Source organism: Bombyx mandarina, chromosome 08 (genome assembly GCF_030267445.1).
Source record: "Bombyx mandarina strain Sakado chromosome 08, ASM3026744v2".
Taxonomy (NCBI): Eukaryota; Metazoa; Arthropoda; class Insecta; order Lepidoptera; family Bombycidae; genus Bombyx; species Bombyx mandarina.
Window position 1 is genome coordinate 558,811 of NC_143215.1, and position 144,179 is coordinate 702,989.

The 144,179-nt window shown below is 40.8% G+C and overlaps 6 protein-coding genes and 1 long non-coding RNA gene across 13 annotated transcripts in view; 6 read left to right on the top strand and 1 right to left on the bottom strand.

Moving 5' to 3' along the window:
• Positions 1-3,635: 3,635 nt before the first annotated feature.
• LOC114244981 (nose resistant to fluoxetine protein 6) lies at positions 3,636-17,340 on the top strand. The gene is made up of 13 exons (XM_028176979.2): positions 3,636-3,852; positions 5,497-5,794; positions 6,978-7,166; positions 7,760-7,839; positions 8,598-8,797; positions 9,187-9,301; positions 10,062-10,270; positions 11,378-11,568; positions 12,085-12,220; positions 14,372-14,558; positions 15,759-15,901; positions 16,551-16,653; positions 17,207-17,340. The coding sequence occupies exons 1-13, from the start codon at positions 3,636-3,638 to the stop codon at positions 17,290-17,292; spliced, it is 2,154 nt and encodes a 717-aa protein (XP_028032780.2). The 3' UTR covers positions 17,293-17,340.
• Positions 17,341-19,630: 2,290 nt separating this feature from the next.
• Positions 19,631-23,244, bottom strand: LOC149502397 (uncharacterized). 4 transcript variants are annotated; one of them, XM_089728958.1, is made up of 3 exons: positions 22,487-23,244; positions 22,041-22,174; positions 19,631-21,954 (listed from the first exon to the last, which is right to left on the bottom strand). In XM_089728958.1, exon 3 carries the CDS (start codon positions 21,072-21,074, stop codon positions 19,749-19,751), a length of 1,326 nt encoding a protein of 441 aa, XP_089585084.1. In that variant the 5' UTR covers positions 21,075-21,954; positions 22,041-22,174; positions 22,487-23,244; the 3' UTR covers positions 19,631-19,748. The 4 variants fall into 3 exon arrangements, with proteins under 4 accessions (XP_089585083.1, XP_089585084.1, XP_089585085.1 ...); XM_089728957.1 differs by having other exon boundaries at positions 19,631-22,174; positions 22,487-22,603; positions 22,969-23,244; XM_089728955.1 differs by having other exon boundaries at positions 19,631-22,174.
• Positions 23,245-35,634: 12,390 nt separating this feature from the next.
• Positions 35,635-49,594, top strand: LOC114244967 (putative inorganic phosphate cotransporter). Its single transcript, XM_089728967.1, has 11 exons — positions 35,635-35,783; positions 41,022-41,161; positions 43,453-43,632; positions 44,633-44,771; positions 45,149-45,372; positions 46,101-46,253; positions 46,866-46,998; positions 47,514-47,638; positions 48,433-48,555; positions 49,038-49,182; positions 49,431-49,594. Exons 1-11 carry the CDS (start codon positions 35,714-35,716, stop codon positions 49,499-49,501), a joined length of 1,503 nt encoding a protein of 500 aa, XP_089585093.1. The 5' UTR covers positions 35,635-35,713; the 3' UTR covers positions 49,502-49,594.
• Positions 49,595-52,806: 3,212 nt separating this feature from the next.
• Positions 52,807-73,636, top strand: LOC114244978 (putative inorganic phosphate cotransporter). Of its 3 annotated transcripts, none has more exons than XM_089728969.1 (11): positions 52,808-52,972; positions 53,809-53,948; positions 54,914-55,093; positions 55,804-55,942; positions 57,060-57,274; positions 58,426-58,575; positions 59,384-59,528; positions 61,739-61,863; positions 66,764-66,886; positions 72,152-72,308; positions 73,508-73,636. In XM_089728969.1, exons 1-11 carry the CDS (start codon positions 52,909-52,911, stop codon positions 73,579-73,581), a joined length of 1,512 nt encoding a protein of 503 aa, XP_089585095.1. In that variant the 5' UTR covers positions 52,808-52,908; the 3' UTR covers positions 73,582-73,636. The 3 variants fall into 3 exon arrangements, with proteins under 3 accessions (XP_089585094.1, XP_089585095.1, XP_089585096.1); XM_089728970.1 differs by lacking the exon at positions 52,808-52,972 and adding an exon at positions 53,497-53,709; XM_089728968.1 differs by lacking the exon at positions 73,508-73,636 and having other exon boundaries at positions 52,807-52,972; positions 72,152-72,400.
• A 13,655-nt stretch (positions 73,637-87,291) lies between these two features.
• On the top strand, positions 87,292-127,647 carry Pi-t1 (inorganic phosphate transporter 1). The gene is made up of 10 exons (XM_028176973.2): positions 87,292-87,440; positions 103,658-103,887; positions 110,459-110,638; positions 111,523-111,661; positions 114,477-114,700; positions 115,680-115,829; positions 117,069-117,320; positions 123,464-123,586; positions 125,670-125,799; positions 127,510-127,647. Exons 1-10 carry the CDS (start codon positions 87,386-87,388, stop codon positions 127,587-127,589), a joined length of 1,563 nt encoding a protein of 520 aa, XP_028032774.2. The 5' UTR covers positions 87,292-87,385; the 3' UTR covers positions 127,590-127,647.
• On the top strand, positions 90,568-96,873 carry LOC149502398 (uncharacterized). The gene is made up of 2 exons (XR_016323368.1): positions 90,568-91,555; positions 91,671-96,873. It is a non-coding gene; the product is annotated as an uncharacterized LOC149502398 (long non-coding RNA).
• Positions 127,648-132,736: 5,089 nt separating the features above from the next.
• Positions 132,737-144,179, top strand: part of LOC149502399 (putative inorganic phosphate cotransporter) — a 16,521-nt gene continuing 5,078 nt past the window's right edge. The window contains exons 1-7 of one of the 2 annotated variants that reach the window (XM_089728971.1): positions 132,737-132,832; positions 138,509-138,792; positions 139,045-139,230; positions 139,827-139,965; positions 140,218-140,435; positions 141,112-141,264; positions 142,798-142,930. In XM_089728971.1, coding sequence (XP_089585097.1) covers positions 132,772-132,832; positions 138,509-138,792; positions 139,045-139,230; positions 139,827-139,965; positions 140,218-140,435; positions 141,112-141,264; positions 142,798-142,930 — 1,174 coding nt within the window. In that variant the 5' untranslated portion in view covers positions 132,737-132,771. The remainder of the gene's footprint in view (positions 132,833-138,508; positions 138,793-139,044; positions 139,231-139,826; positions 139,966-140,217; positions 140,436-141,111; positions 141,265-142,797; positions 142,931-144,179) is intronic. The other variant, XM_089728972.1, reaches the window with a different exon arrangement.

The window sequence follows — 144,179 nt, forward strand, 5'->3', positions numbered from 1 at the left end:
GTCCTCTAAGGCAGCGGTAAACAGTTTCAGAGATATAACGTCTCCCTCTCTTACTCCTCTCTTTAAAGTGATTTCCTTCGTGCAATGCTCCTGTAATTGGACTGACATGGTGGCGTTATTAAACAAGTACTTTAACACCTCGACATACCGATAGTCAATACGGCACCGCTGGAGAGATCCGAGGACCGCCCAAGTTTCGATGGAATCAAAGGCCTTTTCATAGTCCACAAACGCCAAGCATAGTGGCCGATTATACTCTTCGGTATTTTGTATAATCTGCTGCAGCGTATGTATGTGGTCTATGGTGCTAGAGCCTTTTCGGAAACCGGCTTGTTCGATAGGCTGAAAGTCATCAATCCTGCAAAAAACATATAATGTTAGTAATTATAATTTGATAGTGATCTTATTAATTTTATTAAGGACCGAGTACGACAGTTGGGATACTTTGATTAATTTACAGTGAGCTATTTTAACTAAGCTGAGATATTTATTCATGTTATGTACTCTATTAGCTAAGGTAGACTCACGAGATTATTTTATTTTCTTTGGAAGAGTAAATACTATATACTTAAGAATCGGAAAATACGGCTGTTTGATGAAAAAAGCCAAGATTGAAATAACGGTATTTCACTTTAGGTTCTAACCATGCGCCCAAAGGGTTCTGTATAAATTCAATAGAAAAACAAAATCCAACCTTAAAGTCATTCCCAATTGAACTTATATTTGCAATAAAATTATATAATGTGTTAAGAGCAATAGAAAAACAAGTGAACATATTTGTTCAAGATAATAATGCAGCTACTTTTATTTGCAATGAAGATAATTCACTCACCGAGAAATGTGATTCTATATCCATGATCAAACTTGGGCATTACATCAGTAAAAATCAGATGAGGTAAAAAAACGTGCGTAGGCATGTATAAAACAAACAGTATAACTATATATTATTATGTAACAGCTTATACCTAGTCAGGTCATAAGTATTGTCACACAGTAAAAACTTTTCTTTTAGAATGCTGGCCACAAAAAAGTTTATTGAATTCGAATTTCGAATTGTTCATGAAAATAAAAATGTATACTTTTAGAGTTTTTACTCATTTTTAAATATGGAGTGGACGCTTAAAGAAGACCGTGTTGCAGTTATTGCGTTGCATTGTTGTGGTTACGCGCCAATTCTAATTTTTAACATACTGAAAAATTTGAATATAACCAAAAGATTCGTTTATCGTACCATCAAACGATACAATGAAAACTCTAGTGTAGATGACAGGTCAAGAAGTGGTCGCCCTCGGTCTGTTAGGACTCCAGCAGTGATAAAAGCTGTGAATTCAAAGAAATCCCAAACGTAAGCAGAAACTGTTGGCCCTTCAGATGGGGTTAAGCAGAACCACGGTGAAAAGGGTGTTAAATGAAGACTTAGGGCTTCGGGCATATCGAAGAAAACAGGACATCGTTTGAATGCTCGTCTAATGGACCTGAGACTGAAGAGATGCCGCGCTTTGTTGAAGCGGTACGCGGGAAAAAAATATCGGGAAATTCTTTTTTCGGATGAAAAAATTTTTACCGTAGAAGAGAGCTACAACAAACAAAATGATATGGTGTACGCACACAGTAGTGAAGAAGCGAGCAACCGTATTCCGCGTGTCCAACGAGGTCATTTTCCATCCTCGCTCATGGTATGGTTGGGAGTTTCTTATTGGGACTTAACAGAGGTACATTTTTGTGAGAAAGGTGTAAAAACGAATGCAGTTGTGTATCAAAATACAGTCCTGACGAACCTTGTGGAATCTGTTTCTCATACCATGTTCAATAACAGGCACTGGGTATTCCAATAAGATTCAGCGCCAGCTCATAGAGCGAAGAGCACACAAGACTGGCTGGCGGCGCGTGAAATCGACTTCATCCGGCACGAAGACTGGCCCTCCTCCAGTCCAGATTTGAATCCGTTAGATTACAAGATATGGCAACACTTGGAGGAAAAGGCGTGCTCAAAGCCTCATCCCAATTTGGAGTCACTCAAGACATCCTTGATTAAGGCAGCCGCCGATATTGACATGGACCTCGTTCGTGCTGCGATAGACGACTGGCCGCGCAGATTGAAGGCCTGTATTCAAAATCACGGAGGTCATTTTGGATAAACTTTAGTGTCATAAGAATCTATGTTTTGTTAAGTTCATTTTGGTATATGAATGGTTACATGATGAATAAACTTGTTTCAATTATTTTACATTAAACATGTGACAGAATTTATGACCTGACTAGGTATTATAAGGAAACTAAGCCTGTACTATATCTATACTAATATTATAAAGAGGAAAGATTTGTTTATTTGTTTGTATTGAATAGGCTCCGGAACTACTGAACCGATTTGAAAAATTCGTTCACTGTTTGGAAGCTACGCTATCCGCGAACGACATAGGATATAATCTTTTTTGAAAAAAATTAGGGATGCTTACTAAAACTTCAATAAGGTAATAACTCAAGGTGTAAACAAAATACCTAAAATTTTAATATTCTTTACATCGCGTGCCATGCGAAAACGATTGATGATAGAATAAAATAATGTACTACAACTTTGTGGAACACATTATTATTTAAAAAAAGTGTCGCGACAGCATATATCTAACTATCAAAGTTATGCCGCAAGAAAAGTTCTTATATTTAAAAAAATTAAACAACGTCAAATATCGTTGAAATTTTTGTTAAAGACCCGAGCGGAGCCGGAGCGGGCCGCTAGTGTGTAATAAAATCGTTATTGGCAATAGTTTCTGCCAACGACCTTGTTGAATATGTATCCCTCGAGTAGCCACGTGTCTGGTTTCTTATATCCCCTGTGTTCTATCCGGAACGGGCTGGGTGCGCGGACGAAGAGTATAGAGGAGTCGTTTAGTGGACCGCTTTAACCCGTCCATGTTTATCAGTAACAGTTCCAGAGGTTTCCAACTCTTAACGCTATGTTCACTTCGGATACTGCAGCTCGAAAAAGAAAGTGTAAGATTATCGAAACGATAAAGAGAAAAAAAACTAATATGAAGTACATTAATTTAAACTGTAAATCAAAAGACACATTTTTCAACTACATGCAGAGTCTGAATATTAATATGAGACGTAGAACATAAGCTGCCGTAGTATTTTTACATTTTATAAAAATTTTATGAACAACAATTGACGTAAAATTTGGTCACCTGGTTCAATGTACTATATTATTATTCGATTATCGATTGGACTCCGTTTATTTCTTAAATATATTTGATATTCTTTTTTTTATTTTTTTTATTGCTTCGATTGGTGCACGAGCTCACAGCCCACCTGGTGTTAAGTGGTTACTGGAGCCCATAGACATTCACAACATAAATGCGCCACCATCATGAGATATAAGTTCTAAGGTCTCAAGTATAGTTACAACGGCTACCTCACCCTTCAAACCGAAACGCATTACTGCTACACGGTAGAAATAGGCAGGGTGGTGGTACCCACCCGCGCGGACTCACAAGAGGTCCTACCACCAGTAAATTGATATTCAGGACTTAGATGTAGTTGTTTTTGTCTCAAACATAAAATATTATTTAATTTATACAATTATAGCCACATGTTACAGATACTCAACAAAATCAATATTTAAGTTACTTATATCCATGAACCAAATTTTTAAATTCATCGATCGCTTGTCGAGTGCAGACATGGTGTTGAGAAAACTAATTTGTTTTTTAATTTTATTTATAAGTGTTGGATGTAATTCGGTTCCGGACTATGCAAGAGCCTTTGACCCGGAATTGTACGAAAGAGTCCTGGATAGCAAAGAATGTCAAAGACAACTGAATTATCTGAGCAATCGTTCTCTTGGTCTCTCTTGTAAGTACATTTTTGTGTTGAAAACTAAAGTGGCTTCTACGGCTTCTTAGATTTTGAATCCGAATACCTGATAAATCTTAATGATTTGTGAAATGTCTTTTGTTCAATATACTTTGGCTGTTAATTGACCTCATCTTATTTATTGAGATAATTTTTCTCACAAAACTAGACATAATAACAAAAGATCTTCAAAGATGTTTTAGGAATCTATTATAAATTAACACAATCAAATTCCTTCAAGACATTTAAAAAGTTCGCTCATGTTTTATTGATCTGAAAAAAGGATTATTTTCTTCTTCTTTTTTAAATGTCTTAAGTTAAGTTGCTAATAAGTTGGTTAACTCATTACGAGGCATGAAAATTTATGACATTACAAACGCTGTTCTTCTTTTACAAATATTTTACTAACAATATAGTCTACAATAGATTATTTCAATATTGGAGTCAGTTATCTTGCAAATACATTAATTTATTATAATTGCATTCTTTTAATTCTCATAATATTTATATATCTTGTAGCTATTTGGCGAACATGAATGTGAAATTATTGTTTCTGTGGTTATGTAACTTGGTTGGTACAAAGTCTGTCATTGTATCCTCAACGTGCTATAAATAGTGGATCATACAAATTATATATAGCCACCACAGCACTACGTGATTGAGTTTGAAACAAAATGAAACATATTAATACGTTCGTGTTTTAATTATTGATTTAATTAACACATTTTGGACACGATACGTTCATTTGCATAATTTAGAATGTGCTGTTCGCACTATGGCCTTCCATATTTTGTTTAGTTTTCCAGTTTACACATTTATGTTTCACACTTGGCCTACATTTAAATTAATTTTATAAAATGCTCATCTTAAGTCACTTTTAAACGGTACATTTACGGTATGTTAGGCCCCCCAATTTTTAAAGATTTCCATTACTTTGCTGTCTATCGTTGAAAGAAATAAAATAATATCTATAGGTCTTTTATTGTTCATAATCGTTGTTCAATTTGCATTTCATCAAGGACAAACCAAAAATCGTTGTGGCTTAGAGATAATTTCCAATATGCCATATACTTACATATACTTCCATATACTTATAAGCACAATTCATCTAACCAGAAGTACTATCGATCGTATCAATACAATCAAAGTATAATCGATGTTACACCAGCACATAAGCATATTTTTTAGTAATGTGACTGAAACCTTGAAAAGGAATTGTTAAAATTTTTAATTATTGAAATTTGTACTATCACTACTCTTGTTACGGCTTAGTTTTCAATAAACTTTCAAAGTTTCGAACATTTTTAATACTTTGCAGTTCTCAAGGGATAAATGAAGTGAAAATTTGTTTATCAATAATCTACTGGTGGTAGGACGTCTTAGAGTCCGCACGGGTAGGTACCACCACCCTGCCTATTTCTGCTGTGAAGCAGTAATGCGTTTCGGCTTGAAGGTGGGGCAGCCGTTGTAAAAACTGAGACCTTACAACCTATATCTCAAGGTGGGTGGCGGCATTTACCTCGTAGATTTGTATTGTCTCCGGTTACCACTTAACTGGGCCGTGAGCTCGTCCACCATTTAAGTTATATAAAAAAAGCAAAACCCTAACAGTTTAAATCCCCTTTTTTTTGGTTACTATTACAGTTATAGATGCAAGTGCCAAAATACCTTCCGGTATCTTGACTGGGAACGTGAATGACTTCGGGGATTATGACGAATGTTTGGGAATACACGATTACGTAGAAGGCATGGAATTACAGGGAAAGTATTGCACGGTCCTCGTGCCCTGGGACCAGATGCCTACAAACCTACCAGAAACATTAGAAGATAACTGGTTACAGCTATTCCTGACCTATCAATTCCGGGGTATTTCTGGAATGCTGGAGCAAAATAAGGGATATGCTTATGAAGTGTCCAGTATAAGAGGACGCATTGACCCAAAGTAAGCAGAAGCGGTTTTCATTTTCTATGTAACCAAAATATTCCACTAACATGAACTTTTGAAGTTGGCGATCGCAGACACTCAATGATAAGCAAGCTCTTAGGCTATAAAAAAACAGTGGGTTTTACTTCTCGCAGCCAACCACATGCTATAGAGGGTCTGTGCCTTTCGTATCAAATTATTTGGATGCTCGGTCAGACCATTTTATCTGTCTTCTATGTCCCATAAACCACTTTAGAACAAATGCTTAACAAGCAGGTAGCACTTGTGCACAAAGTTCACTTTATTTCGAAAATGTCACGATTTTGAAAATCTTCATTAATTATTTTGAGCTTTGCGATTTTGGCTTTGGGTTAAAAAAAATGATATAAATAATTTAGATGGATTGAAGCGTTGGGATTTTTTCAATAGATATGCATTAGTTATTCAATAGAATGAGCTATGAAGCTAAACAGATGACTGTCAATTTTGAAAAGATTCAAGTACAAATCTACAACCATTTGTGTAATTAGTTTTGTATCAGACAGTTATTATTTTCCATCGATGATCTTCTTATACTTCTTATACGTAAGTCAAGAGTTATGCTTGGATGGGTCTCTGTATCTATATACTAAACGCTATACTATGTATGCATTTGGTTTGAAAGCTGGTGATCTTAGAATTCATGTGTCAAGATGAGTAGCGGCATTAAGATTGTTGATGTGTATGGTCACCGATAACCACTTCACACCAGGTGAACCGTGATATGGTTTAATTCAAATATTGTTAGTTTGTTAGTGAATATCTTCAGTGTAAGGTTAACCTCGGGCAGTAAAGGTGTCCTACGATGTTTTCCATATAACTATATTTTGTGTTGCTCTCAGTTAAAAATTTCCATCACCTTTATGAAGCCATTACACCATCTCTATAGTGACCAGCCTCGTTTACGATTTTTGTGTCTTCTTCTTATCAGCCCACAGATGTCCACTGCTGGACATAGCCTCCCCCCAAGCCTCGCCACAAAGACGGGTCCTGCGCTGCCTGCATCCAGCAGATCCGCGCGAACCTCAGTAGGTCGTAGGTCCGTCTTGTGGGAGGCCTACCCATGCTACGTCTTCCAGTCTATGGGTAACCAATCGGTTACTGTTTGAGGCCATCTATATCTGACTAGCGATATTATAAATCGATAAAATATTTTCCACAGCGAGCATACAGTATTTGCGCTGAGTTCAAATGAAACTCTTCTAGGCCTTTGTATACCGAAAGTGTGTACGACATCGGAAGCGCTCAACCATGTTTTGAACTACATCAGCTTTGTCAATTTAACCTACAGGGATTATTACTGTCGGTTGCCGAATGACAAGCCTTTTAGACCCGCTGATTATGTATCTATGTAAGTATTTTGGAATATCAGATATATCAAAGAATCTAAATGACTTTGATCACAGGTAATATATTATAACAGATATATTAGGCTACATCATGCTAAATAACGCCTGCGCACGTTTAAAAATCATTATTTTCCTTTTTTTACAATTTTAATTCAAATAAATTCACTGATACGATCTTTATTATCAATATTTATAATAATAATATTTGTCGTAGATTAGCCTGTGAGCGACTACTTTCCTGATTTAAAAATCTGAGTTCGTAAATACTTCAACAGGAATATCGGTACACATATACATTTAATAACTATTCTAGTTGTAGTATAGATAGTCTAGTAGCTTGACTACTTTGAGTCAGAACGCTTATTGACATCTTTCTTACCCCAAAGAAATCATCTTCAACAGAGCGTTTATTCCAGTGAGAAGATTTTTTTGTATAGATCGATACTGCAAATGCTGTTGCTGGGTACTGCTATAAACCTTTTTGTAAATGTTTCATTTTTTTTTTAAGTTTTTCTGGTAAACTAAAAACTTGTAATTAGTAATTTCAAATTTTAACAATAATTAGTAATTTTTTTGTCTTTTTTTTTCTTCTCAGGGCTATATTTTCAATTATAGCGATTTTAACGGTGGCAAGTTCTTCATATGAGATTTACAATGTCCACGTACTAAAAAAAGGTAACAATTTAATTAGAACTTAATTATAGATAATTTATCTTTGAAAATTTAAAGCGTCTACGATTTAAAACGATAGCTGATGTGCTCGAAGTCAACTGGGTACGCCATACCCTACCTGTCGCTGGACAGATACAAAAATTTCTTAATCTTAATAATTTGTTCACGAATGAAAAATAATTGCATAATATGTAAGTTATGGAGTATAGAAAGATTACAAAGATTTACAAAGATTACAAGATTACTTATAAAGGGGAATCTGAAACCGGACGCTATATCATCTCAGAAGATAAAGAGCGTATGTCGTATGTCGAACTCGGAAAAGCTACTTGTAACAAAATTCTTCGATTGGTTTTTTCTGTGTTGTGGTATTTCTAATTATACTCGGTTTTTCCAAGACGAAGAAATGCAATCGTATAAAATCGATTCTTTAGATCAATATTTGTATAATCACTGATCATGTCTTCTATTAAAAGCTCTGGATTTTATTGACGTGAATATTTCAAATGCGTCCCTTAAGATAGACGGTGTTGCTTCGACAATATCTAATTGAAAGTGTTCACTGCTAATCATTAAGACCTGTAATGAGGTAAAACCGCGCCACTTCACAAGACAACTCGATCGATAAAAGATATACTTTGTATTGTTTTTATTCTAACTTCAAACAACTTTTGAAATGGTGCTGCTATTGCACAAATCAAATCACTTCAATGTGACTCCACTGACCCATTACAATCAAATAATGACTTTAAAATTTTCAGATTCATCACAGTTGCACCCTATTTATCGAAATTTCTCAGTCTTTCACAATACCCGCCGTTTCCTGACCTTCAAACGTAATTCTGGACAATTGGACTGTTTGGACGGTATAAGAGTGATGGCCATGTCATGGATTACTTTAGGCCACACTTTTAGCATGATCATCGTTGCTTTTACTCATAATAGTATATACAGAGTAATGGTAAGTAGTAGCTTCATATTAATAATAGATTTATTTAATTGAGGAAGTACCTAGTGCTTACTTGGTAGACAAGCAAAAACTTGGTAGCGGATTTAACGTTTATAACTTACCGTCTGCCATCGACAATACACAACACAACTTACCTCATAAGCTCGAATTTCAATTAGATTGAATAATTTAACATTGTACACTTTAGATCGGGAATCATAATTTATTTGTAAAAATAGACGAGCTTATGATTAGGTCTTTAAGATAAATAAGGTGTTACCACTATTTTCCGACAATCGAGCCAAAAAAAAACTAAAATTAGCCGTCTTTTACTGATTTCAAAATGAAGTTTTATATTGTTTGATTTTGTTTTTCAAATCAAATTTATATGCCTTTTCCAGAAGTTCAGGCAACTAGAAACAAATTTTATCTTCGGTGCGATCCTGTCCGTTGATACATTCTTATCAATTAGCGGACTTCTACTTGTTTATACGGTTGTTGGTAAAATACCTAGAGGTAAGTCTTCTATGCTTCACAATCTTCTGCAATAGGAAAACTGACTTTATCATCTCGTAACAGCTTGGATTCCGTAAAAAACATACGTGCATTCAACAAGTGCACCGCATCACAGAACACATCTTAGTAGGGCTCAACAGACCAATGGAAGCACTCTTTTTCGCTATTGCGAAGGCGTTCGACCAACTCTGGCACCACGGCTTAATTCAGAAATTCACGAACTCAAAAAATCACGGCAATGCCGGGCAGTCTCGTGCTCATTATCATACGAGCCTTCTTGTCGAACTATTCGTTTCGGTATCGAGTCAAAGGAGCTCTCTGCCCCGTCAAAAATCGGCTGAAGTCCCATAAAGTTCCGCTCTTTTCCCACTACGGTTTATTCTTTACGTGAACTATATACCCTGGTCGCTCCTTCCTAATTAGGCGTGATAGTCCAAAGTATGGGCTGGCCAAAGATTTTTATGACGGAAATGGTGCCATAAAAATCTTTGACTAGCCCATACTTTGGACCACGAAGGCTAAGTACATATGTACATGGGCCCTGTGTCACTCTCGGTGCTTTTCAAAGCACCAGTCACCGTTGTTGTTGAATTCATCAATTGCTACAAAGAGTCCAAATTGCAACCTGACCCATATACACAACCCACTGAGATTCCAATCCCAGAATCAAATCCAAATTTATTCCCAGAGTGTTCCTATCAGTGTCCATTAGTTTGTCGCAAATTAGACCATCTGTAAGACCATTTTTATTGTATTTCAGATCGTTTTCTTAAAGGGATTCCATTGTTTTATTTATACCGATTATTAAGAATATGGCCGCTTCTAGCAGCTACACTGCTACTTGAAGTTTCCTTAATGCACCACATCGCAGATGGTCCATTCTGGCAGGTGGTCGCTGGAGACGTTGAGAATTGTAGAAGTAATTGGTGGCGTATACTCCTCCATGTACAGAATTACTACAGAAGTAATGTAAGATCAGCTTAAGCAATTTTCAAGACTTATTTACAAGTAGTCGAATTCTCATTGCGTGACTAATATTTTATTGACTTCCCCATCGATGCTCATGGATCACCCTGCATGAACCAATTGTCGGGCTTAATAGACTATATTATCATGATTCAGAATATGTGGAAATTATATCTAATGTAATAGCTTCGACCACCTAAAGACAAAGTCAGGGATCTTAGAAGATCTTGGATCTTTGAAGTCGTGGCTTAAAGGATAAGAAGTTCGCTGCAATCGTATCTAGAGATGTACCGGTGTTCGAATCCCCTAGGCGGATACCAAATTTTCTAATGAAATATGTACTAGACAAATGTTCATGATTGACTTCCACGGTGAAGGAATAACATCGTGTAATAAAAATCAAACGCGCAAAATTATAATTTGCGTAATTATTGGTGGTGTGACTCTTGTGAGTCTGCACGGGTATGTACCACCACCCTGCCTATTTCTACCGTGAAGCAGTAATGCGTTTCGGTTTGAAGGGTGGGGCAGCCGTTGGAACTACACTGAGACCTTAGAACTTATATCTCAAGGTGGGTGGCGCATTTACGTTGTGGATGTCTATGGGCTCTAGTAACCACTTAACACCAGGTAGGCTGTGAGCTTGTCCACCCAACTAAGCAATAAAAAAATACGACTATCTTTTTATTTATTTACTAGCGACCCGCCCTCGCTTCGCTTCGGAAACATTAAAACACACATGAAACCAAAAAAATAAATAAAAAAAATAATAAAAAAAGTAGCCTATGTTCATCAGGCAACAATGTCGGCTTCTAATGGAAAAATAATTTTTCAAATCGGTCCAGTAGTTTCGGAGCCTATTCGAAACAAACAAACAAACAAATCTTTCCTCTTTATAATAATAGTATAGATATAGATTTTTTATCGCTTAAAAATACGACTACCTTTTTTTATTTTGTCCATGACAACATTGACATGAACATTCATGAGCATATTTCGCTATCATAGTCTGTCCCAGTTGAACTTCGTATAAAATTTATAGATAGATTAAAATATAATATGTATGCAAAAATATAAAAAAATTACCTAACCCTGTTAACTCTTTTCTAGTGCATGATTCACAGTTGGTATTTAGCAGTGGATTTTCAGCTCTATATTTTGTCTCCTATTGTGATTGTCTGGTTGTTCGGGAGGAAAGCGATAGCCTGGCTCATTCTGATCCTTTCAGTGTTGTTGTCGTGGGCTGTGACTATAACTTACAGTTATACATTCAAGATGTCCGCAATATTACATAATTTTGAGTAAGTCGTTTGATTTTTATTTTCCACTATATGCAATGCACCAACACAGCACTCTCTACGTCACCTTTGATTGACTAGTAGATAATTCCTTAGGCACTAAGTTCGCCATTGTAATATTGTGCATAAAGTAAAAAATCCTTTAATTTAATAGTGTCTTGCTTTGATTGGTACCATGGTGTTGCCTATTTGTACTTCAAATTTAATACCAATTTTGGATCAGTAATGCACATTATTTGGCTCAATATGAGGCTGCGGCCTAATATTTGTGGCGAGTTGCCGGATTTGAGCTGGGATTTGTGGGTTACAGTGCCGAACTAAATAAAGTTCATTTCCCCGATTGTAATAATAGTTATCTCTATTCCACGGAATATTTTTATATTATTGGAATCTCCTGATTCCAAATTGCAAGAACTGCAAGAACAAACAAGACTACCACTTCAGTTTTGACAACGACTCCCTTGTTTAAACTCTAATATGCTTTAGCGTAAAAGTTTCTTCACTAAAATCTCTTTACAGGCGTTCTGCTGATATCGTTACTTATCTGGATAAGTTTTACGATAATACATTACCCAGGGCCGTACCATTCGTCGTTGGCATGATGTTTGGGTATATCCTACACTTGCACAGAGATAAAAAGTTGACCATATCTAGGGTGAGTAAGAGATTGGTGGATTTTTTTAAATTTTTATTGCCGTATTGGCAGACGAGCATACGGTCCACCTGCTTGCTAGGCTCAATGTTAGCAATACTCCGGTTTGAGTCCCGTAAGCTCACCTACACACGTTAGGGTGAAGCTGAAATAGCCAGTATATAGTATCTTGAAGATCGTCAGCTGATCAGTGACCGACAGTACGGTTTCCGTCACGGTCGCTCAGCTGGCGATCTTCTTGTATACCTTACTCACAGGTGGGCTGAAGCCTTGGAGAGCAAGGGCGAGGCTCTTGCTGTGAGCCTTGATATCGCGAAGGCCTTCGACAAGGTCTGGCATAGGGCACTTCTATCGAAGTTACCATCTTACGGAATCCCCGAGGGTCTCTGCAAGTGGATCGCTAGCTTTTTGGATGGGCGGAGCATCACGGTCGTTGTAGACGGTGACTGTTCTGATACCATGACCATTAACGCTGGCGTTCCACAAGGTTCGGTGCTCTCCCCCACGCTTTTCATCCTGTATATCAATGACATGCTGTCTATTGATGGCATGCGTTGCTATGCAGATGATAGCAAGGGGGATGCGCGATATATCGGCCATCAGAGTCTCTCTCGGAGCGTGGTGCAAGAGAGACGATCAAAACTTGTGTCTGAAGTGGAGAACTCTCTGGGGCGAGTCTCCGAATGGGGTGAATTCAACTTGGTTCAATTCAACCCGATAAAGATACAAGTTTGCGCGTTCACTGCGAAGAAGGACCCCTTTGTCATGGCGCCGCAATTCCAAGGAGTATCCCTGCAACTTTCCGAGAGTATCGGGATACTTGGGGTCGACATTTCGAGCGATGTCCAGTTTCGGAGTCATTTGGAAGGCAAAGCCAAGTTGGCGTCCAAAATGCTGGGAGTCCTCAACAGAGCGAAGCGGTACTTCACGCCTGGACAAAGACTTTTGCTTTATAAAGCACAAGTCCGGCCTCGCATGGAGTACTGCTCTCATCTCTGGGCCGGGGCTCCCAAATACCAGCTTCTTCCATTTGACTCCATACAGAGGAGGGCCGTTCGGATTGTCGATAATCCCATTCTCTCGGATCGTTTGGAGCCTCTGGGTTTGCGGAGGGACTTCGGTTCCCTCTGTATTTTATACCGTATGTTCCATGGGGAGTGCTCTGAGGAATTGTTCGAGATGATACCAGCATCTCGTTTTTACCATCGCACCGCCCGCCACCGGAGTAGAGTTCATCCATACTACCTGGAGCCACTGCGGTCATCCACAGTGCGTTTCCAGAGATCTTTTTTGCCACGTACCATCCGGCTATGGAATGAGCTCCCCTCCGCGGTGTTTCCCGAGCGCTATGACATGTCCTTCTTCAAACGAGGCTTGTGGAGAGTATTAAGCGGTAGGCAGCGGCTTGGCTCTGCCCCTGGCATTGCTGAAGTCCATGGGCGACGGTAACCACTCACCATCAGGTGGGCCGTATGCCCGTCTGCCTACAAAGGCAATAAAAAAAAAAAAAAAAAGCCTCTCAAGGCTATTAGCATAGGTAGGAAAAAAATGTGTTCGTTCAATGAGCTTACCGCCTTTTTTATTGCCACTGTACGTAGACGAGCGTACGGCCCACCTGATGGTAAGTGGTTACCGTCGCTCATGGACGTCAGCAATGCCAGGAGCAGAGCCAAGCCACTGCCTACCGTTGAGAATGACATTGGAAATGACAACGCTTCGACAAGCGTTTCGGTATGAAGGGTGGGGCAACCGTTGTGTCTATACTGAGACCTTAGAACTGATATCTAAAGGTGATGGTGAGGAGGCCGGCGAGATTAAATTGTAAAAGTAGTTATATTTACGTCTTTCGAAGCTGATGAATATATTTCTGTGGTTAAAAATCATTCTACATAATATATTTAAATACATTATTTACGAAACACGCATTTCGATATCCCATAGACAAGCGTGTATTTTTTCATGTCAATTGATCAAGCTAATACTGCCATACTGTTTATTTTTACCATGATTAAATAACGCGTTATAGTTTTAAGGGTGAGTGGCCGTTATCCTATTGCAATTGAGATTTCAACAAAGCCAATCAATACTAAATTCAATTGTGTCGTACAGGTCATCTATACCGATTCAAATATAATATAATAATTTCTCTTTCAGCTATATGTGTCCTTGTTCTGGATATATGCGTGCATCGTCATGTTTTTTGCGGTTTATTCTTTATACCCTATGGCCCAATCTGGCTACGATAACCAAGCGTTTGATAGTTTTTATAATGCTTTTGCTAGAATATTATGGGCTTTTATGATCGGCTGGCTTGTCTTGGCATGCGATCATGGTTATGCTGGTAAGATGTTTTATATTTATAAGACTATTTAACAAGAAACATAGATTATTTATCACTGGTGGTAGAACCTCTTGGGAGTCCGCACAGGTAGGTACCACCACCCCGCCTATTTCCACCGTGAAGCAGTAATGCGTTTCGGTTCAAAGGGTGGGGTAGCCGTTGTAACTATACTGAGACCTTAGAACTTATATCTCAAGGTGGGTGGCGCATTTACGTTGTAGATGTCTATGGGCTCCAGTAACCACTTAACACCAGGTGGGCTGTGAGCTCGTCCATCCATCTAAGCAATAAAAAAATAAAAATAAATCTATGTTGCGATGACTTCAGGCTTTCTTATTTGTCATAACTTTTTGTTAGTTTACGAGTACAAAACTTGTACAATTGGCAAAAAGCAAAACGATCCTTTAAATACCAAACTATGGAATAAAATCTACCATCATTGAACACAAATGATTATCTATTATTTCTATTAATTCTTATTAGATAGAAGATATTAAATTAGATTTCTATTATACTAAGTATCCAGTTATGGCATGTTTGCTCGAGCCAAAAATATGATCCATCTGTAGTATCAGTAGTCTGATATTTCCTAACTATCTCTCTTTTAATTTAAATCTTGAGTAGTGGTGTCTTACTTACTATGTATGAAATACAGTAGAGACTATAACCTTTTGCCTTCGCTTCCTAGTTAGTACTAGATATTAACACCAACGATCTCTTAACACCTATGTAATCTCATCTGTTTAAATAACTACTTAAGTTTATTTGAAAGTTTTAATACAGTCAATTTTTTTAAGTGAAACTTCTAATGCAACTTCCCACAAGGTTGCGTTAAAAGTTTAACACTACCACACCAGAAAGAGACAGAGCGAGAGTGAGTGCCTGGCACTCGAACGCAAGCGCGTAGTATAGCTGTTACAGGCCAGCGCGAGCTTTAGCAACGAGTAGCGTCCAATATTTTAATAAAGTATTTAAAAAATATATATATATTTATTTTTCTATCTATAATTGAAAACATATTATATAAAGACGAATTGAAAATGTGGAATCTCTTATGACAGCATTCCCTATTACAAGAGCAATCTGATTTAAGGATGAAAAATGAAGAAAACCACAATACTACACATCGAAAAAGAAGTTTCACTTCATTCACGTGCACTAAGTTGCATGCCTACCTTTTTTATGTATTATTCTTCACAGGTCCAATTAATTGGTTCCTGTCATTGAAAATTTGGAAAATCCCTGCTAGATTATCATTTGCCGTTTATCTGATACATTTACCTTTGCTTATGATCTTCCATGGTTCTTGGAAAGAAACGCATTATTTTGGAGGTACAGAAACGGTAAGTTACTTCTTAAACGAAATGATATTACTAAGGAACAATTCTGCCTTTGCCGATTTAAAAAAATTAAGTACCCAATTGTACGTACCTCGCTGCGTTTTGATTCCTAGAAACCAGTTGCGGTGTGGCTATTTTTTTATTTTAGATGTGGTGTTAAGCGGTTACTGGAGCCGATAGACATCTACAACATAAATGCCGCCACCCACCTTGGGATATAAATTCTAAGGTCTCAGTATAGTTGCAGCGGCTGCCTCACCGTTCAAACCGAAACGCATTACTAAAGTGATGTAAAAGTACTAAAGTAATCTAAAAAAAATAAAATAAAAAATAGTAATCTATGCTCAGAATCTTTTCTAATGAAACAAGATTCGACATTACGTTAAATTGGTATTTAAAATAGGTGTTTGGTAATTATATCAGCAAATTATCACAATTGTTTTTATTTAATTGAAGCCATGAAAATTTTAATAATGAATGACAAATAATAATGGCCGATATGAATAAAAAATTATAATTTACCAAACACAATATATTTGCCTATTCCAAATACGGAATGTTATTAGGTAATGAAACAAACTTTTAATCTGGACAGGTAAAATAGAGGTGTGGTGATAATATGGTTGATCGTAGATGCTTTTTTCTGTTACAGTTTTTTAGATACCTCAATAATTTGTGCGTGACCATTCTAGTTGCCTTTGCTATGTGCATCGTGATTGATGCCCCATGCTCCACGCTACAGAAAATGCTTCTCGGTAAATTTTTTTTTTTTTTAATATCTCATACTCTCCTCTACCTGCTAAACTGTAATGTAATATCGGTAGACAGCGGCTTGATTGTGCCCCTAGCATTGCTGAAGTCCCTAAGCTATATTGACTACTAACCATTTGGCGTGTCGTATACTTAATTACTTGTCTACGAAGACAATATGTATAATAAAAAAGCTATCTACATACTACATGATTAGTTAGGGTCTGTTTTTTATTTTTATTGCTTAGTTGGATGGCTCACAGCTAACACTTTTTTGTTTTGTTTTTTCTTGTTTTTTTTTATCACAGCTCACCTGGTGTAAGTTGTTTCTGGAGCCTATAGACATCTACAACGTAAATGCGCCACCCAGCTTGAGATATAAGTTCTAAGATCTCAGTATAGTTGCAACGGCTGCTCCACCCTTCAGACCGAAACGCATTACTGCTTCACGGTAGAAATAGGCAGGGCGGTGATACCTACCCGCGCGGACTCACAAGAGGTTCTACCACCAGTAAAAAGTAGTTTTGCCTTGTTACGGACTTGCTTTGTTTGTTACAGGCATCAAGAGTAATACTCAGAATAGCTCAAATGAAGAACCGCAAGAGACGGTGGAAGACGGAAAATCCTTCAAAACAACTTTGTAGAATTGATTTAGTTTGTAGTCGCGATGTAGTTTTGGTGTATAAAAAAATAGTAACTCTGATTGAGGTCTTTTTCTTAAACAACTTAAAAAATTTAACGTTTGATTATGACATATTCGCTTTACAATTATTATTATTATTATTGGTGATATTGGGGTTATTGATAGTACCTGTATACCTGGTACCTGATTGTGAGTCAGCGTCAATTTTGGAAATCAGCAAACCAGCACAGCTAAACCGATGTTAGACTAAAAGACTCTCCTATTTCTACACCTCGGAAACACCTCGGAAGGGAGTTTAGTCCAGAACAGGACGGTACGTGGCAAAAATTATCTTCTATATGGTGATACTGCGAAGCAGGAATGAGATCTGCTCGGCCAACGAGTAGTGCGTTGATAAAATTAAGAAGGCAGAATCATTTCTAACACTTCCTCCAAGCGCTTCCCATAAAACGTATGACATAAAACGCATAGAGAATCACTCTCTCTGGAAATAGAAGTTTTAAAGGTTCGAATGCATTTACATAATAATACTATTATCTATACTATATTATATATTATCTATACTATAGTATATCACTACATAGTATAAAACAAAGTCGCTTTCTCTGTCCCTCTGTATGCTTAAATCTTTAAAACTACGCAACGGATTTTGTTGCGGTTTTTTTTAATAGATAGTGATTGAAGAGGAAGGTTTATATGTATAATAACATCCATTAAATAGAGGAGAAATTAATAATAAATTACAGTTTCCGAAGCGAAGTGAGGGCGGGTCGCTAGTGATATTATAAAGCTGAAGAGTTTGTTTGTTTGAACGCGCTAATCTCAGGAACTACTGGTCCGATTTGAAAAATTCTTTCAGTTTTAGATAACGCATTTATTGAAGAAGGCTATAGGCTATATAACATTACAGTAAGGCCAATACAAGTGGAGCACTAATAAAGAATGTTTCAAAATAGTGGTTAAAATGGCTCCTTAACATTCTATAATTCAAAAATATTTTCGCTTTCTACGTAAATGAAGTGGGGGTAAAATTTTGCGTTATGCCAAAGTAGCTATTCCATGCGGACGGAGTCACGGACAAAACCTAGTATTTTCATAAGCGCGTACCGCTCCTGTCGAACATGATTATAAAAATGAGTTATTAGAAGTTTATCACTGATAGCTCAGTTTTACTGAAATTTAGGGGTTTTAGTAATACTGATTTAACGCCATCTGCTGATGTTGTTTAAGTCTTTTTTCCAAATTTTGCACACACTGCAGCAACGCATAGTGCTAATACTAGCACTATGCATTACTGCAGCGCTATATAGCACTTAGTAGGTCAAACGAGTATCGGGCAAGAAGGCGGGAGATTTAAAAATTTAAACCTCAAAATCGAACATTCCCCTCCACCGAAATCTACCCGGATTTTCCATTGGGAAACCAATAACAATTATAATTGATTGTTGATTCATGTTTACAGCGGACTGTATTTAACTATATCGCATGCTTAAAAATAAAAAGATGTAACTCAAAAACCATAACTTTTGGTAATAAGCTTTAGTTTTTTTGCGCGTTTTTCGAATGTCTTTAATTGAAAATTAAAGATTAACTTAAGTGTTTTTCTTTACTTTTGCTGTCGATATTGGGAGTTGAAAGTACAGAGTTTTATATAATAACAAGAAGAATTCGTTTTATAACATAATTATAGTTGAAAAATAAAGTTGAAAAAAATGTTTTGACTTACTTCTCTTTATCCTAAAAACCTCACAGTATTATAAAAAAAATCGTGCAGTAATTGAAAAAAAATCTCTTTAGTTTTAAAAAGAAATGAATTGTTTTCAATGTATCCCACAATAATGCACTTTATAATTATTCAAATCGTGGCTATGGTATAAGAAGTGCTATTAAATCTTTATTAAATATAAGATATAAAAAATATTAATATTTTTTTGAAATAAAACAAGCTATTATCTATTATATTTTATTTTATAAATCAGAATAGAAATTGTTTTGTAATAAAAACAAACATATAAAAAACCTTTAACTCAGCCTTCAGGACCTCGTGAGATCTGTTACATTATTAGGAACACAAATACAACAATAATATTAAAATCAGTCATAATATTACTCACTAGTATCTTTCACAATACAATATAATATATTATATTATGTATGTACATACATATTATATATGTAATAACAATCACAATCAAATAACACCACTTTTAATTCCTGACACAACCTAAGTGCTGCATAGGGACTAAATTTTAACGTAACTTAAGACTTCTCTTATTATAAATTTTAGGTAAACGCTAATAACAATATCGACAAACTACAGTCAAAATATTTTTATTATTAAATTATATAAAAAACGTTTGTGTAAACATAGCAGCAAAATAAAATATCTAATCATTTTGAAAAGGGCGTAATACAAAAATAGCGTTCATATGCATTTAAACACTACAATTAACTTACTTAAAATAACGAATTATAAAAATTTGCATAAAAGGAAGGTATTAACTTCTTTTCTATTAGCTCTTTTAAGTCTTTTTTTTTATTAGCAGCTATTTCTTGCCTTTGGCTATAAGCTTTATTTAATGAAATGTCTGATATTTGGCTCATTTTCTTTCGTTTGTTCCTGACATCAACTTGTTTAAAACTAGTATTGCTGTATGAATTTTTGTAATTAAAGCTCAATGGTTCCGATTTTAGCATTTGTAACACCTTGATATCGTTCCAATTAACATTTTTACCATCTTTATCAGTATTAAAATTATACCCCCACTCCTCTTGAAGAGCTCTTAAGTCCATAAAAGATTCGTATGACAGCTCATGAACATTTATTGCAGGTTTTGATTTTTTTGCGTTCTTGATGAGTGTAACATATTGATCAGGGCTATAAATTGGACCTGACTTCAGATTTTTCTTTATCTCCCTTTCTATCAGACTGTGAACGCTATCGGCTTCGTTCTGTGTATGTCCTCTTATTAGAAATTTGTGTGTTATACTGGTTATATTCAAGTTAGTTACAGCATATAAATACAGTGTTGCAATATATTTATTTTTATTTTGGCCGCAGCAATTATCCGAATAAAATATAATCTCTTTTGGTTCCTCATCTTCTGCACAAACATTTTTTAAATATTCCCATATACATGACCCTATTTCATTTGCACCGCGTTTAGCATCTGCTTCAGTCCAAAAATAACAATGTACATTCTCATACGCTTTTTTATCTCCACTTATCAATTCTGTTACAGTCAGATTGTAGCTATTTAGCTTAGACTTGTAATAAAACGCTGAGGTGTCACCCCTTGGACACTGTAATACAGCTTCTAAATCATAAACAACTACTTTCCTATCTTTGGTTACATTTTGACGGTCAGTCAGTTTTTCAGAACGACTTAAAGTCTTTTCCTCCAAATGTTTCAAATACTTCTCTTCCAAATCCTGTTTCTGCTCATTATTTGAATTATTGTACGACACACACAGATCGCACTGATCTTTTTTTGGTTGGTAAAATCCTAGGTTAAATTCAATGGTAAAAACTTTATAATATGTTATATAACTACCGAAATCCCTGTTAGCGTCAGTTTGTTGAGCAACAAAGTCATTGTATAAATCTTTTATTGTTTTATCACCACCAATATACTGTTTTGAAGTCGAAGCCCTCACATAATGTGATTCTATTTTCGGAATCATGTTAATATGTTTTCTGATATCCTCTAGTAACTCTGAATTAAGTTTTTTATGGTTTTTGTGCTTTCCTCGTAAGTCATCCAACATAAAACCATCATTCATTCGAGTTTGTAAACCATACGTTCAGAAACCGACAGTGTATTTTTAAAAAATGTCTTGCATACTCTTACTTTTTTATCATTAACCATAAAATAAAAGGCCTTGTTTGGGCGTCTGGGATGTGCGGAATTAGTGTATTTATATTTAGGGGCTACATCTTCCATGCATGCTCTAATATAACCTCTTTGTGCTATTAAGCTACCTTGACCCCAAAAGTCATTAAATAGCTTATATCTACTCTCGGAATCAATATTTGCTGCACATTTCAACTTACATCTTTCGGTACATGTATCTTTTATAAAGCGAGCTGGAATCATTTTACGACTTTTTGACATCGAGACATATGATTCGCCTTGGTTTCTAAGCCTTTTCGATTTATTTTGCTGCCATTTTTTAACATTTCGCGAACGTTTACGACCTCTACAAATATTTGGTCCGTTATTGAAATCAGAGTCAGATGAATTTGTATTGGATTCTTCTATCAAAAAGTTTTTTTTATTGGCAGGCTTATCAAAAAACGAGTTGAAATCTATTGTGGGATCATCGTCACTAAGATCAACATCACTTTGATCGGTGTATATTGGAGAGATATTATAGTTACTCATACTATTACTATTGTCATTTCGGCGCCCTCTTAGCTGAATTTGCTGTCTCTGACTGTTATCTAGGGAATGGGAGCAAGATGCCGTTCCTTCCTCATATTCCACCCTAACGTTTTGCAAAGTAGTGACTGGGGCAGCCGTTGAACTACCTGAAGAGCTCGATGAAGTATGGCTGGATGAACTTGAAGATGATGAGCTAGAAGAATCGCTGGATGATGTTGAGCTGCAGGATGATGAACGTTTAGGTTTTATTGCTGGGATCGAATTATGAAACTCATGACCTGCAAGCTGTTTGTAGTTTTTAATTGAATCTTCATTTTCACTGAAGTTTGAATCACTGCTATAATCGGGTACAAGGCTTACGCACTTGGTTACAATTGACGTCGAACCTCGAGCTGATGTTGTAGGCGATGATTGAGTCTTATGCTCTTCCGTGATTGCTTTTGGTCTTGGAGATACATTTTCCTGGTCTTGGTCATCAATTTGCACAACTTTTCCAATCTGAAATAACAATAAACTATATACGTACTCACAAGAAATCAAAATACCTGATATAAAAGTGATTATCCACAATTTAATTTAAAAAAAATCGCTTATTTTACAGAAGATGCAAAAAAATATAAATTATAATCTATTACATTAACAGTTATGTATAATATTTATATATTTACAAAAAAAGAAGTATATAATATGTATGTTTATCAGTTTCTAGTACCCATAATACTATTTATTACAAGCTATGCTTAGTTTGGGACTAGATAACTTTTTGTAATAATAATAATATGTCCCACAATATTTATTTTATTTAGTTACCTCATCATAACCTTTCAGTTTGATGCATTGTGCATTTTCATTTTCACATACAGCTTTTGCTTGTGGAATTAAACTCAGGATTCTCCTCGATCTCGAAAATGACGCCATTTTCAAAAACTATAAAAGCGTTAATACTTATTTTTAACATGCAATTTACTGGAAAAAAGAATCAATATTTAATATTTCACAAATTTTCTATCTGTGCTTAATAATAAAAAGAAGTAAAGCGTAGGAACATTTGGTAGTTTGCTATATTTTTAATTATAAAGCGATACTTAGTGAATTACTCCGGTAAGTACGGCGTAAGTTTTAAAACAAAACTGAAGTATTAGGCGTTAACTCGATAAGATTTTAAACTTTTTAAAACAACACAGAATGAAATTCAAATGTTTCAAATTATCATTAAGTATGTTTTCCAAAAAAACGATCTATTACAAAAGTAAAGCTATTTATTATTAAATAATATATTGTTTCATAGTTACCTTTTAATAAAAAACCAAATTATTTTAGTTTACACCAAACACAGCACTACATTATTTAATCACTGCCGAAGCATCACTAAATCATGTCACTTTATTAGATCTAACTTATTAAAATTCGTTGATTGAAAAGAGAAGAGCGATCGTGCATCTCGCTCACTTTTGTTGTAACGGTCTCGCTGTCGAATTCTCCCTAATGTTTACGCTATTAATACGCGTTTTATTAGAAAATCTCATAACTCATTAATTTTGAGTTCAATCTTTTTTTTATTAAACGTGCGATATATTAAAATTGATTCTAATAAATTATTCAAAATAAAATGATCTATAACTAAAAGGGAGATCATCACCAAAAAAAAAGATCATGCAGAAAAGTACCTTTATGTAATCTTATTATGAGCTTGTGTCCAACGCTATTAGGAGCGGACAAACCTAAGGACAGGACGCGTCATATCCTTATTTTTATTTACCAACTTTAACAGCTCGCACGACACATCCGCAGCAGGCTTCAATTTAGCGTTTTGAGTTAGATCCCACTGTAACGGCGGTCCATTGGATTTAATTAGAACTTAATCTCCGATTACTTAATTTCAATCTGTTGAACCACGTTTGTCGCTGCTGAAGTGAAGGTAATCTTGGCACAACATTTCCAAAAAAGTTGTGAAAATTGTTGTATACTGCCTGCCGGTAAAGCCAACAACACTCGCCTGATCAAAAAATGTGCCGGTCCCAGCACTTTAAGCCCCACTGGATCATTAAGCACTGGACATAGCAGTTTAGAACTGAAAAGGGCCTGAATGCGCGCATTTCCGACCGTTTTATTTATTAATAATAATTTATACACATTTATACAAATTTATTTAAAGGTTTTATTTATTTATAATAATTGATTAATAACAATAACTATATTAAGAAATTATTGTTTATTACGTTTGTCACCTGAATTGTTACGCACAGTGCCAATATCTAAGTGCGTACTTATCAATATGCAACCCAAGGTAAACTTAACGAATCTAAACAGCTATGCAATACGTAATTATCCTCTTCCTCCTCGTTTGGTCGAGACTTGCTGATAACCAACCGCTCAACTCCGCTGCTACCAAGGTTAGCTGCCGGAAGGTTGTAATAAAAAACCTGGAATGTTTTATTAATTTGCTTTAAATAAAAGTATCAAATACCGCGGTTTGTACCTGCAAATCCGCAACACTTTGGATACCACAGTCTACGATGCCATACACACCGCCGAGAACAGAGGAAGATGGCGAAACATCCTCCAAAGAAAAATAATGAGAGATGGTCGTGACCCTCAGACATGAGGGTAGTAGTAATGCGTTTCGGTTCGAAGGATGGGGCAGCCGTTGTAACTATACTTGAGACCTTAAAACTTATATCTCAAGGTGGGGGGCGCATTTACGCTGTGGATGTTTATGGGCTCCAGTAACCACTTAACACCAGTTGGGCTGTGAGCTCATCCACCCAAATAAGTAATAAAAAAAAAGAGGCATGCGAAGGAGAAGGAGGTCAGACAACATCGAAGACGAGAATGATTTTTTTTTTTTTTTTTATAGCTTAGATGGTTGGACGAGCTCACAGCCCACCTGATGTTAAGTGGTTACTGGAGCCCATAGACATCCACAACGTAAATGCGCCACCCACCTTGAGATACAAGTTCTAAGGTCTCAAGTATAGTAACGACGGCTGCCCCACCCTTCAAACCGAAACGCATTACTGCTTCACGGCAGAAATAGGCAGGGTGGTGGTACCCACCCGCGCGGACTCACAAGAGGTCCTACCACCAGTAATTACGCAAATTATAATTTTGCGGGTTTCATTTTTATTACACGATGTTATTCCTTCACCGTGGAAGTCAATCGTGAACATTTGTTGAGTACGTATTTCATTTGAAAAATTGGTACCCGCCTGCGGGATTCGAACACCGGTGCATCGCTCAACACGAATGCACCGGACGTCTTATCCGTTAGGCCACGACGACTACAGATTTGACACAAAATGAAAGTTACAAGCTTACGTCTGATCAAATATTTGGCGAATAGCACACACACGCGCGCTTCATTATGCAGACATAATATTATTATGTATACACATGCATGCATGTTGGAATAAAAAAATGGAATCTTCCGTTGGCAGTTGATTTACTAGTGATTACCTAACCGTTGACTATCGCCTTTCACTAATTAACTAAGCTGTAAGTTCTAGACATACATAGATTCTAATTAGCACATGTCGCATCTTGATGAAGGTCCAAGGATTAAGTTTGTTAACGAATTCAAGGACCAAGATCCTTATTGGATATCCGATTTGTCATTGAAACAGCATTATTACAGTGACGTACAGTAACAGTATTATTTGACTAAATTGTAATTTTAAAAACAATGTTTTAGTTATTTCTTTCAGGATTTTGCACTTATGTTTAAAACAAAGTAATCTCTATAACATTGACGAGTTTTTTATTACGTCAGTTTATTCTATGTTGGACTAACTTTAACTGGGGACTTTTATTAGACAGTTGAAATTGTGCAGATGAGTTATGAAAAAAAATTATAACACTTAAGACTATACAATATGGTAACAGATATGTGAATGGAATTCCAGCATGCGTAATCGTGGATATCTTCAGATAATTTTATACTAAGCCCGTTTACTCTTATTGCAAAGTTCGTTAATGGTGATTTCATTAGTAAATTCTCAAATATCTTCTAACATTTTACTGTGTAGCGATTGTCGTTGTCTTGCGACTTCAGCCACTGTAAACACTGTCCTTGGTGAATTGAGTTAATTCACGAAGTCGATCGAAGAGCAGCCTTGTAGATCACGGTAACTGTACTCGTCGAACTCGGCAAAGAGTTCCGGCGAGAAACTCGGTAGGTCGTATCTACGGATTAGTTTGATCGTCATGCGAGCAATAACGCTGCTGCAATGAATAATGTTGATCGGCTCACATAAATAAGTGCTCATTAACCGACCTCGCCTCAACCATGTTATTCTAAAAACCAGGAGAAATTTAACTACCACAATTACACAGCAATATTTACATTAAGATTTATGAATTTGATTGTGAATTTAAAATTGAATATACGTACATTGGCAGCCGGTTCAGTGTGTATCAGCTCTGCTAGTAATTTCAGTAGAATCAAAACTTCCGCATGAGCGTGTAATCAAACGTTATCTCATAGTTTTGTTCACGTGATGTACAAAAATAGCATTTTAGTACTAGTAACGTATTTATTGCTCCTTATAACGCAAAATGTTGCTATACTTTGTAATGATATCTATAGTCTCTACATACGCTATATTATTATTATATCGTGAAATCATATGCAAATATTTATTTTAGTTAATATTTATTTACTACGAAATTAGCTGTAATGTTAATGAAAAATGGGTTGGTACTAAAAATTGTTTGTATTTATAGACAACAAAATGACGCTTAGTGAAATAAATCTACAACTAGTTTTAAATAATTAAATAAATCTATTGTATTTAAAAGTCTAAGTAAATTAACAAAATTAACAAATTCAAATGCTAATAACGATGAACCATGTTTATGTTCATGCATAATGCTACCACTTCAATAAAGGACTGCAGCTATGAGAGTAGATTCTAATATCTTTTTTCCCCTTACCTAATGGTTGGTAGCCAAAGGGGCTATTCCAAATTCAAGCGGATCGATAGGTGAGCTCACGGGCTTAACCTCAGAGAATTTCTAATACTAGCCCTGGTAAGAGTAGTGCTTTGCTGAATCTACTACCGAATCAGAATCGTGACCCAAAGAGAAGATCCCGCTAGAAACTCAGTGGTTTGTGTCTATGGGCTACTTCGCACGAGTTCAATGAGGACGGTGACCGGTGCTTGAAGAGCCCAAAAGGTCGGTCGGTGCCTTTGGGTTCTTAGTAGTAGATCCGGGGGATCTGACAAGAAATGTTTTCGGCGACGGCTGCTTTAATTTCCACCCCGCCCGGATCGGATATGAACATTATAACCTCCCACCTAGTAAGGCTTCCGATATAATTTATTTCAAAGTAAATATAACTAGTCAGGTCATAAGTATTGTCACACAGTAAAAACTTTTCTTTTAGAATGCTGGCCACAAAAAAGTTTATTGAATTCGAATTTCGAATTGTTCATGAAAATAAAAATGTATACTTTTAGAATTTTACTCATTTTTAAATACGGAGTGGACGCTTAAAGAAGACCGTGTTGCAGTTATTGCGTTGCATCGTTGCGGTTACGCGCCAATTCAAATTTTTAACATACTGAAAAATTTGTATATAACCAAAAGATTCGTTTATCGTACCATCAAACGATACAATGAAGACTACCTAGTGTAGATGACAGGTCAAGAAGTGGTCGCCCTCGGTCTGTTAGGACTCCAGCAGTGATAAAAGCTGTGAAGGCGCGAATTCAAAGAAATCCCAAACGTAAGCAGAAACTGTTGGCCATTCAGATGGGGTTAAGCAGAACCACGGTAAAATTGTGTTAAATGAAGACTTAGGGCTTCGGGCATATCGAAGAAAAACAGGACATCGTTTGAATGCTCGTCTAATGGACCTGAGACTGAAGAGATGCCGCGCTTTGTTGAAGCGGTACGCGGGAAAAAAATATCGGGAAATTCTTTTTTCGGATGAAAAAATTTTTACCGTAGAAGAGAGCTACAACAAACAAAATGATAAGGTGTACGCACACAGTAGTGACGAAGCGAGCAACCGTATTCCGCGTGTCCAACGAGGTCATTTTCCATCCTTGCTCATGGTATGGTTGGGAGTTTCTTATTGGGGCTTAACAGAGGTACATTTTTGTGAGAAAGGTGTAAAAACGAATGCAGTTGTGTACCAAAATACAGTCCTGACGAACCTTGTGGAACCTGTTTCTCATTCCATGTTCAATAACAGGCACTGGGTATTCCAACAAGATTCGGCGCCAGCTCATAGAGCGAAGAGCACACAAGACTGGCTGGCGGCGCGTGAAATCGACTTCATCCGGCACGAAGACTGGCCCTCTTCCAGTCCAGATTTGAATCCGTTAGATTACAAGATATGGCAACACTTGGAGGAAAAGGCGTGCTCAAAGCCTCATCCCAATTTGGAGTCACTCAAGACATCCTTGAGAGAAGAGAGAAGAAGGGTCGTCGTACCCCCTTACGGGGGCACGGAACGGGCCTCGGGGCGAACCCCACTGCCCGGGCAGAAGCTCCCTACCACATAGGGCAGGGGTGAGTTGATGCAGGGGGGAATGGGAAGAGGGTTCGTATGCGCGTTCGGCGCACTCCACATCGACAAAAATATATACATATACATAATACGATGAGCTTGATGTGAGCGACGGATTGATGCCCGCGGAGGTGGCACCCCGGCGCCGGCTGCTGTTTTTTTTTTTTTTTTTTTTTTTTTTCTTACAATCTAACTAATTCTAACTAAACTAACTACAACTAACTATACTACTATATACATACTATATACAAGAGCCAGGGCAACAGACAGCTGACGAGGGGCCCGCCACCGGCCCCATGCCGCGGCCCCGCCTCTACAAATCAGAGGGGGGGCCGCGGCACTAGTTTGGCGCTCACCCGCTAAGAACTCCCCAGGCCGTCGCGGGGAGGGACCGACGTATAGTCACTCCCCATAAGGGGGAGTGGTCCACCCAACGGGGGTGGGAAATGGGTCCCCATAAGGGGGCACCCCAACGATGTGGGGGGGAAATGACGAGTGTGGACAGCTCAGTCCCATGGGGGCACTCATTATGAGCACTCCCATATCACTCCGATTAAGCCGACTATCTTACCATAGCCGGGGGTTCCAGTAGCTCCCTTGGTAGCGCCAGACCATCAGGTGGTCTAGCGTGCAAGGGAGCTAAATTGTGGAGATGCTCGTGGGGTCCACCGTCAGCCCGCTCGTAAAGATTACGAGCTAGCCTCCGGATGAACTCCTCGAGCGACTCCACATCCAGATCCCGGGCGATTACGGCATTACTGACGTAACGCCCTGCTCCGACTATCGTGCGAAGAGCCAGATTCTGCTGGGCCTGTAACTTCACCCGCATGACCTGCGGGATGAGGTGATACCAGGCCGCAGCTGCGTACGTGATACGGGAACGGACATACGTCTTATAAATGCCGAGCTTAGTCCTGACCGGCAACCCGGAGGCTAACACCGGCCGGAGGAGGAATCTCGCGTAGCGAGCGGCCGCCAACGCCGATTTGGCGTGGGCGGTCATCCTCAAACTCCGGTCGATATCGACCCCCAAGTACCGGACGCTGGATCTAAACTCGACATTAGCGCCACGGAGACTGAGCTGTCCCGGGACGACTCTTGTGCGGACCGGACCGAAGAGGATAGCCGCAGTCTTCCCCACGTTGACCGCGACCCTCCATCGGTCCAGCCACTGGGGCAGTAAGTCCAATAGCCTCTGCATCCTCGAAATGGCCGCAGAGGGGAAGTTGGATGACGCGAAGTAGGCGCTGTCGTCGGCAAACAGCGCCAACTTCACGTCGGCTTCCCACGCTTGGAGGTTGCCCTCAAGCGTGGGAATGTCGTTGGTATAGAGAGCGTAGAGGAGTGGTGCCAGGACACTCCCCTGAGGAACTCCGGCCGTAACTGGGCGCACCGACGACTTGGCGCCCTCGACCGCGACAAGGAAGGATCTTCCCTCCAGGTACGACCCCAGCAGTCGCACGTAGGCGTGCTGGAGGTCCGTGTTCCGCAACAACTTGTGAACCAGTCCCGCATGCCAGACACGGTCGAAGGCCTTCTCGATATCGAGAAAGACTGCGGCCGTGTACTGGCGCGCGTTGGACCGATCCGCCAAGTGATGCACAACGCGGACCAATTGCAGCGTTGTCGAGTGACCGCTGCGAAACCCGAATTGCTCGGGTCTGAGAAGGATGTGCGGCGACACCCTTCTCAGCAGCAGCCGCTCGAACAACTTGCCCACATGCGACAGCAAGGTGATCGGACGGTAACTGGAGGGATTTCTCCTGTCCTTGCCGGGCTTGGGCAAGGCAATGACCTTGCCCAATTTCCAAATTCCCGGGAAGTGTCCTGTGGACAGAATGGAATTGAACAGCCGTGTCATGTATGACACGACCGTTTCAGGGAAGTGGAAGAATGCGAGGGAGGGAATACCGTCCTCACCCGGCGCCTTGCGCCTCTTCATCCGCTTGATGGAGAGGCGCAATTCGCTGGGAGTGATGAAATCATCATCTCCCAACGGTGGCACCCTGGAGGAGAGTAGGTTCGCTACGCTCTCTTCCACCGATTGGTGGAATGCGGCCTCTGAGGATACAGAGTCATTTGGAGCGAACTGCCGCTCCAGCATTGCGGCCAGGACATCGGCGCGGGCCTGAGCCGAGAAGCATCGGTTGCCCCTCTCGTCCACAAGTGGACAAGTGGGGGCAGGCCGATTTGAGAGCTGGCGGCAAAGTCGGTGGAGGGATACGGAAGAGGGGTCCTCACGGGCCTCCTCAATCCGTTCCTCCCACGCATAGCCCCGGAAGGAGCTAATCTTCGCCGCCAACTCCGCTTCCAACTCATTAAGCTCGCGCTTGATCCTGGGACAACGAGTTGTCGCCCAGAGCCTCCTCAGGCCCCTCTTCCGGCGAATAATCGCTTTCAGATGGGCCGGGAGTATGCCTCTGGGCCCGCCGCTGGGCACAAGAGTCGTCGCCTGGTCGATCGCTCCCCTGATGGTGTCGACAAGGCGGACCGCCGCGTCGTCGACCCCATCAGGGGTGTTGGGCTCCTGAATTACGGGAAGGTCGACCAGTCGTCTCTTAAAGAGCTCCCAGTCGACCTTCGGTCGTAGGGGCGAGGTCGCAACCCGGGTGAGCCCCATACCCAGTGTCACCAGGATAGGGAGATGGGGGGTACCCAGGTCGTACAGTGCCTCGATCGTTACGGGGCACCGTAGCCCCTTATGAACACACACGTCCAGTACGTCGGGCTGATATCGCGCGGCGGACGGGACGTGCGTGGGTTCGTCAGGGCCGACCACGGAGTAGTCGCCCCTATCGGCATCTTCTAACAGCCGCCTGCCCACTGCTGTGTTAAGTCGGGAGCCCCACGCGACGTGCTTCGCGTTGAGGTCCCCGACCAGCAGAGCTGGGCGGCTGTCGTAATTCAGGGCCCGTCTTATATCCTCAGGGTGGAAATCAGGCCCCGGGGGTCTATACGCGGCATAAATCCGCATATCTCCCCCCGAGGTGTGTACCCTCACACCGACTGACCTTGTCGATGTGAAGGACAGCAAATCCAACTGATCATGCACCACGTCCCGCCTGACGAGGGCCGCAGTGCCCCTGAACGGCCGCCCGGCAGGGGTAAGCTCGTCACGTCGGTACATGAAGTAGTTTGGAATCCTGAACACATCCTGAGGACGTAGCTTGGTCTCGCCCAGGAGCACAACCTCAGGGTTGTACTCTCGGGCGAGAATCAAGAGGTCGTTCTTACGGGGTTTAATCCCGTCGGGGTTCCAGTAGATGATGCGCAACTCCTGGCTAGCCATTGAGCTGCGCAATCATCTGGTAGAACCCCGACAGGAGCGCCCCGAAAGGGCTAGCTCCCGAGGCGATCTCACGGATCACTCCGGAGATCACCTCGGACAATTTCTCCCACAGCGCGAGGAGCCATGCAGCAAAGCCAGCAGGTTGTGAGGCCTGCCGACCGCTGCGCCGCTCACGCTGCGGGCGGGGAGGAAGGGTTTGCAAATTTGGGCCCGAGGTCGTTGGAAGACATCCTTGATTAAGGCAGCCGCCGATATTGACATGGACCTCGTTCGTGCTGCGATAGACGACTGGCCGCGCAGATTGAAGGCCTGTATTCAAAATCACGGAGGTCATTTTCAATAAACTTTAGTGTCATAAGAATCTATGTTTTGTTAAGTTCATTTTGGTATATGAATGGTTACATAATGAATAAACTTGTTTCAATTATTTTACATTAAACATGTGACAGAATTTATGACCTGACTAGGTATATTGGCGCTAACCCATTAGGGTCGGCATCAGATCATTGAAAACTTGAAAGAAATATTTTTTCAGATTGTTATAATAACATGTTTCAATCTGTCATGTCAATGTCACAATGACTGCGTCCAACAAGGTTTGACTTCTAAAAAACGTGGTCAGCAAGCACTATTTGTCTCTTGAATAAGCCCACCTCCGCGTTGTTTAGTAAACACTATGACATGTTTTATTTCAAACGAAAAAGCTCGTAAATGGTAGGTTGTCTACAGTCTAGGTACAGGAATTGCCGAATACCATGAATATTGCTGCCTACTAGAACTCAAAGGAGCTGTATGCTTATTTGTCTTTACTTGTTTTAAGCTATAAGCACAGGAAGAAAATAAATAAATACATTTATAGTATTTTAATTCATACACAAAACAAAAAATCATTGACATGACAGCTATTTGTGAAAGAATCATCGGAATTTGTTGTAAATGATGAAAAAAGTATGATTCAAGGGTAAATCGTGTAGGACCGAAAGTAAAAGAGTGGACATTATGTCGGGTTCATTATCCCATTGGTACAGCGAAGCAGAGAGGTGATTAGCCATGATGTCCATCCTTTGTTATTTAATTATTAGCCCTCATTATATTTAAAAAAAATTGTAACTTAGCCATATCTGAAATTATTTGTACATTCTTGCTAATTTAGATATTTAACAATTTAGTTATATACATATATTACTAACTTATTATATGTATATACATTGATGAATTTACGCCTAGGCCCATGAGGCATGATTTGAGGGGCGGCAAAATTTTTGTAATGCCAATATTCAGGGACGAAAAAAAGTAAAGAAAGTCTGAGCAATTGTTCCAGTTTTACGAATGCTGTTCATGTCTACAAGACACGAATTATTTTATTTCGTTTCTTAAAATAAAAAAAGGAATTGTTATTTATTTATTATTTGATAAAATAAATAAATATTTTTTATAATTTTGTGATAGTGCTGATTTTATTTTTAATTGAATATGAGTGGCTATCGAAAAAAAGCTTAGTGGTGCAGAATATCGTAAAATGGAGAGGAATCTACAAAAAGAGAGAGTTTACTAAAAAACGACACCAAAAATATCTAATTTTATGACAAGCTCAAAAAAATCTTCTAATGACCAACAACCGACCTATTCATATTATGTTGTAGGTAATTGTCATAATTATAAATAACTTTTTTTCGATATAACGTTTTAATTTTATTAATAAATTAATTGATATAAGTTGTTTAAAATTATATTTTTATTGGTGGAATTAGAAGATACTTCGGCCCAAGATAGCGAAGAAGCACAGACTCTTTTCCGTTACAAGATACAAAAAGGATCAAATTTCTCTTCATCACAACAGAAGAAATCCAGTCAACAACTGATATTTTACGATTTAAAAATGATCCATAATTAAAGAATTTGAATAAAGAAACACGGTATTATATAACTGTGAACGGTATACCACGAAATGATAACGCGAATTTAAAAAATTCAAAAAACTTTTATAATGGTATAAAAAGACATAGTTCCAAAGTTAATTTCAAGGTACATTGAAAAATGGAGAGATTCAACGCCGTGAGTGGTGATTCAGAAACTAAAGGTTCCGTATTTTGTATTCCATGCTTATTATTTGGTAAAAGCGCTGAAACAAACGCTTTTACTGGTGAAGGATTTCGTGACTGGAAAAACTCAAAAGCACGCATCGAAGGTCGTGTAAATTATTAATATGACAAAACGCTAGTTAGTTATTTCAAAGCTCGAACAGTAATTCACGGGCGTGTTGATCAACGTCTAATAAAAAAGCTCGATGAGGAAATTACGTACTGGGTTTTTTTTTATACCAAGTCATTGCAATAAATCACTAGCAATAAAACGATTGCTATTTCGTGGAAATTCAGAACGAATCGGAGATCTTCATAATGGATGTTTTTTACAGCTTCTTGCTGAATTTGATCCACTTTTATTTGAACCTTTAAAATTACGCGCACTTTGGTAGTGGAAATAATCGTATTTATCTAAAAAAGTCTACAACGAAATAATTTAATTGATGCAGAATGAAGTACATATAGCAACAAATCTCTAGTAAGGTGCAATATGCTAAGTATTTTGGTATAATGATAGATTCTACACCTGATATTGCACTTTTTTTCCTTATAAGCAGACGAGTATACAGCCCACTTGATGGTGAGTGGTTACTGGAGCCCATAGAAATCTACAACGTAAATGCGCCACCCACCTTGAGATATAAGTTCTAAAGTCTCAGTATAGTTACAACGGCTGTCCCACCCTTCAAACTGAAACGCATTACTGCTTCACGGCAAAAATAGGCAGGGCGGTGGTACCTACCCGTGCGGACTCACAAGAGGTCCTACTACCAGTAATTACGCAAATCATAATGTTGCGGTTTTGATTTTTATTACACGATGTTAATCCGTCACCGTGGAAGTCAATCGTGAACATTTGTGAAGTACGTATTTCATTAGAAAAATAGGTACCCGCCTGCGAGATTCGAACACCGGTGCATCGCTGGTTACGAATGCACCGGACGTCTTATCCTTTAGGCCACGACGACTTCCAGAAGTATCCATCTTTCTTGTCTAAGCTGAATAAAAAAACAACTGAAAGTCGATAATCGAATGTTGCACATTTTTTAAAAGAAGAACCTCATAAGTACCATTTGAAAAAAAGTTTCACTCAAAAATCTCAAACCACGAAGGTTCTATGTCAATTAAAATTACCTATTACAATAAAACGGCAATTTCATACTTTTTAACCCCTATTATATGCAAAGTATTAACTATTACATTCACAGAGTCTTTGTAATGTTTACCCGACTGTGGATATTGTTTTACGTATATTTTTAAGTATTTCGGTTACAAATTGTTGAGGAGAAAGACATTTTTCTACTTTGAAAAGAGTAAAAACCTATTTACATGCGTATGAGTCAAGATAGACTTAATACAATTTCATTAGTGTCTATTGCAGTTCAACTAGTCCATGAAATTGGTTATGATTGATTGATTGATATTTTTGCGCGAACTAAATCCAGGAAAAAGAAATTTTTAAATTGATTAATATTAAAAAATATATCTATTTATTTGTGTAAGGTTTACAACTTATTTATCCGTAATATTTATTACTTATAATTAAAAATTATATTATTTTAAGGTAATAAAGTTATTTTAAATAATATTGGATCAAAATTAATAAAACTTAATCTAACATTAAGGGCGACGCGACAAACAGCGCCTAAGGCAGCCTCAAGTCCATCACTGTATATTGGGATAAGGTTGAAGTTTTAATAGCATTAGAATAATCGCTATCTGAGCTTCCACTAGTACTAAACATAAGAATAGGAATTAAAATGAGAAAGAAAGATAGAAAACGAATGGCTATTACCACTACAGAAGGATGGTATTTCAAATAATCATATAATTATAGATATAGGCAATGCCGCAGTCCAAACTACTATCAAATAAATAATGTTTAACATATTATTACGCGTCACAACTAATTATTTACTCAAAGATATACATGCTTGCTCAAATCAAAGCTCGTGACAATGGCAAACAATGCTCTAGAAAATGTTGTCTTAAACGCAAGCCGTAAGGTTTAAAATTATCTTGGGACCGTTTGTATAGGTTCTCAGAGGTATATAGGAGCACTGATTTTCTACAAAATTTCATTGCCCGTTTGGCAGTGATGGCGAAAAGTGAAATTCCATTTGATTATCTTTGGCTCACTCAAAAAAATGGTCGACGAGAAGAAATTTGCTAAGATGTTGCGGAGAGAACCGGGAAGACTTAGTGTTTCCGCTAAGAGTAAGTTCTTTAACATATTCGGTAATTTTTCACACTAAGGCTGCGTTTATAAATAACAAGCGCAAGGCAAATTGAAATAAAGGCAAAAGACACAGCTATGTGCATCAGAATGAATGTACAAACATTTACAAATTTCGACCTCGAATCCCTTTGAAATAGCGTCACTTACGATGTAAGTCTATGAGCACTAGTAACCACATTAAGATGAGACGGGCGTTGACTTGGCCTTTTTTTCCCCCACCTATGCTGACAGATAGCCTTGATAGGCTATATCAGCGTTACCCTAGCGTGTAAGTAGGCTCTTGGGGCTCAAACCAGGAAGTGTTTCTAACACTGTCCCTAGCAAGAGCACTGAGAAGATCCGGCAAGAAAAATCAGTGGGCTGTGCCTATGGGTTAGTTTACTCGCCGAACCCTTCGTCGCAAATGACGGGTTCGACGAGAAAGTTTCGCCTCAGTATAATGTTAGCCCTGTACTCACTTACAAGTTTTTTAGCCAAACTGCAGAGTTTTCGGCTGGCACTGGCCACGCTCATGGATGTCAGCAATGCAGCAGAGTAGAGCCAACAGATGTAGTAACACACCTACTTCACGGCAGAAACAGGCGGGGTAGTGGTTCCTACCCATGCGGACTCATAAGAAGTCCTACCACCAGTAATTACGCAAATTGTAATTTTGCGGGTTTGATTTTTATTACACGATGTTATTCCTTGACCGTGGAAGTCAATCGTGAACATTTGTTGAGTACGTATTTCATTAGAAAAATTGGTACCCACCTGCGGGATTCGAACACCGTTGCATCACTCGGTACAAATGCACCGGACGTCTTATCCTTTAGGCCACGACGACTTCAAATTATTATTTATTTATTAGGCACACAATACACATCACAAGCTAATAAGATACATGAAAACACAAGTAAAAAGAAACAAAATCTGGCCTGCAACATAAGCCATGTGCCCACGGCTGCGTAACCAGATGGACGGTGAGCTCGTCCATTCATCTAAGCAATAAAGAAAAATACATTAAATAGTTTTCGTATGTATTTATCAGTAATATGGCGTAACTATTCAATTACTGACAACGACAGTATTGAAATCTTGAAAAATAAAGTTCAAGCTACTGAATTTGTGAAGCTATTTTTTAAATTGTAAATATTCGCTTTTAATCGACTGAGCCGGCCAACTACATCGTAAGTTTAGATATGTTAGCTATGTACTAGGAAAACTCCAATTATGAACGCATTGAACCTAATTTTAGAAATTCCCTAATAAACAAAATAATGTAGATTCATTGTTTAACTTGAAGTAATGTTTGAATATTCGTAACGTCATAGACATAATATGCTAAATCCGCAGCATATCATGTTGTGAAATAGATGTACCTACATAAACATATATCTTATTTAATAAGCACGCAAAGATTTTTCCAACACGGAAACTGTGAGGGGAAACAGATGAGGGACCCAAACAAACATTGTAACCCGATTACAAACTTCAACCTATACAAATAAAAACTGGGTCAACAGAGGAGTTAAGAAAAATACTGCCCTTTAGTAAATATTTTCGAGGTTTGACTGTTGGTGTGGTTTATGTTAATTCGATAATTAAATGAAGATTGAAAACAAACAAAAATCAGTGGCTTATTGGTGTAGACAGACAGGTGAGCTCACCTCTCTGCTAATTTAAACAAACTGTAACACTAGCAATGCTATGAACACAGCGACGTTACGGCCTATCGTTAGGGCTCTTTAAATCTTGTTTGATAAAGAACGGCTTAAAGCGTTCGGACATGTACATCGGAGTAACTCATTCTCCTTTTTTAATTGGTCATATGAGTGAACGCACTCACGACCCACTTAATAAAGTAGTTAACAGAGCCAATGGACATCCTAACGTACAGCCATCCGACATAAGTGCACCTCATCTCGATTAATCATCTCAAACTTACTATTCGGTGTATTCATATTTCAATGTGGATAGCACCATGTATGCTGTAGATGTCCATGCAAAAGCTTCACGCATTTAAGCGAAAAACAAAAGCTTCAAAACGTACGTCCTGATGTTTCTCGTAATTACGGAAATTAAATAATATGCGGATTGCATTCACGCTACGTTGTGTTATACGTTGTAAAAGTTATTAGTGAACACGAGCTAGTTACTCGTGTATTTACTCGTGTGTAAGCTCGTACGGTATAACTTTGAAATTATTAAAAGCGACAAGGGAATTTAGACAAAGCTGCGATGAGCAAGCTTACGCGTATTTGACAAGACAAAAAAATCTCCAATGCTACCAAGATGAGGCTAGTCCAGACCTTGGTCTTCTCGATTTTTCTCTACGGTGCAGAGTTGTGGACGATTCGAGTAACAAAGCGAAACGAAATATAAGCGTTCCAGCCGTGGTGTTGGCGAAGAATACTCCGCATACCGTGGACCCCCAGGGGAACAAACCAATCTGTTCTCGAGCAACTTCGCGTAGAAACGAAACTGTCTACGATTTGCTACCAAAGGGTTCTTGGTTATTTTGGTCACATACTCGGCTGCCACCAGACGACCTCAAAAATTGGCTGTGGTGAGCAAGGTAGAAGGGAAAAGACCCGCCGGCCGGCCACCAAACCGTTGGTCAAATCAGGTGATCACGCTGACCGGACTCTCCGCTGCGACCGCCGTGGGAGAAGCCGAAAACTGAACAAAATGAAAGCTCCAAAGAAGTACAAAGAGCCACGAAAGCCATTTAGGAACACAGCCTTCAGCAATGAAGTACGCGACTAAGATGAAGAAAAAGGGAATTTGAACCCTGGTTTTGGCATTAGACGGGCAGGGCAATCGATACACTGGATCATTCGAGATATTCATTATTTAAAGTTTAACCCTATTATTATTTAACTATTATTATTAACCTTTACAAACCTGTGTTTTCACCGCACTTGGTTGCTTCTTTTTAGTTATGGAATTATTGAATTAATCTTCTGCTCAGTCGTTCCCTCGTTGTTGAAGATCGGGACTCTTCTGTGGTCTTCTCACTGTTTCTCTTCATCTATTTCTATATTTTGCCACGTTTCGTTGACCGGCATTTATTAAATGCTGAGTTACCTGGTCAGACCACTAATGCTTGATATTGTAATTATAGAGGCTAGAAACTATTGAAGTACCTAGTCAGGTCATAAATTCTGTCATATGTTTAATGTAAAATAATTGAAACAAGTTTATTCATTATGTAACCATTCATATACCAAAATGAACTTAACAAAACATAGATTCTTATGACACTAAAGTTTATTCAAAATGACCTCCGTGATTTTGAATACAGGCCTTCAATCTGCGTGGCCAGTCGTCTATCGCAGCACGAACGAGGTCCATCTCAATATCGGCGGCTGCCTTAATCAAGGATGTCTTGAGTGACTCCAAATTGGGATGAGGCTTTGAGCACGCCTTTTCCTCCAAGTGTTGCCATATCTTGTAATCTAACGGATTCAAATCTGGACTGGAGGAGGGCCAGTCTTCGTGCCGGATGAAGTCGATTTCACGCGCCGCCAACCAGTCTTGTGTGCTCTTCGCTCTATGAGCTGGCGCCGAATCTTGTTGGAATACCCAGTGCCTATTGTTGAACATGGTATGAGAAACAGGTTCCACAAGGTTCGTCAGGACTGTATTTTGATACACAACTGCATTCGTTTTTACACCTTTCTCACAAAAATGTACCTCTGTTAAGCCCCAATAAGAAACTCCCAACCATACCATGAGCGAGGATGGAAAATGACCTCGTTGGACACGCGGAATACGGTTGCTCGCTTCTTCACTACTGTGTGCGTACACCTTATCATTTTGTTTGTTGTAGTTCTCTTCTACGGTAAAATTTTTTTCATCCGAAAAAAGAATTTCCCGATATTTTTTTCCCGCGTACCGCTTCAACAAAGCGCGGCATCTCTTCAGTCTCAGATCCATTAGACGAGCATTCAAACGATGTTCTGTTTTCCTTCGATATGCCCGAAGCCCTAAGTCTTCATTTAACACCCTTTTCACCGTGGTTCTGCTTAACCCCATCTGAAGGCCCAACAGTTTCTGCTTACATTTGGGATTTCTTTGAATTCGCGCCTTCACAGCTTTTATCACTGCTGGAGTCCTAACAGACCGAGAGCGACCACTTCTTGACCTGTCATCTACACTAGAGTCTTCATTGTATCGTTTGATGGTACGATAAACGAATCTTTTGGTTATATTCAAATTTTTCAGTATGTTAAAAATTCGAATTGGCGCGTAACCGCAACGATGCAACGCAATAACTGCAACACGGTCTTCTTTAAGCGTCCACTCCATATTTAAAAATGAGTAAAATTCTAAAAGTATACATTTTTATTTTCATGAACAATTCGAAATTCGAATTCAATAAACTTTTTTGTGGCCAGCATTCTAAAAGAAAAGTTTTTACTGTGTGACAATACTTATGACCTGACTTGGTAGATACAAATATTTGCAGATGCCGATACCACACACGGCTTGTAAGCCGGACTCGACTGATCGAAAATGCTAAACAGCGCACACAGCTCACTCAGTTGTTTTTTTATTTTTTAATCATGATGTTGGTTTTTTATTAGGTGAAGAGCTCAAATTCCAGAGGATGCTAAGTGGTTACCGGAACTGTACTAGAGTCGTCCAATTTTTTATAAAAAAAAATCTTGCCTATTACTTTCAACATATCCGAAAGGCATAAATAAAAGTATTATTATTCAATTACGCACAGTCTATTACTGGTGGTAGGGCCTCTTGTGATTCCGCACTGGTGAGTATCACCACCACGCCTATTTCTGCCATGAAGCAGTACTTAATGCGTTTCGGTTTGAAGGGCGTGGCAGCCGTTGAATTGAATTGAAAGAATGTCTAAGATTATTGTTTTTTCTTTTAGTTCATTATATAAAGATACTCATAAACGGTCATGAAACTTTTCAATTAACAAAAACTAACACAGCGATATTTATTTCATCCCTTCTTTAGTGTTGCCTAAGCGTTAGCCTCTCTCTAAAGGAGGCTATGGAATGGTATTGAAATCCTTAGATACACCGACATAATTGTCTCTAGATACTGAAGATATTACTGTGGAGCTACCAACGCATTCCTATCAAATGGAAAAGTTTGGGCTTAAAAATACGTCACGTTTCAATGCAGCATACACTAACAGGGTCGCAATCAGCGCAATTTCACTTCTGTAACGATGCAAACATTAAATTTTTATTCCTTCCCAGAATTCGGCTTCGGCATTCGTCATGTACAGATGATATGCATGTCTTTCTGCATGATAGCTTTGTACATGGCACGCAGCAGTCTCGGAGTCGCGATTCTGGCCATGACCGATGTTTCTAGAAAGAATGATACTAACGTTGAGGTATGTTGTTTTTAATAACGAGCTTGTACGAACAGAAAATCACACTGCATAAGGTTAATGCTTACGAGTTGCATTCGAGGAAATCCATAGAAAAACTACGTAAAATACGTATTTATCGTGCGCATAACGTTTATCCAACATTTTGAAGCTTATAGTTTCTTGATATTTTGCATTTTTTGCATTTTCGAGTGAAGGTCAAAAGCATTTATTTAAATTAAAAGTCAATGTGAAATCTTCCTGGCATTCTATTATAGAAATTAAGCAGTCGATCTCAGGTCTTACGACATGTAGATGGTTTTTTTTATATATATATTTCTTTTTTTTATTGCTTAGATGGGTGGCCGAGCTCATAGCCCACCTGGTGTTAAGTGGTTACTGGAGCCCATAGACATCTACAACGTAAATGCGCCACCCGCCTTGAGATATAAGTTCTAAAGTCTCAAGTATAGTTACAACGGCTGCCCCACCCTTCAAACCGAAACGCATTACTGCTTCACGCTTATTATTTATTATTATTACCGGTGTAGGCAGACAAGTATACGGCCCACCTGAAGGTGAGTGGTTACCATCGATCCTGGACATCAGCAATGCCAGGGGCCGAGCCAAGCCGCCACCTACCGCTAGCCTACGTTTTATTTTAATAAGCCATTAAAATAATATAGCATCTTTGACATTCTCGATCATGCTTCCAATATTTTTTTGTTTTATGGAACCCTCAAAATTAAAAGATGTACCCTGAATTCAACAAGTAGATTTGAATGGAAAATTTCATATAAAAGTAAATATTCAAACAGTGACTGTTTATGCTTGTCACACATACTTTATCAGTGGATCAAATGTACTATCATTATAAATCATTTTTCGTATCATTTGTTTGTATTATTTAGTAGTGTTATTAGAATTTAACTTAAAATTATTTAGCAGTTAAACTTTATCTTATCATTAATTACGTTTTTGGTCACACTGTTTATTAAAGATAAAGTTTGAGATGCATTTTCCATCGCTAAGCTAATCTTTCCTCTTATGCTAACAAAAAGTATGAGGGAACAAACTGCGTCGATATAGAATCAACAAGCATATCGACGCTTGAAAGGCAAACGTGACTAAGCGACAATAACTGCTTTATACATAAATGACAGGCAATAACCATATTCGATGCGCAAAAAAAATATATTTCTAGGTCTATTAAAATAATTTCAATCCTACAGCTAGTTTCGTTAAAATAGATATTTTTTCAGGTATTTCAACTTTAAATTAGTCTACTGTAAAGCTCACGTATTGTCGCTTAGTCACGTTTGCCTTTCAAGCGTCGATATAAAAAAATATCCATACACATCGGTCAATGAAACATAAAAAAAATATTATAGGTTTTTATAGACGTTTGATGAGTTCGCGGTCTACCTGGTGTTATATGGTTAACGAAGTCCATTTTCTGACAATGTTAATGCCACCTACCTACCTTGAGGCTTGAGGTCTATGTCTCAAATGTAAATTAACTATGCAGGACATCATTATTGTTGGTTTGATTTTTATTACACGATGCTATTCTTTCACGATCGAAGTCGATGGTAAAGTCGCGGTAGGTATATTCCAATTAAGAGAATATGCAGTGCCTAGCGCTCTCTGAGTATTATACCGACGTACTGCGAAGACCAACCGCCATTTACTAGCCGTAAGGCGTATTGCGAATTGGATTACCTAGGCTAATTACTAGACTTTAGTGGTTAATATTTCTTGACTAATGCACCATAGATTCACTTCCATATTTGCTTACCTATATACATTTGACATATTATTTATTCATATTTCGTGAGGTTTTTTTTTTTTTGCTTAGATGGGTGGACTAGCTCACAGCCCACCTGGTGTTAAGTGGTTACTGGAGCCCCTAGACATCTATGACCTAAATACGCCACCCACCTTGAGATATAAGTTCTAAGGTCTCGAGTATAGTGACAACGGCTGCCCCACCCTTCAAACCGAAACGTATTACTGCTTCACGGTAGAAATAGGCAGGAAGGTGGTACCTACCCGTGCGGACTCACAAGGGGTCCTACCACCAGTAATTATACAAATTAAAATTTTGCGGGTTTCATTTTTATTACACGATGTTATTCGTTCACCGTGGAAGTCAGTCGCGAACATTTGTTGAGTACCTATTTCATTTCTTTAACAAGATAAAATCCTACTATTGACTTTTTTACTTAAGATAATATTTGATCAGTAAAAATAATAACAATTTTGGTGTTATATAAATTAATAGCCAATTTACGAGGAATTTTTCCACCGAACAGGTTTACAACTGGGACAAGAAGACTCAAGGTCTAATATTGTCATCGTTCTTCTGGGGCTACATGACTATGCAGATACCAGCTGGACTCCTCGCAAAGAAGTATGGAGGAAAACCAATACTGCTGGTCGCATTGTTAGCAAATGGGTCACTTTGCGTGCTGTTGCCCACGCTCGCAAGTTTGGTAAGTATAAAGAAAAATATAAACTGCTGCTACTTTTCATTCTAATTTTCATACTACTTATCTTCCTGAATTTATAACCCATATTTACACTATCTTCAGTTGTTTCTAGCAAAGGTGGTTTCTCTGGTTATCCTATTACTGTTGTGTTTGTTTTAGTCGGGAAGAAATTGCTAATTCTAATGCGGTTGTTTCATCTCTATCGATTAACACGTTCACTGCCATGTCACCGGTGCCCTACGCGGCGCGGTGAAGTCACTGTGTCGATTTCTCTCTTCGTTCTTCTTATTAAAGCGCCGGAATATCTAGCAGACTCTCGGAAAGAAGAATCTAAAGATACTGACATTGAATCTATTTCTAAGAGACCTAAAAGACCAAAACATACATTAACAAACAAAAGAGGGCAAAGTTAGGCAATCCAAGCGCTTAGTAACAAAAATCGACATGATTACTTGAGTGCGCCGTGTAGGGCACCGGTGACCTACATGGCAGTCAAAGGGTTAAAACGTATAATTCCTAATGTAAGGTAACAAGCACTTCATGTTAATAGATTGGCTACGTGCACTTCATTGTATCTGTCATCCAAAAAGCTGTAGGTATCTATAAAGACGAGTTTTATTGTATCACGTTTTTTTCCTACCTAATCTGATAGCCTTGAGAGGCTTATCAGCGTTACCGAACGAGTAGGTGAGCTCACGGGGCTCAAACCTGGCGAAGTTGTTAACACTGGCTCTAGCATAAGCAGTGCTTCGCAGAATCTACTACCGCATCGGAAAGGCGAACCACTGAGAAGATCCGGCGAGAAACTCAGTGGGCTGTGTCCGTGGATTAGCTTACTTACCGAGCCCTTGCGGGTTCGACGAGAACGATGACCGGTTCTATCACAGATGTCGTTGATAACCACTTAGCATTAGTGGACCAACTCGTCTGTTTATCTCAGAAATTAATTTTAAACGAATAATTCGAGGCAAGTCCTTAGTGTAACACCCGCTTTCATTTTCAGGGAGGTTGGCCGATGATATGCCTCTGTCGAGTACTCATGGGCTTAACGCAAGCTTGCCTCTTTCCAGCCAGTCACACGCTCCTGGGAAGATGGTTACCAGCAAACGAACGTACTACCCTGGCTGGCGTTGTATACGGAGGTATTTAAATTATTTTGTTGGTACTAACAAAAAAGTGACTGACTTAAAAACTAACTGCTTGGAATAAAATATCGTCGAGTAGCTTATTTTATAACAAAACGTGTTAGTACAGTTAGAGTCGATTAAAAACTGGAGCTTAAGTATAATTTTGAGGAAAATGGCGCTATCCCTATGTAGTGAAATGTTGGCACGCAAACGTGCACAGTTTTAGGACCCAGACCCTATTGACCTTGTACCTCAAATGTCATTTCCCATTTACCACACAAAAAATATCTAAACTACTCAAAACACTAAGTAGTGGTTTTACAGTATTTTAAACAATTAATCATGCCTCGAATCTGTTTGTATACCCGAATAAGTTAAATATCTTATTTCAGGAGCACAAATGGGTACAATCATAGCCATGCCGGTATCAGGAGTTTTGGCAGAAACTGCAATGGGCTGGAAGTTAATCTTTTATGCTACGGGAGGATCTATGTTTGTCACTGCTGGACTCTGGTTCTGGTTTTCGGCCAGCTCTCCCGAAGAACATCCAATGATGTCTGAAGAAGAGAAATATTATATTGAAATGGGGTTGAATATGAGTACGGCCTTTCACAGGGTAATAATGACTTTTGTATACAGGTCTACGATTTTTATATACATTCAAATTATTGTATCTGTATAAAAATAATAAAACACTTGTAACGATATTTGTCGGCCAACAGCTAGAAGTTAACGGAAACTTAAATCAGTAGTAATGTTTTAAAAAAAACCACGTATGTAGTCTCAAGACATATTTGGTTTCGTCTGGCTCAATAGTGCAGTAATTAGCAGAGCTGACTATTGCGCTCGTAGCTTCGATTCCCACATCGGGCAAACATTCGTATGATGAATTTCGTATGACGTGTTGTTTGGTCTTTGTCTGGGTATTTAATGTCTATTTTTGTATTTAACGTATATAAGTATGTTTGTCAGTCTCTGGTACCCACAACATAGGGAATCCTTAGACGGGGCCGGTTGACCGAGCGGCTCTTCTCGGTTATTTTTTTTTATTAGTTATTTTTATTCATTAGTAGGAGGAGGAGTAGTATGAGATGTATGGAAATGGTAGTGCAAGGTAGAGGGGTAAGAGGTAGACCGAGAAAGACATAGACGGAGTGTCTGAATGACAATATGAGTGTTGAGATGACGGCTGATAGAAGAGAATGGAAGAGAAACATTTTCTGTGCTGACCCCACCTAGTGGGATAAGGTGGAGAAAAAGAAGAAGATTTTTACTTATTAGTTAAAGATATAATACATCTAAATATGCCTTTAAAAATCGTTCATAACATTATTTTTATTTTAGGGCAACCGCCCGACACCATGGAAAGAGATGCTTAAGACAGGGCCACTGTGGGCCATCACGGCCTCGCATATCGCCAACACCGTCGCTTTCGTGCTATTTTTCGTCGACTTGCCAACGTACTTGGAAATGGCCATGCAAATATCTCTGAAGAATGTAAGTAGTTTTTTTTTTTTTTAATTCGACTCTTAGCACTGCTTAATACAATTCTCTTGTCTTCTTTGTTGTAATACTGAAGTATAAGTTTTCGGTTGAAGATTTTAAGCTCAACTTGGTTTTTTTATGGAATGTTGGCGATTTTTCTGCTGCTTGGTAGATATTGTTATTTTGAACAGCACCAATATCGTCGACATAGAAAAAGAATTTGAAGTGATCGTGGCCTAAAAGATTAGATGTTCAGTACATTCGTATGTAGCGATGCACCGGTGCTCGAATCCCGCCAGCAAGTACCAATTTTTCAAATTAAATACGTAGTTGAAAATTTTTAATGTTCACGATTGACGTCCACGGTGAAGGAATAAAATCGTGTAGTAAAAATAAGTCAGGAACTATCTTTGAAAAATCTATACTTTCTATGAAACAAAGTTTCCATAAGGACAGTTAATGGTGCCTACCATAATAGTAGACGGGAGCAGTATGCCACGCTAGACCAACCTTGGAATGGTAATCTATAAGACTAGCCAGTCGTGTGATCAAGCGTTATGTACAAGATTTTGAAGATATAAATGATTTAGTATACTAGATCAACAGCATAATTATTCATTTCAGAGTGCTCTGCTATCAGCACTACCTTATTTCGGTATGTGGGTTGGCAGTATTGCCTCTTCAATTATTTGTGAGAAGATATACAACAGAGGTTTACTTTCCATCGGCGCCTGTAGGAAGATATTCAATTCTTTAGGTAAATATCTGGTTAAATGAAAAAGTACCTAATTTATTAATTGGAGTAATTTTACATTGCTCTGGATTAACTTAGAAAGGTAGGAAGTACCAAAAAACCAAAGACTAATACTATCAAAGACCGTAGACAGTGCAAAAGGCCCTATCCACTTTCGAACATGAGGTTAAAGTTTCAAGTATTGGTGTCCTTCCTTGGTGGTTTAAAGAAATTAAATGACACGATTATTTCACAGCATAAATAAACAGTATTTTGATTCTCATATGCACTCGGTAACTATAATGTATGGTACCCGTAAATACATCTGAATTTTATAGATGCCGTTACTGTAAATAGCAGTTAGGCAGTTACCAAGTATAATTTTATAAATTTTGTATTTGAATTTTGACTTCTGTTATTATTATATGACATAGTATACGCAAAGATTGCTATTAGTAAAAGGACTACCCATTTCGACATTTCCTTTTAGTTTAATTTATGAATATAGCTTATATCATAAATATCTTTTAATGTTTCAGGATTATTCGGGACGGGTGCGGGATTAATTGTCTTAGCTTTTATGGGGCCAGAACACAAGAATATAGCTATCGCAACTGTAGTTGCATTACTTACTATGTGTGGTTGCACTTCTGCCGGCTTCATGGTGAGTGTCTGATTTAAAAACCTTTAATAACGGCTTGACTTGGAAGCATCGAATTAGTTGTTCATATTCTATGAACTTTGGAGTTAATACGAATATTAAAAGTTTGAATCGTAAATCGTCTTCCTTGGTGCCAGCTACTTATTATATATTATACTAGCTGACCCGGCAGATTTTTTAGTGCCTCAATCGATAGATAAAAGACCTAAGCGTTTGTATAAAATAAACTTAAAACAAACAAAAGGAATCCGTCCGACGGGGGACACATCAAAGGAAAAACAAAATTGTTATTTTTATTTAATTCAGAGCATTTTCATATTTATCTACCTTTTAATCCTTCTTTGGACTTCTATAAATAATTCAAGATCAAAATTAGTCAAATCGGTCCAGCCGTTCTCGAGTTTTAGCGAGACTAACGAACAGCAATTCATTTTATATATATATATATATATATATAGATTTGATATCCGTGAATAAAACGATAGCATAACTGGTTCGAAAACAAAAAGACTTGCTTGTGAACTTACCAAGAGATTTCAAGATATTTTCAATTGCATTTAAGGGTAGTACTCGTACTCATTATAACAGAAGCTAATATCATACAGACAGGAGTTTAGTAGGCGGCGGAATGGCTTTTCTCCTGGCGTCTATAAGCGTCGATAACTATATTCCATCAGATAGGCTGCCTACAAATTAAGAATATTTAATGATAAAACTTACATGTCGTAAAACAATTAAATACACGATCCCAAAGTTAAATTTGCTAATGTTGCTTAAACTTGGTCAAATTCTTGTAGGTAAATCACTTGGACCTGTCTCCACACTTTGCCGGCGTGATGCTCTCTATAACCAACTTCGCCGGTAGTATCGGCAGTATACTAACGCCGGTTGGCACTAGTCTTATATTACGTAATGATTCGGTAAGTATCGGGTACTCCTTACTTCCTTAATGGGTTCTTTAACATACTTTCGTGGAGTATTTTTCTGGAAAATAAATAATAAATTTAATAGAAAAATATTTTAATCGACTCTAAATATAATATAAATATACCCGTATTTTTTATAAACTTTGATGCCAATAAAACATTTTCTGGCCTACAAATTGGAACCAATAACTGTTGTACAATAGCTCCCGCTATTTTATACTAAAATTTACTAGTAAAATGTTAAGTTATAAGTGCTATAAGTTATAAGTGTTGAGAATTGTAACTAACTATACTGAGACCTTAGAACTTATATCTCAAGGTGGGTGGCGCATTTACGTTGTAGAAGTCTATGGGCTCCAGTAACCAGTTAACGCTAGGTAAGCTGTAAGCTCGTCCACCCATCTAAGTAATAAAAAAAATATTATCGACCATAGATTTAGACAGAAGACTAAAAATATGTATATGATTATTTACAGTCGGACATCTCAAGTTGGCGCATCGTATTTCTAGCAACCTCGGCCATTTGCGTCACTGCCAACATCATTTACCTGATATTCGGCAGTGGCGAGAGGCAGCCCTGGGATCGTCCTGATTGGGGAAACAGAAATAAATCAGATGCAGGTAAATTTACAACACTTTACTTCACTCACTTTCCAGATATCATTGTTCGGTTAGTTTTTAGGAAGCTTGGTTATGAGTATAATAATGTGTTATGAATTGTTAGCATGACATGATGATTTAACAACTTTCTCACCTGTATCTCATATTGCTAAATCTGATTAAATCACATTTTGTAGTTTAAATACTTTTATTCACTTAAGTAATTTATCAAACTCTTTTTTAACGATATCATCTTTATATTTCCGCAGAAGAAATACGTCCGGTATTGACTATGAAACATTTAAATGTTGAAGAACAGGAGAAGACTGCAGAACCATAGCTTTAAAAAGAAAATAGCCTTAGATACTACATTAAATGTACCTTATATTCCGTTTTTTGTGTCATAAAAATATACGTTTAGTGCTACTAGGTACTATTAGTTTTATTTCTCTCTGGCAAAGAAATGTGAACGTATTACCGAAGATAGTAAATAATTGGCAGTTTTTGGCTTGTCAAGTTTTAAAGCTAACAAAAGGCAGACAAAGAGAATTGCTATAATGCCGCTTGTAGTATGGAAACAATTGAGACAGATGTTTTGGACTAAATTTAAATAGAATTTTAAATAAATATAAATCTGATACTTAATTTTAAAAAAGGGAATCGTCCTAGAACAGTCAGAAGTAGATTGGATCGAAGTGAGAATTTTACGATTGCCGGAAAATATAATTGTAAACATGATTTAATTTCTTGTCAGTGCCTTAACTTGTATGCTACGGAAAATCTTGGATCCACATTACTCTATTTAATAACAACGGTAACTAGTATGTTTGTTAATTTTAGAAAGCAATGAAATCATCAAAATTCCATTGAACGTAGCTCTGAGGCTATGACCCATTGAAACAATGTCAAAGCACAACTCTGACCACCGACCTGTCATCACCTGTCTTCTTTAGATACCAGACCGAGTCACGAGGGTCATGGTAGATTACCATCGTTGCACATCAAATCAAACTAGATTCGCGCTCTGGCATAGCCGTCGCCGTAACCGATCGTAATCTTCACGACATGAATTAGAACCGATACCTAACTATAAGAGGCGAACTAACCCTTAGACACAACACTCTCAGTTTTTCGCCAGATCTTTTCAGTGGGTCGCGATTCCGGTCCGGTGGTAGTTTCAGCAAAGCACTGCTTTTGGTAGGGATAGGGTTAGCCAGTCCTCCCAGATTGATTCCGTGAGGTCGCCTACGCGTCCGGTGAAGCTAGCATAATAAATAAATAAATAAAAACTCTTCTAGGTTACTGGCAATGGGTAGGCAAAAATAAAATAATTATCAATGCTCGTAACACTACGCAACACTCACACTATGGCCCTATTTAAACCTTTATTCTCATCTTCCAACACAACATGGTCTTAGCATTAACTTTAAGTTCACCTTCGTTGATTGTCCAAGATTTTAACTTTAAGTTCATGTGAAAAGGAAGTGTCGTCTTGTGAACCACGCTTTTATAATGATCTTAAAGCGCCTTAGAGACGAGCAACATCAATCTTGACCTTAAGCAAAGATAATTTATGTAGGTATTGAAGCTACCAAAGAGTGGAATCTATATTCTATTAGATTATTTTAATCAAATTATCACAGATGTCGCTACTTATTATTTTAAAAATATTTTTACACGTTAAAAACATAAGAAATACAACATAGATATACACATAAATTAGTTATAGATAAACAACTCAAGCACTCACTAAAAATGTTAGCCACTAGATGGCTTCGCTTCGATTAGTTTCTCTTGCTCCTGTAGATGGCAGTAACATATTACCTATCCTATATTTTATTTATAATGTAGGGTTTTGTAAATTTTCAGATACCACAAATCGATAAATTTTAATCAATTTGTCTATAACAAATTAAGACTTGTATGATTTTTTTTTAACTTCTGTATTTAGTTATACAATAATTAACCTAACTAACTTTATCAACGTTAAGTTTAGGGGCATCCGCTACAAGATGTCGCTAGTTTCCATGCAAAACTGTTTGGTTGTTAGAGTAAACTTAGAGTATCCCAGTTTCAGCGCCCTGGTTACAACTGAAGAGGTGTTCTACGGCGGTTAGCATCGTGTGACCGGACCAATGGAGAGTTACCCCTAGGGTAAACATTCTCTGTCTTGTCAAGTACTGCCATTTTCTCTTTTAATAAGGCTAGGTTTTTATTTCCAAAAGTATGTACCCCCGTACATAATTTTTGACATTAAAAAAAATATTTGTATACTTAAGAAACATAAATGATAAGCTTTAAGGAAGAAATCACTATGAAATTGTTATCAAAACACAGTAAGTAAAATTTCAAAACATATAATAAAAAACTGAAATTCAAATTCAAAATAATTTGAATACAGATTTTCTATATTAAATTAGCGCAATTGCGCCTCTCTTAATTATCAAATTGCTCCCTAATGGGGTGTGGAACGTTTGGATACTCCGGTTTAGTCTCTGCCGGCATACAATCTAATCTTTTCAATAAGTGAAATCAAATAAATAGCTCATTTCTAGTGGCATCCTTAAGTTTTAATAATGAAATACCTAATCTGGACTTACAAATGAATGAAAGCGCTTACCACGAGAACCATAATTTTAGTACAAACTTAAGTATTATCACCTTGTTTGGTACTTAAGATACTCGTATACATATTGTTATGTTACTACAATAACCCGTTGCTGTAAGCTATCTAAGTTATCTCATTAATTAATGTGTCCCAACCACAATAACTTAAATAAGTGTTTTTATCTATTTTCACTACTATTTTGTAACTTTGAGGGAATAAATTCTAACTATTAAAGGGACCCAAGTGCCGACAGGTAGCCATTTTTTTATAGCTTAGATCTGTAGACGAGCTCTCAGCCCACCTGGTGTCAAGTGGTTATGGAGCCCATTGACATCTACAACGTAAATGCACGGTTGAAATATAAGTTCTAAGATCTCAGTATAGTTACAACGGCTGCCCCACCCTTCAAACGTGTCCGCAGCAAATCTAGCCCACGGCATGGCGAAGCTGGAAAGGTCTTCGGCCCAAAAGTTAAACTGTCATCCCAAAATTTAAAAAAACTCCGGAGCGCAAAATAACTTTAATGCCAACTGTCACTCGCGTCGTGCAAAAGAGTAGAGCATTCCCTTTCAATATTTACAAAAAACCTTAAATATATGTATATCTTGGAAATCTATCAGACAATAACAATTGTTAATTCAATGTTTTGTTATTTATGTTTAACTATGTTTGGCCTTTTAGTGTTAATGAAGATGATATCAGTCAATTTCATCAGGTGACCTCATTAACATTGGCGTCATTGGCCTAAGTCTAAATAGCAAAATGACGTATGAAGATCCATGACAACGAACCATCTCTGCAAACTGCGTTTTACTTAAAAATATCTCCACATCACGTATTCATAACTAAACAACGGAGACTATTAAATAATTAGACTTGACATTCAATATTGATTTACTAAAAACAATTTTAACAACTAGAGAATAAGGCTGTATGTCCCGTGAATATCTTCGTAAGGTTCTATACCACGTTTCAGGGTATTTACAATATCGTAATCGCTTAACAAACAAGCAGATAACAAATTAACTGATAATACGCACGTCTAACAGTCTAGACGAAACATTTCATATGATTTTACACGAAATTAAGATTGTTTGATTGAGAAAAAAATCATCGAAAATCATTTTAAAAAGCTAACAATGGATGTCGAATTTTTGAGATACCAATTCAGCGATGGATACACTGGAGTTATTTCTAAACAAAGTAAGTGCATTTTAGCTGTTTAACCATGTCAAGTCAGCTGTGGTTCATACGTAGTTTGCAGTCATGCGTGGTTTATATGGTGCGACAATCGTTATATGTGTGGGTGTATTCACCTCATGATATCTATAGACATAAGATCGTCCATCCATCAAAAATATTATCCCACAATTTTTTGGAACGAAGTTCCTTATGGGACGATGCGGAGGGGAAAAACGTCCGTAACGTCAGATTTTTATTAGTAATGCACACAGTGTACGACTTAACTTTGTAATAACGTAAAAATTAGAAATGCACACAGTGTACGACTTAACTTTGTAATAAAGTACAAAAAATAACATATTTTTTTATCATTCATTGACAACGATCTCAGAGCGTTCGTTTGCGCAATACACTAACTCTTATGCAAACAACCGTGAATGAAGTGTACCACAATAAGTTCTCACGTTACCGAATGACCGTGGGTTGTTGCGAAACCTCCAGTTTTATTTTCTTTATACCTCGAACAGAACTTAAAATTAATATTTTTGTAATAAGGAACTTCGTTCCTATCCGGTGTCCCACGACACCACACATCTTTATATTTAGTTTATATTTTATTTGTCCTAGATGGGATGGGAGTTGCAATTGTCTTTCACAGCGGCTGTTCCGTCACTCAAACCGGAACGAACTATTGCTTAGTAGTAGGACTCACGATCATTCCAGCATTTTCTTCCAAGTCTTTAATATATTAATATTTTGTAAGTTTCGAAATATTGTAAGTTTACTTATGACATTTCGTTATCTCTTTCACCGTCAGGAAGCTTCACTGTAATTTTTAATGACAACTGACATTTCAGGATTTAAGATCGGAATACGACACGTGCAGATCCTTTACATGTTCGTTGGAGCTATCGTCATTGGGCTGGTGAGGGGGAGCATAGGTGTTGCTGTATTGGCCTTAAACGATGAGGATCGCCGACATGATACTTATTTAGAGGTAACCGATGTTTGATAGTTTCGCTATAGCATTTCATTCAATGCCATCCATCTGGACACATTCTGGACTTCTTCAAAAGAGGCTTGTGGAGAGTTTTAAGCGGTAGGCAGCGGCTTGGCTCTGCACCTGGCATTGCTGAAGTCCATGGGCGACGGTAACCACTCATCATCAAGTGGGCCGTATGCTCGTCTGCCTACAAGGGCAATAAAAAAAATTCGGAAGTTTCTGGGAAAAAGTCATAACAAAATTGAGAATTTTCAATTTACGGCTAACGTGAAGTGAGATCGAAACGTGGTGGTTAGTTCTGTCATAATATTATTGTTTAAGTAATAATCATAGTCGTATTTTTTTTCTTTCCGATTAATAGATAAATTCAGGGCATTATAATTATTATCGGCATTTGCTATTCGAAACAATCCAATCTTGTGGCTCTGTCAGTCTGGTTGTAGTGACCAAGGGAACCTACTCTACTCTACTCTGACCGGCTTCTGTCCCCGCTGGAGAGCGGACGTCGGGTGAGAGAGTGCAAGGAGAGTCGTTTGGTGCAGCCCTAAAGTTTCCTTGGACCCGCGGTCTGCTCCCAACATCTGCAGACCGTCAAGGTCCAGACACTCTGCGTGCTCTGGGTGCGGGTACCTCACAGGAGGCCCAGCACATTGCCCGAAAAAAAGAAGTTAATACAATTAACTCAAGGGAAATAAAACAGCAGTAACTAAAGTTAGCGAGAGAAATGTAAACGCATCGCCTTATTGGTACAAAATGGTCAGAGCATTTTCTCCTGACAGACCTAGACTGGGAAAGCCACTTGATACTAGATGTTTTGTGAGCTTATTAACTCATCTCCACTACTAAAGTACTCACCATTTTAATCAAAAGAGAATATATATTTTAATTACACATTTTAAAACAAATGCTTACACTATACGAAAGACCTAGAATTTAAAAATTTTAAACTTTTAACTCAGATTCACAATTGGGATAAAAGAATTCAAGGAGCAGTAATGTCGTCATTCTTTTTTGGATACGCAGTGATGCTAGTGCCAGCTGATTTGTTACTGAGGAAAATTGGTGGGAAAATCGTTTGCACAGCAATATTCGTTGTCAATGGAGCTCTATGTGTTGCTATGCCTACAATTGTTAATAAAGTAAGTAATAGTATAATGATGTGGAGTACTTCAGAATGAATAAACAATAAAATACTGAATTTGTGTTCTCTGTGATGTAATAGGAAAACAACATTTAAAGCCCTTAACCTCTTTCAAAATTTATATAAAAAATTGAACAATAAACATTATCAATACGCCATACAAAACTGAACCAGACTTCACTCCATGACACTGAATGACACTGAAGAAAAATCTTGTTTAAAAACTAAATAACTTTAAATAATAAAGGCATTTCTTTACAAGAATATAAATAATTTTACAAGTACTGATATGATGATCATTTCGGTAAGCAATGCAGCCATATTATTATGAATATTTTACAGGCTACATGAACCAGTAAATTTAAAAGTAGCTTTTATAGGATTGGAGACATTTAGTGATCATTTACATTACATTATGTTGATTGCAATGTACGTACATATATCTTGTCTTTTCGCCATCATCTTCTCCGCTCCCAAAACCTGTTTGACGCAGTAAAGTGCCATATTTTTCGACTGGAATAACCTCATTCGGTTATTCAAAACGCGAATGCATTAATGCGGCAATTAATGCACATCTATCTGGGTACTGGATACTTTATATCATGTACTTGTCCCCTATTTTTGTTCCTTAGATGTGACAAAATGCTCCATGTCATAGAAAAATCTCGCTTTACTTTCAGTTATTCAATTGTCCTGGAATATTTTTAGGGTGGATGGGTGGCAGCATCGAACGCACAGTTGTTCATGGGAATGGCACATAGTTGCTTCTCCACTGTTTACGAGACCTTGATAGAACGATGGTTACCACCGAACGAAAGGAATATTTACAGTCATTTTATTTATGGAGGTAAGTTCCAAAGCGATTATGTTCTTAATCTATATTATTATAGGCTACAAAAAAGAAGCGATGTGGTGTAAAAAATTTTTTCATAAAAAGGAATACACATAGCTTTGTAAACTTGATGAAGGAGTAAAAATTTAAAGCTGAATATTTAAGTTGCCACCGTACGGTGTAGTTAGATATAATTAATTGTATAATGTGCTCTGGTCATCTGTACAGGTTAAAGTATTTGCACAACCATAATCCAATACAGATAAACTACTTCGGTAAACCATTACGTATATGGTCTATTTTAGAAGCATCTTTATCACAGTCCTCATTTCTGTTGTAAAGAACTGTATTTTCCCGTTGGAAGAATAAGCTCTGTTTTCTGATACGATTGTGAGTCCTAGAGGGACATAATAATATATAGGTCTCATAAAATTGAATGTATGAATAGAATGTAATGTGCGAATTATGAGGGTGACGTTAGAAAATGAATAGTTTTACAAGGCCTGCCTACAACAATATTGCGCCAACCTTTTACGTAAAAGCACTGAAAGTAAAAGAACTTTGTAAGCTGACTTAATAAAAGTCTTAATAAAATTTTATACAGGCACTAAAACAGATTTAATGTTCACTTATATCCTGGACCTCACTTGCTTTAATGTTGTGTGCACTATAAAATCTCATAAAACTAGAAATTAAGTCTTCAGTAAACTTATTTGATGTGTTTCTCAAAGAGAAATATATTTCAATTACTATAGCTGGGCATAACGCCTATCTTGTGCTTAATTGCTGTTGTAGCCCATGGACTTTAACAAGAATGCCGTTACAGACCTTGGGTCTTAAATCTATTAAAATAACGACCAATATTCTGCAACAGAAACGCATTATCGCTCGTTGACCAGAATAGAGAAGCCTTTACATAATATAGAACACCTAATACCGCGAACTCATTCTTGTAAAAATATTAAAGTTAGAAAAAGTCTGTAGGTTTAAAAAAGAGATTTGTAACGGATATTAGAAGCTTTTTTAAAGAAAGTACTAATACATAATATTATTGATTATTTTATATATTACTAATATTATATGATGTTTTCATTACTTCCATTATCATCGGTATACGTTTTTATTTTCACAGGTATACAATTAGGAATCATAATAGGGCTACCAATCTCTGGTTTACTGTCTCAAACACGTCTTGGCTGGGAATTTATTTACTACGCCTTGGCCATGGCGACTTTATCCATGGCAGTAGTTATAGGGACACTAACTGCTAGCTCATTTGAAGGACATCAGGCTATGGGGGATGGTGAAAAAGAGTTTATAAGAGACGCTATGACTTTGTATAAAAAGGTACTAATAATGACTTAAATTTATATAAATATATGAACACAGGTCAAAACAAAATAATTAAGAAGTATTCTCCTCTGTTTTTGAGCTGTTTTATTTATTGTTTGCATTGATTGCTGAACTAGCTCATGATTCACCTGGTATTAAGTGATTATCGGAACTCATAGACATCACAAAGTGGATGCCGTCTCACTTTTTTTTTTATTGTTTGTATGGGTAGAGGAGCTCTCAGCCCACCTGGTGTTAAGTGGTTACTGGGGCCCATAGACATCTACAACGTAAATGCGCCACCCACCTTGAGATATAAGTTCTAAGGTCTCAAGTATAGGTACAACGACTGCCCTACCCTTCAAACCGAAACGCAATACTGCTTCACGGCAGAAATAGGCAGGGTGGTGGTACTTAGCCGCGCGGACTCACAAGAGGTCCTATCACCAGTAACTTGAAATTTTGTATCTATATCTCCATTGTACAACTAGTAATAACGCAAATTAAAATTTTTACGGGTTTAACTATTATATAATACATAATGTTGTTCTGTCATCATGGAAGTCATCATGAATTAACTGAGTACTTCATTAGAAAAATGACCTGCGAACGAAATTTGAAAACAGATAAAGACAAATCGAACGATACATTAGAATTTATTGATTTTTTTAATAGCTATTGAGTAAAGAAGCATAATAAAGCATAAAGAAGAAGAAGCTATGCTTTTACCATTTATTTTCTATCGGAACTTAGTTAAATGTAATTTTTTTTTTCTAAGTGTTAGTGTAATCGAAAAATTGTGAAAAATCAAGTTACGTTTTAAATTTTCAAGAAAAATCATAAAATAAAATCTGAATCATGAAATGATAGAAATCTTGATATTTTCCTGGTCGGATAATTTGGTAAATACTTATTATTTTTAAACGGTATCTGTCATTACAGTTATGCGTTCCGGTTTGAAAGATGAAATGGAATGTACAATGGAGGCTATAATCTCTTATGTTATGGGGGTGGTGCCACTATTAGCATTTATTTATAATTAAATTTGGCTCAGACGACCCCAATCCTGTGAGCCTATCTAAAAACCAGTGTCATAAAATAGAGGTCATAGTGGTAATTGCAGTGGAATAGTTGATTTATTAAAAACCAGATTTTATTTGTTACAGAAAAAACTGATTAGACCTTTTAGATCTATATTGGAATGCAAAAAGTTCTGGGTTGTGACACTAGCTCACTCAGCGAGTAATGCCTTATTTATTTTTTACTTGATCTTCGTTCCTGTCTTCTTGGAAACGCTAAATGTTTCTCTTAAAGATGTGAGTACTAGGAAAGGTCGAAACGGTGGAAAAGTGGAATCTTCGTCGTCACATAAGCCACAAATTTGTATAACGCTAATATGCTAGTTTGGTTTAAATAATCTTAAACTAACCTACACTGGAAGGAAACAATCTAGAGGCGTACTATAGTCACTTTACATAGAAGGTTTTGAAGAAACATCTCATAGTAGTTGTGACAAAGAGTATCGGTGTAACGGGTACTATTCACGGACGACTTTTAGAGATGACTTTTGATGATGGGGTTGAGATAGCATGCTGCATGAACAGTATATTATAATACGATATAGAAAATAAGCTAATAGACACGTCTTGTGCTCAACGGTTACCAGAGCTAATAGACCACGTAGTATATGCTGTGGCTTACCTAGAGGTCTATTGATGTCGTTGAAGCATTGCAATTGGAGCTACTTATATTATACTAATGCATGAATTACCTCCCAATATAATCAACTAGGGTAGTACCACCCTATAAAATATGTTAGTTATAGACCTGAATGGAAGACAAAATTTAGATGGAAAGTTAAATAGCGAGCGCTACCGATACATTTTTTTTATTGCTTAGATGGCTGGAAAAGCTCACAGCCTACCTAGTGTTAAGCGGTTACTGGAACCCATAAACATCTACAACGTAAATGCCCCACCTTAAGATATAAGTTCTAAGGTCTCAAGTGTAGTTAAAACGGCTGCCTTACCCTTCAAATCGATCATACTTCATCAGATGGATGAGCCGCCGGTAAAAAGACATCCGTACCCGATGGATATTGTTTATAAGATGTTTCCTTTCCAGGCTACCTTTTACACTATGATGTCATTTCTGACAATGTGGTTGGTTTACTTAACGACCTATCCTACAGTAGAGTGGGTGGCTGGCTCCGAAATCGTAAACTATATCATGAGTACTACATGTCTCAGGAAAATAATTAACACCTTGGGTGAGTGATAAAATCAGATAATGTTCATTATTCGGATGTTGTGACGCTCTATATGTCGTTAAAAAAGACTCTACTAGCTTTTGTTTTAAGCGAAATTCTAGTATATTGAGATCGCATTCTTTTTGGACTCCTCCAAGTGCTCAAGTTACATTCCTCTCCAATTTCAATCTGGAATATTTCTGAAGAATAAGTAGCTTTTAATATAGTAGATTACGTGAAATTATTTACACTTGCTACCCTGTGGGAGGTTTGCCTATCCATCTAACCATACACCCCAAGATCACCCATTTTATTTCCTTTAGAATAATTTATCTTTAAAATTAGTCGTATGATTAGGATTGTAATTTCAACCCATTCTCTGCTATTTGCCAGTATCCGGGTTACACAAATAACACGAAATTTGTTGCTTGCTTTGTCTTAAATATTCACACAGCGTTAAAAGGGTTTCGTAATGGAATATCACGCACTCTGTCAGTTTAATTTATTTCCACATAAATTACGAGATGTGCGCTTCAAGTGGGTTCGTATTCATTGAAATTGTCGCCTTCAAATATATACAATGAATGTTTGAATTGCGAACATCCAATTGTTTTTACCATTTTTTCAAAAACAATTCCCAATGTGACAACAAATTTTAATATTATTACCATTTTAATATAATAACACACAAAAATGTTTTGCATAAACCTTTATATCTGTCTCCCTTATCTGCTAGTCAATTATAAAATTTCATAAATTTGTTATTCCCTCGCATTTCATTTCGGCGTTAAATTAGACACACAAAGCCAGTTCCCGAAAACCAAAAAGTTTAATTAAAAATGTTCGATAACAATCGTTGACTGAAGTGGTAGATGGGGCCTAAACCGGTTCCACGAAATCTTGTCGGATATTATATAACTGATGAAATAGGCATATTATTAAACCGTTAAAGTTACTTATTCTTATATAATCCAACTCGAGAATTTTTTATAATATTAACAGCCATGAAATCAAAAATAATAATTCTTTTTTGATAATTATGAAGCCAAATTTTAATGATTCATGGTATTTTGTAGTTATTTTGTTTTAATTTATATCATTTCCTTTCAAGAAACGTTAATTTGTGTTTTTAAGTATTTCTATAATAGCCAGAATGCTGAATAGCCAGAGCAATTTTTTTCAAAATCCTATACATCTAGTGTAACTGATCGAAAATCTATCTTTCTTTAATAACTAATTTTTACAAAGAAAATTTTCAGTATTTTAATACAAACGTATAAATCAATAAGAAAGCTTGATATTTTTTCACTAGAGAATGGGCAGCATGTCGTCGTGGCCTAAAGGATAAGACGCCCGGCGCATTCGTGTTGAGCGATACACCGGTGTTCGAATCCCGCAGGCGGGTGCCAATTTTTCTAATTAAATACGTACTCGACAAATGTTCACGATTGACTTCCACGGTGAAGGAATAACATCGTGTAATAAAATCAAACCCGCAAAATTATAATTTGCGTAATTACTGGTGGTAGGACCTCTTGTGAGTCCGCACGGGTAGGTACCACCATCCTGCCTATTTCTGCCGTGAAGCAGTAATGCGTTTCGGTTTGAAGGGTGGGGCAGCCGTTGTAACTGTACTGAGACCTTAGAACTGATATCTCAAGGTGGGTGGCGCATTTACATTGTAGATGTCTATGGGCTCCAGTAACCACTTAACACCAGGTGGGCTGTGAGCTCGTCTAACTATCTAAGCAATAAAAAAAAAGCAGCTTACTCTGAGAATCAAACCAACGTACTGCGGTCGCCAACCGCCACCTACTGATTTTAGATCGTATTTTAAGCCCTACAGGTACCAACCTATCACCAGCATGTCTATTTGTGACGCAAAGTAATCATGCAACTACGACTTTCACCTCACGTCCCAAGATGACAGATGATTTATATTGGCTTCTGCAACCAATTAACATTGAGTAGGCCATAACAAAGTTCATGGATTATTGGTATACATCTTATTGTTGAATACTTTGGCGCTTACTGATGTGGTACTATTTTTTATTGTAACAACTTAATATCAAGTGAACCTTGAGTTAATCCAACCTATGCAAAAAAAGATATGCAAATAAAAACTACAAACTTACCATTTGCAAACAACATTAATGCCAGCACACCAAAATCTCCCTCAAATATTATCTAACAGCTGAAGCTAAATATATATTTTATCTCGTTTATTTTAGGTGCCCTCGGTATCATAATAGGTTTATCGATTCTACCCAATTTAACGCAGGAACGGACTAACGTGGCAGTTATTGTATTAATAGCAATATTAGGATTGCTTGGCTTCCAATTAACCGGTTTTTTGGTAAGTTCGTCTGTGTAATTGGTAGTAGCTGCAAATTGTGTATATACCTGTATATTGGCTTTACATGAATGTGGCCGGAACCTTATTATATCGACTACATTCTAAAAAACAAACATGGAACGTAAAAATGGAAAATACCCTACTTATTAGTAATAATAATAATAGTTTTTAATATAAAAATAAATTTAAGTTTAATACTTTAGAGAACAGCTTTGTTTTTGATAAATATATTAAATGAGCTTATCAAATATGAACTCCTGCACCAAAATCATAACATAATTCTAATTTCAAACTTTTTAAAGTGCTCTGGCGACTTTCAGTTGTAATTGCTAGCTTTTTTCGTGATTAGCAATGAACTAATTGAATTTCAGTCGACTTTCCATTCTTCATTATCTAGACTTCAATTTTGGTGTCGTTCTCTTGTGTGTAGATGGAGTATGAATTTGAATTTTAATTGTGGCGGTGAATCACTTACCATCAGGTGACCCGTCTTGCTCGTTTGCCTCTTAGTTGTTATAAAAATAAAAAAAAGTGTTATCCAAATGAAGTTTATAAAATATTATCTTCTTTTTTTTTAGTGTGTGAAATGTCGTAATACAATATAAGTATGATATTTAAAACAGGTGAATCCGTCTGATATAGAATTTGGATAATCCAAACACCTCAAATAATATCTGTAATGGGTAATTAAACTTACTTGGTACACGGGTGTCTAATAAATTTACTTATTAATAGTTACATAATAAAATAATAACAATCATAGATTATTCACCAATATTTTGATGAACCAGAATAAGAGTATGGCTTATTCCGGATCCTTGATACATCAAAACGTCAAGTGATTTATTTACAATAATAATAAAATATGCGGCAAAAATAAAAGGTTTTGATGCATACTATGTTGATATACCATAATAGGTATTTAATAATGTACCTAATATTACCTTGGAAATTATAGACAATTTGAACTACATACAGAAAGTAAATGAATATTATTACGCGCCGGGGTTCGGGATAAATAAAATTCTACCGAAGTACAAATTAAAAACTGTATTCAATACGTATAACACTCAAAACACTTTTAAATTTTCAATTCGCTTCTTCCGCTTCGCTTCAGGTGATCCGTTCGCTGTTTCGCTTCGAGTAGTTCCGATTACTGACTGACTGCGTGAAGAAGAAGGGTCGTCGTACCCCCTTTCGGGGGCACGGAACGGGCCTCGGGGCAATCCCCACTGCCCGGGACGAAGCTCCCTGCCACATAGGGCAGGGGTGATATGGATGCAGGACGAGATGGGAGGGGACTGTTCGCAGCGTGCTCGGCACACTCACATCGTCAAAATAAATAAATACTTAAATATAATACGATGGGCTTGTTGTTTTCCTGGGTGGAGTGATGCCCGCGGAGGAGTCGCCCGGCGCCGGCTGCTGTCCTCTGCTTGATTTTTTTTTTTTTTTTTTTTTTTTTTTTTTTTTTTTTTTTTTTTTTTTTTTTTTTTTTTTTTTTTTTTTTTTTTTTTTTTTTTTTTTCTCTAACTACTAACTATAAACTAACTACTAACTAACTAACTAACTAACTATACACTATATACAAAGCAGGGCAGCAGTCAGCAACTAAACCGGGGCCCGCCACCGGCCCCATGCCGCGGCCCCACCTCTACAAGTCAGAGGGGGAGCCGCGGCACTGGTTTGGCGCTCACCCGCTAGGGGCTCCCCAGAAGGGGAAGACCGTCGCGGGGAGGGACCGACGTAAATCACTCCCCTTAAGGGGGAGTGGTTCACCCAAACGGGTGATAGAAATGGGTCCCCATAGGGGGGCACCCCAACAGTGTGGGGGGAAATGAAGAGTGTGGACAGCTCAGTCCCATGGGGGCACTCATTATGAGCACTCCCATATCACTCCGGTTAAGCCGACTATCGCTATGGTAGCGCCTGACCATCAGGTGGTCTGGCGTGCAAGGGAGCTATATTGTGGAGATGCTCGTGGGGTCCACCGTCAGCCCGCTCGTACATATTACGAGCTAGCCTCCGGATGAACTCCTCGAGCGACTCCACATCTAGATCCCGGGCAATTACGTCATTTCTGACGTAACGCCCTGCTCCGACTATCGTGCGAAGAGCCAGATTCTGCTGGGCCTGTAACTTCACCCGCATGATCTGCGGGATGAGGTGATACCAGGCCGCAGCTGCGTACGTGATACGGGAACGAACATACGTCTTGTAAATGCCGAGTCTAGTCCTGGTCGGCAACCCGGAGGCCAACACCGGCCGGAGGAGAAACCTCGCATAGCGGGCGGCCGCCAACGCCGACTTGGCGTGGGCGGTCATCCTCAAACTCCGGTCGATACTGACTCCCAGGTATCGGACACTGGGCCTAAACTCGACATTGACTCCAAGGAGACTGAGCTGTCCTGGGACGGCTCTTGTGCGGACCGGACCGAAGAGGATAGCCGCGGTCTTCCCCACGTTGACCGCGACCCTCCATCGGTCCAGCCACTGGGGCAGTAGGTCCAACAGCCTCTGCATCCTCGAAATGGCCGCAGAGGGGAAATTAGAGGACGAGAAGTAGGCGCTGTCGTCGGCAAACAGCGCCAACTTCACGTCGGCTTCCCACGCTTGGAGGTTGCCCTCAAGCGTGGGAATGTCGTTGGTGTAGAGAGCGTAGAGGACTGGTGCCAGGACGCTTCCCTGGGGAACTCCGGCCGTGACTGGGCGCACCGACGACTTTGCGCCCTCGACCGCGACAAGGAAGGATCTTCCCTCCAGGTACGACCCCAGCAGTCGCACATAGGCGTGCTGGAGGTCCGTGTTCTGCAACAGCTTGTAGATCAGTCCCGCATGCCAGACACGGTCGAAGGCCTTCTCGATATCGAGAAAGACTGCGGCCGTGTACTGGCGCGCGTTGGACCGATCCGCCAAGTGGTGCATAACGCGGACCAATTGCAGCGTTGTCGAGTGACCGCTGCGAAACCCGAATTGCTCGGGTCTGAGAAGGATGTGCGGCGACACCCTTCTCAGCAGCAGCCGCTCGAACAACTTGCCCATATGCGACAGCAGAGTGATCGGACGATAACTGGAGGGATTTCTCCTATCCTTGCCGGGTTTGGGCAGGGCAATAACCTTGCCCAATTTCCAAGTTCCCGGGAAGTGTCCTGTGGACAGAATGGAATTGAACAGTCGTGTCATGCATGACACGACCGTTTCGGGGAAGTGGAAAAATGCGAGGGAGGGAATACCGTCCTCGCCCGGCGCCTTGCGCCTCTTCATCCGCTTGATGGAGAGGCGCAATTCACTGGGAGTGATGAAATCACCATCTCCCAACGGTGGCACCGGGGAGGAGAGTAGGCTTGCTACGCTCTCTTCCACCGATTGGTGGAATGCGGCCTCTGAGGGTGCAGAGTTATTTGGAGCGAACTGCCGCTCCAACATTACGGCCAGGACATCGGCGCGGGCCTGGGCCGAGAAGCATCGGTTGCCCCTCTCGTCCACGAGTGGACAAGTCGGGGCAGGCCGATTTGAGAGCTGGCGGCAAAGTCGGTGGAGGGACACGGACGAGGGGTCCTCACGGGCCTCCTCGATCCGTTCCTCCCACGCATAGCCCCGATAGGAGCTAATCTTCGCCGCCAACTCCGCTTCCAGCTCATTAAGCTCGCGCTTGATCCTGGGACAACGAGTTGTCGCCCAGAGCCTCCTCAGGCCCCTCTTCCGGCGAATAATCGCTTTCAGATGGGCCGGGAGTATACCTCTGGGCCCGCCGCTGGGCACAAGAGTCGTCGCCTGGTCGATCGCTCCCCTGATGGAGTCGACAAGGCGGACTGCCGCGTCGTCGACCCCCTCAGGAGTGTTGGGGTCCTGAATTGCGGGAAGGTCGACTAGGCGTCTCTTAAAGAGCTCCCAGTCGACCTTCGGTCGTAGGGGCGAGGTCGCAACCCGGGTGAGCCCCATTCCCAGTGTGACCAGGATAGGGAGATGGGGGGTACCCAGGTCGTACAGTGCCTCAATAGTTAAGGGGCACCGTAACCCCTTATGAACGCACACATCCAACACGTCGGGCTGGAGTTGCGCGGCGGTCGGAATGTGCGTGGGTTCGTCGGGGCCGACCACAGAGTAGTCGCCCCTATCGGCATCTTCTAACAGCCGCCTGCCCACGGCTGAGTTCAGTCGGGAGCCCCACGCGACGTGCTTCGCGTTGAGGTCCCCGACCAGCAGAGCTGGGCGGCTGTCGCAATTCAGGACCCGTCTTATGTCCCCGGGGTGGAAATCAGGCCCCGGGGGTCTATACGCGGCATAAACCCGCATATCTCCCCCCGAGGTGTGGATCCTCACACCGATCGACCTTGTCGATGTGAAGGCCAGCAAATCCAACTGATCATGCACCACGTCTCGCCTGACGAGCGCCGCAGTGCCCCTGAACGGCGTCCCGGCAGGACTCACCTCGTCACGTCGGTACATGAAGTAGTTTGGAATCCTGAACACATCCCGAGGACGTAGCTTGGTCTCGCCCAGGAGCACAACCTCAGGGTTGTACTCCCGGGCGAGAAGACTGACTGCGTGCCATCTCTGCAACGCTTTTATAGCCGATACCATATTCCTAGAATTATCGAGAATATTACACAAAAGTCGAGTGTTGTGTTTCCGTTATCTGACAGTAGATGACGTTGTACTTCCCGATCGTTCTAAATGTTGCTAGAACCTTCAATATTCGTTCGGCTATTTGGCGATAGATGGCGTTATTCTTACTAGTGTAACAATATATTCACATACATACCTATGCTAATATCACGTTTTGGAATTAATGCTTGGATACCTCTTTGGGTCGTCATTTCTTTAAGCAAACCTCTTTTAGGTAAAGCATTACTAAATTTTATCAAACGAAACTCACCACTACAAATTCAATTTACAGAGTAATTATCAAGACATGACAGAAAACTACAGTGGGACCCTCATAATGCTAAGCAGCACTATCAGCGGCTTCGTAGGAGCTGTCATCCCATTCCTATTCAGCTTTTTCTTGTATACAGAGCCGGTAAGTAATCTAGATTTAATCTTATCAAGTTTGAAAATTAGGTTTGTGCATTACTTTGCTGCGCGTTTGCATAATATTATGTCGAAGTGAGTCGAAGCTTTCTACAAATGTTTGCATTTAAATGTCTGTGATACAGATGTATAATATGGTAAGCAAAACGGTGTTGTCGATTTCTGTTATGAGCAGTTTTTGAATATTTTAAGCATTTGGATATTCTACCTAGCTTAATAACCAACCAGACGATGACCGAGCTTCGCTCGGTATTTTTTTGTATTTTATATTATTATGAAAAAGACACAAATAATATAAATAAACAATTCATTTTCTTGGTCTAACCTTAAACCAAACACTCATTGGCTTGGGGTGGCTTAACAACGGGAAGATAAAGTTGATTTTGAAAACACGAATAAAACAACATTTTCTGAAAATAAATCGTAGCTAGATCGATTTATCGCCCCCGAAATCCCCTGTATACTAAATTTTATGAAAATCGTTGGAGCCGTTTCCGAGATTCAGATCATATAGGTATATATTAATATACAAGAGTTGCTCGTTTAAAGGTATAAGATGATGCATTTAAAAATAAATTAATAAAAATAAAATAATATCGCGGCTGTTGCATCATAAAAATAAAACATTTATTCAGTCTTATAACAGTAAATTCAGACAGTCTTAAAAAAACTATTATAGAAATTTATACCTTTTCCTCACAGAAAATATTGTTTTGACAACGACGACATTAATTGGTTGTGTTGTAAACGATAGGTCTAAAATCTGATGAAAATATTTTCAAAGATAATTTAATATATCCACCAAAAGATTATCTATAGATATTTAATATCAAATTGTTTCTCTCATTATTCTAGCTAGAGCCAATCACTCATTAGAAATTAAAGTTATCAACTTAATTGCCTCCTGACCTTTTTCGTAATTAGTCGGAAAAAAAAACATAATTTTCTAAATTAAAGGTCTAGATCGAAATTATCACATTATATGTGAAAAGTAAGACATGTTCTTAGATGTGGAAAGTTAAAAGAAGAGTATACGTGTGGATTTTTTAACGATTTGATAAGAGAACATTTTTTTTATTGCTTAAATAGGTGGACGAGCTCACAGCCCACCTGGTATTAAGTGATTACTCGAGGAAACGCATTACTGCTTCACGGCAGAAATAGGCAAGGTGGTGGTACCTACCCGTACGGACTCACAAGACGTCCTACCACCAGTAATTAATTACCGTAGTATAATTACCACCAGTAACTATTTTTTGTATAGTCATAGTTCGAATTGATACTGCACAACAGAAAGAGCGTAGTATACATTTTTGCAATATTCGAGTAATGCTGTTTACGCATATACACATTTATCATGCATAGATTCCATTTTACTGATGCTAGACGGAGTTTTGATGCCACACGGATAGGTATCATCGCCTTGCCTATTTTCTGCCTCGAATCAACAATTCGTTCCCGTTGAACGCGTGGTACAGTCGTTTATAATTGAGACTTAGATCACATCTCTCAAGGTAGATGGCATTTACATTTTGATATCTACGGACTCCGGTAATCACTTAAAACCAGGTGGTCGTGAGCTCGCTTATCTAATATATATGTGCTCTGCCCCTGGCATTGATGACGTCCATGAGCGACGGTAACTACTTACCATGAAGTGGGCCGTACGCTCGTCTGCCTGCTCGGGCAATAAATAAAAAATGTGTGGTTTCGTGGGACACTGGATAGGAAAGAAGTTCCTTATTATAAAAATATTAATTTTAAGTTCTATTCGAGGTATAAAGAAAATAAAGCTGGAGGTTTCCCAACAACCCACGGTCATTCGGTAACGTGCGAGCTTATTGTGGTACACTTCATTCACGGTTGTTTGCATAAGAGTTAGTGTATTGCGCAAACGAACGCTCTGAGATCGTGGTTAATGAATGATAAAAAATATGTTATATTTTGTACGTTATTACAAAGTTAAGTCGTACACTGTGTGCGTCACTAATAAAAATCTTACGTTACGGACGTTTTTTCCCTGTTACGGTACCCCTCCGCATCGTCCCATAAGGAACTTTGTTCCAAAAAATGTATAAAAGATATCCACTGCTCATTTGATGAGACCTAATCACTAAAAAGAGGGGCAGTTTAACCCTATTTGAGTGTGGTATTACTCATCAGAAGCTGACTAGGGCTAACAAATTCGTTTGAAGAACAGTTTCTTGTTTGTTCTTTAAGGTCAGAAAAGCCATTTGTTATCTCAAACCTCCGGTTTTTTAGACGGAGGCCTTATGATCTTTAAGATTTTTTTATTTGAAAGCCTGTGTTTGTCTTCTATCTTAGATGTGCGATGGTATAAGGAGATTATTTCAATGACGGATACTTCCAAATAAATACTTAGAAAACTACCCGATATTTAAAGCATAAAATAAACACATAAATTACAAAATTCCGTAGAATCAGAGGATTCGCGTGTGGGCCCTCTCGGATTCGCGTGCGGGCCCTCTCGGAGGAGGCCGTCTCCAGGGGTGGGGTGGCTTTGGCGGTGTCTCTCGACATCGCCAATGCGTTTAACACCCTGCCCTGGTCCGTGATAGGGGGGGCGCTGGGACGACACGGAGTGCCCCCCCTACCTTCGCCGGCTGGTGGGTTCCTACTTGGAGGACAGATCGGTCACGTGTACCGGACACGGTGGGATCGTGCACCGGTTCCCGGTCGTGCGCGGTGTTCCACAGGGGTCGGTGCTCGGCCCCCTTTTGTGAAATATCGGGTATGACTGGGTACTGAGGGGTGCCCTCCTCCCGGGCCTAAGCGTAATCTGTTACGCAGACGACACGTTGGTCGTGGCCCGGGGGGGGAGTTTTGCTGAGTCTGCCCGTCTTGCTACCGCTGGGGTGGCGCATTCCGTCAGCAAAATCAGGAGATTGGGCCTCGACGCGGCGCTTAGTAAATCCGAGGCCATGTGGTTCCACAGGCCCCGGAGAGTGCCACCTGTCGATGCCCATATCGTGGTTGGAGGCGTCCGGATTGGGGTCGGTTGCAGTTGAAGTACCTCGGCCTCATTCTAGACAGTCGTTGGACCTTCCGTGCTCACTTTCAGCACCTGGTCCCTCGTTTGTTGGGGGTGGCCGGTGCGTTAAGCCGGCTTCTGCCCAACGTCGGGGGGCCTGACCAGGTGACGCGCCGTCTTTATACGGGGGTGGTGCGATCAATGGCCCTATACGGGGCGCCTGTGTGGGGCCAGTCCCTGGCCGCGGGGGTGGCGAAGCTGCTGCAACGGCCGCAACGCACCATCGCGGTCAGGGACATCCGTGGTTATCGCACCATCTCCTTTGAGGCGGCGTGTGTACTGGCTGGGACGCCGCCTTGGGTTCTGGAAGCGAAGGCGCTCGCCGCTGACTATCAGTGGCGGGCAGACCTTCGCGCCCGGGGCGTGGCGCGTCCCAGCCACAGTGTGGTCAGAGCGCGGAGGGCCCAATCTCGGTGGTCCGTGCTGGAGTCATGGTCCAGACGGCTGGCTAATCCTTCGGCTGGTCGTAGGACCGTCGAGGCGATTCGCCCGGTTCTTGTGGATTGGGTGAATCGTGACAGAGGACGCCTCACTTTCCGGCTCACGCAGGTGCTCACTGGGCATGGTTGCTTCGGTGAGTTCCTGCACCGGATCAGAGCCGAGCCGACGGCAGAGTGCCACCATTGTGATTGTGACTTGGACACGGCAGAGCATACGCTCGTCGCCTGCCCCGCATGGGAGGGGTGGCGCCGTGTCCTCGTTGCAAAAGTAGGAAATGACTTGTCGTTGCCGAGTGTTGTGGCATCGATGCTCGGCGACGACGGGTCGTGGAAGGCGATGCTCGACTTCTGCGAGTGCACCATCTCGTAGAAGGAGGCGGCGGGGCGCGTGAGAGACGCACAATCCCGCCGCCGTCGAGCGGGGGCCAGGGAGGCGGATCTCGCCCAAGCCCTGGCCCTCTAAGTGTTCCGGGTCCCCCCTCACATGTCGGTCTGGGGCCTAAGAAGACGACGTGCAAGCTGCTCTGCACGCGTTTTACGCAAGAGCATCCGGGTGATGGAAGGCCGGCTATCCTCGACCCACGCTGGTTCTGGTCCAGCGGGGTATTCCGTAGGATAGCTCTCTCTAACCGGCGCCATCTAGGCGGGCTTCGGATAGCCTGCCGACCGAGAGGGCTGGTGGTCGTGGCGCCGACGACCGCCGGTCCGGCGTCCCGAGGGGGAGGGTGATGGGAGAGATGTGCTCCGCACTAAACGCTTCACTTTCCCCCCTTTGCCTCTTCATGAGTTCTGTCTCATGTGAGATTTGGACGTTGGTTGTTGAGCGACAGGAGGTTTTAGTCAGTTCGACTCTGACATGCTCCGCCCTCTATCCCCAGTGGAGGGCGGAAGTCCGGCGATTTCCTCCTGACCAAAAAAAAAAAAAAAAGACTCAGAGGATACAAACGATACCTGTATCTATACTAATATTATAAAGAGGAAAGATTTGTTTGTTTGTTTGTTTCGAATAGGCTCCGAAACTACTGGACCGATTTGAAAAATTCTTTTTCCATTAGAAGCCGACATTGTCCCTGATGAACATAGGCTACTTTTTTAATTTTTTTTTTTTTTTTTTTGGTTTCATTTGTGTTTTAATGTTTCCGAAGCGAAGCGAGGGCGGGTCGCTAGTCTTTGCTATATTGCATTCGGGTCTTACTTTTTAAGTAATATTTTATTTTATTTTATTGGGTACCAACATGCTATACATCACAGAGCATTACAGGTATCATATACATTGATCTCACCTCATCTTGATAATAAAAGCGGTTCGTTGTATATAAAAAAAAAACTATTATAACATTACATGAAAACCTTACATTATTACACATTTACTACCAAATACGCTATTACTTAATTGAAAAAGCTCATTGAGCAAGGCTGAAGACTTCTCGTCTAAAACTGTCAACAGTGCCAGCAAAAACGCCCAGAGAATACTTGCTATGCAAATTGTTTAATTCCTCAACTAGTCTACCGAGAGGCGCGTTCTTACCGAGTTTAGTGTAGTATCTGGTAACCCTGAACACCATAATATCTTAATCTTCATTGACATGTGTTGACCAAATGAGGGCAAATCTGTTATGATGTAGTCCAAAATAAGAGCTCACAAAGCTTTTCACGTGAAAGCTGCTTGGGTTACCGCAAGCTGAAATTCTTTTAAGTCCGTTTATGTTAAGCTTCTTCACTAAATGCTTGGAAAAGATCAAATTTAAAGTTTATTTCGCAGATCCATCTCTCTCAATGGAAACCGGCGTTCTATATATTGGCAGCGTATTATATGGGATGCAATGCTGTTTATGTTTTATTCGCGAGCAATAAGCGACAACCGTGGGACGGTAACTCTGGCAGAAAAACGGGACATTACAACCACAGCTACAGCTATGGTATGGGTAAATTATATGATGACATGATGAAGTATATATTATGGAAAAGAACAGCTCTTATTTTCCAAAATGTTTGATGTGATTTCGCTCTGTTATCTATATATTAATACGTGAAGCAAAAACTTTCTATCCCATTTTACGAAAATTGCGCGGACGGAGGAGTATGAAATTTTCCACACTTATAGAGAATATAGAGAAGAAGTGCACAATGCTAATATTTTTTTAAAATAATGCATAAAAGATACTTTATATCAATAAAGAAAACGTTACACACCTACATACCATGTATTTGACGCACACACGCAAGCATACTATTTATTGTCAAACTTTTGTTCTTGACGTCTGTTGTCAAATTGAGAATAGATTAAATATTGTTTGTCTTTGTATAATATTTTTTATAGTGTAGTCTTGGCGAAATTTGTGATTATATAAGTATAAAATACAATCATAATAGTGTACAAACTTACGATTCCAATTAATTATAGTTGAATTTCGACTACTGCGGGACCTCTAGTATATTCTTAATGTACCTAAAAATGCAATGTAAGGTGCACGACGTAATGCAGCTTAGTTAGATTGCCGATAGACCACGCAGTATAAGTCTAACCGCGCTCCCGGTGACACTTGTCCCAATTAATTTCAATTGTCAATTTCAAATGTTTTAATTATTAGAATGAAATAAACTTCTTTTTTTTTAAAGCTTTTCTAATAAATCTTCGCAACAGCTCGTTCATAAAATAATACTTTTGATTGCATTAGATGGGTGGAAGTTTTTAGGGACCAGTTATTCAACCTATATACATGAAAAAATATATACCGTCTTCCATCTTGAGTAATGAAGTTGAAGCTTGTAAGTTACATTAGATAACGGAAAACTTTGTATTGTGCCAAAATTGTGGCTCCCACCTGTGCGGGCACATAATACTTCCTACCCCGAGGAATATTTACCCTTTTATTTAACATAATGAAATATGGTATCAGAGAAAGATAATGCGAAATACTTACTTAAATTATTTCTTAAAAAAATGATGTTTTTACAGTTGTTTCTCTTATCCACAATGTGTACTAATAGCTTCAAGTTATCATGAAATAAAAGCTGCTTTTGCCTACGCGGATAGTATTATAAATTGGTAAAAAGTAGACGTCGTAGAGGCGACGTCGTGTCATCATATTTGTTAACTCAGTTTTTTCTTTCGTAGACTCCAATCACATTCAACTCGAGGAGTTTTCACACTCAAAACTTATACAAGAGGAAAACGGTGCAATGATTTAAGGAGACGTAAAGCAATAAACAATTGACTGATAAATAATAAAATATGTTACAAAAATCAACTTTGTTTTATTCTTGGATGGACAGCTGGATGACTTTATGACAGATCTTTTTTTTTTATTGCTTAGTTGGGGGTCGAGCTCACAGCCCACCTGGTGTTAAGTGGTTACTGGAGCCCATAGACATCTACAACGTAAATGCGCCACCCATCTTGAGATATAAGTTCTTAGGTCTCAAGGGTAGGGCAGCCGTTGTAACTATCCCTAGCCTTCAAACCGAAACGCATTACTGCTTCACGGCAGAAACAGACAGGGTCGTGGTACCTACCCGCGCGGACTCACAAGAGGTCCTACCACCAGTAAATTACTGTCGGTATTTCAACACCAAAGTGGAATGTATGTTCTATTAATGAGGTATTAACTAGAATCGATTTGCCTGAGTCTGAGTGGTCCCTTTCATCCACTGATGCCAACAAATAACAGGAGATCCAAAGGGGATTGATTCCTTTCAAAAGGGTTCATTTCAATTCTTCTTTGAATAAGGCTTTGTCGACAACACTTAGGAAATATCGTAGAAAAAAGCTTAAGAGCTAAATCTTAAGTAGTAAAATGATCTTTGGAAATGTATTGTAGAGGGTTCCCTAGTAAATAATTGATGTTGGCGTCATCTGTATCGGCTTTCTACCATGGTCATCCATTCGGACTTGAACAGTAGGATAACTTTTACAATAGGAAATATCGTAGAAAAAAAGCTTAAGAGCTCTGGTGGTAGAACCTTTTGTGAGTCCGCACGGGTAGGTACCACCACCCCGCCTATTTCTGCCGTGAAGCAGTAATGTGTTTCGGTTTGAAGGGTGGGGTAGCCGTTGTAACTATACTGAGACCTTAGAACTTATATCTCAAGGTGGGTGGCGCATTTACATTGTAGATGTCTATGGGCTTCAGTAATCACTTAACACCAGGTGGGCTGTGAGCTCGTCCATCCATCTAAGCAATAATAATAAAAAAATCTTAAGTAGTAAAGTGATCTTTGGAAATGTATTGTAGAGGGTTCCTTAGTAAATAATGGATGTTGGCGTCATCTGTATCGGCTTTCTACCATGGTCATCCATTCGGACTTGAAGAGTAGGATAACTTTTACAATACACACCTGAGAATGAAAAATATTATATTCCAAGATGGGTAGTCGTATTCACGGTGTTATATCTATGGGCTCTGGCTACCACTTCACACCAGGTGGGCCGTGAGATCGTTAACCCGGTTATTAAATAAAATAAAAAAATCTCATATCATTCTTAGGAATTAAATTACTGATAGTAGTTTTGAACGTGTATTCTTAAACTATTAGTTTTATTATTAAAAAGCCGCAGCGTCTCAACACGGAAGCTTGACGCGAACCAGAAATGCGTTTCGGTTTGAAGGGTGGGGCAGCCGTCGCAACTATACTTGAGACCTAAGAACTTACTAGCATTTACGTTGTAGATGTCTATGGGCTCCAGCGACAACTTAACACCAGGTGAGCTGTGAGCTCGTCCACCCATCAAAGCAATAAAAAAAGTTTCTCTGTGAGATCGAATCAGGAATGAGGAGATTGGCAAAAGAACTAAAGTAACTGACATAGACTAAAGGGTTGCGTTGTTGATGAGGTAGTAGGGCACGGCATATTGCCGAAAAACTCTCGACTTGCGACCGCGCACCAGATAACGAGGCAAAGGTAGTATTTCCATGGGGCGAATGCAGGCTGTGCGCGGCTGTTCTGTGTGACGAGCCTTAGGGGAGGTCTTTGTCCAATAGCGGACGCCTGTGGGCTGATGATGAATCAGAATAGCTACGTTGTAATTAAACATTATTAGTAAGAGGTACTAAAAAAAGTAAGATTATCAGAAACCAAATCATCACAATGTGAAATATACCCACCCTCAGGCATATGGTCCTAATGTTAATTGGTGTACTACCGTCTTGAAATGCAAGAAGAATCTTATAGGCAATCGGCACGTGAGCTTGCAATTTGCCCTGCTACCTTTAAATACCGTATTCTATGACGGATAAGGTAAAATATATTATGGAGCTGTACCACGTTAACTACTTGCTAAAGGCACAGTCAGAAGTAAATGATTATGAAGGCATGAAAACCATATTTATTGTGATACAGGCCACGAGATAATTATATAAATTCCTGAAATGTATTAATTACTCATTAATTATTGGCTTCGATTTTATCTAGTATTAACTTTTGTCCTTCGTCCTTATATCTCGGCTCTGTATTGAATTATCAGCCTCGACAAACTCCTAAATAGATCTACTTCAAACAATAGTATACTGTGTACTGCTGTAATAAGAGTGAACATAATTATTTGACCGCCAATCACATAAGGATCGAGGTCGACATTTTTCCAAGAATGAACGTGCGTCCTCGGGGATCCTGTTTAATCCACCAATAAAGTACAGATACAGCTTAATTTTTTTATTGTTCTAAGTGGTCAGACAATGTTCATGGTTCTCTTGAAGTAGATTTTGTATCGGAGCTGGTAGGTACCGTAACGTGAATTTTGCTGTTAAATTTCAAACAAGTTCAAAACTTTGCAATGCAGCTACCCCACCCTTCAAACTGAAAGGCACAAGCACTTGTGAAGTTGTGACTTGAAATAGATAGCGTGGTGATATACATCTACACCTACATACAGTAACCAGTAAAATAAAGGGGATATTTGGAATAATGGGAGGATTAAAGTTTTTTTTTAACGAAAACAGCCTGATAGTCTCTGATCAGATACTTTCGAAGGTAACGTAAAATGTGTTTCGTCTTAGGGTCGCTCATTCGTCTCCCATACCTAAATCAAAACTTTATTGCTAATTAAATGTAACATCCGGCAACGCAGAATTCGAAAATGAAGCAGTAAAATACACCGAAATGCATCAGTCAACAAATAGAGCATAATGTTACCGAATGCACATTTATGCAGTATCTCATCGTACGTAATGTGGTTTATATTTAATTTGCAATTTTGTTTAATGCAAACATTTGATAGTGTTGTTTTACAGAATTAATCGTGTAAGGAGTGCAATATTATAACAATGAAGATTTATACTTTTTTCTTACTTTCAAGTCTATAAGATGCCCGTTGTTGTAGTATCGATAGGCCCGAGTGCTTCATGGTTCAAATCATGGGTCGAATATTTATTAATTCGTGTATGCAAAATTTACAAACAACTTATACGATGTCTTCCGTCATAAATCAAACCTGTAAAATTAGCTAGCTCCCATTATTAGTTTTCTTGGTTTAGACTCTCAACTGATGGGCGTTGGTACCACTATCTGGCCAATTCTTGTGGTGGACCAGTCATTCTTTCCGGCTTATATGGTAGGGCAACCATTAAACATTGTATTTAGAAATAAAGAGCTATAATCTTATAGCCATGCGCGACATTCCCGTTAATTTCATACACGATGTTATTCCTTCTCGTGGAAATCAATCATTAACCTTTGTTTAGTACCTACTTATTTCACTGCCCGATTCGCCTCCTTATGTCTCTAGGCAAATTGTACGAGCATCTGCTCTACAAACGCCTCAGAGATTTCGTCTCGTCCAAGGACATTCTCAACGACAAGCAATTCGGATTCCGCACGAATCACTCATGCGAACAACAGGTGCCCCGCTTCACGGAGCACATTCTCATAGGGCTTAACCGACCAAAACCTTTCTACACGGAAGCCCTCTTCTTGGACGTCGCAAAAGCGTTCGACATAGTTTGGCACAACGGTTTGATCAACAAATTCGATTTCAACATTTGTATTCCGGACACTCTCGTGCCATCATACGGAACTTCTTCCCAGTCCAATCCAATGAATACCATGAGCCAGGAAGAGCAGGTATCTGGGAGTCACCCTGGATGACATCGATGACATTCCGCCCGCACATAAAATCTCTTCGAAGCCACAACGCGTTTATTATCCGCATACTTTATGCTATGATTTGTAAACGGAGTAAAATCCCCTCGTTTAAGTAAAATACTTTCGTTTACAAAACTTGCGCACGATCCGTCATGAGAGAGAAGAGAAGAAGGGTCGTCGTACCCCCTTTCGGGGGCACGGAACGGGCCTCGGGGCAAACCCCACTGCCCGGGACGAAGCTCCCTGCCACATAGGGCAGGGGTGGTGTGGATGCAGGAAGAACTAGGGAGAGGTACGCTGTTCGCAGCGCGCACGGCTGCACTACATCGACAAAATAATAAATACTTATATATAATACGATGGGCTTGTTTTCATGGGTGGAGTGATGCCCGCGGAGGAGTCACCCCGGCGCCGGCTGCTGTCCTCTGCTTGAATTTTTTTTTTTTTCCTAATTACTAACTATAACTAACTAACACTAAACTACTATACTAACTATTAACTAAACTATTTACATTATATACAAAGCGGGACAACAGTCAGCACCGTGGGGCCCGCCACCGGCCCCATGCCGCGGCCCCACCTCTACAAGTCAGAGGGGGAGCCGCGGCACTAGTTTGGCGCTCACCCGCTAAGGACTCCCCAGAAGGGGAAGACCGTCGCGGGGAGGGACCGACGTAACCACCCAAACGGGTGGTAGAATGGGTCCCCATAGGGGGGCACCCCAACAGTGTGGGGAGAAATGAAGAGTGTGGACAGCTCAGTCCCATGGGGGGACTCATTATGAGCACTCCCATATCACTCCGGTTAAGCCGACTATCTTACCATAGCCGGGGGTTCCAGTAGCTCCCTTGGTAGCGCCCTACCATCAGGTGGTCTGGCGTGCAAGGGAGCTATATTGTGGAGATGCTCGTGGGGTCCACCGTCAGCCCGCTCGTACATATTACGAGCTAGCCTCCGAATGAACTCCTCGAGCGACTCCACATCTAGATCCCGGGCGATTACGTCATTTCTGACGTAACGCCCTGCTCCGACTATCGTGCGAAGAGCCAGATTCTGCTGGGCCTGTAACTTCACCCGCATGATCTGCGGGATGAGGTGATACCAGGCCGCAGCTGCGTACGTGATACGGGAACGAACATACGTCTTGTAAATGCCGAGTCTAGTCCTGGTCGGCAACCTGGAGGCCAACACCGGCCGGAGGAGAAACCTCGCATAGCGGGCGGCCGCCAACGCCGACTTGGCGTGGGCGGTCATCCTCAAACTCCGGTCGATATTGACTCCCAGGTATCGGACACTGGGCCTAAACTCGACATTGACTCCACGAAGACTGAGCTGTCCTGGGATGACTCTTGTGCGGACCGGACCGAAGAGAATAGCCGCGGTCTTCCCCACGTTGACCGCGACCCTCCATCGGTCCAGCCACTGGGGCAGTAGGTCCAACAGCCTCTGCATCCTCGAAATGGCCGCAGAAGGGAAATTTGAGGACGCGAAGTAGGCGCTGTCGTCGGCCAACAGCGCCAACTTCACGTCGGCTTCCCACGCTTGAGGACAATCTCCAAGCCGAAACGGTCGTGTCATGAATGACACGACCGTTTCGGGGAAGTGGAAAAATGCGAGGGAGGGAATACCGTCCTCGCCCGGCGCCTTGCAACTCTTCATCCGCTTGATGGAGAGGCGCAATTCACTGGGAGTGATGAAATCACCATCTCCCAACGGTGGCACCGGGGAGGAGAGTAGGCTTGCTACGCTCTCTTCCACCGATTGGTGGAATGCGGCCTCTGAGGGTGCAGAGTTATTTGGAGCGAACTGCCGCTCCAGCATTACGGCCAGGACATCGGCGCGGGCCTGGGCCGAGAAGCATCGGTTGCCCCTCTCGTCCACGAGTGAACAAGTCGGGGCAGGCCGATTTGAGAGCTGGCGGCAAAGTCGGTGGAGGGACACGGACGAGGGGTCCTCACGGGCCTCCTCGATCCGTTCCTCCCACGCATAGCCCCGATAGGAGCTAATCTTCGCCGCCAACTCCGCTTCCAGCTCATTAAGCTCGCGCTTGATCCTGGGACAACGAGTTGTCGCCCAGAGCCTCCTCAGGCCCCTCTTCCGGCGAATAATCGCTTTCAGATGGGCCGGGAGTATACCTCTGGGCCCGCCGCTGGGCACAAGAGTCGTCGCCTGGTCGATCGCTCCCCTGATGGAGTCGACAAGGCGGACTGCCGCGTCGTCGACCCCCTCAGGGGTGTTGGGGTCCTGAATTACGAGAAGGTCGACTAGGCGTCTCTTAAAGAGCTCCCAGTCGACCTTTGTTCGTAGGGGCGAGGTCGCAACCCGGATGAGCCCCATTCCCAGTGTGACCAGGATAGGGAGATGGGGGGTACCCAGGTCGTACAGTGCCTCAATAGTTAAGGGGCACCGTAGCCCCTTATGAACGCACACATCCAACACGTCGGGCTGGAGTTGCGCGGCGGTCGGAATGTGCGTGGGTTCGTCGGGGCCGACCACAGAGTAGTCGCCCCTATCGGCATCTTTTAACAGCCGCCTGCCCACCGCTGAGTTGAGTCGGGAGCCCCACGCGACGTGCTTCGCGTTGAGGTCCCCGACCAGCAGAGCTGGGCGGCTGTCGCAATTCAGGACCCATCTTATGTCCCCGGGGTGAAAATCAGGCCCCGGGGGTCTATACGCGGCATAAACCCGCATATCTCCCCCCGAGGTGTGGATCCTCACACCGATCGACCTTGTCGATGTGAAGGCCAGCAAATCCAACTGATTATGCACCACCTCTCGCCTGACGAGCGCCGCAGTGCCCCTGAACGGCATCCCGGCAGGACTCACCTCGTCACGTCGGTACATGAAATAGTTTGGAATCCTGAACACATCCCGAGGACGTAGCTTGGACGCCCAGGAGCACAACCTCAGGGTTGTACTCCCGGGCGAGAACCAAGAGATCGTTCTTGCGGGGTTTTACCCCGCCGGGGTTCCAATAAATGATGCGCAGTTCCTGGCTAGCCATTGAACTGCGCAATCATTCGGTAGAACCCCGACAAGAGAGCCCTGAAAGGGCTGGCTCCCGAGGCGATCTCACGGATCACTCCGGAGACCACCTCGGACAATTTCTCCCAGAGCGCGAGGAGTCATGCAGCAAAGCCGGCAGGTTGTGAGGCCTGCCGACCGCTGCGCTGCTCGCGCTGAGGGCGGGGAGGAAGAGGGGGCAGAGTATTGCCCAACATTTCTGATTGGGCTTGAGGCATGGTTTGACCCTCCAACTGTGGAGGGTTGGTGTCGGCATTAACATTGGCTTCCATAGCCTCTTGCGCCGGTTGGTCGACTTCCATATTTCTGGCAGTTTCCTCTCTCGCCAATTTCTTTTTCTGTTTTTTCCTCTCCTTCTTTTTTTGTTCTTTTTTTTATTTCTCGAGGACTTGGGGGCTGGGCCAGCTGTCTGGTGAGTATTGAGGGCTGTGTTGACAGCTACAATTGGGGCTCGGTCACGAGGAGTAGGGGTGGGCTTTTTGGTCTGACGCGGCGGGTTGGCCTGCGCCATCAGCGTGGCCGCTGACGGCCCAGCCTCCACTACCGAGACAGACGGATAGGTACTAGGAGGGGGAGGGGCTGGGGTTTGGGAGGATTTCCCTTTCCCCTTCCCCTTCCCCTTGGGAATGGGTGCAGACACGACAGGATCAGCTGGAGCTGGGACATTCCTGGGCCGTGGCACCGGTGGAACAGGAGGGGGGATGGTTACTCCCATAATCCTGGCCCTGTTGCGGTAGACCACACACCGCCGATCGGTGGCGGCGTGGTCCTTCCCGCAATTAGCGCAGGATAATGGGCCATCCCTTGGCCTCGGGCAGTCCGCCACAATGTGCTCGCCGGCACATCGAACGCAGCGGACCGCACGGTGACAGTTCGTGGACGCGTGCCCGAAGGCCTGGCAGCGGTGACACTGCGCAGGTCCCCGGGTTGGACGCCATCCCTCGACCGTCACCCCCGGCAAGTATAACAGTTCGTTAACTGAATACAGCCGGGCGAGGTCACCCTTGGAGAGGTGGTCCAGAGCCACGAAAAATACGCAGCCCTTTTTTTTTTTTTTTTTGTCGCCCCCTCTTGGCCTGGATGCACCGGGCATAAGGGGCAGGAAAGCCCAGCTCCTTGAGGGCGTTTGTTACCTCCACCGCATCGGTGTCGGCAGGGAGACCCCGGACAGCTACCTTCGAGGGTATCTCCTCCGCCAACGCAAAACAATACCATTTAATGGTTTTGTCTGCAGCGGAGGCCCTCGATAGATAGTCCTGGATCACCCTGTACTCCTCCGCCGATGACGGCAGGAAGCGGAAACCGGCGCCGTGGGGTCTGGCAGAAGGAGCCCTACCGAGGCGCTCCCTAATGGCCGCCATGTGGCGAGACCAGTTCGGGAGAGCTTCCACCATGATAGGTGGATGACGGTGGAGCTCCTCCTGAGCCCGACCCCTCGGCCTCGGGGGTGGAGGAACTTGTGATTGGGCAGGTCTGGGGCGTGTACCTACTGGGGGTTGGGATGCGGCAACGGTCGCGTAGGACGTTGAGGGAATGGGTTGAGGAAGGTTGGGAAACTGTTGGGCTTTGGTGGACTCGAGGTCCATATACCTGGTGGAATCCGGGTTACCCGCCGTGCCGGTTAGGGCGGGGGCTCCACGAGTTGGATCCACCGGGATAGGGGATATGGTAGGGGAAGGGGATCGAGGGGGGATCTGAGTGGGCGTGGGGCTACCCCTGTCCTGGCGGGGGCCCTCGGCTTAGGAACGGGTTTGGCTAATGGGATGGGACTCCCAGTAGGGGATGAAGATCTGGATGAGGATGGAGTAGTAGTGTTGGAGGAGGAGGGGGGGGAGGACGTGGCCTCGCTATCCTCTCCCTCTGACTTAGAGGAAGGTCCTAGTCTAGGTCGTTTATCATGGTCCTCCGATGAACCACGGTCAGACTCGGACGTGGCCTTCTTCCTCGGCCGAGGTGGCCCAGGGCAATCGGTCGACAGGGGAACGCAACCTTCCCCCGGACCGATCCCCGGGGACACCCGGGCCGAGACCGGAGGCCTGGCCGAATTGTCACTACCGGGGTCCATCGGGACCGGTCGAGTTTGTGGGATGGGGCGACGGGCGAATAATTCGTCCATTGCCCGACGTCCCTGTCGGGACGGGCCGGGTGTGCTGATGATGGGGGGAGAAGCCCCACCAGACATGATTTGGCTATCTTAGTCAGAATGCGGACATTAGTACCCTCACTGGGAGGTCAGCGACTTTAATTTATAATGACCTAAGTCAAATGTCAGAGGCCCTATCGCCTCCCACCCAATGTAGTAAAATAAAATAATATATACAGAACAACTAATTAGTAAAGTGACTATAAATGATTTTGATTAACTACTATTATTCAGTGGTGGATACACCAACTGCTAATATCTACAAATTTTACTTTCCAGTAACAATTAAACAGCAACTGTTCTAACTCAATCTCGAATTAAAATAACTAAAGTCAGCAATAATTTAATGAATGAAGGTAAATAAAAATTAAATATTAAATATAATTGAAAAAAAGAATGCTAAAAATATGCTACTACACAATAACGTCTGTCGCTGCAGCTCCCCACACACGCTATGGACTAATAACTGATAACTATATCTATAACTATCTAATCTGTAATTAATAAGTAACTAACTATAAGAAGTAACTATGACCTATAAACACTAGAATAATCAATGTAGTAATTTAATAATTTTAAATTTAAAAGGAAGGAGAATAGAAATATTAAATTAAAAATTAATTTGAATATGTCAATGAAACAAATTGAATAATTTATGAATATTAACAGTGGCAGTACGGACAGAAGCACGGAAGGGGACCCGGGGTCCGATACCTCAGCCCGATGGTCCTCCAGGCAGGGGGCCCCCGATTCAAAGATGTCAAAATAATTTTGAGATCAGTAAGCCGAGAGGTCCACCGCCCAGGGGTCCACAGACTTCGGGATCCCACCACTCAAGTCTCCCCAACCGGCACTGAACTCCACCAACTGTTAATTAAATCTAAACTTCTAAGTAACTATGTAAAACTATTGAGATAATGAGATAATATTAATCAACTATACAACTACTTACCGAACAACTGGACTGGGGCCCGCAGCATGCAAACGCCAGTGCTTCTGTAAACGGGGGAAGACAACAGGGACCACTTATGATAGGTGGTCAGTCTACCAAAATGTACTGAATTTGTGGTCAAATTACAACTATTGATAATTACAAAAAAATATAAGAGCAAATGTGGGTAGAATGAAAAAAAAAGTGAAAACGCTAATTGAAATTTTATCTATTATATAAAAAGCAAACTAATCTATTATGTAATTAACTACGTATAAATGAATCTAAAACTAAATTAAACGACCAATATACAACTATGTATTGAGTATGAATTTAAATTTACAAATAACGAATTAAACAATTGAACGAAACTAGAACTAGAACTAAACATACCTGTAAGGGCGCCTACGCCGCAGACCTGTGAATAAGATTGGCCTTCGGGTGTTGGTAACAGCCCCTCCTAACCCCGAAGGGTAGGGGAGGACTGGGAACAGACACGGGCGGCCAGACTCAATGGCGCTCACGTACACCAATTTTATTAAAAAATAAAATGGTTACGCAGCTTTCACAGGCTGATCGACACCTACCCGCTATTAACCAATGTTAAGAATAAAAGTGTCAATTAACTCACCTGTTCCCGGGTCCTGCGTTACGCTGCTCGGAATGTCTCCAACCCGAAGCAGCACCGCTAGATAAAACACTCGCACTTTGGGCACACACTGACTGCACAGCACAACACAGCAAGGGGCCACTTAGCCTGGTGTCCCGGGGGATCCGTCATGAAAGAAGCGAGTGTGGTATACGCTCGCGCGGCCCGCACTCAAAGATACCCTACAAATCCTCCAATCACATTTTTACAGGTTAGCCGTCGGGGCACCATGGTTGGTGAGGAACGCCGATCTCAACCTCGATCACCTGATGTCAACTTCGGAACTTCAATAAGACTATTATGTGTCACGATAATCACTTTATCATTGTCACCGTTGGTGCCCTAGACATTCCTATCAGATCTATCAGATTCAACAACTCTTGCCCTAGACGCCGTCAGCCCCAACACTAAGAGAAGACTTAGGGACTCTAGAATTCCGTCCTATTGTCAGGACGGGAACCGGCGACGGCGAGCCTTCGGCGTGCACTGTGCGGTGCCGTAGGTTTCGTAGAGTCGAAGTGGTGGAGCTCGATGGGGTTTAATAGGTAGTCGGTTTTGCGAGGCGGGTTCTGCGTGGTTGACGCGGCGCAGCGTAGTCTCATGGTAGGAATTGGAAGAAGAGGAGGGCTTTGGTCTTCCTCTTCTCCCTCTTCTCCTCTGGAGGCGCCGGAGTCCGACATAACCCGGTCTGTTACCCCTCTCGACCGGGTATCCATAAACGGATTCCCCAGCGTTAAAAAAAAGGCTTAGGAACTCTGGTAACCGTACTCATCGAACTCGGCAAAGAGTTCGAACGAATGTCTTCATTCCACTCGAGCGATCACACCTGGCTCTGCCGATGTTTGACGAGTATTTGCGGCTCGCATCCACTAGGTGTCACGCTTTCACTTCGTTTGTCGTGACCGGATGCGACATAAGTGTGTGTATATATGTACTTTTGTCAAACATTTTTTATCACATAAACAGGATCTAAGCCTCGACAAATTTTGCTGTCTGCTATTTTAAGTTAATAACCAAGCGCTGTGTAAATACTTTCATATTTGTAATACAAAATAACTAAAATTTTCCACAACTTTCCCGATGTCGCCACGTTGCACCGAATCTTTATCCTTACACGTCATTTTTTAAATCTAACTAAGCTACTAATCTTTAATTTTTTTTCTGTGACAATAAAAAAATCTGTTTTCCTTCAAACAATATTGCACTATTATAAAATTTGTTAATATGACTCTATAATAAATGATAGCGAAGCTAAATTATGACGGAAGATTTATATCAAAATTTAAACACTTTAAAACGTTTACTAATCTGAATCGCTCGCGTAATCGAGGACAATATGGCTTAGTAATCAGCAGGCTTGAAGTTAAAATGAGACATCGTGCCCAACAGAATATATTACCAAACCGAATACAGTCACTTATTTGAGGTAGAAGAACTCGAGTAATGACGATCACTTCAATTTTTATTGACTTAAAAAATACGTAATTGATACGCTATGGACATTTCCTTTTTATGTCTAATGAGACAGGTTTCAATTTGTATGGCATCACTCATTTTAGATTAAATTATGTTGAATATTCTCAATGTAAGCAGCCTTTCGGTAGGCAGCGGCTTGGCTCTGCCCCTGGCATTGCTGAAGTCCATGGGCGACGGTAACCACTCACCATCAGGTGGGCCGTATGCCCGTCTGCCTACAAAGCCAATAAAAAAAAAAAAAAAAAAAAAAATGTAAAGTGCTACATATATCTTAATATATATAAATTACGTGTCACGTTGTTTGTCCGCAATGGACACCCAAACTACTGAACCGATTTTAACTTTTTACTAAGGCCATAAAATGGTTTTTATTTCTTTTATTTTTAGGATAGTTTTTGGAACGAAGTTCCTTATCGCGCGTTGTGAAAGGGGGCTAGACGGAAAAAATTCTTACGAAAAGTTGTCACGACACTTTTTAGATCCGTCATTCTGACCAATCAACGTGTAGGCGCTTATCGCGTGACATTGCTCGTATCCGATTGGTCCGCGTAATGAGTACAGTTTCTCGAGATAGCGTTTCAACAATAGTAATTTAGTTCATAGTATTGTTTTTTTCTTCTTCATAATGCCGTAATTTATTATTATAACTTAAATTTAAAAAAAATTACAATTCCTTCACTAATTAATCGAAAGGAACTTCGTTCCATCCGGGTGTACCTTGACACCTCTGAAGTTTTTTATTTTTAATGGTCGCAATATTTAATAATTAACAATAAAATTATTTTTTATGTTGATTAATGTTATTAATTGTAAGTTTCATATGTCTAAAGGCTTAAATCAGTTTTTACAGATATTTGTAATACTGTCTGACATTAATATCTCATAGATGGCGCTGTGTTAAAAATACCAACGTTTCACATAAGCTACAATTTAATGGCATCAATACCACGTGTTGCTGAGGCTAAAGTATAAGTGAAATTTATTTCGTAGTAAACGCAATACAGTGAAATCCAATTGTTCTTACGTTGTTAATTTTTGGTATTAGCATAGCCGGCGACGTATTTAGAAACAAAAACCTTAACCACAGCAAGTGTGTGGCTGAGTTTGCTAGTACATTATCGCTTGGGACCATACAAGAGGTTACTTAAGAATATGTTCACAGCCTTCATTAATGTCACACACTGAGTCAGAACGCATCGTGTCAATTGGCAATCTACTAACCGACCTGCAGGCTAAAAATACACGCGACCAGCAGTGTCCAGGGATTCTGGCAGAAAATTAAATAGGAAAATGAGACGTGGATCTATGATAATAGTTAGCACAGATAGAAATTAGGAATTAGTAATGGAGGCTCAAGAAAGGTGAAGTCGCATGCTAATGTTCTGATTTAGCACACATTACAGGTATTATTATATAAGCTAGTCTCGCGACGCTTGTCTTCAAATTATCTATTTACATTATTTATAAAGAATTACGACAGCTGTTATAACAATTAAAGATTAATCTACACTTATCTCTCCATGGGATAGGCAGCAATGCCAATAAAACACGCACAGATTCACACAAAATTACCAGCAGTATATTTCCATATAGATCCACAGTAAAATATTTATAGTAAATATGACTTAATCTTTTATTTGTTTTGGTGATAATGTACGTTGACATGAAGCGTTGAAGATCATTGCTGAACACCATGCCAGGAGAGAAGGCTGTCTACAAGGGGGTACCAGCGGATGACAAATATGAAGGTTAGTTTTTTTTATATTTATTTAGTTTCAATAGTTTCTAAATGTATTTCTATGTGATATTCTAAATGACTATAGTTTACGTCGTGGCCTGAAGGATAAGACGTCCGGCGCATTCGTGTTGAGCGATGCACCGGTGTTCGAATCTCAAGTGGATACCAATTTTTCTAATGAAATACGTACTCAACAAGTTTTAATGTCCACGATTGACTTCCACGGTGAAGGAATAACATCGTGTAATAAAAATCAAACCCGCAAAATTATAATTTGCGTAATTACTGGTGGCAGGACCTCTTGTGAGTCCGCACGGGTAGGTGCCACCGCCCTGCCTATTTCTGCCGTGAAACTGATGCGTTTCGGTTTGAAGGATGGGGCAGCCGTCGTGGCTATGCTTGAGATCTTAGAACTTATATCTCAAGGTGGGTGGCGCACTTGCGTTGTAGGTGTCTATGGGCTCCAGTAACCACTTGACACCAGGTGGGCTGTGAGCTCGTCCACCCATCAAAGCAATAAAAATAAAAAGTTTAACTAAAATAGTACCAGAAGCAACCAGACGGGGAGACAAATTTTCAGAGTCGTATCCTCCGAAAGATACTTAAACGAAGCTCACTCGTGCGTCATGCAGGCTGCGTTTATTTAATAGACACGTAGATTTTAGAAAATTTTAGGATTAGAAATGATAAATATTGTCATCATTATATAATCCGTGGGCCGACTGATCGAGTTAGCTGAGAGACGAACCGGGGCCTCAAGCACAACTTGCCGAGCTTGCAGCTTCAAATCTGTACGCTGCTTTTTTTAATAAATTGTTTACCATAATTTTTGTAAATTTCTTAATTCAACAAAATATAGTATCTATAAACTAAACCAGTATCTCTTAAATTATAACTCATAAATATTAAGTCGTATAAATTTTTAATACCAAATATCATTGACTTATTTACGGTATTTATTCAATGAGAACAGCAATCGCGTTTCCTTTTGAGTGTCAACTTGAAAAACAAGGAAGTTATTGCGATAGGCCTATAGCTCGATGGGTTCGATCGGTTACACTTCTGGGGGATAGGGTGGACGTGAGCGGTCGTCCATGAAGACGGAATCCTGTCAGTACAATAAGAGAGGCGATACAGACGCGTTAGCGCAGACGTCAACTCAGGGACGTATATTTTCTGAACCACTGTGGGGATGCAATCTGACCCACTCGACTTATAGACGGCCAGGAGTTGGAGTTCCCGCCTGACTGCACATTGTGTCAAGACGTTCTCGGGCATAGAGCTATCACACTGAGGGATGTTCGGTAGTGTGGCACGCCCCCTCATCTATAGTAGAGTTCGAGGCGAAGAGTTTGACCAGAAGATCGGCCTTCTTTTTTGCACTATGAGCCAGCCTGTCATCGGAATTGCACAGTGGTGGGAGACTAGATCTGCAAAAGTTTCCTTCTGCAGCTTTGGTGAGCGACCAAAAACTACGACTCCCGGAGGGATAGCTCTTTAGTCGCTTGCCCACTTTAGCAACGTGCCCCGACTTCGCCTTGGAAATAGCATTCTTGTAGGACTTGGAAGGGGCATTATATTTCTATATAAGTTTCCGGCTTTTCCCTGAGACGTTAGGATCCCGACGATTCTTGGCTTCATCCCGTCCGCGTATACGACCGCTTCAGGTGTGCGGTAATCTTATTGACATTGTCATACCAGGGTCTACTGGGACCTCCGATTCCAGATACCCAGAATTATCATATCTTTAAGTAAGTCCACACAGATTTCAGGATCACCAGAGGGAAAGCAGAGCCGGCACCATGGGTAGGACGCGTAAAGTTCGCGCAATCCATCCCAATCTGCTAACTTATGCCTCTAGACTCTTCGACACCCGGTAATCTTTGAGATCAGGACGAGAGACCGGTATGGCCGCAAGGATAAGGTAGTGGTCAGAAAATCAAAGTGGGGCGTCGACCACCACACTTTATCCGTCTGGATCAGTGGTCAGCAGCTCAATATCTGCGAAACGGGTGAGCTGTGTCACCAGCTGGGAGAAGCCATACGCCAAGGTGAAATCGTAGGTAGCCTGACCCGGGAGGTCAGTGGTCCTGGACTCCAACCATTCTTAGTGATGAGCGTTAAAATCTCCAAGAACCACCACCTTCGCAGATGGGTACTGCTCAAGCACGCGGTTAGTCCCCTCTTTCATGCCCTCTATTAGAGTTGAAGATTAGTTGTAAATTATGTATTTTATGGGTAAATGACAGATGTGTTTTCTTCTTCTTCTTCCATCAATCGTGTCACTCTTGACATAGTGGTCGTGGTCGTCATGTAGTGTTGGAAGGGGCAGACTTGATGAGTGTCACGATGTCCCGCCATCTGTCCCTGCTCGAGGCCATTCTACTGCACTCATTTAGGGGACCTCCCACTGCAGTTTTAATTTGGTCGGTCCACCGCATTGGTGGCCTCCCGGGGGGTCTTGTACCATCAACGCTTCCCTGTACAACGAGGCGTTTTATGTTTTATGTGTTTTACAATGATTTAATAACAGTTATTTGGGTTGTGAGTCACTTGTTGCGTTGTGAAAACGGTTGCGTAACTATCACGTCTAGACTTGTAACACGTAAATAATCAGGGACAGATCATGTGTGTACAAGGTCATCTCGTTTGAAACTTAAATTCTTAAAACTCTGCAAAATATATATTTTCTACGTTTAAGTATAAACATAATCAAAGACCAAGACACAGGGCAAACAAATTTATCTTTGGACAACAGAAAAAGACTTGTAACTAAGTGCACACCAAATTGCCTCCCCACAGATAATATTATAGTATTTTCTTCGTGTTTTCACGAGTCGTATAATTAAAACTAGTTTTACTATTAAATCTCGCGTTTTTTTTTGTTATTAAATATAGCGGTATTACATTGACGACATTTCGTTTCCACGGTCACGGATGATTAAGGTGTCATTCGTCAATATATCATTATTGGATTTAATAATGAACATAAATATTATTTTTGTATGAAAAATATTTTAATATTCCTCACTTTACTTTGTAATATTAACCTAGCATCTAGTAAATATATAGCGTGTTATATATATAGTTATACGTTTATATTTATAGTTAACGTATATAGTTATATTACACATATATATATGACGGCGTTAACGATATTTATGTTATATAGCACGTGCAATAGGAGTGACTCACACAAGCCAGGTGCGCCGGCCGTGTCGTTCCACTCGTAAACAACAGCTGCAACAGAAGTGACTCATAAGCCAGCTGCGCCGGCTAGTATAAAAAGGCGGAACGTGCCTTGAAATGAACATTCGTTGGACTGCGCTTGCCTGGTGCACTTACTATACCCTTGTTACGTTGTGTGATTCAGTGACTGTTGTACGTACTGGTTAAAGTTGGACAAGTGTTAAAGTGAATTGTTAAGATAACATATTGTTGATTAAATCAGGAATCAAAAAGTGACATCGTTTTACTTGGTGTTCAACAAGATAATATCTACCCTCAAACCAACATCAGAAGTGAGATCAGGACTCTACTCTCACTGGCGTGACGTGTTTGAACATGTTCGAAGTACAGCAAAAAAAACATGATGCAGATCAGAATACTAGTAGTGGTACGCCACAAGAGCGTGAATGCAGCATACGTAAGTCGTGTAATAACGTCTCTGTTACCTCGATGGAAGATCTGAGCCACGAAGAAATCGTCACATCTTACGTTCTGGCTCATATTGCCCAGTTTGACTGTCGACTTCATCACATGGCATTTACTAACGGAAATACAACACGTAACAAGCTATTGCAAGAAATTAAAGCAAGTGCAAATCTCAAGTGAAACTTCGATCGCAATAATGGATCTGTCATGACGAGTGGGTAGTTCCGACACGAATCGTTTTTAAGCCAATGACTACTGCTAGAGTTACATGGCACTAGTACAGTAAACCAGGACATGAGACTGTGAATTGTCGCTGAAATTTTAGAATCTACTCGATTCAATACCAATAACACTACACGTTCGATGACTTCGGGCTCCAGCAAGCAAGCAAACAAGAAAGCAAGCAAGTTTCCGTGGGGAAGAAAAATTGACACATCTGAAGTCGTCGTGACCTGTAAGATAAGACGTCCGGTGCGTTCGTGTCTGGCGATGCGGCGGTGTTCGGGTTCCGCTGGCGGATGCAGGTTTTTCCGGTGAAGTGCGTGCTTGTGCGTGCTTGACATGTGTTCGCGGTTGGCTTCCTCAGTGTGGGAGTAACATCGTGTAGCCGGAGGTGAGACTTCCGCGGTCGCGGCCCACCCAGTCCGCGAGAACCGGGCAGATCGCCTCGACGGTACGGAGGCCGGCCGACGGGTCCGCCAAACGACGAGACCACGCCTCCAGCACGGACTGCCGATATTGGAGCCCCCGCGCTCCGGTTGCACTTGCGCTAGGGCGCGCCGCCTCGTAGGAGACTGTGAGGTATCATTGAATAACTCTGACTGCGATCGCGCGCTGCCGGCGTCGCAGCGCGGCGACGTTCTCGTGGGTAAGGACGTGGCACCAGACGGGTGCTCCGTATAGTGCCATCGACCGCACGGGTACCATCACCCTGCCTATTTCTGCCGTGAAGCAGTGGTGTATTTCGGTTTGAAGGGTGGGGCAGCGGTTGTAACTATACTGAGACCTTAGAACTTCTATCTCAAGGTGTGTGGTGCGTTTACGCTGTGGATGTCTATGGTAACCACTTAACACAAGGTGGGCTGTGAGCTCGTCCACACATTAGTACGAAGAGCATAATCAAACGAAATTAGATACGAAGTTTAAAGGGCCGTTTAAAGTAGTTGAAGTATTGGATGGTGTCGATTTAATTTTGACTCTCACACATTCGCTTAAGGCTCGAGCTGCTACTTGCCTCGCAAAAATACAGCCTGGTAAGATATCCTGGCCTACTATTAAAGAGATGCTGACAAAATTATCTAATGATGCAAGACCACTTCGACCTGGTTATTAAATTTGAAATGGAAAGCAAAAAGGGACCAGCTGAAGCCGGTATCCGGCTATGGCAACTTATAAAGAAGATTCCCGACGCTAATGTGCCAGAACAAATAGCCACCGGATTTGTTATATCAATACTGTCGCAGTGTGATGAAAGAATCCGTCGGGAATTGAACTCTGTCGTTATTACCACAAAAAATCGTCTATTTCACACATTACGTGGCTTTACCCTCAAAAGAAAAAACGAAGATCCTGATAAAGAACCAAAACGCTCTCGAAGTTTTTTTTCGTGGAAGCTGCCATTTCTGCGGAAAACCTGGGCATCGTGCCGAAGGGTGTTGCGACAGATACTGCTCTCAAACTTTTTTCGATATTCCAGCAAAACCTGAACAACCTCCTCATCCGTGGGCGCCCGGCTCTCGCCTGCAAGTCAGCTGTTACGTGTGCGGTGATGCGAGTCATGTAGCTTCTGGGTGTTCCATGCGCTACAAGAAGAAAAACGGACACTTCTCCAGGTGCTGTGGCAGGTGCAACCAGAGACGTCAACGTGTGTTCCAGAGCTTCAGTGTGTTACAGATAAGTGGTTTTGGCTTCCCCTTTATGTTCCATTCAGGGTCAGAATGTAGTCTTATAAAACAAAGTCATAGTAATTTATTCAATGGTAAGCGGTTTCATGAACAAGTCACTCTTTGATCTGAAAGTAACTTAGACCCAATCATGATGGTAAGAGCACTTAGGGGATATTCAACTCGCCCTTAATAGTGCACGTTGTCGAGTAACAGGGTTTACTCCAATAGAATAGACGTTTGCCGTTCAGGGTAGTTCACTTGAAATATCTTAAAGTTTCAACAGAGTGATAATCCCTCTAGATTAGATCTTGATTTAGCACGGTCGAAGACCGGCGAAAACATAAAAAAAAGGGCACAAACAGAAGCTTGGTTTAGTCGAGGCAAAGCTAAAGTCAACCTCTTTTCCACTGGGGATTTTGTTTTCGTAAGTTGACCGAAAATGTAAAGGTCCCTTCAAAATTACTGCAGTTTTGGAAAACGATAGGTATAAATTGAGACATGTAAATAGTTCTAATAGAGTGTACAAATTTCCCCATGAAAACTTACGTGAAATACCTCGAGGCCCGTCAGGCCTACTAGAAATTTCTGAAAATTATAGTGACGATGACGTGACGGCGTACACAGATGGGTTAATTAATCTTGTTCATGAAACTGATCTTAATGATGACGACTCTATCACTGACAATAGAAGCGACATTTTTGTCCGCAAATAGCGATACAGCAAACATAGTCTGTGGGTAGTGATACAATGTCTGTAAGCTCAGGCACCTCAGGTGCAGGTGTTGGAAATGTAGAAAACGATGGTCGGTCTCGTACTATTTCTGAAGAAATCCCGTATAAATGTTCTGGTTTAAGAAATGTTTTAACAAACGCTACCGTACACGCAGATTAAAAAAAAAAAAAAGAGAATTGTATGTGGCTAGAGAGATGTTAATCCGGACTAGCAAAAAAAAAAAGAGAAAAAAAAAAAAAACAAAAAAAAGAAAGTGTGAAGTCATTGAAGGGTCTGTCCGGTCCAATGGCTTGGCTATAGGGATTTTCATCCAGATTAGCCACAACAATTAGCTACAGGGATTGCGATTCGGTCTAGCATTATCCGGTCCAGTTCGAAAAACTGAAGGGATAACAATTCCGGTCTAAGTTAAAAGGGACATACTTACATACCTGAAGAGTTTTAAATGAACTGGCCCAGGTATGTAAGCAGTCTGAAGGCTATTTATAGCCAGTATAGGATTTTCTGAAGAATTATGCGAACCGAACCGTACTAGATTGTTAATATCATAGACCAGTTTTAAGTTGCATCCGTTAATGTCAGGATGAACGAACACGTTTGTTGTTCACAGACATACCATAAGAATGCGCGCACGAGGACGAGCGCACGTCAGTATGGCCGTGACGGCGTTAACGATATTTATGTTATATAGCACGTGCAATAGGAGTGACTCACACAAGCCAGGTGCGCCGGCCGTGTCGTTCCACTCGTAAACAACAGCTGCAACAGAAGTGACTCATAAGCCAGCTGCGCCGGCTAGTATAAAAAGGCGGAACGTGCCTTGAAATGAACATTCGTTGGACTGCGCTTGCCTGGTGCACTTACTATACCCTTGTTACGTTGTGTGATTCAGTGACTGTTGTACGTACTGGTTAAAGTTGGACAAGTGTTAAAGTGAATTGTTAAGATAACATATTGTTGATTAAATCAGGAATCAAAAAGTGACATCGTTTTACTCGGTGTTCAACAAGATAATATCTACCCTCAAACCAACATATATATATACCTAGTCAGGTCATAAATTCTGTCACATGTTTAATGTAAAATAATTGAAACAAGTTTATTCATTATGTAACCATTCATATACCAAAATGAACTTAACAAAACATAGATTCTTATGACACTAAAGTTTATTCAAAATGACCTCCGTGATTTTGAATACAGGCCTTCAATCTGCGCGGCCAGTCGTCTATCGCAGCACGAACGAGGTCCATGTCAATATCGGCGGCTGCCTTAATCAAGGATGTCTTGAGTGACTCCAAATTGGGATGAGGCTTTGAGCACGCCTTTCCTCCAAGTGTTGCCATATCTTGTAATCTAACGGATTCAAATCTGGACTGGAGGAGGGCCAGTCTTCGTGCCGGATGAAGTAGATTTCACGCGCCGTCAACCAGTCTTGTGTGCTCTTCGCTCTATGAGCTGGCGCCGAATCTTGTTGGAATACCCAGTGCCTGTTATTGAACATGGTATGAGAAACAGGTTCCACAAGGTTCGTCAGGACTGTATCTTGATACACAACTGCATTCGTTTTTACACCTTTCTCACAAAAATGTACCTCTGTTAAGCCCCAATAAGAAACTCCCAACCATACCATGAGCGAAGATGGAAAATGACCTCGTTGGACACGCGGAATACGGTTGCTCGCTTTTTCACTACTGTGTGCGTACACCTTATCATTTTGTTTGATGTAGCTCTCTTCTACGGTAAAAATTTTTTCATCCGAAAAAAGAATTTCCCGATATTTTTTTCCCGCGTACCGCTTCAACAAAGCGCGGCATCTCTTCAGTCTCAGGTCCATTAAACGAGCATTCAAATGATGTCCTGTTTTTCTTCGATATGCCCGAAGCCCTAAGTCTTCATTTAACACCCTTTTCACCGTGGTTCTGCTTAACCCCATCTGAAGGGCCAACGGTTTCTGCTTACGTTTGGGATTTCTTTGAATTCGCGCCTTCACAGCTTTTATCACTGCTGGAGTCCTAACAGACCGAAGGCGACCACTTCTTGACCTGTCATCTACACTAGAGTCTTCATTGTATCGTTTGATGGTACGATAAACGAATATTTTGGTTATATTCAAATTTTTCAGTATGTTAAAAATTTGAATTGGCGCGTAACCGCAACGATGCAACGCAATAACTGCAACACGGTCTTCTTTAAGCTTCCACTCCATAATTCAAAAATGAGTAAAATTCTAAAAGTATACATTTTTATTTTCATGAACAATTCGAAATTCGAATTCAATAAATTTTTTTGTGGCCAGCATTCTAAAAGAAAAGTTTTTACTGTGTGACAATACTTATGACCTGACTAGTTATATAGTGATGAAAAAACCCTCAAATAGGGTTCCTTGTGAAAGGACAAATTAAAAGTAATCCATGCTTTTTGTTTTTCCTAAATTACTATGCCCAAACTTGGATCTTCATTGATCACATCTATGCCAAGGCGCTATTGACAGATGCAAAAAATCATACCAAGCACTTAAAATGTGAACAAAACTCGTAATAGTGTGAGTAAGAATCGGAATTTAAAAGAAGACGATGCATGCTCAAGAATGCCAGTTTGATGTTCTGCTGAAAGTAGATGATAGGGGCTGCATAGAACGGGCACAGAACAGAAACAAAAAGTTAAAATTGTTCATAGCTTTATTTTCCAGTATGAAAGTTATATGTAATACGAATTTCGGGTAGGAATAAAAGTCATTCTTCTTATTTACAATTTAATTATCAATAATCTTATCTGCTATATAATATCAAATAACACAATTAATAGAACACTACATAAACAATTAGTCTTTGTTGTTCATCTCTTGTTTATATTTATAAAATTTCACGGTAAAAAATTATCCTAACAATTGTAACTTCAAAACTTTTCAGTCTTCTTAAAGCTCAATACACTGATCGACAGTGTTCAGCCTATTACTTATGCAATGGCGTAATTTTGGAATCGGAATTAGCGGAATGCATATATTGCTTAAAACTCTGATATCTATAGGCTTCGATAAGTTATATCTTGAACAAAAACACTAAGGTATTTAAGTACTATCAAATTTGATCCTCTGTTCTTCCTAATCTACTTAGTCTGGCCATAAATACTGTTACAATAAAAAATAAAAATAAATCTATTGCAAATAACATTTATTACTTTTACAGTGTGTTAGTTTAATACATAAATATAAAACAATTTAAAGTATAAAAAGCTTATTCGAAGTGGTCTCCATTGGCTGCAATACAGTCCTTTAAACGTTGAGGCCAGAAGCACGCACTTTTTCCATGGGAAAATTTTTCACTGCCACTCGTACGGATTGTTTTATGGACTCCAAATTATCATGGCGTTTAGAGCAACCCGTACTCTCTAAAACTGACCATAAATCATAATCCAGCGGATTAAGATCGGGACTAGACGACGGCCAGTCTTCAGCTCTGATGAAGTCCGAAACGTTCGTTTCCAACCAAGACTGCGTAGACCGAGCTTTATGACTTGGCGCCGAGTCTTGCTGGAAGGACCATTCTTGATTATTGAACATGGTGTTGTTGAGGGGCTTCACTACCTTCTCAAGAATGGTATCTTGATACACTTGTGCCGATGTTTTGATACCTTTTTCACAAAAGTATGGCCCAGTCACTCCTTCATAGCTAATACCCCACCAAACCATCACTGAAGTCGGATAGTGCCCACGTTGCACTCTGTCGACTAATTGGGAAGCTTCCTTAGAGCTTTGAGCATAAATACGGTAATTTTGTTTGTTAAAATGTTGCTCAATTGTAAAAAAATTCTCATCCGTAAACAAAATTTTTCTATGACCTCCCTTTGCGTACCGCTTCAGTAGTTGTTTTGATTTTACCACCCTATTCTCTTTTAAATTATTAGTTAAGAAATTACCAGTACGTCTCTTATACGCTGCATGTCCTAAGTCATCTTTTAAAATACGCGACATGGTTCTAGGTGCTATCTTCATCTCCCGAGATAAAATGTTTTGCTTTCGGACAGGATTTCTTCGAATTCTTTCCCTTACTGCTTTGACCACCTTTTTCGAACGAACACTACGTGGACGGCCAGTTCTTTTTCTGTCACAAACAGAGGTCTCATTGCACCTATTAATAGCCCGGTACACAAACATTTTACTAATACCAAGCGTATGGAGAGTTTTAAAAATTGCATTTGGCTCCAAACCTACTTTGTGTGATGCAATCACAGGGATTCGGTTCTCTTTATCACCCCACTCCATTTTAATATCGCAAAATATTGTACAATGTATTGGCGCCAAAATCAGAAAACTCAATGAGCAATCATATAAAATGACATAATCCAAATCGGTAAAGCGTATTTCGTGTTCGTTAGTTTTGCATTCGAAACGACAACCTCACTATCATTCACTCATCTCATTTATTAAATTTAATTATTTATTCGGCGTGAAAAACAGTCTCTTTCGAGACTAAAACTCCACTGAGATCACCGCTTGTTGTGGCATTCTCACAACCCAGTGGAGCCCCACCTTCCCAACTATCCACCCCAATCCCAGCTGACTGCCGTTCTCACGGCATAGGCACTCCCCCCCTTGTAGCTGGTAAAGCGCAGGGGGTGAACTCCTACTCAGGGGACTCGCCTTTCGGCGAGTGTGCCTTAAGTCCCGGGGACGCCCCCCCCCCGGGCACAACAAACAATGGAGGAAGAACTGCTAGGATTCCTAGGGTCACTCGCGGAGAAGTATCCGATACTCTCCAACCTCACGGCCGAATTCGCGGCCTACAGGGCCGCCCGCGCAAGTCCCCCCCCGCCCGCGTCCCTCGCCGCGTCGTTTCGAACCGCGCAGTCATGCCCCGCCCCCAAATCCAATTCGAGCGCACGTACGCACGTAGCGACTCAGGAAGCGCCTAGCGCCAACGAAGCGCCTAACGCACCCGCGACGTCGTTCACGCCGATCTCGTCCGTCGCGTCGTCCATAATTGCCAACTCAGGTTCAGACTCCGATACCGGATCGGAGATGGACTTCGAGTCCGCGACGAGCCCGCAGCCCGGAACCTCGGATGGGTTCCAAACGGTAAAACGCGGGAAAAAACGTACTCGCGTCGTGGAGTCCCGGAGCTCCACGACAAAACAAACAAAGTCAGCGACTGCTTCCCGTCCGCAGGTAGTCGTGACACCGGAGTCGGACTCCGGCCGCCGCGCAACCCCACCGCCGCGTCCCAAGCCCGCGCCCGCGCAAAAAACCGTCGTCCCGCCCCCGCTGATTCTCCAGGAGAAGTCAGTATGGAACCGCGTTTCCCAGGCCCTTCAGGCAAACAAAATTAATTATACCCATGCGCGTAACGTCGCGCATGGAATCCAAATCAAGGTCGCAACGTCGGGCGACCATAGGGCTCTATCCGCATACCTCCGAAAGGAGAACATAGGTTTCCATACCTATGCTCTTCAGGAGGACCGCGAGCTCCGCGTAGTAATACGCGGAGTCCCGAAGGAACTCGACATAGAGTACGTCAAGGAGGATCTGACCGCTCAGTCCCTCCCGATAATAAGTGTGCACCGGATGCACAACGGACGCGACAAAAAACCGTATAACATGGTTCTAGTCGCATTAGAACCAACTCCGGAGGCCAGAAAGAAGATCGCATGTCTCGCGACAGTATGCGGCCTATCCGGGGTTACCATCGAAGCCCCCCATAGACGTGGCACTCCCGGACAGTGCCACAGATGCCAACTCTATGGCCACTCGGCTCGGAATTGCCACGCGCGCCCCCGCTGCATGAAGTGCCTCGGCGATCACGCCACGTTAGATTGCTCGCGAGTTAGGGAAACCGCGACCGAACCTCCAAGCTGTGTCCTATGCCTTAAGCAAGGGCACCCCGCGAATTACCGTGGATGTCCTAGGGCTCCGCGTAAACGTCCGACCCACCCAGCCCCCCGTACCGTCGGCCCAAAGACTTCGGTGCCTTCAGCACCGAAACCCGCCTTCGTACCGGCTGCGGTTCCCACCGTTTCGGCGTGGAATAAACCACTGCCGTATACGAAGTCGGGAACACAAACCGCACCCCAGCCCCCGCTCGCGACACGTCCTGCGCCGCAGCCCCTGCTCGCACCTCCCCCCGTGCCCGCGTACCGTCCCCCGCAACCCTCAGCCGTCAGCGACTTCGCGCTCGTGCGCGACTTCGTCACCACGGTCAACTTCGACCGTCTGCGATCGTTCGCAGGCGCGATGCGAAGGGCGATAAACCCCGAACAACGGCTCGCGGCCGCGTTTGAGCACATGGACGTTTAGGAGTCCGTGGCCCGTACTTTCTAAAAAAAATATACCGGTAATCAATGGCGCAAAACGCTAGAGAGAAACCGTATTCCCTTACGTTAGCATTCTACAATGCTAACGGACTCGCGCGACAACGCGATCAAATTTACGAATTCCTCCGCGACAATCTTGTAGATATTCTGCTAGTGCAAGAGACCTGCCTGAAGCCCTCGCGTCGTGACCCGAAAGTCGCGAATTACGTCATGGTTAGGAATGACAGACTCACCGCCTCCAAAGGCGGGACTGCCATTTACTATAGGCGGGCCCTGCACGTTGTCCCTCTCGATACCCCCTCGCTCTCACATATCGAGGCGTCAGTGTGCCGTATCTCGCTGACGGGACACCAGCCGATCGTCATCGCATCCGTTTATCTCCCCCCGGACAAGCCCCTTCTGAGCAGTGACATCGAGTCACTGTTCGGCATGGGAGACTCCGTCATCCTGGCAGGCGATTTAAATTGCCACCACACTAGGTGGAACTGCCACAGTTCAAACATAAACGGTAGGCGTCTCGACGCGTTTATAGACGACCTTACCTTTGAAGTAGTCGGTCCCCCAACTCCAACATGTTATCCGTATAACATCGCGCTCCATCCGAGCACTATAGACCTGGCACTGCTGAGGAACGTAACTCTGCGCTTGCGTTCCATCGAAGCAATGTCAGAGCTCGACTCAGACCACCGACCTGTCGTTATGCAGCTCGGTCGCCCCCACAACCCAGTCACAGCTACGAGGACCATGGTGGACTGGAAGAAGCTGGGCAAATGCTTAGCCGATGCCGCTCCACCAATCCTCCCCTGCGGCCCGGATTCAACTCCATCCCCCGAGGACACAGTCGAATCCATAAACATCATCACGGATCACATCTCTTCCGCGATCATAAGATCCTCAAAAGAAGTCGATGTGGAGGATAGCTTCCACCGCATCAGACTGTCCCCCGAACTTAGGAACCTCCTAAGAGTTAGAAACGCGGCAATCCGGGCCTACGATCAACTTCCCACGCACTCAAACCGGATTCGGATGCGTCGTCTACAGCGGGATGTTAAATCTCGCCTAAGCGACGCCCGAAATGAGAATTGGGATAGTTACTTAGAAGGACTCGCGCCCTCTCATCAAGCATACTGGCGACTAGCAAGGACTCTCAAGTCCGAAACTACCGCTACTATGCCTCCTCTCGTACGCCCTTCAGGCCAACCACCGGCTTTCGATGACGATGACAAGGCAGAGTTTCTGGCCGATGCACTGCAAGAGCAGTGCACCACCAGCACTCAATACGCGGACCCCGAACACACCGAGGCAGTCGACAGGGAGGTCGAGCGCAGAGCTTCCCTGCCACCCTCGGACGCGTTACCCCCCATTACCTCTGACGAAGTTAGAGAAGTAATAGATAACCTTCAACCTAAGAAGGCACCCGGCTCCGACGGCATCCGCAACCGCGCGTTAAAACTCTTACCAGTCCAACTGATAACGATGTTGGCTACCATCTTAAATGCCGCTATGACGCACTGCATCTTTCCGGCGGTATGGAAAGAAGCGGACGTTATCGGTATACACAAGCCGGGAAAACCGAATAATGAAACCGCTAGTTACCGTCCGATTAGTCTCGTCCCAGCGATAGGCAAAATTTACGAACGGCTCCTTCGGAAACGCCTCTGGGACTTCGTTACCGCGAATAAAATTCTAATAGACGAGCAGTTTGGATTCCGCGCCAAACACTCGTGCGTACAACAAGTGCACCGCCTCACGGAGCACATCTTAATAGGGCTAAATAGCCGTAAACAAATCCCGACCGGCGCCCTCTTCTTCGATGTAGCGAAGGCGTTCGACAAAGTCTGGCACAACGGTTTGATCTACAAAAAGTATCTACAGTCGGCATCGCTGCGCCACTTTGAGAAGGCGGCACGACATGAGAACCCTCTCATCGTAGCCGCTGGAAATTACATACCCGATCCTGTAGACCGATTGGTAAACCGTCGACGTCGCCCAAAGCACGTCATCACGGATCCTCCTGATCCATTAACGGTGCTTTTAGGCAATACAAGCACCGGTCACCGTCCTCGTCGAACCCGTCGCTTGCGACGAAGGGCTCGACGAGCGAATTAACCCACAGACACAGCCCACTGAGTTTCTCGCCGGATTTTCTCAGTGGGTCGCGCTTCCGATCCGGTGGTAGATTCTGCGAAGCACTGCTCTTGCTAGGGCGGTGTTAGCAATTCTCCGGTTTGAGCCCCGCGAGCTCACCTACACAAGCTAGGGTACGCTGAAATAGCCTCTCAAGGCTATCAGCAAAGGTAGGAAAAAAAAAAAAAAAAACAAATGTTGTTTATTTTTTATTGGAACAGTATTTATGGCCAGATATATTAAAACGTGAAGCAAAAACTTTGTATCCATTTTTACGAAAATTGCGCGGACGGAGGAGTATTAAATTTTCCACACTTATAGAGAATACAGAGAAGAAGTGCACAATGCTAATATATTTCTAAAATAATGCATAAAAGATACATTTAATCAATAAAGAAAACATTACACACACTACCATGTATTTGACGCACACACGCATGCATACTATATTTTATTGTCAAACTTTTGTTCTTGACGTCTGTTGTCAAATTGAGAATAGATTAAATATTGTTTGTCTTTGTTAATATTTTTTATAGTGTAGTCTTGGCGAAATTTGTGATTATAGAAGTATAAAATACAATCATAATAGTGTACAAACTTACAATTCCAATTAATTATAGTCGAATTTCGACTACTGCGGGACCTCTTGTATACCATAATTATTAGACGTAAAACGGCTTGTCGTATCTTAAATTGCCTTCTTGATTGATGATTTTGTGGCAAAAAAAAAACTCATCAAAGATTTTGTATAAACATTACTTTGTTGAGCTCTTAAGGAATTCCGAGTCTTATATAGTCAATGCAAGGCAATCAGCTTTTACGGGAATTTTATCTTTCTTAACCGATATGGATAGAGCTTTAATCAAGAAAAGCTCTGTAGGCTATGTTGCTGGCTTCATGTTTGGATATAAAGCTTCACTGAATGCCTTATTAAGAACAATTTCTCAAGAAATCGTTTTTTTTATATGCCCAGGAAATGAACCAATGCTATGTAATAACAAGTAAGTGTAAAGAGCATACAGACTGAGCATTGAATCTGAGTTCAGTGGCAGACCGCCACATTATTATGGCAAACGAAGCAATGAAGCTGTTATATTATTATCACATACCAGAGTTAGTACAAGTTTGATTGTTAAATTTAGCAATCCCTTTTTTTTTGCTTAGATGGGTGGACGAGCTCACAGCCCACCTGGTGTTAAGTGGTTAGTGGAGCCCATAGACATTTACAACGTAAATGCGCCACCCACCTTGAGATATAAGTTCTAAAGTCTCAATATAGTTACAACGGCTGCCCCGCTCTTCAAGCCGAAACGCATTACTGCTTCACAGCAGAAATCGTCGGGGTGGTGGTACCTATCCGTGCGGACTCACATGAGGTCCTACCACCAGTAATTACGCAAATTATAATTTTGCGGGCTTGATTTTTATTACACGATGTTATTCCTTCACCGTGGAAGTCGATCGTGAACATTTGTTAAGTATTGCAACAATAATCTGAATTAAAATTTATCTTTCTAGGGTCATCACCAAAAATTCCGGCACCAAAAGGCTTTGGCACCCGCCACACTCAAGCCTTGGTACTGTTTATATGTTTAACCGTGGCGTACACCATGAGGGCTCAGCTCAGCGTGTCTATGGTCGCCATAACTGGTCACGCGGTCACAGAAAGTGAACTCTGCAGTAATGTAAGCACCAGTGAGAATACCAGCTGTGTCACAGAAGAAATCAGCGCCTGGAGTGTTTATCGTGTAAGTTCTTATAAATTATGTTTTTATTGCTCTTGTAGGGACACGAGCTTACGGCCCCTCTCATAGTGAGTAGTTACCGTCGTCCATGGACTTCAGCAATACCAGGGGAAGAGCCAAGTCGCCACCAACCGTTAATGACTAACTAAATGGCTGTGATCCTTAACACTGGTTGAGCCTCTAGTACACATGGTTTTTATCACACCTGATGAGTTGACGGCTTGCCTGTTCTTAAAAGACTACCGGGGCCCATAGACAGCACAGTGTAAGGGCTACTGTTAAAATTGAGACGTTGACGAAGTCTCAATTGTGAACTACTTTATAACTCTTCAAGCCGACAGAGTGCAACCTCCTCATGCGGGCTAACAGTATGGGTAAATTGCACAGGTAATAAAAATAACCTTCAGTTTCTTCCAAAATGATGACCCCTGTTAAATGGGTAGGGCCATAAAAACATCTTGGGGTGCGCGGTCTGCTCCCAACATCTGCAGAATGTCAAGAACACACACCGCGCGTCCGTTAGACGCGGAAACTTCGCAAAAGCTTCAACCATTTTCCCGAAGAAAAAGAAAGTTCCAAAAAGACGCCAAGCTTGCCATTTTAAATTTTTTTATTGCTTAAATGGATGGATGATGTCACAGCCCACCTGGTGTTAAGTGGTTACCGAATCCCATAGACATCCACCACGTTAATGCCGCCACCCCCTTGAGATATGAGTTCTAAGGTCTCAGTATAGTTACAACCGCTGCACCACCATTCAAACCGAACACATTACTGCTTCACGGCTGAAATAGGCAGGGCGGTGGTACTTACCCGTGCGGACTCACAAGACGTCCTAGAATCAAGTCTAAATCTATTCCAATTTGATGAACTATACAAATCTCGTTGAATTAAATTAGTATTCAACACTCTGCACTAGAAACATCCGCGCTTTACTGCAAATACATATATGTATCATCAATTTATCAAGTATAAATCATGAGCATTTCAATGATGTCGTTTCTACTCAAAACCTCAAACCTCTAGATATACATACATATTACCGTAATCTTAGACCTTTAAACGAGCAATTCTTGTATATTAATATATATTTATATGATCTGAATCTCGGAAACGGCTCCAACGATTTTCTTAAATTTAGTATACAGGGAATTTCGGGGGCGATAAATCGATCTAGCTACGATTTATTTTCAGAAAATGTTGTTTTATTCGTGTTTTCAATAATCAACTTTATGACTCTTCCCGACATCTATTGGCGAATTATAATACTATTTTTCTTAATTGAGGGCAACTAACCGCTTTAAAGACAAGATGGCGTTATCAAAAAAAAAACGGTCATCATCTAGTATGATATTTATTTGCCATATATTGCTTAAGATAACTCGAATAATCTCAGTGGGACACGCGTTGTGATAAAATGTTGATGCTTGTTCAAATTTATTTGGTCATGGGTCGGGTAAATAGACGAAACTCGTAGAGGCCGCATGTGACTCTAATTTTTTATAATACTTTTTTTAAATCTGCTGCTTTAAATCATTTTTAAGCTGTCTGTGTCTATGTGTCGCTGTCTATGTTTAGGATCCTTTCAAATCTTGTTTGAAAAAAATCATGGTATATCGTAAAGGCTGTGGAAGTTTCATTCAAGAATTGGATAATACGAGACATATTTTAAGTTGTTTAATTGAACAAATATGATAGAACAAAAAAAATCAAAAGGAAAATATTTTACCTACGAGACTTAGGTTGCCTACGATCGATTCCGCTATCACAATTTTTTCATTTTTTTTATTGCTTAGATGGGTGGACGAGCTCACAGCCCACCTGGTTTTAAGTGGTTACTGGAGCCCATAGACATCTACAACTTAAATGCGCCGCCCACCTTCAGATATAAGTTCTAAGGTCTCAGTATAGTTATAACGGCTGCCCCACCCTTCAAACCGAAACGCATTACCGCTTCACGTTAGTGAGTATCTTCAGTATAAGGTTAACCTCGGGCAGCAAAAGTCTCCTACGATGTTTTCCATATAACTCTATTTTGTGTTGCCTTCGGTTAAAGATTTCCATCGATTTTTTTGAAGCCATTGCACCATCTCTATAGTGACCAACCTCGTTTACGATTTTTATGTCTATGGGTGCTCAATCGGTTACTGTTTGAGCTCATATTTTATCCGACTAGCGATATTATAAATCGATAAAATATTTTCCGTACCTACCCGTGCGGACTCACAAGAGGTCCTACCACCAGTAAATACATAGATCTACATTGACATGGCTTAATGATATTATTATGACGAATCGTTGAAAATGATCACACGATGAGCAACCAAACAAAATTTATTCGCTAGATATAATGTTGCCCTTCTGTAGCATGTTATTCTCCTTTATTTGTATAATCATGATATAAGTGTTATATCTAATTAGGTAAATGTTTTTATTATATCTTATCATGATGTCTTCAATTTGGTTGGGTGAGGTCGTAGTAGTGGATGATTTTTTTAAGCTATTGCATAGCTTTTTTCGCGGGTCTTGAGTGCGGCGACTGAATCAAGAAATTCCGTAACGAAAATAATCTGACACCCCCACTACGCCTACTATGTAGCTCGCGTTCAACACATTCCCACGTTGCGCTGGTGTAGTGTTTGTGAATAAGCGCGCGGCGTGATGTCGCACTGCACGAGCATCATGAAAAGTCTGCCCATCTCTCTCTCACGCGGTCTACCTTATGAGTGTGAAGGGAACAGTTAATGTTTTACTTTTGTTAATGTTTATAAATATAGCGTGGTCTTATTTTAATTATTGTTTTAATATTAAATTATTATTGTCTAATTGTAATTGCATAAGTTGATAATGCTTTGCAATAGCTTTACCGCGGCAGTCCCCGAGAGCCATACGTCTTTTCTATGTATTTTGTAAACTAGCTAAAGCAATGTTAGGAGTATCTATATATAAATACGTGAAGCAAAAACTTTGTACCTTTTTTACGGACGGACGGACGGACGTATGAAATTTCCCACATTTACAGAGAATATAGAGAAGGAGTACAGTTTTTTTTTTTTAATTATGCATAAAAAATACATTAAATCAATAAATAAAAAACATTGTACACACTACCATGTATTTGACACACACACACACACACACACACGCATGCATACTATTTGTATTGTATTATATTGCTTATAGTCTGTGGTCAAATTGAGAATAGATTCAATATTGTTTGTCTTTATTAATATTTGTCTTGACGAAATCTGTGATCTGTGACCGAAGATCGGGTTCAGTGGCGAGCTTTGGGGGAGGCCTATGTCCAGCAGTGGACTGCCGCAGGCTGATGATGATGAATCTGTGATAATAGAAGTATAATACGTCTTTGACAAAAGAATCATAATAGTGTACATAAAGATTTATAATTTCTATTAATTATAGCCGAATTTCGACTATCGGGGGACCACTAGTAAGAATAATAGTAGGAAAAACTCTTTACAAATTTTCACCACGTTCTATATTTTTGGAAGGAAGTTTTTGCGGGGGCGAGTATCGCTAAAGATGCACAAAAAGAGGGGCAGGCCGAGGCTAGATTATAGAGAGTAGACGTAACTGCCAACCCGTCGCTAGCTCCTTACAGGCTGCAGAATTCAACGTCACTGCTGGACGACGCGTAATGGCGGCGGCTGGCCTGACGACTTGACACGGCATTCTTCTAAATTATTTGTTCCTAAAACTGGTACAACACTCGCGCAACGACGAGTATGATTAATAGAAAATTAATAAGACTCCATAAAAATATTTAGGTGAAAAAACAAGGGGCGTGTGTACAGCGCGTGCGGTGCGGTCGGCGATAGTCTTTATTTTTTTTATTTTTGACTTTTACTTTTACTTATGTTTTTTTTATATTTTTTATAACTGGCCATGCGATATGTTTTATGTCTACTCTCATTAAAAAAGAACCAAATAATTTTATGAAGAAATCTTGCTCACTAAGTAAAAAATCATCGTAGGAAACTCTGACCTCAAGTCTGATGAGCACTTTAAGCATAGCATCCGAAAATGTTCTTCCTGGCCTAAAAATATTTCTGTAATCCCAAAGTAACCGACGCTCCTCAAATCGCTTTTTAATCGTTTAAGAGAAAATGAGTAAGTTATTCTGGTGGATGAGTTTTAGTGTTATCATCGTACTCCACGGGAGGTGATCTGAAGTATTGCTTGAGATGATCTCGCCATCTTATTTTTCACCCCTGCATTTAATCACATTTGCAGATCAATTCGAAATATCTTATACCTTTAAACGAGTAATTCTTGTATATTAATATATACCTATATAATCTGAATCTCGGAAACGGCTCCAACGATTTTCATATAATTTAGTATACAGGGGATTTCGGGGGCGATAAATCGATCTAGCTACGAATTGTTTTCAGAAAATGTTGTTTTAATCGTATTTTCAATTTTCAACTTTATCGATTGACTCTTCCCGACATCTATTGGTGAATAATAATACTATTAAGCTATTTCATTAAATTATTACTATTCATATATATATAAAAAAAAAGTCGTTGTGGCCTAAAGGTTAAGACGTCCGGTGCATTCGTATGTAGCGATGCACCGGTGTTCGAATCCCGCAGGCGGGTACCAATTTTTCTAATGAAATACGTACTCAACAAATGTTCACGATTAACTTCCACGGTGAAGGAATTCCATCGTGTAATAAAAATCAAACCCGCAAAATTATAATGTGCGTAATCACTGGTGGTAGGACCTCTTGGGAGTCCGCACGGGTAGGTACCACCGCCCTGCCTATTTCTGCCGTGAAGCAGTAATGCTTTTCGGTTTGAAGGGTGGGGCAGCCGTTGTAACTATACCTGAGACCTTAGATCTTATATCTCAAGGTGGGTGGCGCATTTACTTAGACTAGAGGTCCCGCAGTAGTCGAAATTCGACTATAATTAATTGGAATTGTAAGTTTATACTCTATTATGATTGTATTTTATACTTCTATAATCACAAATTTCGCCAAGGCTTACTCTATAAATAAATATTAATAAAGACCAACAATATTTAATTTTAATCTATTTTCAATTTGACCACAGACGTCAAGAACAAAAGTTTGACAATAAATAGTATGCATGCGTGTGTGCGTCAAATACATCGTGGTCGAAGTATGAGAAGTCGTCGTGGCCTAAAGGATAAGACGTCCGGTGCATTCGTGTTGAAGCGATGCACCGGTGTTCGAATCCCGCAGACGGGTACCAATTTTTCTAATGAAATACGTACTCAACAATTGTTCACGATTGACTTCCACGGTGAAGGAATAACATCGTGTAATAAAAACTAAACCCGCAAAATTATAATTTGCGTAATCACTGGTGGTAGGACCTCTTGTGAGTCCGCACGGGTAGGTACCACCACCCCGCCTATTTCCGCCGTGAAGCAGTAATGCGTTTCGGTTCGAAGGGCGGGGCAGCCGTTGTAACTATACTGAGACCTTAGAACTTATATCTCGAGGTGGGTGGCGCATTTACGTTGTAGATGTCTATGGGCTCCAGTAACCACTTAACACCAGGTGGGCTGTGAGCTCGTCCATCCATCTAAGCAATAAAAAAAAAAAAAAAAAAACATGGTATGTAGTGTGTGTAATGTTTCTTTATTGATTTAATGTATCTTCTATGCATTATTTAAAAAAAATATTAGCATTGTGCACTTCTTCTCTATATTCTCTATAAGTGTGGAAAATTTCATACTCCTCCGTCAGCGCAATTTTCGTAAAAAGGGATACAAAGTTTTTACTTCACGTATTAATATATTATTATAGATGTATATGGACTCCAGTAACCACTTAACGCCAGGTGGGCTGTGAGCTCGTCCATCCATCTAAGCAACAAAAAAAATAAGTCATTTTGATTACTATAGAATATCGTGACCATGACTTCAACTGCTTTGAACTTTAACTTTATATCGCTGATTTAATTATAAATTGTGGGATAAAATTAGCGAACACACTAATGGATACATGTTTATTATTCAAATGAAAGACTCTTTAAAGTGATTTCATCAACACGTCAGATAAAGTTTGGTGGCCGTGAAACGGTGATTCAGCCATTTACAGATATCAGATTATCTACTAGTTTTGTTATACAATTGTTAGACTCCGAGTCAGCACTAAGAATGTGTAATGTACCGAAAAAGTCAAATAAGGAAGTCCAGTAGTTCAGTAAGGAGCATTTTTACTGGTGGTAGGACCACTTGTGAGTCCGCGCGGGTAGGTACCACCACCCCGCCTATTTCTGCCGTGAAGCAGTAATATACATTTCGGTTTGAAAGGCGGGGCAGCTGTTGTAACTATACTGAGACCTTAGAATTTATATCTCAAGGTGGGTGGCGCATTTACGTTGTAGATGTCTAAGGGCTCCAGTAACTACTTAACACCAAGTGGGCTGTGAACTCGTCCACCCATCTAAGCAACAACAAAATTAAATATCTTTAAATGACTTCACAACTGAACTCTAAGTCATAGATTTTACCCAATAACTTAAAGATGGTAACAAAAAACCATTTCAAAATAACATTGATGTATTTCCAGACGTACAACTGGAATAAATCGACTCAAGAAATGATATTGTTCGCGTTCTTCGTCGGCTACACCACCATGATGATCCCGATGGGTATAATAGCGCAGAAATTCGGTGGAAAATTTCCGATTAGTGTGGCGCTATTCGTTAATGGAGTTGTCTCTATCATCAGCCCTTGGATCCCTTTATTTGTAAGTCCTTAGTATAATATAACAGGACTCCGAAACTGTGATACTTTAAGACAAATATTTTTTGTATGGAAACTAGCGACATCTTGCAGCGGATGCCCCTAAACATATATGTTGTTAAAGTTAAGGCATTTAATTATTGCATAGCTAAATATTAGAAAATTAAAAATTAATGAATCATACAAGTTTGTTATAAAAGAATTTACCATAGAATATTTACAAAATCTTTTTACCTAATTTATGTGTATTATCTATGAGTTTATATGTATAGCTGTGTTATATAACACTGATTGTGACAGTTAGATAGATAGATATATATATATATATATATATATATATACAGTCCAGTTCAAATGAGTATATTTTTATTTAGAACTGTAATATATTGGGTTACGTTGATTTTAAAACCAAATTAGCTTTTTAAATTACTTTAAATCTTATCCGCCCATATTGATCTTGATTACGGAATCCTTATTGAGTGCTTCTTAACAGCTTTAGTGCGGAATGAGGCTTAATACACCTCGTCCGTATTTTCTTTGCAACGGTCTAAGAAAGACTTCTCTGTTATGCAGAGGACGTACCTTTAATTTGATTGAATTTGGGAAAGAGATGAGTGTATATCCAAGATGTCCTATTAAATGGAATGACCATTGTGAACTGGCTAGAAACACTTATTCAGCCATTTTATTGAACTGAATAACATGATCCGTTAAGCTAATGTTTATATGCCTACCGGCACATAGCGTATTTTATTAAATCTGTGGTAAATTATGTCTTTACTGAAAACATAAGCAGATTAACTTCGAATATGACAGCTACATTTCTATCGGTTGTTTAGGAAATGAAATATATTCTGTAAATACAACTAAATACTTTTTATTCTCTAGAGCGGATGGATGGGTCTGGCCACATGTCGATTGATTCAAGGGATGACACAAGCAGCTCTCTATCCGAGCATGCACACAATGCTGGGTAAATGGGCACCGTTGAGTGAAAGAGGAAGATTGAGCACTTATGTCTACACGGGTAAGATTAACATCACGATTTAATGGAATGTTTTTTTTTTTCTATCAGTAGGACAAAAAATAATAATAATCATAAAAGAATAAGTTAGATATCGACATAATCCTACGTCGATATCTAACTTATCGGTTATACATAAAATAGGGCGCGATCTTGGCTCCTTACTCCGAACACATTTAACATAGCGATATTTCTGAAAATATCTCCGCTAATATGCAAAGCTGGAATTTCGGGCAATATTTTTGCAATTTGTCTTAAATCCGTTCCCTCGGGTTGGCAACGAAACCGACGAGGTACTAAATCACAACAAAAACCCTAATCGCCTAAGAACATCAGAAATCAAGAACCGGGCGGCTTCTTTTGTAACTTTGAATCTGTGAACAATTATTTTTGTTGTCAAGTTTGTTAGGATCTTTGGTTTAAAAGCAGTGACGGTTGAGTGACTATCAAAAGAAACCCTAATTTATGTACGTGATGAGCCGCGAGGGTCTGCTTTAAGTCATAAAACGCCTGCTACCGAAATCGCAGTTAACGAAAAATACGTGAAGAATGTTGGTGTTTTTAAAGTGAAATTGTGTTTGCTGATTGTGAATATGGCAGCCTAGTTTGGGCCACGAATTTTTTGTTGCTTTACAACAAGAGCTAAACAATCATTCGCACTGGAAATAAGTGGGGCGGGGATATTAGAGTTGAGGTGTTACAACAATACCAATCACTTAAGAGTGGTGCAGGCACTCTTTGAGATTATTCAATCAGCTCCTTGTACCATCGCTATCACCATGCACTATTGCAGCAGAGCTCATCCTCCGGTCATTTCATTGAAATTTAAGCCATTACTTAACATCTTATCTTATATTATATTATATCATATCTTAGCTTTTATTTTACTTTACACATTATATTAATATATTGCAGTCAGTATAATAAGAATATATTATCATGTAGTCATAGTAGCATCATATGGCGAAACTTTTGACTTTCAGTCAGATTGTCTAAATAACTGATCTAACAACTTCATTAATGAAAATTAAAGCTGACCTCCTTAATACGGATCGGAATATGTTCTCGTATGTTTTCGTGAAACAGCCTTTAGCACGGAATCATACTGAATACAGTTCGACTCCGAAACTTAGTTCTGGAATTGTACACAATAATTCCCGCGACAATTCACGCCGTTCTATAAACATTTACATTAATTCCTATTCTGTTTCATTTACTATGCCACTAAGACTACGACCGCGACAAAGCTAGCTCGTTAGATTATTTAGTTGGCTTAGATGATAGTATAATCTAGGTCATTGAGTTGAGGCATTGAGGGTTGGTCGAGGTTTTTTGGAATAATGTGAAATGTCAAACCTAAGCGCTTTGCTGTGCGTTAGAAGTAGGCACACATGACACAGCCCATGTACCCACTACTCTCCCATAGGATAGGATATATGCAAAAGTAAAAATTAAGATTAGAACATTATTACTACGCACGAATGACGAACTAGTGGGCAAAGATCACATGTCATATTATCCAGAACGCTACTACTGGTTGATATCCAAAAAGATTATTCATATTAAATCCTCTATTTTTACACGCATTATATTAGCTTCACTTGTATGTGTGTTTGTATGTTTGTAACTGACTCCTTTAGACGCGATTTTGACCCACTTTAAACCTTTAGGCCCGATTTCATTCAAACTTTGTAGATTAAAAAAAAGCGTGGTGTGCTTTTTAAGATATTATTGAAATAATAATTCTTCTACTCATATCTGTCAGAAAAATATTTTTAACTAATAACACCATGCACCCCACGCTTTTTTTACAATAAAATATATTTTATACTATTTTCTATTTAAATTTATTAAAATTTATTTTCTATTTTTTAGTTGAATTTTATGTAGAGCGTTTTTTTTAACTATTATAATTTATTTTATTTATCGCCCTAGTATACAAACGAGCATGCAGCCCATCTGATGGTAAGCGGTTACCGTCGCTCGTGGACGTCAACAATGCCAGGGGCAGAGCCAAGCCGCTGTTTACCGTTTAATACTCTCCACAAGCCTTGTTTGAAGAAGGACATGTCATAGCGCTCACCATGGAGGAGAGCTCATTCCAAAGCCGGATGGTACGAGGCAAAAAAGGTCTTTGGAATTGTACTGTGGATGAAAACAGTTTTTAGAAGTAGGAAGGGAGGAGTCTCTAGTCTATACATATCTTATATCTTTAAACGAGCAATTCTTGTATATAAATATTATATATTATATAATCTGAATCGCGGAAACGGCTCCAACGATTTCCATAAAATTTAGTATACAGGGGATTTCGAGGGCGATTAATCGATCTAGCTATAAATCGTAGCTAGATCGATTTATCAGAAAATGTTGTTTCATTCGTGTTTTCAATAATCAACTTTATCGATAACTAGCGACCCGCCCTCGCTTCGCTTCGGAAACATTAAAACACACATGAAACCAAAAAATAAAATAAAAAAAATAATTTAAAAAAGTAGCCTATGTTCATCAAGGACAATGTCGGCTTCTAATGGAAAAAGAATTTTTCAAATCGGTCCAGTAGTTTCGGAGCCTATTCGAAACAAACAAATCTTTCCTCTTTATAATATTATAGTATAGATTAACTTAAACATAAACTTTTTTTTTTAGTGAATGAAAATAACAAATAATATTATAAAATATAATATAACTAATATCAATCTGTAATTCGTATTTAAATATAAATTCCAAAAAACACAATTAATAATCAAAAAAAAAAAACGAGCAAGGCTCGGTCATCCTCTAGTAGTTAAAAATTAAAGCAGGTACGTTGTTTCAGGATCTCAATTCGGAACAATCTTGATCTTCGAAATATCAGGACTATTTGCTGGTACACCGGTCCTTGGTTGGCCCGCTATATTTTGGTTGTGCGGTATCCTCAGTTTTGCCAGTTTCGGTCTTCTTATCTGGTTCGTCGCTCCGTCTCCTCGCGAACATCCGACCATAAGTGCTGAAGAATTATCTTACATTACGCAAGATGGAAATGTTGATGCTTTCCCGAAGGTAATGTTTGACTATTTTGGATGAGATTCATTGGGAAGTAGAATATATTATTTACTAGAAGAGCGCGAATACATCACAATTCAATGATGAACACAGACAACAGTATAGACAAGTCCAGATTATGATTATTTATATCGTGATCACGCAGGAGCCAGTCACCGTCGACACCCTGACACATCCTGACGGATCCATCAGATCCAATAACCTTTGTATTAGACGCCTTGAACTTTAACACTAGAAGCAGGCTTAGGGACCCCGGTAACTCGTCGAACTCGGCAAAGAGTTCGATGTGCAACCTAACCCATGAATCAGCTCGCTAAGTTTCTCGCCGTATCTTCTCAGCGGGTCACGATTCCGATCCGGTAGTAGATTCATTCACGAAGCAGCTGCTCTTGAGTTGTCAGGTCTCCTTCGGAGGTGCTCGGGCAGCTCTTAGCAAATCCCACCTCTCCTGGCTGATCCTGGACCACCAGTAATCCTTCAATCCTAAAAAAACGATTGTTCATCGTTCTGCGGGTACACTGGGTGCTTCATCGTTTAGGCCGGGGCGACTTCAAGACAAGAAATGAGTAATTGAATTTTAAGTCTTTGAATTCCAAAGCTGTAACTTTAAGCTTCAAACACTTAAGTTTATATTAAAATATTCGCTTCGCAAAATTGTAAATTTTATTAAGTTGAAGTTATTTGTTAAGTGAATTTATTAATATATTCCTTTGAATACTTTATAAATGTATATAATATGTATTTATATGCCTATATATAATAATATATTTACGCTTGTGTATGGTATGGATATACTATTTTTGTGTAAGTATTTGTAATTTATAATAATATAAATTTCATTGTACCTACCACTACCTGTACACTCACTTTGGTTGACCAGTTGATCATTCTTTAGGCATTAAATCCGCCAACGTAAATTTTACGTGAAATGTGATAAATAAATAAATAAATTATTGAAGAGCTTATCGTCTTCCAGAAACGCAGAACGCCATGGACGCATATCCTCACTAGCACAGCAGTTTGGGGTCTGGTAGTGAGCCACGCCGGGAGTTCGGCAGGATACCTTCTAGTCCTCACTCAGATGCCAACGTACATGAACGAAATACTTAACGTAAACATTGAAACTGTAAGTTCTTTCTTCAATATTATAGTTTAATATTACATCGTCTCAAACTTTTTCGTCTGTGTATTGCATGTCGCGTGACGGTCGGCCGCGGAATAGGGTTAAAGTAAAAGGCGCTCGTCAGAGCAGCCAAGGCCAATGTGGCGGCGCCTATAGTTCGCAGCAGCTGAACGTGTAGTGTAATAAACTATTACTCATTTGTACCAGTGCTCCAAGCTATTTTGTTTGTTTTTGTCAGTGTTTAAAGTAAATGTTGTTTGACAGAGTTAAATGTCTATAATGAGAAAAAAAGTTTCACTTTTACCGTGGTTTCATAAAACCACAGTCCTTTTTTTTTACTGCCCTTGAAGGCAGACGAGAATACGACCCACATGATGGCGAGTTACCGTCGCCCATGGACTTCGGCAATGCTTGGGGCAGAGCCAAGCCGCTGCCTACCGTTAAGTACTCTCCCAAGCCTCTACAAGGTTTTTTATTAATTAAAAAGGTAATTTCACGACATATGTCTTGTATAAAAGTGGTTACTGAACCTTAAAGATTTCCTATCTGCTGCCTGACTAGACACCTTAGATTAGATCGAAGTTTTAATTACGAAGTCACGACATATACACATACATATGCGAGGACTGTAGGTCGTTTTGGTAATATAATTACAAAGTAAATGGTGCACTAAACAATAATGGGCTTTACTTTAAATAAAATCAAAACACACAATAAAGTCTCAATCTAGCAGAAAGTGTATCTCGGTGTAGATCTGATTGCTTATATAACAATAAAAGCGAATACATACATTTCTAATTGTTACGATCTCCAGTTTATTAGAGTTTGAAGATACAATGAAATGAATGAGCTATTATTAAAAGTAACAATTTATTCATTTATGTCATCGTCTATTATTTGGTTTTTTTATTGCCCTTGTAGGCAGACGAGCATACGGCCCACCTGATGGTGAGTGGTTACCGTCGCCCATGGACTTCAGCAATGCCAGGGGCAGAGCCAAGCCGCTGCCTACCGCTTAATACTCTCCACAAGCCTCGTTTGAAGAAGGACGTGTCATAGCGCTCGGGAAACACCGTGGAGGGGAGCTCATTCCATAGCCGGATGGTACGTGGCAAAAAAGACCTCTGGAAACGCAATGTGGTTGACCGCAGTGGCTCCAGGTAGTGTTTTATATGCTTACTCTGTACATGTGGTGTTAAATAAAGAGTTATATTATAATTATTATTATTATTCAATCTTCAGAATGGAATCTACTCATCCCTCCCTTACTTATCCATGTTCACGATGGCGATATTTTTCGGCTACATATCTGATTACTTACTGAACAAAAAGATTATGACAGTAGCCAACATCAGAAGAACAGCGAATACCATAGGAATGGTACTATCTGGGTTTTTCTTGATTGGATTCTGCTACGTGGATAAGGCCTGGCTGGCTGTATTGCTACTAATGATATCATTTGGCATGCATTCTGCTGTTCACACTGGATTCCATGTAAGTTTCATAAACACATTTACCGAATTTGTAGAAGTAGTTGTATTAGTTCTGCTTCTAACTGTATTAGGTAGGCGCTGACACGAAGGGTGTTTTACACAGTGAGTATGAATATGTACTGCTTTGAATAGTTTATTGAAGATAGCAATATTCACAAACAAACTATGACAAGAGTGGTACTATAAAGAATTAACATATAGGAGTAGTATAGCACTGACACAAACGATGGGTAGCACAGCAAATATCGATGTGTACTGCCCGCAGTTTTCAAGATTGCCGAAGTGTTGAACAACAATAATAGATGATTGCCTGAATTCATCGGCGATAGCGATTTTGTCAAATTGTAAGGCGGTTGCCCAAGTAGTGGCGAGTAAGTGAGTCGCCACATCACTCCCCCGGCGAGACCGTGGCTACGGTCGATAGTAATCAGGCAGTTTAATCTTTCGGCCGCTTCTTGTGGTCTTTTCAACAGGCTTGGTTGGAGATACACCTTCTGGAACTCTCGTCATGTAGGCCGGCTTCAGATGATCTATGGAGACATTTACAAGCTTCCCTCGAACTTCGACAGTGAAAAATTTTGGCTGCCTTTTGACAACCTTGAAGGGACCAGCATATGGTGGTACCAGAGAACCACGCACATGATCTTGTCGGATGAAGACATGGGAGGTTGTATGTAAATCGCGAGGTATATAAAATGGTGAATTGCTATGCCAGGATGTCGGTCTTGGTGTCAAATTCGCCATGCATGCACGTAGACGAGTTGCATAGTGGGTGACGTCAGATACTTTGTAGTCTTCATTTGGTGAAATGAATTGACATGGCAGACAGAGGGGCTCACCGTACACCAGCTCTGCAGGAGATGCGTCAATGTCATCCTTCCAGGAACTGCGCATGCTCATCAGTACGAGAGGAAGTGCTTCAGTCCATTGCGAAGATGTATGGCACATGATGGCTGCCTTCAACTGGCGATGCATTCGTTTTTTTTATTTTTATTGCTTAGATGAGTGGACGAGCTCACAGCCCACCTGGTGTTAAGTGGTTACTGGAGCCCATAGACATCTACAACGTAAATGCGCCACCCACCTTGAGATATAAGTTCTAAGGTCTCAATTATAGTTACAAGTTCCGCCGCCAACGGAATAGTCGCTCGACTATTCCGTTGGCGGCGGGGTGATATGCGGTAGTCCGGAAGTGGTGAGCACCTATTAATGCAGCTATGGCTTTGAATAAGTGGCTCTCGCATTGACGACCACGGTCGGTAGTCACCCTCAGTGGACATCCAAATCTGGCAATCCAGCCGGTAACGAGGGCGACAGCACAAGCTTCAGCTGTAATTTTGCTGAGTGGTATCGCCTCAGGCCATCGGATAAAGCGGTCAATGACAGTGAGGCAGTACCTGAAACCAGCAGACAGATTTAGAGGTCCTACGATGTCAAGATGGAGATGAGTGAATCTTGACGAAGGAGTAAGGAAAGAGGAAAGAGGAGAAACTGTATGGCGAGTTACTTTACTTCTCTGACAGTTTAAGCATTGTCTTGACCACTCTCTACAGTCTTTCCGAATCCCTGGCCACACAAATCTTTGCGCAAACAGTCGGACTGTAGCTGACGATCCTGGGTGATGAAGTCCATGTAGTGTGTTGAAGACTTGTCTTAGCATATATTTTGTGATGAATGGTCGTGGAGGGTGCACACTGGTGTCGCAATAAACGGGTAAGCTACTATACTCGGAAGATAACTTTTCTAATTTTAGAGAACTTCCATTACGCAGAAGATCTTGCAGCTCTGGATCTTGTTCCTGAGATCGTGCAAGATGCTCATAGTCGACACATGGAGCGACTTCATCCACCCGAGAAAGTGCGTCGGCGACTACGTTATCCTTTCCAGGTATATATTTAATATCCGTAGTAAACTGTGATATGTAGTCGAGATATCTGAATTGCCTTGGTGAACATTTCTCCCTGTTTACTGAGAAGGCAAAAGTCAGTCAGAGCTATGATCAGTGAAGATGGTGAAATTTCTTGCTTCGATCATGTGTCGAAAGTGCTTTATTGCCTCATAAACTGACAGTAATTCTCGATCATATGGACTGTACTTCGATTGGGTGGAACTAAGCTTGTGGGAGTAGAAAGCGAGTGGTTCCCAATGTTCACCTCTCCTTTGTTGTAGAACAGCTCCGATCGCTGTGAGAGACGCGTCAGTGACAATCGCAAGATCGGCGGTTGGATCCGGGTGAGACAAAAGCGTTGCCTGAGATAAAGAAGTCTTACAATCCTCAAAGGCTTTTAACATGACTGCACCCATATCCACAGGATGTGAACCTTTCATTTTAACTCCTGCCAGAGCGTTGTTCAACGGAGCTTGTAACTGGGCGGCATTGGGTATGAAACGGCGGTAGAAATTAAGCCTGCCTAAGAATCTTCGGAGTTCTTTCACAGTCTTGGGAGCAGCAAATTCCTGGATAGCTTAGACTTTAGTGTCCAATGGTTTAGTACCTGTAGCAAACACTTCATATCGTAGGAATTCCACAACCGATTGACCAAAAGTACATTTAGTTGTGTTCACCAGAATGCCATACTGCCGGAGACGATCAAAGAGTTGACGTAGATGACACTTATGTTCCTCTAGCGATGAAGAAAACAATAATATATCATCAATGTATCCATAGGTGATGTCGAGGCCTAGTAGCACCTCATCTATGAACCTTTGGAATTTCTGAGCGGCATTCCTCAAACCAAAGGTCATATATGGAAATTCGTAAAGTCCAAAAGAAGTAGTGATGGCTGTTTTAGGTATATCCTCAGGATTAACGGCTATCTGATGATAAGCCTTCACTAAATCAATTTTAGAAAAGATGAAACATCCAGAAAGCTTTTGTGAGAAGTCATGGATGTGGCGTATTGGATACCTGTCAGGTATCGTCCTCGCATTCAGTGATCGGTAATCGCCACAAGGATGCCATCCGTCATCTTTCTTCTTCACCAAGTGCAGAGCAGAAGACCATGCACTCTCTGAACGCCGGGCTACGCCGCTTGCCAACATATCCTCGAACTCTTTCTTCGCGGCTTGCATGCGTGCTGGATCTAAACGTCGAGGCTTGCAAGCAACTAGAGGTCCCGGTGTAGTTCTAATATGATGAACGGTGTTATGCTTAAATGTGGTAGAGAGCATACCTGCTGGCCTTGTGATTTCTGGGAACTCTCTCAGAATATCGTGGAAGTCAGTTTCACCAGTGACGGCTTTGATAGAAGGAAGGTCATTAGTCATCCCGATAGGTGTCGCGACTGCAGACAGAGAAGTGATGCAATCAATAATACGTTGTTTTCTGCAATCGACGAGTAAGTTGTAGTAAGACAAGAAATCCACTCCGATGATAGGCTTCGAAACGTCTGCAACAGTGAATTTCCACGCGAAGTCTCTTCTTAGTCCAAAGTCTAAATGAAGAGTTACAGGGCCATAAGTGTGTATAATAGAATTATTCGCGGCTACAAGATCATATTTCGACTTGGTACAGGGCGCTTTCACAACCGACCGTGGAAAAACACACAGATCGGAACCAGTGTCCACTAGGAACTGCATTTTTGAAGTACGGTCGGTGATAAAAAGACGGCCTGAAGAATGTGGGCAGTCGTTGGCCGCTACTTCCGACCGCCCCCGGAGTTTTCCGACGCGAAACTGCATGGCTGTTTGCACTTCTGAGCTTTGATCCCATAAGTAAAGTGGTAGAAGCAGTAAGGGTGATCTGCGGGTGGTTGTCTAGGCTTGGAGCGACTTTGAGAACGACTATTCCAGCGGCGCCTAGATCTATTTCTCGAACGGCTTCTTCGACCCACCTGTTTAGAGAGCAAGCTGATTTGTTGTGTCAGTGAATTGATTTGCTGGGCCATCTCACTCATCGTCGGATTGCCTTGCTCATTACCTTGGGCTTGGGAAGACGCGCTAGCCACCTGTGGTACTGTTGGGGCCATTTCACATACGACATCTGCCAAGTCACTCAGCTTCTCCATTGACGATCCTTTAATCGTAGCGACTGCTGTTTGCACGTTCACAGGCAGACGACTGGTCCAGGTGGTTATTATAAAATCAGATGGAACGTCTGAACCAGCTAGACTTGTCAAGTGGCGTAGAAACTGAGACGGTTTCCGATCTCCGAGTTCTTCGTGCATGAGAAGTTGTCTTACACGCTTCTTCTGTGATATAGATAGTCGCTTGATCAGCTCTGTTTTGAGTTTTTCGTATTTATTTGAAGCTGGCGGTTTAGTTATGATGTCTCTCACCTCCTTGGCGTACTGTGGTTCCAGGTTCGCTGACACATACGTAAACTTAGTATCGTCCACAGATATCCCTGAGAGCTTAAATTGCATCTCTATCTGACTAAACCACATTTCTGGGTGCTCTGAATGGCGGAAGAATAGCGGAATGCGCACACCAACTCTGTAGATCTCTTGAGACATCTTTGGATCTTCTTTTTGGGCCATACCGGATAAATATTCAAATACGCTCAGTACGTATGACTTGGACCACCGGATAAAAATATTTTGCGTCTACCTTGTTGAATAAAAATGTTATAGCCGAAAACGATAATGTATACGATAATTAATTTTACATTTAATACACTTATCTTCGGTTTTCTTGCTGTCGAGGATCACCACTGTAGAAGTAGTTGTATTAGTTCTGCTTCTAACTGTATTAGGTAGGCGCTGACACGAAGGGTGTTTTACACAGTGAGTATGAATATGTACTGCTTTGAATAGTTTATTGAAGATAGCAATATTCACAAACAAACTATGACAAGAGTGGTACCATAAAGAATTAACATATAGGAGTAGTATAGCACTGACACGAACGATGGGTAGCACAGCAAATATCGATGTGTACTGCCCGCAGTTTTCAAGATTGCCGAAGTGTTGAACAACAATAATAGATGATTGCCTGAATTCATAGGCGACAGCGATTTTGTCAAATTGTAAGGCGGTTGCCCAAGTAGTGGCGAGTAAGTGAGTCGCCACAAATTAAATAAACCTGGCAGTAGCATGATTATGAGTACTCGTGAATACATTCCTTTTAACGTGAAGTTCTTGAGAGTCCGCGCGGGTAGATACCACCACCGTCTATTTCTGCCGTGAAGCAGTAATGCGTTTCAGTTTGAAGGGCAGGGCAGCCGTTGTAGATGGCGGCTTCGCCCCGGTGAAGGTCAAGGGGCGACCTGAGGGGGTAGAGACCGCGCGGCGCGCTACCAGCACTCTAGCACGCTGCTAAGGAGTTACGAAAGAGCGACCGGTTGGCGGTGTATCGCGTCCCGACCTGGCAGGCTGGTTCTAGTCCAGCGGGGTATTCCGGGACACCAGCGGCACCGTCTGGGGGCCTGACGGGCCCGCGATCTGCTCTCAACACCTGCAGATCGTTGAGTCTCACATACCCCGCGCGCCCTTTATGCGCGGGGACCTCGTAGGAGGTTCGGCCACCGGCCCGAAAAAAAAAAAAAAAAGGCAGCCGTTGTAACTATACTGAGATCTTCGAACTTATATCTCAAGGTGGGTGGCGCATTTACGTTGTAGATGTCTATGGGCTCCAGTAACCACTTAACACCAGGTGGGCTGTGAGCTCGTCCACCCACCTAAGCAATAAAAAAAAAACCTGATCGTATCAATCACTATTATTATCTAGTATAGAAGGTACCTATGTAGTTTTCATGTTGTGCCAAAACATTATCACGAATATGTTTAATGTTTTGCTTAAGGGTTTGTTGCACTTCTTGTTTTTGGTTGACACTTCATAAATTGATGTTTTTCATTGTTTTATCCGTACCGAAGAGTTCACAGTTTGTCGGGTCTCAACTTATCAGAACTCATAGTTACTCGAGCAGACATAACTTATTTCTGTGATTACTGTTTCCTGTGCCTACATCTATATCACCGATCCGTAGTAGCGGCTTATTAGGTAATATACTTTGCTTTCTACCTCAATCCTTTCGCTAATTTATAACGCAATCCACAATCTCTGCGATACAGAGCCTAGGATTTTCAAAAAAACGTTTCCATGACTCAGATAGCAGGTAATATCCAACGGGAACTCTCTATCCCAAATCTAATGAAAAATCTGAAAACAAAGAGAAGTAGGTACTTAAATTGAATCTTGTTACAGATAAATCAAATAGACTTGTCACCGAACTTTGCTGGTCCCATCATGTCTCTGGGAAACATGGTGGCGAACCTGACCAGTCTGCTGGTACCGGTCATTGTTTCAAACATCGTGAAAGATGATTTGGTAAATATATTCCATACTGAAACAAACAAGCTTGCTTCAATCACTCACGTCATTTTTAGACAACGTAAATATTTGTTTTTAATTTTCGCGAGCCAACGAATTCTCATGCTATTGGTTATTCCATAGAAGAACATAATGATGCACCTTCACTACAATTATACTTCCACCAATAAAACGACGATGCTAATTAAATAGTTCGATGATACTTATTTGGTGAAGACGCTAAACTTGATTTCTTCAGAAAAGCTGATTACAATTAGTCATTAAGTGATTTAGATTGAGTGTTTGCTTTACGATATTTATTTTAGTTGAAGTAAATGGCATACATACCTATACATATGCGCTTACCTCATCTGAAACCCGCGGGAATGAAATAATTATAAGATCTTCATTAACATTACAACAAAATTATATCGCATTCGAAGTTTCAACTATACAGGAAAAGTAATTCTATCCTAAAACAGTTCCAATAATTACATTGCGACAAAAATAAATCGAAAATTCATGATGAAATTCACAATTGCTGATTTTTACAGTACGGTTCCAAAGACGTACATAAATATATAAAAATACACTTGACGTAATTAAGAATATTTTATTTAAGCGGTAACAAAAACAGCGTCCTAACTTCCAAACTATTTTGTTAGTTAGTCCAACAATAAAAGTTATCTAAATCCTACAGACAATATTGACTAAGCCCTCATCAAATGTAACACACATTATAAGAACATACCTAGAACTCAGATAATTCATTTCCTATAAGCTTAAGGCAAAGGCTACTGATATATGAAAATTAGTGTATTCTGTCGGTAGGGATATTGTACCCTTATATTCCCCCACGAATAGGTCACCGACTACAAAAAGTGTATTAAAATAATGTAATGTAAAGGTTTAAAATAATGTAATGACAATAGCAAACACAAAATAAAAACGTAAAAGGTGTTTCAGCTAAGTCTACAAAAACCAAAGTGAATACTTTTTACTGGTGGTCGGACCGCACGGGTAGGTAGCACTGCCCCTGCCTATTTCTGCCGTGAAGCGTTTCGGTTTGAAGGGTAGGGCAGCCATTGTAACTATACTGAGACCTTAGAACTTATGGCTCAAGGTGGATGGCGCATTTACGTTGTAGATGTCTATAGGCTCCGGTAAGCATTTAACACCAGATGGTCTGTGAGCTCGTCCACCTATCTAAGCAATAAAATAAAATAAAAATACGATACAGACATAGGGTTTAAAAATCATTCCTTGAACCAAAACGGGAATACCGTACCTAATGTACACGAAAAACGAAATTAATTTCCTAACTTTATTCGCTTAAGGTACTTCAATTATTGTGAAACCATAATGTATTCCGAAAGAAGCAGGGCGGTGCTTCCAAGAGACCATTGACCTTGTGCGTCAGCTGATATGATAAATTCTAATATATTAAGTGGGGAGTGAAACAAATTAGTAATTAATAATATCATAGTGATTTTTTGACTTTTGAGGTCACCGATGCCCTACGCGGCGCACTCAAGTAATTATTAGTCTCTGGGAAAGACGAATCTGAAGATACTGAGAATGAATCTATATCTAAGAGACCTAAAAAACTACAGCACGTATAATAATATATTAACAAACAAAAGAAACAAAGTTAGCCGATCCAGGCGCTTTAGTAACCGAAATCGACATAATTACTTCAGTGCACTACGTTTTTTTTATTGCCTAGATGGGTGGATGAGCTCACAACCCACCTGGTGTTAAGTGGCTACTGGAGCCCATAGAGATTTACAACGTAAATGCGCCACCCACCTTGAGATATAAGTTCTAAGCTCTCAGTATAGTTACAACGGCTGCCCCACCCTTCAAGCCGAAACGCATTACTGTTTCACGGTAGAAATAGACGGGGTGGTGGTACCTACCCGTGCGGACTCACATGAGGTCCTACCACCAGTAATTACGCAAATTATAATTTTACGGGTTTGATTTTTATTACGTAGGGCACCGGTGACCTACACGACAGTTAGCGTGATAATATTGTCGTCTTAAGAATCTAGCACACGTACTCCAGCTCCAATACACCCTGAACCATTTCTTCTTTCAGAAAAATCCGAGCAGATGGCAAATAGTGTTCCTCATAACCGTGTCCTTCCAGTTCATAACGAATGCTGTCTTCGTGATATTCGTGAAAGGCTCGGTGCAGCCATGGAACTTTCACGACGAAGAAAGAAGCGGTTTGTATCCTTAGAACTGTTCAATTGAACATATTGTTACGCACTGGGGTTCGAGATAAATAAAACCTACCGAAGTGTACATTAAAACTGTATTTACACTTAGAACACTTAACGAGTACTTTAAAATTCTAAATTCGCTTCGATTCAGGTTTTTTTTTTATTGCCTAGATGTGTGGACGAGCTGACAGCCCACCTTGTGGTAAGTGGTTACTGGAGCCCATAGACATCTACAAAGTAAATGCGCCACACACCTTGAGAGGGTTCTAAGGTCTCAGTATAGTTACAACGGCTGCCCCACCCTTCAAACCGAAACGCATTACTGCTTCACGGCAGAAATAGGCAGGGTGGTGGTACCTTCCCGTGCGGACTCACACTAGGTCCTACCACCAGGTGATCCGTTCGCTGTTTCGCTTCGAGTAATTCCGATTACTGAGTGACTTCGTGCCATATCTGCAACGCTTTTATAATCGAGACGACATCCCTAGATTTACCCAGAACATTCTGAGCAAGTCGAGTAGCTTCGATGTGTGTCCACTATCTGACAATAGATGGCGTTACACTTTACGAGCTTTCTCGACGTGATGAGCTCCTTTGATATTCGTTTCGGCTATTCGGCGATAGATGGCGTTACTCCTACCGATGTAATAATATTTTGAAATCCATTACATATTATTAGATTCACGGAATAATTTTAATAATGTTGGCCATCAGAACACAAGAAAAACAGCAACAATAAAAATAAAGAATGTACATGTTTTTTACAAATAGATAAAGTGTTTAAAAACAAAAATCATTAAAATAATAAACATTCGGACATAATTATTACCCAGCAAAATAGTAATTACTGGCTTTACTAATAATACACCAAAATTAAGTAATTCTTAATAATCAGTGATGTGTAAATGGTATTAGAGCAATTACACAAACGTACTAAACTATAAATATTATGAAGTCTCAATTATGTGCTCTAAGCGCTAGCCGCCAGATGTTACTGTGGTGCAACCCGTATTGCTAAGCCCAAATATCAAAGGCACATTCGGTACTACTCTATAAAGGTTTGATACTAATGAAAGACACAGTGAAGCAATTATTTTCCAAATTGCGATGCCCAAATTAGTGGTTTTAATCGCTAACATTTTTAGTTATTGCACACAAAGTCGCCTTTGTTGAATCAAATCGAGTTTACGATCAATAAGATAGCTGTTAAGTACACTCTTAACTTTCAGACACAGCCTACTGAGTTTCTCGCTGGGTTTTCTCAGTGTGTCGGTGGTAGATTCAAAGCACTGCTCTTGTTAGGGCTAGTCTTAGCAACGTCCTCAGGTTAGAGCCCCGTGAACTCACCTACTTGTCAGGTTATGCTGGCATAACCACCTAATGTTACCAGTTACCAAAAAAAAGTGTACACCAAACACTGATATGGTTTTAATCTGAACTTTCATTTTGTGTAGTATTATTTTGGTTGAAGATATTGCTTTAAAGATTCCTCACCCGTGGCTGATGTTACTAACCTTGTCAGAGTTGCTAGCACTCATCAAGTACAGAGACTCTCAAACACAGTGCGAGAATTTGGCTAGAAATGCTTTCACATTATGAGTAGTTCGCGCTAACGGTCGCAACAGCCTGGCCATGGTAACAGCTTGGGTAGCATTTTCAAAACCACAAGCTGTATTATCAGCATAAGCTTTTTCATAAACTATTTCATTACAGATACAGGTGTAGAAGAATTAAAATCGCTTAACGACCACAAAAACAGCATCAAAGAAAAGGAGAAATTAGGAAATTCCTGACGTGTTTTTATTTTGTAACAACTTGTGCTTTATATTTAATAAAAAAAGTTTCGTGCGTTTCGTGGCTTTTATTTTATCAAGAGGTTGTAAGTTTAGCTCTGAGTACACGCAGCTTCAAAGACGAGGTGTTTATGTATAACAAATATTAATCACATGTTCCTTATTGATAACAAATCCTCGATCTAGTGGTGACTCTTAGTGCTCCCAAGTAGATTCCTGATCGAAACCGTTAAGTGAATTTGAAAATATTGTTAAGTATAAAGCAAATACTGGTGGTAGGACGGGTACGTACCCTGCCTATTTCTGCCGAGAAGCAGTAATATGTTTCGGTTTTAAGGGTGGAGGCAGCTGTTGTAGCTATACTGAGACTTTAGAATTCATATCTCAAGGTGACGACATTTACGTTGTAGACGTCTATCGGCTCCAATAACCACTTAACATCAGGTGGGCTGTGAGCTTGTCCACCCATCAATATAATAAAAAAGTTGTGTCGCAGGTTTGATATTTGAGTCGACTATTATCAAAGCCGGCAATGTGACTTTTGGACAATTATTGGTAAATCAGAAAAACGAATTATTGACTTTGTATTCCATTGGCAGTCACAAAACTCTTCTGAACGACATCTTAGATAAATAGCAGGTTAAGTTAATACTTTATTTAATGCAGGTTTTGAACCGTATTCTTTGAAGGAGACGATTATATTCAAATCAATCTGTATCGCCATATCAATAACATTTTTTTGTCCAAATACACAGATTGCCACCTTTGATAATAGACGACTCATTTATTAACACAAGGACTATCTTTCCGCCCGTTGATTTGCCTACGTGAACTAAATTTCGTATCACATTTACATTTATGACCCGTGCTCCGCAGCGGGATGGAAGGCAACAAACAGACAGCTACTTTCGTATGAATATTATTCTATATATTAATACGTGAAGCAAAAACTTTGTACCCCTTTTTACGAAAACAACGCGGACAGAGGAGTATGAAATTTCCCACACATTTAGAGAATATAAAATATGAGTGAAGAATGCTAATTTTTTTTTAAATTATGCATTAAAAGCGCATTAAATCATTGAAAAAAAAAATACACACATTACCATGCATTTGACTTATACACGCATATAGATATGATACTCTTTTGTTTATTGTTAAACTTTTATTATTGCATAGAGTCTGTGGTCAAAAGTCTTGGCGAAGTCGGTGATTATAAATGTATAATAATAGTCTTCGACAGTAGAACCAATAATAATGTGCAAACTTATAATTTCAATTAATTATAGTCGAATTTCGACTACTGGGGGACCACTAGTTATATTTACTACGTAACTCATTCAGTTTTCGCATTTCGTTTTTATCACATCACATTGAGAGTTGAACCATTCTTTTAAAATTAAATATTCAATAGTAAATTACAAAAACTACAAGTGGGTAAGACTGACTTCGGAAATAAATATTGCTTCTTAGTTACTGTGCGGGCGCCATTTATCCGATTGAATTAAAATGTTATACTTTCGTTGGAATTTGCACGCTTTAAAGGAACCAGAACACTAAAAAGGTTTTTTTTTTAATTCTACTAGAAGTAGGTACGTAGGTATCAAATCCAATAACTTTTGCATTAGACAACTTCAGCCTCAACGCTAGGAGCAGGTTTGGAGACCCCGGTAACCGTACACGTCGAACTCGATGAAGAATTCAACGTGCAACCTAACCCATGCATCAGCCCGCTGAGTTTCTCGCCGGATCTTCTCAGCGGGTCGCGGATCCGATCCGGTAGTAGATTCATTCGCGAAGCAGCTGCCCTTGAGTTATTAGGTCTCCTTCGGAGGCGCTCAGGCAGCTGTTAGCTAATCCCAATCCTCCTGGCTGAGCCTTGCTCGCCCACCTGTTCTGGTGAAATTGGAAAGGCCTCCGGGCCCCCAGTAATCCTTAAATCATAAAAAAAGGAAGTAACAAACTTGTCGTCGAAACTTTTTTCATTAATTTAGTGATAGTGGCCGTGGTGAAGTCGTCGTGGCCTAAAGGATAAGACGTCCGGTGCATTCGTTGTTGCGATGCACCGGTGTTCGAATCTCGCAGGCGGGTACCAATTTTTCGAATGAAATACGTACTTAACAAATGTTCACGATTGACTTCCACGGTGAAGGAATAACATCGTGTAATAAAAATCAAACCCGCAAAATTATAATTTGCGTAATCACTGGTGGTGGAACCTATTGTGAGTCCGCACGGGTAGGTACCACCGCCCTGCCTATTTCTGCCGTGAAGCAGTAATGCGTTTCGGTTTGAAGGGTGGGGTAGCCGTTGTAACTATACTGAGACCTTAGAACTTATATCTCAAGGTGGGTGGCGCATTTACGTTGTAGATGTCTATGGGCTCCAGTAACCACTTAACACCAGGTGGGCTGTGAGCTTGTCCACCCATCTAAGCAATAAAAAAAAAAAAAAAGATAGTGACAGCGACGCGTGACTGTTTCACTAGCTGTTTACAAAGTCAACGTTTCCAAGAGTTGACAGTAAATTTGAACGAGTTTAATGAAAATACGTAACAATTTCATTCTCTTGGTTTACACATGATAATTATATTTATTCGTGATTGCGCAGATAGAATATTAAATCAGAAAGTACGGTTCTTAATTTTCAGAATTTTGTTTAGTGCTTCGTTTATTAGCAGCATCGGCGTTGTGGTCTCTACATTTTTAGAAGCTAAGATCTTATGACCTAATCCTCTCTCTTCTTCTTTTTGAGGCACCTCTCCATTAGCTCCAGTGTCAGTGAAGAATATTTGCCCCTATCTTAATACTGTCCAGCTAGTTCAGTTTGGTGTTCTCCGCCTCACTATGACACTCCTTCACCACCACTTTGTGCATCACTTGCCTTCAACCTTGCTCATCATGTTCACTTACAGCAGTCCGGTCACGTCATCTACCATACCGAAACATGCGCATAAAGTTCCAGAGGTTTCGGTATTTAAGCATCGCCTTGTTGTTGTTTTCGTGTGTAAATCTGAGACGAAACATCTCGGATGTTTTAAGATGCCGTCAAGGTGCTACCACCTCATCAACGTAAATAATGAAAGCCGTTATGATACTCGACTTTAGTTATTAATGTACACTTAACAAAGCAAATAAGCCAACAACAACATCTTACATATTTCAAACATGGAATATCAAACTTTTTAAGGTATTGCATAGCTTTGAGCGTGGAGACCGAATAGAGAAATTCCGTAACGAAAATAAAACCTGACACCCCCACTCCACCTACCATGTAGCTCGCGTTCAACACATTCACACGTTGCGCTTGTGTAGTCTTTGTGAATAAGCGCGCGGCGTGACGTCGCACTGCATGCGCATCATGAAAAGTCTGCCCATCTCTCTCTCGCACGGTCTAGCTTATGAGTGCAGTTGATACTAAGACGTGCATGTTTAAAAACATAAAATACTAATAAGGGATCTTTGTTGAATTTGACGGGAACACATTTGCCTGTTTCTAATAAATTAAAATTAGGGGTATTAAGAAGATAATTTGATGCAAAATCGAAGATTTCCTCTGGAACTATTTTAGACACATAGATAATAGTTTTACGCTGAAGTATAATCATAATTAATATGACAATACTTAAGACCATATAAACCTAATTGGGTCGCATTGTGGATACTATTAGTCTGTGTGAAACCAAGTTTAATTTAAGTTTATTATTTTAAATAATTTCAACAATCCTTAAAAGAGGTTGCGGAGCCAATTTAATTACTGTGATTACCTAACAAGGTCGTTTAGGTATCTCATGGAGAGATGATAACAAGGCCGTGTCCTTGTCTTATCTGTGTAGATCCTCGAGGGAGACGCATCAAGCTTACTGCATCTTCAAGCGTACGTCATAAAATATGTCTTCACACTGGTCTCCGTATAAAGCCTAACTGATCAAATAAGCCAATAGAGTAAACGAAGAACCCCAAGCTTTCAATGAAAAAGGAAAAAAAAATCTCCAAAGTATTATCATATTCGTATAATATTACTAGAAAGTCTATGGTATGCATGTGGGCAAATCCCACATTTACTGCTCCCTCGTATTTACGTGGGCCGGTTTCTGTTCAACTCTATCACGTTGCTAAAAGTAGAATGAGAAGACTTGAATGGCGTCGATTTAAAGTACTATCAAATATGATAAACACCTGTGTCCCTCATTTTGTGAATTTCTGGCACAATGAAACAAGCCCCGACATGATAGCATTTTAATACGGATTTAAATCAATATGAATACTGTCGAACTTAAAATCCTATACTTCACCTTGACTTCGAAAATTTTGAAAAAAAGCCGCTCCTCTCTTCTTATCTATTCATGACATCAACATGTCCCAAATTGACCTCGTCACTTCGTGATAGATGACTTACGCAACATAACGACTTCACGAGGTTGTGTATGGAAAATGAGTGCACCCCTTTTGCCATGTCATTGGATTTCCTCTTAATGGATAAGACACCCGATGTACTCATATTGAGTAGAGGTGCTCAAATCACGCAACCTGATACCAATTATTTTAACATGTACCTACTTACAGTGTGTTCACGACTGATTTCCCCCGATGAAAGTCATCAGGCGACCGGATTGGGTTACGATGCTGGTTTTTAAGAGCAACTAGCTGGCGGTGTATAGCGGTGTTCAAACCCAGCAGGCTAGTTTTGGTTCAGCAGGATATGTCGGAGCACCACGTTGAGTCATCTTTTCGCCTAGACTACTCCGCCGAACGGGCGTATGTTTAGGGTAAACCACGCGTATGGACGCAGTGTTTACCAGCAGCCTCCTACCTCTTTTGGGCTCTGTCTTGGGCGAGGATCGTAGGTTTGGTCCGGAGTCCAGAGAAATTGTTTAGTGTGTGGCCTCTTCCCCCTAGGCGTCGGGACCTCATAAGTAGAAAAAAAGGTGCCACCACCCTGCCTATTTTTGCCACGAGGCAGCAATGCATTCTGGCTTGAAGAGTGGGAAAACCGTCTAAACATTAAAAATTATAATATTCTCTATTATGTTTTCTAATCAAAGACAAAATCGTGACGCCATTTGAATTTTCATAATCTTTGATGTGTAAATAAAAATTCTATTTATTCAATGTTTTAAAACTAAGCGATTGCCTACTTGAATTCAGTTTGCGTTTGATACGAGAATACGTTAAACAAAAAAATGTCTGAGAAGTCGAGTGATTACTGTAAAGTTCCAACAAACGAATTATTAAGCAGTTTGGGTGAGTCTTTCGCGTTTGAAATACAAATAAGTTTGTTTTATACTCTTAAGAAGTCAGTAGACACCGCGATGAAGGCCGCATTTCCTCGAACCACACGCTACTTATCTAGTATCTAATATCTATAATAATGGCTTTGACTTCCTACTTTACTTGTTCATATTGCTTAGACAGCTGAGCGAGCTCCCGGTCTGCGTGGTATATCACAATGAATGCCGCAACAAACCTTGAGTCATCATACGACAATGAGACGTCAAACATAATCAAAGACCCATTGCAGCGCGTAACCGCTGTCCTACTATTAAAATTGAAACGAAAGACTGCTTCGTGACACAAACAGGCAATGTGGCTCACAATACTCATGGGAGCTTACGATGCGCCCTACTACCAATAAATACCGAATAGCGATCGCAATATTCTGGTATAATGCTCTCTCTGATCTTTAATCTCTGATCTTTAATTATGTATTTAATGCTCAGAATTACTGCTTACTGCAGTTCATCCTCCTAAGTCAACTTTCGCAACAATCACGGGTAAAGATCATGTGGGCCTATTCATGCTTAACATTATCTACTCATATTGGTATATTAAGTAGTGGTAGCAAGGTGTACTGTGACTACGGTCTAGCAAAGGTACATAGGTTATCCAGAATTCAGACTTAAAATGCTTTGAGGTGTGCTGTGAATTACCTACCCAATTAAAAATATATTAAAGATTGTTTGTTGCCCTTTACGGTCCAATTTTGTGGTTTTTGCGGTTTGCCCTGTCTACTAATATAGTACTAAAAAGTAGTAGTACGACCTGACTATGCCCTTATAATTATATGGGGCTATTCTGAGATAAAGCACTTGCAAATATAGATAAATGTATTATTTGTATGTACCCAATTCACACACAAAAAACTGAATACATACATTTAAAAAAAAAACTGTCTTTGAAACATTAACATGATTTTACCCGTACTTAGATATCATTCCATATCTCCATAATTTGACGATTACCCTACCTAATTCAGGCTGTCATATTTTTGTGACCCATGTCCCTAAGTCAGAATTCATAAATCTATCCGTTTTGACGGAGCGTACAGCCATATCTTTTGAATTACAACAATAAATAGACACGTTAGACCTTTAGTAGAATTAATAGGTATTTGTCTATAAAGTTGCCGTTTTACAATACTGACCATTTGAAATATATAATTTATGTAATTTTTTTTTTTCCTACCTATGCTGATAGCCTTGAGAGGCTATTTCAGCTTCGCCCTAACGTTAGTAGGTGAGCTCGCGGGGCTCAACCGGAGAGTTGCTAACACTGACCCTAGCAAGAGCAGTGCTTCGCAGAATCAGTGGGCTGTGTCTATGGGTTAGTTCGCTCGTCGAGCCCTTCGTCGCAAGCGACGGGTTCGACGAGGACGGTGACCGGTGTTTGTGGTGCCTAAAAGCACCGTTAATGGATCAGGAGGATCCGTAATGACGTGCTTTGGGCGACGTCGACGGTTTACCATTCGGTCTACTGGGTCGGGTATGTAATTTCCAGCGGCTACGATGAGAGGGTTCTCATGTCGTGCCGCCTTCTCAAAATGGCGCAGCGATGCCGACTGTAGATACTTACTAAAAGAGTCGAGCTACAGGTCATCGTGGAGATCCACATTCCTAAGGAACCATGGCGCTCCGACGGCTATCCTGCAGAATCGTGATTGAATAACCTGAAGGGATTTCAAGTGGGTGCGGGCTGCGTGAGCGAACACTACGCTTGCATACGTCATGACGGGGCGTATACAAGTTTTGTAGAGAGTTACCTTATTGTGGAGGGACAGTTGCTTCGACTACAAAGCATTGGATAGAGTCGTCCTAGTATAAACGCGGCGCGGTCGCGTACCCTTTTTATATGGGGACGGAATGTCATCCCTCTGTCGAGGGTGACGCCTAGATATTTGACCTTCGAGACCCACGGTATGGGCTGGCCAAAGAGAGTGATGGGACTAAAGGCGGAGGTGTTTGCGCGCCTACTACGGAGTGGGATGCTCGAAGTGATGTTCGGAGGGCGACCCCTTTTGAAGAGCACCGCTGCGCTTTTCGTGTAGTCGATGTCGATTCGCTACTTCCGGAACCACTGTCCCATGGTGGCTACTGCGATCTGGAGTCGCCGGTGAAGCAGCGACATCTTCCTACACGAGTAGTAGATAGCCGTGTCATCGGCGAAGAGCGCTAGATGGGTCTCCGGAGACCGGGGTATATCATTGATATACAAACTAAATAATAACGGGGAGAGCGCGGAGCCTTGCGGGACTCCGGCGGTCAGTTGACGGGGACGAGAACGAGTTCCCTCTACTCGATATCGAAACGAACGGTTCGACAAGAAGTCTCGTATGATGAGCACGAGTCTGTCTGGCACTCCCATCTTGTACAGTTTATAAATTAAACCGTTGTGCCAGACTTTGTCGAACGCCTTCGCGATGTCGAAGAAGAGGGCGCCGGTCGGGATTTGTTTACGCCTATTTAGTCCTATCAGGATGTGCTCCGTGAGGCGGTGCACTTGTTGTACGCACGAGTGTTTAGAGCGGAATCCGAACTGTTCGTCTATGAGAATTTTGTTCGCGGTAACAAAATCCCAGAAGCGTTTCCTAAGGAGCCATTCGTAAATTTTTCCTATCGTCGGGAGGAGACTAATCGGACGGTAACTAGAAGTTTCGTTTGTCGGTTTGCCCGGCTTATGTATACCGATAACGTCCGCTTCTTTCCACACCGCGGGAAAGATGCAGTGCGTCATAGCGGCATTTAAAATTGTAGCCAACATTGCTATCAGTTGGACTGGCAAGAGTTTTAGCGCGCGGTTGCGGATGCCGTCGGAGCCGGGTGCCTTCCTAGGTTGGAGGTTGTGGATCGCGTCTCTAACTTCGTCAGTGGTAATGGGGGGTAACGCGTCCGAGGGCGGCAAGGAAGCTCTGCGCTCGACCTCCCTGTCGACTAACTCGGTGTGTTCGGGGTCCACGTGTTGAGTGCTGGTGGTGCACTGCTCTTGCAATGCATCGGCCAGCAGCTCAGCCTTGTCATCGTCATCGAATGCCGGTGGTTGGCCTGAAGGGCGTACGAGGAGAGGCAGAGTAGCGGTAGTTTCGGATTTGAGAGTCCTAGCTAGTCGCCAGTATGCTTGGTGGGAGGGCGCGAGTTGTTCTAAATAACTATGCCAATTATCGTTACGCGCGTCGCTTAAGGAGTGGACTTCGCGTTGTAGACGACGCATCCAAATCCGGTTTGAATGCGTGGGAAGACGATCGTAGGCCGGATTGCCGCGTTCCTAACTCTTAAGAGATTCCTAAGATCGGGGGACAGTCTGATGCGGTGGAAGCTATCCTCCACATCGACTTCTTTTGAAGATCTAATGATCGCGGAAGAGATGTGATCGGTAATGATGTTTATGGATTCGACGGTGTCCTCGGGGGATAGATTCGAATCCGGGCCGTAAGGGAGGATTGGCGGAGCGGCTTCGGCTAGGCACGTGCCCAGCTTATTCCAATCCACCATGGTCCTCGTAACAGTGACTGGGTTGTGAGGGCGACCGAGCTGCATAACGACAGGTCGGTGGTCTGAGTCGAGCTCTGACAGTGCTTCGATGGAACGCAAGCGCAGAGTTACGTTCCTAAGCAATGCCAGGTCTATAGTGCTCGGACGGAGCGCGATGTTATACGGATAACATGTTGGAGTTGGGGGACCGACTACTTCAAAGGTGAGGTCGTCTATAAACGCGTCGAGACGCCTACCGTTAACGTTCGTACGATGGCAGTTCCACCTAGTGTGGTGGCAATTTAAATCGCCTGCCAGGATGACAGAGTCTCCCATGCCGAACAGTGACTCGATGTCACTGCTCAGAAGGGGCTTGTCCGGGGAGAGATAAACGGATGCGATGACGATCGGCTGGTGTCCCGTCAGCGAGATACGGCACACTGACGCCTCGATATGTGAGAGCGAGGGAGTATCGAGAGGGACAACGTGCAGGGCCCGCCTATAGTAAATGGCAGTCCCGCCTTTGGAGGCGGTGAGTCTGTCATTCCTAACCATGACGTAATTCGCGACTTTCGGGTCACGACGCGAGGGCTTCAGACAGGTTTCCTGCACTAATAGAATACCTACAAGATTGTCGCGGAGGAATTCGCGGTCGCGGTTTCCCTATCTCTAACGCAATCTAACGTTGCGTGATCACCGAGGCACTTCACGCAGCGGGGACGCGCGTGGCAATTACGCGCCGAGTGGCCATAGAGCTGACATCTGTAGCACTGCCCGGGAGTGCCACGCTTATGGGGGGCTTCGATTGAGATCCCGGATAGGCCGCAGATTGTCGTGAGACATGCGATCTTCTTTTTGGCCTCCGGGGTGGGTTCTAGCGCTACTAGAATCATGTTGTAGGGCTGCTTGCCCCGCCCACTGTGCATCCGGTGCACACTAACTAGCGGGAGGGACTGAGCGGTCAGATCCTCCTTAATGTACTCGATATCTAGCTCTTTTGGGACTCCGCGTATTACTACGCGGAGCTCGCGGTCCTCCTGAAGATCATAGGTGTGAAAACCTATGTTCTCCTTTCGGAGGTATGAAGAGAGGGCCCTATGGTCGCCCGGCGTTGCGACCTTTATCTGAATCCCATGCGCGACGTTACGCGCATGGGTATAATTAATTTTATTTGCCTGAAGAGCCTGGGAAACGCGGTTCCACGCAGTTTTTTCCTGGAGAATCAGCGGGGGCGGGGCAGCTACTTTAGGAGCGGGCGCGGGTTTGGGACGCGGCGGTGGGGTTACACGGCGAGCGGAGTCCGACTCCGGTGTCACGACTACCTGCGGGCGGGAGGCGGTCGCGGATTTAGTCTGCTTCGTCGTGGAGCTCCGGGACTCCACGGCGCGAGTACGCTTTTTACCGCGCGTTACGGTTTGGAACCCATCCGAAGTTCCAGGCTGAGGGCTTGACGCGGATTCGAAATCCATCTCCGATTCGGTATCGGAGCCTGAACTCGAAACGATCGAGGTCGCGACGGACGAAACGCGCGATGACGTAGTCGACGCGGGCGCGGGGGTGGGGGTAGTGTTAGGCGCTTCGTGAGTCGCATCGTCGGAACGTGCGCTCGAACTTAACGCGGCGGCGGGGGGCGCGCGGCGTGCCTCCGAGGCACGGTTGAAATACGCGGCGACGGACGCGGGGGGGGGGGAGGGATTGCCACGGGAGGCCCTATAGGCTAATTTATGTAATATAGGCAATGAGTTCTTATAAACGACATAGCCCAAAGGATTGCGACGTTGAAGTGGCAGTGGGCAGGACACATTGCTCGTAGAACGGATGGTCGTTGGGGCCACAAATTTCTTGAGTGGCGACCGCGTACCGGAAGACGTATCGTAGGTAGGCCTCCCACAAGATGAACCGACGATCTATCGAGGTTCGCGGGGATCCGCTGGATGCAGGCAGCGCAGGACCGGTCTTTGTGGCGAGGCTTGGAGAGGCCTATGTCCAGCAGTGGACGTCTGTGGGCTGATAAGAAGAAGAAGGCAATTACTTCTAAATTCGTATGAACTTTATTTTAAAAATATCGAATTCTATTTGCATATTCAGAGATATGTTATTATCTCCATATTTTTTACAGATCAATAAAAGGGGTTGTATTCTTGTGATTCTATTCCAAAATATACATTATTTTCAGAACGTACAGTCCCATCGCACTACGGATATGGAGTCCGACACATACAGTTCGTTATATTTTTACTGTGCATGACCGTTGCGTTCATAGCGCGCAGCCATCTTGGAGTCACGATAGTAGCCATGACGAATATATCTCAGAAGAATGTAACAAACGAAACTTTAATAAATGTAACAGAGCAGATTGATAGAAATAGTAATTTTAGTGAAGCTGAATTCATTGGCATCAGCGAAACAGATGAATTAAATAATAATACCGAAGCTAAAAACAGTACTTCGAAGCACAAAGTAAGAACAATAAATAATTTTATTTCAGTTTGCGTGTAGGGTTTCATTGTTAATTCGTATTTTTAACTGTAGGAGTATTCTAGGACAAGCATCTTGTCTATTTCTGCCACTATGACGCCAAGTAGGCCCCGAGCTTGCTTACCCATATCATGTGGGCAACAAAAAAGGGGGTAAGCTGATCTACTTATCTAGAAGCAAAAAGAAAACCCACACAAACTCATATATATTTGCCTTCTTCATTCAGCTGTAAAGTTTCAGGTTTATGATTGGGATATGAGTATACAAGAAATGGTGCTGGGAGCGTTCTTCACTGGCTATTGCATAGGTATGATACCGAGTGGAATTCTGAGCCAACGATGCGGTGGTAAAATTTCATTCCAATTTTCACTACTGATTAACGGCATTACGAGTATTGTCACACCATGGTTAGTGGAATGGGTGAGTTTTATTTTATTTTATTACCTTTGTAGGCAGACGAAAATACGGCCCACCTGATGGTAAGTGGTCACCGTCGCTCATGGACGTCAGCAATGCCAAGGGCAGAGCCAAGCCACTGCCTACCATTGTAAGCCGCTGCCTACCATTCCAAGTTCGGAATTATTTATTAGTGAAGTCTTCAGAAAATTAAACTTTTGTATATCTCACGGTGAGTGAGCTGCAGTGTTTGATATCAATTTTAAAATCTTGCTTAGTTATTATGCACAGCACAGAAGCTGAGTTTTTTACCTTTTTGAAGAATCGGTTACATTATTGTTTTAGGAAAACATTATGTATCGTGACTCTGACGTAAATATCGTCAACCCTGTTCATCAATTAAATAGTCTCTTTCGTAATTACTAGCGCAAGGTGCCATTATTCTTTATAATATCTATCCAGATTATATACATCATAAATGGTGTAACTATTTACCTTATCAGATCAGAGAAAATCAATTGTGGATTTACAGAAATTACCACAGACTTCAGTCAGTACAGTTAAATACCACTTCGAAAACAGGTGTTGCGATATTGAATGTTGATACCTGTTTATTTCAGGGAGGTTGGAAAGCAGTATGTGGCTGCCGCTTCCTCCAAGGAATTTCCCAATCTGGAACTTACCCTAGCATCCAGTCTTTATTAGCTAAATGGGTTCCCGCAAATGAATTAGGAGCTTTCACCAGTTATATCTATACAGGTAATTTTACATAAATCAGCGGCTATACATTTGTCAGTCCTGATGTGGCTAAATCCTTTTATCACACGGACAGAAAAAATAAAACAGACCTTAACAGACCATTAGGTCCATTATAAAACAGACTAACCTTGTTTTCCGAAGTGAGCACCAATGTTCTGTATCATAATAGCTACCTTTAAAAGTGAGATGATGAATAATGAAATTGAATTGAAAAATTAATATTCATAAAATCTATACTTTTTCGTTGCATAGGAACAACACTGGGTACAGTAATAGGATTTCAACTGGGTGGATTCTTAGCAGAGAGTCGGTGGGGCTGGCCTGCTACGTTCTGGGTAGTTGGAATACTTTGTATACTGTGCTCAATCATTATGACCATCTTCGGGGCAGCGTCTCCAAATGACCACAAGAGCATTAGCGAGGAGGAGAAAATGTTTATCTTTGGAGATCGTAGTGATAAGCTTATAAAAGTAAGTAGTTTCCGCAATAAGCAATCAATATCTGATGATACAGGTCGATTAACGCTCGTCATCCCAGATCTTTATTTAAATGCTAAATTAAAAAGAAGACAACACTAAAAATTGCTGCTTTTCAACTGCTTTTGAAAAAGAAACGATCGACAAGCGACTTTCTCAACTATAAAATCAACTGAAGAGTTTATTCTGAATGTATGTATATAGAATATAGATGGTTTGTTCTACCGCCAAATAATGTGTTCGGAGCATATTATTTGAAGGTTGGAGCAGCGGTTCTTCCTAAAGTGATGTTCGTACAAGCCGGTCCCTTCACCTAGTGCACACGTGCTCACATTGAGGATCCCCAATGGTATATGGTATAGTAGGTCCCAATAGCCCAGTGACATGACTGTACTCCTGCATTCCTGCTGTCAATGAGCTCTTCTACCATCATGTCGTGACATCTACACAAATATTTAAACTGAAACGTATATAATGTATTTTAGAACAAGTCGGTTTTAAATATAAAAATATAGTCACTTAAACGATATTAAAATCTCAAGATCAACTAAAAGCTCAAATCTACCGAACCCATTCCGAACTTCGGGAATCCTGTTAAAGCCTTTTAATGTGAACCTATTCGGCTGAGATGCTTTTTTTCAGTCCTTAGAACAGTTTTTACAACTTCTAGCGTAATAAAAAAGTTCCCTGGAAATCTATAATTACATCGAAGCCGATTTGGGCGACCTACGTCTCTAACATTAGCAGCGGCTGTACGTTTATATTCTTCCTGACGCAAGTTCCTTCGTACATCCATTATATACTTGGAAATGATGTTATGAAAGTAAGTTTAATTTGTATTTAAAATAACTTAAAGAGTACATAGTGCCAGTAAGGGTTTGTGGGTTTTATGCAAAATCAATTATTGGAACACATGCTACATATGAAACAAGAATAAGTGCACAAAGATATTTGCTATACTGATGGGAAACCATGATTATGCAAGCGTACGTAATAAGGTACCATATAATGGTAATCATGAGACTCAATCATTACTTTAACTTGATTCATATCTCATGAAAAGTTATAATTTAGAATCAGAGATAACGAATGATAAAGTGGATCTGACTGCTAACAATAAGAAACAGGTATGCGATCCCAATTTACGTCCAATTTTACTACTTCTCACATCATTAGTTATAGTTATAGCATCACAGTTATGTATTTTCGTATCAAATTCTACTTAAAAGTGGCAGAGGGTGTTGCAAGCTCGAATTGTTTGGAGCCAATCCACCCGATTTTTAAATAATTTAGATCTCAGTTTGACGAGTAGAATAACCGCCCAATGAAGCTGTGACTTCATTATCAAGTCTCAAATAGAGCATTAATTTTGTAGATCAATTATAGGTTCCGGTCAGAGTTTTAAATTTGGGCTAATCATAGAATGTCTTACTTTCAATTACAAGAGGCCAATATATGATTTTAACATAATAATACATAATAATACGGCTCAATTACTTGAGCTATTTAGCGTATAGCTCTGTATAGACATTTCATAAGTCTATATAGACATTTTGTATGCTTATATCCTAGGGTACCGCGTTGGTACATAGTTGGGCCCTCACCTGTAACATAGTACAAAGTGGTTCCACAATTGTTTGTAGAAAGTTGTACAATTTTTCATAATTTATGGAATAATTTATGGAAAAAAAAAGTAGGCAGCGGTTTGGTTCTACCCCTGGCATTGCTGAAGTCCATGGGCGACGGTAACCACTCACCATCAGGTGGGCCGTATCCTCGTCTGCTTACAAGGGCAATAAAAAAAAAACCAATCGAATTCTAAGTTTCTTACCGATTTTTCTCAGTTGGTAGTCAATATTATGAGAAAGCGCCTTACGAGATACCTATTAGAATAAAGACTTTTCATATTCATTCTTATCTTCTATAAATATATAGTTACAATTCTACTGTACGTATGTATGTCTTTGAACTCCTTCTAAGCGGCTGGAACGATTTGAATGATTTTTTTTTTAATGTGCATTTGAGTGGCGCCCTGGATAGCTTTGATTCACAAATCAGTCCAGCAGATGGTACTGCAGTCGGTATCTAGGTTATTTATCTATACTGCAACTAAACGGCTGGATTGACTTAAATACATTTTTGTGTATGCATTCACAGGACAACGTCTGTCGGGTCCGCTAGTTATCTCTAAATATTCAGTAAAAGATACTTTATTGTGTTTATTATGTTGTGTTGTTTATTATGCTGTTTGAAAGCACTAAGCTTAGTCGTACCATTACCTAACTCAAAAGATTTTGGCCTTTTTAATCTTTGCGTAAAATGGGCATGTGTTACAAACCTTTCATTTTTATTTCAGAGTGGGCTTTTATCTTCTCTTCCATACATAGCGAGTTTATTCACAAGCGTGGGTTTTGGTATTTTATCGGATTATTTAACGAACAATAATATTCTCAGCACCAAAACTGCAAGACGTATAAGCAACAGTTTTTGTGAGTAGCATAACGCTTGTTCAATCTGATTCTTGTTCAATTCTATTTTTTTTTTTTTTGGAACGAAGTTCCTTATGCGACTACGCGGAGGGGTACCCTGACCGGAAAAAAACATCCGTAACGTAAGATTTTTAGTAGTAATGCACATAGAGTACGACTTAACTCTGTAATAACGTACAAAAAATAGCATTTTTTTTTATCATACTTTGCCTACGATCTCAGAGCGTTCGTTTGCGCATTACACTAACTCTTATGCAAACAACTGTGAATGAAGTGTACCACAATAAGTTAGCACGTAACCAAATGACCGTGGGTTGTTACGAAACCTCCAGTTTTATTTTCTTTATACCTCGAATAGAACTTAAAATTAATATTTTTATAATAAGGAACTTCGTTCTTAACCGGTGTCCCACGACACCACATATTTATTTATTTTATTTCTTAGGTGTGTCGGCGAGCTCAGGACCCACCTAGTGTGAAGTGGTTACCGGAGCCCATAGACACCTAGGACTTAAATTCCGCCACCTACCTCGAGACATAAGCTGTTCTAAGTCTCAGTTTTAAAATTACCAGGTTTTATTAACCTGTATTTGGTTTTTTTCTCATTTATGATATATTAGTGAGCCCGCACGAGTAGCTACCACCACCCTGCCTATTTCTGCCGTGAATTAGTAATGTGTTTCTGTTTGAAGTGCGGGGCAGCCGTTGTACTGTACCGCTGAGACTTACAACTCCTGTCGCAAGGTGGGTGGCATTTACGTTGTGGTACGTGTGGTGTACGGGCTCAGATAGCCACTTAATATAAGGTGAATTGTGAGCCCGTCCAAATATTTAAGCAATACATAAAAACTAAAAAAGGAAGACTAGAGTTGTTTGCTCTTTAACTCCTAGTGAATTTCGTGTATGGAATGCTGTTACTCATCTTTTATTTTTATTTTTTTATTGCTTAGATGGATGGACAATCTCACAGCCCACCTGATTTTAAGTGGTTACTGGAGCCCATAGACATCTACGACGTAAATGCGCCACCAACCTCGAGCTATAAGTTCTAAGGTCTCAGTATAGTTACAACGGTTACCCCCACCCTTCAAACCGAAACGCATTACTGCTTCACGGCAGAAATAGGCGGGGCGGTCGTACCTACCCGTGCGGACTCCCAAGAGGTCCTACCACCAGTAATTACGCAATAATTTTTGCGGGTTTGATTTTTATTACACGATGTTATTCCTTCACCGTGGAAGTCAATCGT

What these genes read in the sequence shown, in the direction of transcription:
- LOC149502397 (XM_089728957.1), bottom strand. Translation starts at nt 21,074, where the DNA reads ATGAATGATGGTTTTATGTTGGATGACTTACGAGGAAAGCACAAAAAC.
- Pi-t1 (XM_028176973.2), top strand. Translation starts at nt 87,386, where the DNA reads ATGCCAGGAGAGAAGGCTGTCTACAAGGGGGTACCAGCGGATGACAAA. An exon ending in GCCCTTGGATCCCTTTATTT is followed by an intron (nt 110,639 to 111,522) that starts GTAAGTCCTTAG and finishes TTTATTCTCTAG; the next exon opens with AGCGGATGGATGGGTCTGGC. An exon ending in ATGTTGATGCTTTCCCGAAG is followed by an intron (nt 114,701 to 115,679) that starts GTAATGTTTGAC and finishes ATCGTCTTCCAG; the next exon opens with AAACGCAGAACGCCATGGAC.
- LOC114244981 (XM_028176979.2), top strand. Translation starts at nt 3,636, where the DNA reads ATGAACCAAATTTTTAAATTCATCGATCGCTTGTCGAGTGCAGACATG. An exon ending in AGAATTACTACAGAAGTAAT is followed by an intron (nt 10,271 to 11,377) that starts GTAAGATCAGCT and finishes ACTCTTTTCTAG; the next exon opens with TGCATGATTCACAGTTGGTA. An exon ending in GCAATATTACATAATTTTGA is followed by an intron (nt 11,569 to 12,084) that starts GTAAGTCGTTTG and finishes ATCTCTTTACAG; the next exon opens with GCGTTCTGCTGATATCGTTA.
- LOC114244978 (XM_089728968.1), top strand. Translation starts at nt 52,909, where the DNA reads ATGGATGTCGAATTTTTGAGATACCAATTCAGCGATGGATACACTGGA. An exon ending in TGGAGTTATTTCTAAACAAA is followed by an intron (nt 52,973 to 53,808) that starts GTAAGTGCATTT and finishes CTGACATTTCAG; the next exon opens with GATTTAAGATCGGAATACGA. An exon ending in TAAATGTTTCTCTTAAAGAT is followed by an intron (nt 58,576 to 59,383) that starts GTGAGTACTAGG and finishes TTTCCTTTCCAG; the next exon opens with GCTACCTTTTACACTATGAT.
- LOC114244967 (XM_089728967.1), top strand. Translation starts at nt 35,714, where the DNA reads ATGGTCGACGAGAAGAAATTTGCTAAGATGTTGCGGAGAGAACCGGGA. An exon ending in AGAATGATACTAACGTTGAG is followed by an intron (nt 41,162 to 43,452) that starts GTATGTTGTTTT and finishes TCCACCGAACAG; the next exon opens with GTTTACAACTGGGACAAGAA. An exon ending in TGAGTACGGCCTTTCACAGG is followed by an intron (nt 45,373 to 46,100) that starts GTAATAATGACT and finishes TTTTTATTTTAG; the next exon opens with GGCAACCGCCCGACACCATG.